The sequence below is a fragment of the Haliotis rufescens genome, unplaced genomic scaffold (assembly GCF_023055435.1).
Source record: "Haliotis rufescens isolate VD_foot unplaced genomic scaffold, xgHalRufe1.0.p SCAF_12, whole genome shotgun sequence".
Taxonomy (NCBI): domain Eukaryota; kingdom Metazoa; phylum Mollusca; class Gastropoda; order Lepetellida; family Haliotidae; genus Haliotis; species Haliotis rufescens.
Genome location: NW_025963802.1, coordinates 36870005 through 36993234, shown reverse-complemented (window position 1 = coordinate 36993234; position 123230 = coordinate 36870005). Strand labels below are relative to the sequence as shown.

General features: G+C 40.7%; 5 protein-coding genes across 8 annotated transcripts; 3 read left to right on the top strand and 2 right to left on the bottom strand.

Annotated features, from left to right (window-relative positions):
- The first annotated feature begins 4078 nt into the window (after positions 1–4078).
- On the top strand, positions 4079–32508 carry LOC124136575 (nucleolar complex protein 3 homolog). Its single transcript, XM_048393588.1, has 20 exons — positions 4079–4097; positions 4982–5265; positions 6730–6911; positions 8425–8615; positions 9952–10113; positions 11704–11797; positions 12492–12550; positions 13454–13642; positions 15705–15761; positions 17654–17773; positions 18315–18395; positions 20861–20961; positions 22879–22951; positions 23865–24000; positions 26011–26081; positions 27308–27418; positions 28515–28643; positions 29339–29436; positions 31578–31668; positions 32364–32508. Exons 1-20 carry the CDS (start codon positions 4089–4091, stop codon positions 32466–32468), a joined length of 2343 nt encoding a protein of 780 aa, XP_048249545.1. The 5' UTR covers positions 4079–4088; the 3' UTR covers positions 32469–32508.
- A 1030-nt stretch (positions 32509–33538) lies between these two features.
- On the bottom strand, positions 33539–36189 carry LOC124136576 (39S ribosomal protein L43, mitochondrial-like). Its single transcript, XM_046502532.2, has 3 exons — positions 35972–36189; positions 35541–35647; positions 33539–33920 (listed from the first exon to the last, which is right to left on the bottom strand). Exons 1-3 carry the CDS (start codon positions 36172–36174, stop codon positions 33610–33612), a joined length of 621 nt encoding a protein of 206 aa, XP_046358488.1. The 5' UTR covers positions 36175–36189; the 3' UTR covers positions 33539–33609.
- A 73-nt stretch (positions 36190–36262) lies between these two features.
- Positions 36263–70943, top strand: LOC124128972 (coiled-coil domain-containing protein 125-like). Of its 2 annotated transcripts, none has more exons than XM_048393586.1 (11): positions 36263–36934; positions 37489–37553; positions 38845–38931; positions 54608–54679; positions 61613–61746; positions 62959–63041; positions 63947–64065; positions 65142–65249; positions 66003–66192; positions 66945–67054; positions 68972–70943. In XM_048393586.1, exons 1-11 carry the CDS (start codon positions 36457–36459, stop codon positions 69089–69091), a joined length of 1566 nt encoding a protein of 521 aa, XP_048249543.1. In that variant the 5' UTR covers positions 36263–36456; the 3' UTR covers positions 69092–70943. The 2 variants fall into 2 exon arrangements, with proteins under 2 accessions (XP_048249543.1, XP_048249544.1); XM_048393587.1 differs by lacking the exon at positions 61613–61746 and adding an exon at positions 58358–58443 and having other exon boundaries at positions 36264–36934.
- A 32612-nt stretch (positions 70944–103555) lies between these two features.
- Positions 103556–107218, top strand: LOC124136630 (M-phase inducer phosphatase 1-like). The gene is made up of 8 exons (XM_046502613.2): positions 103556–103772; positions 104101–104235; positions 104572–104712; positions 105092–105211; positions 105430–105495; positions 105794–106017; positions 106419–106542; positions 106663–107218. Exons 1-8 carry the CDS (start codon positions 103761–103763, stop codon positions 106816–106818), a joined length of 978 nt encoding a protein of 325 aa, XP_046358569.2. The 5' UTR covers positions 103556–103760; the 3' UTR covers positions 106819–107218.
- A 10538-nt stretch (positions 107219–117756) lies between these two features.
- On the bottom strand, positions 117757–122510 carry LOC124136631 (M-phase inducer phosphatase-like). 3 transcript variants are annotated; one of them, XM_046502614.2, is made up of 8 exons: positions 122338–122510; positions 120661–120803; positions 120046–120285; positions 119458–119556; positions 119136–119297; positions 118784–118914; positions 118487–118604; positions 117757–118336 (listed from the first exon to the last, which is right to left on the bottom strand). In XM_046502614.2, exons 1-8 carry the CDS (start codon positions 122345–122347, stop codon positions 118205–118207), a joined length of 1035 nt encoding a protein of 344 aa, XP_046358570.1. In that variant the 5' UTR covers positions 122348–122510; the 3' UTR covers positions 117757–118204. The 3 variants fall into 3 exon arrangements, with proteins under 3 accessions (XP_046358570.1, XP_046358571.1, XP_046358572.1); XM_046502615.2 differs by having other exon boundaries at positions 119458–119553; XM_046502616.2 differs by lacking the exon at positions 122338–122510 and adding an exon at positions 121827–121967.
- Positions 122511–123230: the final 720 nt, after the last annotated feature.

Genomic DNA, 123230 nt, shown 5'->3' with positions numbered 1-123230 from the left:
GACGTTTTGTGACTGCTTTAATTAGGATCCAATCAGCTTGCCACAAATTTATAAGTCCTTTAATCCTTATCCTTACTGTATATATGGCTTCCCTACTCCTGTACTACCCGTGAACACCTGCTATCTGTCCCTTAGTATATATACGTTCAAGCAATGGACTAAAGACTTTCAGTGTGGCTGCCCCAAAGTTATGGAATGATCTTCCACTTATGATTAGACTTTCCTCGACAATTCAGACATTCAAAGCAACACGACACATTTGTTCAAAGAAGCTTTCCATAGTGACATTTGAATGTAGCGCTTTAAGCACGAACTGCTACATGGAGGCTAGCGCATTATAAGTACACATTGTTATTATTATAAGGGTAACACTGTTTTTCAGGGCATTACCATTTGCAGAAGCCCGAGGTCTTCCATTAACTGCCCGACGGAGGAGGACAGTTGAAAAGACCGAGGGCTTACTTATTTGCCAACTTCTAGATTGCCAATCAAACAGTTACGATGTATAGGATTGTGGCACGCCTTAAAGACAAATTCTTGAGGAGCAGCCGTGACCCCTACCACCCAGTTATAAGCAAGACGGGGTTCAGTAGTTAAACTTTTACACGTCAAATCCTTGTCAGGGTTCGATTCCCCTCCAAATGAATTGAAATTTGTATGACTTGGTGTCTCTCATCAATCGGTGATATCTTGGATTCGAACCTTCCACATATTTATGTTAGTTCTGTAGGTAATGCTTATAGTGTGTATTCGGCTGGCATATTCGGTGAAACGTCATCGTTCATTTCCCATAAACATGCATATATTTACAGAACCCTTTTAGGGACATGTGGTTTTTTTTAATTTTTCGATACTATGTTGAAATTTCAAGATATTAAGTTGAAATTTCAAGATACAGAAGTTGAAATTTCAAGATACAGAATTTGAAATTTCAAGCTACTATCTTGGAATACAAGACACTATCTTGAAATTTCAACTTAGTAACTTGAAATTTCAACTTAGTTTCTTGAAATTTCAACATAGTATCGAACAAAAACTAAATAACGAAATGGCCCTAAAAGGCTTCCGTATATATTCTTTTGTGAAGAAATCTTCATGACATACATTCCCCGTAATATATTTGTGAGAAATTACGGACAATCTGTTTTGTTTTTACGCCTCATTGAGCAATATTCCAGCATTATCGTTGGCGGCCAGTATATCATCTGGACAGACAAAAAAGTGTTTGATAGCCAGATTTAATTATTTCCTTCTCGTCGAAGTTAAATGATAGGTCACGTCTATAGTGCCTTTGAAAAACGTCCGAGATAGCAATTGGACCTTTCTTGTAGCTACTGGTCTCGCCCAGTTCTTTTTATGCCTGGATCTCCATTTCAGGCGTATGAGACCAGTTCTTCCCGGTCTTAATGCAATTTATGGTATTCATAAATTCTTTAAATCTGCATCCCCCCCCCCCCCCCCCCCCCCCGCCCCCCCCCCCCCCCCCCGCCCTCCTACCCACCAGGAATCAAATCATAATTTATCACCATACGTAAATTCTGTTACAGATATTTCTGCACCAAAAAAGTTTTCGTGGATAGATATAATTCACAAATAATAATTATATTACACCAATCAAATTAATACAAACTAAAAAGAGCCATGTACTTAACTATTCTAAATTATTGACCCTAATTGCCCTGGTTCGTAACCTAATGTTCAGACTGGATATAATACCAATAGAAATGGATTACGTTCTCTCTATGAAGCGATGTTATGTCAAATATCGTCTGTTACATGCACACAGTAATACAGTGTTTTCATGACTCAGACGCTCAATCGGTGAGTCAGTGAACGGCAAGTATCAATAAGAGATTTCATATCGAAGCTCGCAGTCTAATGATGTGGTTTGCGATGGCGCGACCTAAGATATATTGCCGTAGCAGCGAATAGCCGTTGAATATTTGATATCTCGTTGCCGTGCTCTCTAAATGTTATACAGACGCACGGCGGTGTTGTGTAAGGATTTTAGCTCAAGGGCTAAGTCTATTTGGTGTGATGAACAGTGTTATTGCGACACTCGCTGTACATATTGATCCTGTCCATTTCTGGTCAGCGCCTGTCTTGGATTAGAGCTGTCATCCAACCAACTGACCAGACGGTGTAGACCTCGGATTAGCCTGTCACACAGTCCCTGAACCATAATATTTTCCCTCCTGCCCAGCCCTTTCTCTAAAGTCTTAGCCCTAAATGAAGCAAACTGTTTGATGGGCATTCTAGAAGTTGGTGAATAAGCAGACAGACAGACAGACAGACAGGCAGGCAGGCAGACAGACAGACAGACAGGCAGGCAGGCAGGCAGACAGACAGACAGACAGACAGACAGGCAGGCAGACAGACAGCCCAGACAGACAGACAGACAGACAGGCAGGCAGTTTATTAGGGACTCACCTCATGTACATCAATCTATACATAAAATAATATACATCTATTATAAAAGTACACAAGCCGTTCTAAAAGAATTGCGAGAGTCCATATATATCTGAAAACAGGTTATACATAATATATTTAAAACAGCATTCCCTAAAATAAAATAGAAATACATAATAAAATCAGGAATATAAAAGCGCTCTTCGCTAAGGCGCCGCGATTCGCTGTGCAGAGTTGCGTCCCTTGGGCACGTCAGAAACCTATGATTGTGGGTTCGAATCCCGGTTCGCCCCAATTATGTTTCTAGGTTTGTCAGCACCATACCCTTGCTCGTGGGTTTCACCGAAGTGGTAAACATCTGAGACCTGCATCACTTCGGGCTTTCCTCCCACATTAAGCTGACACGCCGGGATATAACTGGAATAATTTTAAAAGCGGCGTTAAATCCAACTTACTCACTCACTGTTGTTGTCTGTGTTAATATGCTGCTTATCACAACATATCTTGCATATATACTTCTCATCACTTGGTTGTTGTCACTCCAGCTTGATAACGGTGTAAGAGTCTACATCGAACCGTCGCTATATACAATAAACTAGAAGTTGTTATCCATAAAGTTGTACGTTTTCTTAAATGAAGCAAGTCTAGATTTTCCACAGACTCAGATCTGAATCTTCCGTCTCATTGGGGCTCCTTTTCATTTTTTTTGAGTTGGTTGTTTCTATCAACAATATATATTTTCGCTGACGAAGTGTTAATTTAACTTCGGATCACACAGATTCCTTATCGAAATCGTTGTAATATTTTGGGATAAAGAATATTCATCGTTTTCAGTTACATCAACCGTCATGAAAGAAGCAATTAATGATTATCACGATGCACTAGTCTGCCTCATAATTTTCCCCTTCAGCCCAATCTGATGCCAAATCCCTAAATGTAGCAAGTCTAGATTTTCTCAGGTTCAGGGTCTGTTTTCATCTCCAAGAAAACTGATTCATGTCCGGGGTCGGGTACAGAATCTCCCACCTCACTGGGCATTCTTTTAAATTTAAATGGAAATATTTTATTTTTTTTAAATTATATATTTTCAGAGACTAAGCGTTAGTCTAGCGGTGCACGTGCGACCTAAGATATGCCAAGGTGTCAAAGAGAGGGATCACTTTTAATACATACTTGGATTATGAATGAGATGTGATGAGATTACATTATTATTTTATAATGTACATAGGTTTTAAAGTTACCGTGACTATACAAGAAATTAGTTAATAATACTATTGTGTGCGTTGTATTTATCTCTGATTTCATTATTGTTAACTTGTTATTTTTAAGATATACATGTATTAAACTTACATAAATAACGTAACTCAGAAACAATACATATTTTTATTTTGTACATGTTTATTTTGGGAGAATGTGTAACAAATTCAAACAATTGTTTTGCAAAATGAAATTGTATCATGTATATCACTTGAGGAGTCTATACAAAGACTTATATAGACTCCCTGGAATACCATCAAATGTCTCGGTTTCGCACAGGGAACTAATTACAGCCCCTACAACAAGATTGCATGTAAGCACAAAGTCGGAGATATAGTCCCGTTAACTGTATAGCTTCACTTTTGTATAGTGGTATTCACCAATATGGCTTATGGCAATTACCTCCCCTAGACCGATTCAACATGGCCTCCGTAAGTCATTTTCTGCACGTGGGCATATGTAAAATCTTTGTTTTTAGTGGATTTCTCACTTTTCTGTACACTTTGCTCAGTGTGTGTATGCAAATACACCCAAATACATGAGTAGAATGACATTGCTGCTATCATTGACATGTATATTGTCGAATACTGACCGCAATGATATGGATTTTAGGTTTTCGTTTTGTCGCTATTTGGCGTATGGACTTCTGTCGCATGAAAATCTAACTAACCACAGTTTTTAACAAAGCCATCATCTGATATAAGAACATGTCAAATCAAAGAAACCGCTGAATTTGAGGATTTTTTGGTCACACCTTCATGATTCCATTCTCAAGCCCACATACATGAAATAGATTGTCTTTCCTGTCTTCATGGTTTTCCTGTTTATTTTATCAGGGTGGATTAAAATTGCAGTCTGTCCCACTAAAACTTTCACCATCCATTGTTGGAAAGACTTCTGTCTTTCAATTAGCCCTTGAGACCACGGGCACTGTCACAAATAATTAGTACTTGTTTACCAATAACCATGATAACGGATAGTTTATCTTGATGGACTTGCATAGAACTTTTTTTTTTTAGAAGACATTTTTCTTTGCAAAATTGTTCAGATTGTTCTCAACATGCACAAATTACATTGAACTCATTTGTTAATAGAGGTGTGTTATCTAATTCTGGATTGACGGAACGACATGAAACTGGTTCAAGTCTTGCTATCATGGCTATCAATCAGTCCTTATCGATTCATACTCTGACAAAGTTCACCTTCAGCAGGGCACTTGTAATCTTCATCATGTTCATGTATCATGATGTAAACTTGTATTGTTAACATGGTTAAGGCCTTTAGAAAAGTAGATTGACCCCGTTTTCTTTTTCAGAAAAAGAAAGGTAAGGGTGGCAAAACAAGCTCGAGTAAAATTGCCAATAAAAAGAACAACAAGTTGCTGAAACAAGGCAAAGTGAAGAAACAGAAACAACTGCAAATAAGAAAACAGAGGAAGGGTGTCCGAGAAGCTGCAGCAAGAGGTCACATCAACGAAAAAAAGGAAAAAGTCACAGACCAGGAAGTTGAGGGAGAACAGAACGGGGAACTTCACAAGAGTGATTTCAAATTTTTCTTGTCAAAGGGACGAGATCTTTCATTTGCCAATCTACCTAAACAGTAAGTATTTTTTTCATGGCATGATGCTTTCCTCATATAGTATTGATGATGTATTATTTCAAACTAGGGAAAAGACCGAGGGGTGGCCTAATGGTTTTGTAACAATGCATTTTTTCGAGGCAAGAGTTGGTTGTTTGGTTGGCTTGTTGTTTTATGCCACACTCAGCAATATCCCAGCTATATGACGGCGGTCTGTAAATAATCGAGACAATCCAGTGATTGATATCATGAGCATCGATCCACGCAATTGAGATCGATGACATGCATCAACCAAGTTAGCGAGCCTGACCACCAGATCCCGTTAGTCGCCTTTTACGACAAGCATATTCGCCTTTTACGGCAAGCATTAGTTGTTGAAGACCTATTCCACCCCGGATCTTCAAGTGTCTCCGGGGCAAGAGGGTGATCTGACAATACATGTCCATTTTCCACACTTGTCAAACTAGGCTGTAATTCCAGAGTTATATTGTGGCTGGACTTTTAAGTCCATGCATAGTCCAATCAAAATTGCGAAACGAACTAGACATCCATTTTGTAAACAACATGCATCGACTGATATTTTCTGAATATTTTTATGTGTTAATCATGGTGCTCAAATGATTTGATGTGCTTTGTGAGGTAAGACCTGTTTTATTACAATATAGATCTTGATTATCAATCAGATCGTCTTGACTGGGCTCTGCCATTTTGTTTGAAATGCAAGTGATATGAAAGGTGTAATATGATTGGTCAATTGGAGGGACATAGAAGGGACATAACTCATAATAGCCACTGGTGGCGTTCCGATCAAGCTGCCAAATTCCAATGTAGTTCAGCAAGGGTGGAAACTGGACTTTAATGGTCAGTTAACTCCCTTGCCTTTGGAAGATGGTGACAAAGCTGAAGACCTGGGTGTGACTGACCACATGGGTTCAGTATGTGAGGTCCATACTTGATGACCCCGTGCTGATGTGTCTGGGATAATGCTAAATACAGTCAAAACCTTAACCCACTCACTCGTGAAAGTTTTAATAGCTTTTGCCTGAAGTTATTTTATTCAAAAGTAGGCGATTTCAAAGTGTAAATATTCTTTTGTTTCCCAAACACTGTCGGTGCCACTGAAGAATGTGAAGGTCGCAGTGTTTTGAAATAAAGGGGATATGGGGGGTCCTTGGGGTTTGCTACAATAGTTTTCGAATCCAAGAAACCTCCTTAATATTTTATTGTTTAACAATAGGGTTGTGGCAAAGACTCCTGAACTTTTGTTTTTAATTTCGAGCACTGATTTGGTTGATGTTCGGCATCGTATCCCAATTGCATGGATCGATGCTCATGATGTCAATCACTGGATTGTGTGGTCCAGATTTGACTATATACAGACCACTGTCATAGAGCTGGAACATTTGCTGAGTATGGAATTGAACGAACAAACAAACAGACAAACACTGAGGTAAAATGTTAAATAAATGTATGATATTACTACAGGTTGAAAAATGAACCTCGAAGTCGAAAGAGGAAACCTACATCTGGGGAGGATGACGATTTGTCTCGCTATGAAGAAGTACCGAGGAAGCTGGTCAACCATGACAAGAATGCCAACATGAAAATGCTGCTGCCAATCAAAGGCGACAGTGGCAAGGTCATCACAAGAATGGTGGAGGAGATAGGTAGGAACACTCCTATGTTGCCATTGATACCACAAGAGAATTTTTGTGTAATAACAGTTCCAGTGAACATGATTTTGTTTTGGCTTCCTAATTTTAATTGTCCTATGAAAATCTGGGTACAACCCATGCTTGCCATAAAAGGTGACTATGTTTGTCGTATGCGTAGCCTCGGCTTGCTGACTTGGTTGATGCATGTCATCGTATCCCAATTTGCGTGGATCGATGCTCATGACATCGATCACAAGATTGTCTGGTCCAGACTTGAATATTTTCAGACCGCCATCATATAACTGGAATATTGCTGAGTGAAGCATTAAAAACAAACAAGCAAACATAAACAAACATAATTGTAATCATTCATGTTATCAACCGTCCCCCTTAATATGTCATTTTGACATGAGAATTAAGGAAATGACCCTTTAAATTTCATCCAAAATTTCCAAACATTGCAAGTATTATATACATGTTAAAAGCCTCACTGGAATCAGACAGTAGGGAGATTGCCTGTTGCTGTATACTATATGCCTTCTCATATATGAATTTGAAGCACGTTTACCTCTGGGACCCCAGTGGGGTTAGAATTGGTCCCCAGGAACATGTGGTCTGAAGACCAAATGGATTGATGTTAAACTCGGTGAGTCAGTCAATGGCTGTGTCACTGTACATGGATTGTTGTTCACAGTATCAATCACTAGATTGTCTGGTCCAGACAGGCTGCCATGATATTTTTTAATATTGCTGAGTGCGGTATTACACAACAAAAAAGCAATCTTATGATACTTCCAGGGAAGAATGCCTACCCAGTCTCCCTTGTATGACAGCTGATGTATAGATGATTAGAATGTGGAACTTTAATTTCAAAGTTTTTTATTTCAGTTCAAGTAGTCATGATTCATGTACACGTTAGTCATTGTCATGGAGCTTCATAAGACTAATGGATTAACAGTGAGAAGAAGCGCACATTAAATACATAGATGAAAGTGGATAGGACTTGAATATTATTAACAGTATATTATTGTTTTGAAATCTTAGATTCAGAGAAAAAGTAATTGTTCAAGGGTTTCCATTTTCTCTCAGATTTACCGGTAGTCCGATCATTCTTTACTTTTTGAACTTCGTATTGTTTCACTTTGTCAACACCAGACCGATGATTGTGTGGTACATGTCAGACCTGCATCACTTCGGGCTTTCCTCCCACATCAAGCTGACATGCCGCGATATAACTGGAACACTGTTTAAGGCAATGTTACACTGGTAGAAACTAACAGGTTTGAACCACTAGCCCTTATAATGATATATAGCAAAACCCTTAAAAAGGGCAAATTTCTAGTAGTCCTTATGGTACCTTAACTATTGGGCAGTTTGGCAAGGACAACAGGACTAGTGCCAATTTCTTACGCTGTGTTTAACCCAACTCACTCCTGGTGTGTAAACATGGGAAAGAAATTATCTGTCCTACGAGGTTTGTTGAAGTTATTTTTAATAACTTAATCTTTTGATGTTTGACCTCCAGATGAAGATGAGGAAGGGGAAAATGGTGAAGTCGATGCAGAGGATATGAAGGGTCCAGAAGCTGTGGAGGAAAAACCTCTTCGGCCACTTTCTAACGTGGAGCTCTTGGTCATGAGAAGCAGGAAATTGCAGGAGAGGAAACAGACCATTGCTTTGTTAGCTACTTCAATACTGGAAAACCCACAAGAAAACGTAGGTGTTGATTGTAACATATACATGATGTTAATCACTGGATTGTCTGGTCCAGACTCGATTATTTACAGACCGCCGTCACAAACCAAAACCTTGTTTGGGTGTGTTGGATTGACAGTGTATCATACTGTTGACAGATGACATGAAAGAGCTTTTTTAGTCATTTGACTTGCTTAAGGGTTGAAAGATAGTTTATTAGAACAATTCACAAATATATTATCTCTGTACTGTGTAACCACGGAAACATGAAAAACTATTGATCAAGAACTGGTAATCAGGAAACCAGGAAACCCACTTACAGGGCATATATACTACTCACAAGAAGTTAAGGAACACTGCTTTTTTCACATGACTACAGTTAATATGTCATGGCTATGACAGATTAAGTATAGTCATATGAAACAATCGTGTATTCTTTAACTTCTTTTGAGTGGTATATTTCCAGAATGTCCAGACATGTACGAAAAAATTACTCCGCAAGAATCATCCGTTAATCTGGCAATTTGTTGATCCAAACAATTTAACTTGGATGCTACTATCAGGGCCTTATTTGAATAAGATATGTGTTTCCCCATTTTTACCCCTGCTCCAACGAAGTTGGTGGGGGATATAGAAACGGGCTCCGTCCTGTCCGTCCACCACGTTTTGTTTCCAGAGTGAACATGGAAACCATGAGAGATAACTTTACAAAACTTGGTACACACATTCACCATATGGTGTAGATGTGCCGTTTGCTATATAAGTTTTCCCTGCATTTAAATATATTTTATATATATTTTTTTCAAATATTTACTTAGCCTCTGAACTGAATGGAAGTAGTGGGTTCAGTTTCCGGAGAAAACTATTCGAGATATCTTTATGAAACTTTCAACACACATTCACCATATAGTGTGATGTACCTTTTGCTATTTATGATTCCTCTGAATTTTTCTTTTATTTCATATAAATTTGATAAATTTGAACAAAATGAAAGCAGTGGGTTTCATTTCCGGAGCGGAACTGGAAAATTATTTTACCATGTTTACAGATCTCTTTAAGAAACTTGGTAACACTTTCACCATATAGTGTAGATGTGCCTTTTGCTATTTATGATGCTCCCAATTATCTTGTATTCAACCTCTTCCACAAGCAGGTGGATAAACTGATAGTTTACAATGTCACATTTGATAGCACATAAGAGTGGACATTGGGCGGGGGTATAGATGACCTCGTCTTCTTATCTTTTCACATGTTTCATCTGTAAATGAGGTACAAAATTAGAGAACAAAAACTAACACCCAAGAACACATTGCACAGGATACTTTAACCAGTGTTTTATGTTGCCAATGTTTCTCAGATCCGGCGTGTGCGTGAGCTTCGTCTGATGCTGAACGAGAAGGAGCCTGACCTGTACATCACCGTAAGGAAGCTAGTGATGGTGTCACTGATGGAGGTGTTTAAGGACATCGTCCCTGGCTACAAGATCAGGCTGCTCACAGACAAGGAGAAGGCACAGCAGGTTGGTTCCTCAGCTTCTACGTGTCACACACACACACACACAGTCGCACAAACACACACAAACACAAACACACACACACACACACACACACACACACACACACACACACACACACACAGAGAGAGTCACAAACACAGTCAGAGACACACACAGACACAGACAGACACACACACAGACAGACAGACACACAGACACAGACACACAGACAGACAGACAGACAGACAGACAGACAGACAGACAGACAGCCGCACGCACACACACACACACACACACACACAAGCACAGACACACAGACAGACAGACACACACACACCAGGGATGTGAGCAGATTTTCCCGAAAAAAAGAGGAAAAGTCTAGGGGGGTCTGGGGTCATGGCCCCCCAGAAATTTTTAAAACATTTGATTGCATTTTAAGCAATTTCATGCAGTTTGGACAACATTCACATCAAGAAATGTAATAAGTCAATGGCAAAAGTCAATAAGTCAAATAAACAAGATGGCAGATGCAGTAAAATTTCTGAGTTAAATCAGTACTTTTAAAAAATCGGGCATGGCTTTCGCGCACTGGTCTGGGAGCAATACTGCCATAAACTTCAACCCCCACTCCCCAGACACAAGGACAACTGTCACAAGCGTGCAATGTCTGACCCTTTCCCCATGTTGAAGCATATTGAAAAAAACTTACCTTGTACTTACCTTTTGATGGAACAAACAAAACTCCATTGCAAACATAAGACATAAATACAACATTTATCCCCATGACATGGGGTTTTGGACGCTGAAGAAACATTCATAGTTTTTTCGCTTATCACATGAACAACTGTAAAACATCTCATTCACTTACAGGCTAAAAGACAACTTTATCTTAAAAACAAGCCATCAGCTGACTCTGAGTATTTACAATTTATGTGTGACGCCACACCCCATGTTATAGTGCAAGTATTCGTGACAGAAAACATATGATGTCCGAAAACCTATGCTGGTGAAAGCCGTCATCGAAAACAGGACAATCCGCGCCAAATATCCGGTTTTCGATCATATTTTTCGGAGTGTTTTTTTAATTTTTTTAATTAAATTTTTACGCGGAAGATGATTTTTTCCGAGGACTACTGTTTTAAAAAACGCGATTTTCCGCGTTTCCGCGGAGATTTCACATCCCTGCACACAAAGACACACACACACACACAGACACACACACAGACACACACACAGACACACACAAAGACAGACACAGACACACACAAAGACAGACACAAAGACAGACACAGACACACACAAAGACAGACACAGACACACACAAAGACAGACACAGACACACACACACACAGACAGACAGACAGACGCACGCACGCACGCACTCACACACACACACACAGACACACACAGACAGACACAGACACACAGAGACAGAGACACAGACACACACACAGACAGACAGACACACACACACACACACATATACAGAGGGAAGGAAACTTGACGTATAACAACACTTTGACAAACTCTGTTTTTGACTTATTGGAATGGAATGGAACCAGCTTGAACTGATACTAACTGCCCCACTGACTTTTCTCTCTTTTTTTTGTTTAGTTGAAAAAAGAAACACGAAGCCTACACGAATATGAATGTGCACTGCTCCTTAATTATAAGGAGTACCTGGAACATCTGGAGATGTCAATCAAAGGTGAGCAACACATCTGTACATTTCACCAGTCAGCTGTTTTTTTGCTTGTTTGTTGTTTAATGCCTCACTCATCAATATTCCAGCTATATGACGGCGGTCTGTAAATAATCGAGTCTGGACCTGACAATCCAGTGATTGACTTCATGAGCATCGATCTATGCAATTGGGAAACAACGACATGCATCAACCAAGACAGCAACCAACCAATCCCATTAGTCGCCTCTTACAACAACCAAAGTCGCCTCTTACGACAAGCATAGTCGCCTCTCACAACATGCTTGGGTTGCTGAAGACAGGTTCTAACCATGGGTGTCACCAGTCAGCCTTAGATGAATGCTTCGTTTTCTTTTTGATTAATATTCCCCAAAATATTCTGAAGCAGAACTCAAAAACCATGAGAGATATCTTAACCAAACTTGGCACATAAAGAGGTCTAGTGGTGAACTGAGGTGCCTTTTGCTAGTTTTGGATTTAAATTTTTTTTGTTTTTCAAGTTTCCATTGCAACAACTTTGACTTAGACTGAAAATGGCGGTAGTGCTCGTTTCTGGAGCAGACCTTAAAAACCGTACAATATTTCTTGTCTTGCACACAACCGGACATGTCATATTGGCGGGGGATATGAGTATTTCATGCTTGTTTGTCTTAGGGTGACTGGTGAAAATGTTTATGATTTTTTGTTGTTGTCAAAACAGGAAAAATGCCAAAGAGTAAAAAGCAGCCTGAGATGGAGATTCCCAAAGATGTGTCAAGGGTGAGATTTGAATGAAAACTGTCACATCACTATAACCATGGTAACTGAAATAGGTGGGAAGTTATGAGACTAAGTAATGGGTGAAACCTTATCAGTATCTTGTCTTCTGGATAAATGAAATGAAAACATCTCACAAGAATTATGATGAATATTTTTGAAACTTAGTTATATTAAGCTGTGACTACAGGAGCCAAGTTGTCTGAGTGCTGCAATTTGAGTTGTGTCCCTTTGGCATGCCAGGATCCTGTAATCATGGGTTTGCCCTGATTATGGTAACCTATCCAAACTTGGGCTTTCCTCCCACACCTTATACTGGCACTGCATCAAGTAACTGAAATACTGTTCAAAGTGGCATTCAACCAAACTTATGGGTAATCTTGCACACTCCCCCATTTACATAAGTCAGTATGTCAGCCAGATGTGTTTCTTTTATCATTGATTCATTCAGTCAAATTATATTGGGTATCTCGCCTTGACGCTTGTCAGTTGTGGTGGCCCTGGATGTGTCTCTCCCCCACAAAAAGAAATAGGGACGCGCGGCATATTGTTTTTGGCTCCGTTGGTGTTGGCATTGGTGTGTGATGGCATTGACGTCAGCATTCCTATCCTTTTCCGAGCCCTGTTTTGAAATCTGTTTGCCATTTTTCCATGGAACTTTTGATTTGTAGATATATTAATTTTTTTGTTTTTCTGTTTTCATGGCAACAAATTTTAATGTATTGCAGTAATGCAAGTCAAGTTGCAACCATTATATTTTCAGCCAATCTGGAAATAGTAGTCCGTTAGTAGGCATGCTTTATATTTTTCGATTTATGGAAAACTATATACAACCAAAATTGCTTGGTTAGCCAATGAAATACAATGGAATCACTTTTAATTTATTAATTTGTGATGTATTTTCAGTCCGTGTCTGAGCTGGCGTGTCGGTGTATGAGTGAGCTGCTGGTGCACCACCCCCACTTCAACTACTCCTCCAACATCATTACCGTCCTGATGCCACTGATGCGACGGGGCGCCGTGCTGAGGGACCAGGTGATCAGCACCGTCACCAAGGTGTTCCGTGATGACAAGGCAGGACAGGTGACACTGGAGGTGAGTCAACTCTCTTGGTACACCCACGGGTGACAGGTGTGTCAACTCTCTTTACATGCATGGGTGACAGGTGAGTCAACTGTCTCAGTACACCCACGGGCCACAGGTGTGTCAACTCTCTTGGTACACTCACTGGTCACAGGTGAGACAACTCTCTCAGTACAATCACTGGTCACAGGTGAGTCAACTCTCTGAGTACACCAATGGGGGACAGGTAAGACAACTCTCTCAGTACACCCACGGGGCACAGGTGTGTACACTTTCTGGTCACAGATGAGTCAACTCTCTCAGTACACCCACTGGTCACAGGTGAGTCAACTCTCTCAGTACACCCAAGGGCCACAGGTGTGTCCTCTCTCAGTACACCCACGGGTGACAGGTGAGACAACTCTCTCAGTACACTCACTGGTCACAGTCAGGTGAGTCAACTCTCTCAGTACACCCACGGGTGACAGGTGAGACAACTCTCTCAGTACACTCACTGGTCACAGTCAGGTGTGTCCTCTCTCAGTACACCCACGGGGGACAGGTAAGACAACTCTCTCAGTACACCCATGGGGCACAGGTGAGTCAACTCTCTCAGTACACCCACGGGCCACAGGTGAGACAACTCTCTCAGTACACTCACGGGGGACAGGTGTGTACACTCACTGGTCACAGGTGAGTCAACTCTCTCAGTACACCCACGGGGGACAGGTGTGTACACTCACTGGTCACAGGTGAGTCAACTCTCTCAGTACACCCACGGGGGACAGGTGTGTACACTCACTGGTCACAGGTGAGACAACTCTCTCAGTACACCCACGGGCCACAGGTGAGTCAACTCTCTCAGTACACCCACGGGCCACAGGTGAGTCAACTCTCTCAGTACACCCACGGGCCACAGGTGAGACAACTCTCTCAGTACACCCACGGGCCACAGGTAAGACAACTCTCTTGGTACACTCACTGGTCACAGGTGAGACAACTCTCTCAGTACAATCACTGGTCACAGGTGAGTCAACTCTCTCAGTACACCCACGGGGGACAGGTAAGACAACTCTCTCAGTACACCCACAGGGCACAGGTGTGTACACTCACTGGTCACAGGTGAGTCAACTCTCTCAGTACACCCACGGGTGACACGTGAGACAACTCTCGTGGTACACTCACGTGCCACAGGTGAGTCAACTCTCTCAGTACACTTATGTTCCACAGGTGTGTCAACTCTCTCATTACACCCATAGGCTACAGGTGTATACACTCACTGGTCACAGGTGAGTCAACTCTCTCAGTACACCCACGGGGGACAGGTGAGACAACTCTCTCAGTACACCCGCGTGCCACAGGTGTGTCAACTCTCTTGGTACACCCGCATGCCACAGGTGTGTCAACTCTCTTGGTACACTCATTGGCCACAGGTGTGTCAACTCACTTGGTACACTCATGGGCCACAAGTGTGTCAACTCTCTCAGTACACTCACGTGCCACAGGTGTGTCAACTCTCTCAGTACACTCACGTGCCACAGGTGTGTCAACTCTCTCAGTACACTCACGTGCCACAGGTGTGTCAACTCTCTCAGTACACTCACGTGCCACAGGTGTGTCAACTCTCTTGGTACACTCACGTGCCACAGGTGTGTCAACTCTCTCAGTACACTCACGTGCCACAGGTGTGTCAACTCTCTTGGTACACTCATGTGCCACAGGTGTGTCAACTCTCTTGGTACACTCATGGGCCACAGGTGTGTCAACTCTCTTGGTACACTCATGGGCCACAGGTGTGTCAACTCTCTCAGTACACTCATGGGCCACAAGTGTGTCAACTCTCTTGGTACACTCATGGGCCACAAGTGTGTCAACTCTCTTGGTACACTCATGGGCCACAAGTGTGTCAACTCTCTCAGTACACTCATGGGCCACAAGTGTGTCAACTCTCTCAGTACACTCATGGGCCACAAGTGTGTCAACTCTCTCAGTACACTCATGTGCCACAAGTGTGTCAGAACTCCATAGCTTTCTGTGTTATCACAGTTATCCTTGTTTTATGCTTTTAGCTCAAATAGTTTTCTTCTGTTTTCAGATTGTGCGAAGTATTGGGCGAATGGTCAAAGCGTGTAACTACAGTGTCAAGCCTAAGGTAACATCAAAGTGTTTCTGTGTCACCCGTTTGAAACAGTTAGCCCTTTTTGTTCCCAATAGAGTGCTGCCCGAGTCGTAAATGTCGTAATCACTCATTGATGCCATACATGAGATCCGGGTTAGAAAAGGTCTTCAGCAACCCATGCTTGCCGTAAAAGGCGACTTACAGGATTTGGCGGTCAGGCTTGGTGGATGCATGTCATCGTATCCCAATTGCGTAGATCAATATTCATGATATCAATCACTGGATTTTCTGGTCCAGCCTCGATTATGTACTGACTGCCATCATGTAGCTGTACGGCTTTAAACAACAAACAAACAAACAAAAGTAGCCCTACATCATGCTAAATGATATTATTCTCAGTTATATTCTTGTGAAGCCCCATCACAATGTTGCCTGCTGTGTTCACTGCCTGATTTGTTGTCCCTGCGGGGATTCCCGGGTAGAATTGGTCCCCAGCGATGGTCGGACAGTAAATTTGACAAATGTTTGTGTATTTGATGGACAGTAAATGTGACAAATGTTTGTGTATTTGATGGACAGTGTGTGTGACACCTGTTTGTGTATTTGATGGACAGTGTGTGTGACACATGTTTGTGTATTTGATGGACAGTGTGTATGACAAATGTTTGTGTATTTGATGGACAGTGTGTGTGACAAATGTTTGTGTATTTGATGGACAGTGTGTGTGACACCTGTTTGTGTATTTGATGGACAGTGTGTGTGACACATGTTTGTGTATTTGATGGACAGTGTGTATGACAAATGTTTGTGTATTTGATGGACAGTGTGTGTGACAAATGTTTGTGTATTTGATGGAAAGTGTGTGTGACAAATGTTTGTGTATTTGATGGACAGTAAATGTGACAAATGTTTGTGTATTTGATGGACAGTAAATGTGACAAATGTTTGTGTATTTGATGGACAGTGTGTGTGACAAATGTTTGTGTATTTGATGGACAGTAAATGTGACAAATGTTTGTGTATTTGATGGACAGTGTGTGTGACAAATGTTTGTGTATTTGATGGACAGTAAATGTGACAAATGTGTGTGTATTTGATGGACAGTGTGTGTGACACCTGTTTGTGTATTTGATGGACAGTGTGTGTGACACATGTTTGTGTATTTGATGGACAGTGTGTATGACAAATGTTTGTGTATTTGATGGACAGTGTGTGTGATAAATGTTTGTGTATTTGATGGACAGTATGTGTGACAAATGTTTGTGTATTTGATGGACAGTAAATGTGACAAATGTTTGTGTATTTGATGGACAGTAAATGTGACAAATGTTTGTGTATTTGATGGACAGTGTGTGTGACAAATGTTTGTGTATTTGATGAAAAGTGTGTGTGACAAATGTTTGTGTATTTGATGGACAGTGTGTGTGACAAATGTTTGTGTATTTGATGGACAGTGTGTGACAAATGTTTGTGTATTTGATGGACAGTGTGTGTGACAAATGTTTGTGTATTTGATGGACAGTGTGTGTGACAAATGTTTGTGTATTTGATGAAAAGTGTGTGTGACAAATGTTTGTGTATTTGATGGACAGTGTGTGTGACAAATGTTTGTGTATTTGATGGACAGTGTGTGACAAATGTTTGTGTATTTGATGGACAGTGTGTGTGACAAATGTTTGTGTATTTGATAGACAGTGTGTGTGACAAATGTTTGTGTTTTTGATGGACAGTAAATGTGACAAATGTTTGTGTATTTGATGGAAAGTGTGTGTGACACATGTTTGTGTATTTGATGGACAGTGTGTGTGACACATGTTTGTGTATTTGATGGACAGTGTGTGTGACACATGCTTGTGTATTTGATGGACAGTGTGTGTGACAAATGTTTGTGTATTTGATGGAAAGTGACTTTTATTGCTGTGTAGGTACTGGACACACTTTTAGCTCTCAAGATCAGAGAGGTCGACTTGTCCACATTTGGGGAAAATCAGAAAGTCGAGAGGCGGAAAGAACAACTACAGAGATTGTCAAAGAAAGAAAAGAAGGTTTGTTAGGTTAGATTTATTCAACATGGATGTGGTCATTTTAAAGATTCGCTCTGCAGAGTTGCGTCCCTTGGACACGCCAGAAACCTATGATTGTGGGTTCGATTCCCGGTTCGCCCTGATTATGTTTCTAGGTTTTGTAAGCACCATACCCGTGCTCTTGTGTTTCACCGAAGTGGTAAACATCTGAGACCTGCATGACTTCGGGCTTTCCTCCCGCATTAAGCTGACACGCCGCGATATAACTGTAATACTGTTAAAAGCGGTGTTAAAACCAACTCACTCACTCACTCGTTGTGTAGAGGCGACTTGTATTTCATTGAAATCAGGACTAATAGAGAGGAAGAGGCTTTTATGTTTGGCCTTACATTGTTGCATTAAATGTAAAGTTGATCTTAGATATTATAAGTGCTTTAATTGAAGAAATTAAGACCTTATAAGAATCTCAATTTTGAACAAAACAATGATTGTTTCCAACTTTGCTTGCCAAAGGCACAGAGATAGATCCAAGGTGTTGCTAGGCTACAGCTCAATGTTTCAGAGGAAGAAAGCGATGGACAAGATCAATCAGGAGCTGCAGGAGGTCCAGGCCACAGAAGACAAGAAGAAGAAGCTGAAACTGGTAAGTAGGGAGTGGAGATGTGGGGATGTGAATAGGAGGGGATATGTTGGTGGGGTGGGGTGAATAGTGAGGGGAGATGTTGATGAGGTGAATAGTGATGGGAGATAATGATGGGGTGAATAGGGAGGGGAGATGTTGATGAGGTGAATAGGGAGGGGTGTGTGTTGGTGAGGTGAATAGGGAGGGGAGATGTTGATGAGGTGAATAGTGATGGGAGATCTTCATGAGGTGAATAGGGAGGGGAGATGTTGGTGAGGTGAATAGGGAGGGGGGATGTTGGTGAGGTGAATAGGGAGGGGAGATGTTGGTGAGGTGAATAGTGATGGGAGATGTTCATGAGGTGAATAGTGATGGGAGGTGTTGATGAGGTGAATAGGGAGGGGGGATGTTGATGAGGTGAATAGGGAGGGGGTGTGTTGATGAGGTGAATAGGGAGGGGAGATGTTGATGAGGTGAATAGGGAGGGGAGATGTTGGTGAGGTGAATAGGGAGGGGAGATGTTGGTGAGGTGAATAGGGAGGGGAGATGTTGGTGAGGTGAATAGGGAGGGGGTATGTTGGTGAGGTGAATAGGGAGGGGAGATGTTGATGAGGTGAATAGTGATGGGAGATCTTCATGAGGTGAATAGGGTGGGGAGATGTTGGTGAGGTGAATAGGGAGGGGGGATGTTGATGAGGTGAATAGGGAGGGGAGATGTTGGTGAGGTGAATAGTGATGGGAGATGTTCATGAGGTGAATAGTGATGGGAGGTGTTGATGAGGTGAATAGGGAGGGGGGGATGTTGATGAGGTGAATAGGGAGGGGGGATGTTGTTGAGGTGAATAGGGACGGGAGATGTTGATGAGGTGAATAGTGATGGGAGATGTCGATGAGGTGAATAGGGAGGGGAGATGTTAATGTGAATAGGGAGGGGAGATGTTGATGAGGTGAATAGGGAGGGGAGATGTTGGTGAGGTGAATAGGGAGGGGAGATGTTGATGAGGTGAATAGGGAGGGGAGATGTTGGTGAGGTGAATAGGGAGGGGGGATGTTGGTGAGGTGAATAGCGAGGGGAGATGTTAATGTGAATAGGGAGGGGAGATGTTGATGAGGTGATTAGGGAGGGGAGGGGAGATGTTGGTGAGGTGAATAGGGAGGGGAGATGTTCATGAGGTGAATAGTGATGGGAGATGTCGATGAGGTGAATAGGGAGGGGGGATGTTGATGAGGTGAATAGGGAGGGGGGATGTTGGTGAGGTGAATAGGGAGGGGAGATGTTGATGAGGTGAATAGTGATGGGAGATGTCGATGAGGTGAATAGCGAGGGGAGATGTTAATGTGAATAGGGAGGGGAGATGTTGATGAGGTGATTAGGGAGGGGAGATGTTGGTGAGGTGAATAGGGAGGGGGGATGTTGGTGAGGTGAATAGGGAGGGGGGATGTTGGTGAGGTGAATAGCGAGGGGAGATGTTAATGTGAATAGGGAGGGGAGATGTTGATGAGGTGAATAGCGAGGGGAGATGTTGGTGAGGTGAATAGCGAGGGGAGATGTAGATGAGGTGAATAGGGAGGGGAGATGTTAATGTGAATAGGGAGGGGAGATGTTGATGAGGTGAATAGTGATGGGAGATATTGGTGAGGTGAATAGTGAGAGGAGATATCGGTGAGGTGAATAGTGAGGAGAGATGTTGGTGAGGTGAATAGTGAGGGGAGATGTCGATGAGGTGAATAGCGAGGGGAGATGTTGATGAGGTGCATAGCGAGTGGAGATGTTGGTGAGGTGAATAGGGAGTCAGATGTTGGTGAGGTGAAGTGAATAGGGAGGGGAGATGTTGGTGAGGTGAATAGGGAGGGGAGATTTTTGTGAGGTGAATAGGAAGTCAGATGTTGGTGGGGTGAAGTGAATAGGGAGGGGAGATGTTGGTGAGGTGAATAGTGAGGGGAGATGTTGGTGAGGTGAATAGCGAGTGGAGATGTTGGTGAGGTGAATAGGGAGTCAGATGTTGGTGAGGTGAAGTGAATAGGGAGGGGAGATGTTGGTGAGGTGAATAGGGAGGGGAGATGTTTGTGAGGTGAATAGGGAGTCAGATGTTGGTGGGGTGAAGTGAATAGGGAGGGGAGATGTTGGTGAGGTGAATAGTGAGGGGAGATGTTGGTGAGGTGAATAGCGAGGGGAGATATTGGTGAGGTGAATAGTGAGGGGGGATGTTGGTGAGGTGAATAGGGAGGGGAGATGTTGGTGGGATAAAAAGAGGAGGTGTTTGTTGGGCGAATAGGGAGGGGAGATAGATGTTGGTGGGGTGAAGATAGTTTCATATAGCGGTGTGAGGATTCAGTTACAATAAATAATTTTACTGTGTGCAGTGCTTTGAGTTTAGGAAGTTGAGACATGCGTGGACTGATTCGCTTTACTTGACAACATCGCAAAGCAGTTTCCTGTATCAAGCAAACCGCCTCTGTCAGTGTTCGTGACTTTCTTGTTACAGCACACAGAGATTATCCATGCAGTGTTTGTGACCTACTTCCGGATCCTGAAGAATGCCACACAGTCTGTGCTCCTGCCATCAGTCCTAGAGGGACTGGCCAGGTAGGAACATTATTATGTCAGGTTATACAGGTGGGTTGTGATAACAGTGTTTGGAATCGGTTGACATGGATTTTTGGATGGCACAGCAACTGATGACAAGTCATAACTGAAAATACACAATCTGAGAAACATCTTTTCACAGTATTCTTCATCACCCATCGATGAAAACAGTTAATTGGAGCATCACAATTAGATACATATCTCTGTCTTTAAACTAGTACTCCCTTGGGAGATTACAACCCAAGCTGCCTGCGAGGAGCTAGAAGGTTAACAGTCACATCTGACTGGGTTTCCATTCACTGCTATACATACTTCTGTCCTGTGTCCTGCATGAGTTGCTGTGTCTGGTAAACATGTGTCCACTGTGTTTTACATGCACTTCCATCATGTCCTGTTGTATGTGACGAATGCATATAGTCCTTCCTTTACCGTCACTATCTCGTGAACTGGCAAGTGATGACACCATTGTCGATTTAGAGCACCATGATGGGGTATTTGCAGTATGATATAAGAGTGTTTACTTTTCTCACAAACTTAACTTTTCCTGCTTGACACATGGTCTAGATTCCATATATCAGAAGTGTGACATTACAAAGAGTGAGTGAGTGAGTATGGTTTTACGCCGCTTTACTCAATATTCCAGCAATATCACGGCAAGTGACACCAGAATCGGTTTTACACATTGTACCCATGTCGGGAATCAAACCCAGGCTTTCGGCGTGACAAGCAAATGCTTTTACCACTAGGCTACCCAAAAGCCCCCTGAAATTACAAAGAAAGCATGTTTATATGAGCTAGGTCAGGTCAACCGACGAAGATAGTAACATGATAAAGGTTCCAAGTTTTGCTTCACAAATGAGTGAGTGAGTGAGCACATATCCAGTGCACCTTCGATAGAGCCATCTAGGAGCCACAACTGTCTTAACTCCCAAACCATGACACAGATTTATAACAGTCTAATGCTAAGTTCACTTTGTGTAACCAGGCCCTGTAACCATGCGTCTCTGCAGAGATGCTGTCGATACATTGGTCATACACAAATGTATGCAGAACCAACAGTGAGTGAGTGAGTGAGTATGGTTTTACGCTGCTTTTAGCAATATTCCAGCAATATCACGACGGGGGACACCAGAAATGGGCTTCACACATTGTACCCATGTCGGGAATCGAACCCGGGTCTTTGGCGTGACGAGCGAACGCTTTAACCACTAGGCTACCCGACCGCCCTGCTTCACAAATGAGCATGCTCCTATTTTCACCACTTCTGCTGTTGCTCTATTTTCGCGACATGGATGAGCTGGTTTCGCTGTAAGGTAATTCTACTTGGTTGCCTAGAACAGAGATGGCTTACATGGTTGGCGACAGTCATAATTGTTTTACTTTTGTAAACAATGTGTCACCCTGTCACATGTTCAGGCACGAAATGACATTGTTCAGCGGATGTTTGTTGGAATGTATGTGTTAGGGCTGGGACGGATAACACGGGTACTCAGGTCGGGTGGGTCCTGAGTAGGAGCTGGGTACCCACAGGACTACCCGGACCCGTGGTTAATCATGTGATATATTGTTTAATGACAACAACTCACTATAGCTCAGTGGTGACACTACAAGTCGCTAATGTTCGGATTTCTATCTGACGATGCACACATTCCCTTTAACTTATATATGTTTGAGGAAAGATAAAGCTTCAGTCAACTTCCGTGTATGCATGATCTGACTGTTTGATACATATCTAAATAGTTCTGGCCAGGGCTGTGGTAAGACAATTACCAATCAGACATTTTGTTCCCAACTCTTGAGACCTGCAGTGGGTACCCCGGTAGGGTCGGGTAATAGGGGGTTGGGTATCCGGGTAGTAAATTTGGACTCGTCCAAGCCCAAGTATGTGCTGTATATGATGTTATTCTTCATCTTCAGGTTCGCACATCTCATCAACATAGAATTCTTTGATGACTTATTCAAGGTGTTTCAGTCCCTCATCACGTCAGGTGTAAGTAAATACTTTCAACACTGTCAGTTTCAACACCCAACCAGTAATATAAGGGGTAACGCTATTTTTCAGGGCATTATCATTTGCAGGAGCCTGAGGTCTTCCATTAACTGCCCGACGACAAAGAGCTTCTGCAAATGATAATGCCCTGAAAAATAGCATTACCGTTATTATAGCTAAAATGGATAGAATTTGTTAGCAAATAAAAATAAGCAACAATATCAGTTTTCAAACATTTACTGCTATCAACACTCAACGATTGTCACTGACCCACTTTTACAAATATGGAAACATCATAGAACAAACCAGATGACGTCACTGTTGCACTCCCTATGACGTCACCCAACAATGGCCGTGATAATGGCCTGTCGTCAAGCAATATGAGGGCATTATCAAGTTACAGTGGCCTGATCGTTTCTGATAACATGCGGGCAGTTTAATGATAATTCTATCCATTTTAGCTATTATGATGAACAACACTGATTTTGGAAGGTGATCACATACATTATTTAATAATATCATAAATTTGGAGTGATACCGTAAATCATGAAATGACAAACTTTAATATCTCCTGTTTTGTTTACCTGAAGTGAGTTTTTTATGTTTGTTTGTTTGTTGTTTACCACTGCACCATATTCCAGCTGCATGATGGCGGTCTGTATAGTATAAACTGACTGTACAGGAATATTGCTGACTTTGCAGGAATATTGCTGACTTTGCAGGAATATTGCTGACTTTGCAGGAATATTGCTGACTGTGCAGGAATATTGCTGACTGCACAGGAATATTGCTGACTGTACAGGAATATTGCTGACTTTGCAGGAATATTGCTGACTGTACAGGAATATTGCTGACTGCTGGAATATTGCTGACTGGTGTTAAACACACTGTCATTCCTTGTCTCTCCCTCCAGGACCTGACGTACCGCGAGAGTCTGCACTGTGTCCAGACAGCCTTCACCATACTGACGGGGCAGGGCTCCGCCCTCAACATTGACCCCATGACTTTCTACAAGCAGCTCTACCAGATGCTCTTCAAGGTCCACGCAGGTGTGTTGATGGTGACCCGAGGGGGAGATAACCATTGTCCCAGGCAGTAAACAGTAAAATGTGGCTAACTTACCTTTGCCCAACACCTGTATACACTAGTCACTACTATACACTATTCTATGAGGCTTCGCTAAAGATTAAAGGACCCGACTGTACACTTTATGAGTTGCATCATAATGGACTGATGTCTGGGCACTATTAAAATTACCTCCCCTGTGATCTAACGTATCATTGAAACATCATTCTTTCATTACTGTCAAGCAAGGTGGCGCATCTGGAAAGATTATGTCTACCATCTCTCATGCAGTTGACCGCCTTCGTGGTCTAGTGGTAGAGCGTCCGCCCGGAGAGCGGAAGGTCCGGGGTTCGATCCCCAGCCGCGTCATACCAAAAGATGTTAAAAGATGGTACTTGTTGTTACCCTGTCTTGCACTCGGCATTAAGGGGCTAAAACAAGGACTGGTCGGCTCAGTGTCAGTATACTGTGTCTGAGTGGGGTATTCATGTTAAACTGCGGCTTGGTATCTTGGTGAGCTAGCACTATAAATCAGCATCAGTCCGGACTAGTACAAGCAGCCACACAAACACACACACGTACATGCACATCGTTATATAAGTGCAATAATCTTGGACGCGACGTTAAACCCCATTTCACCTCACCTCACCTCTCATGCAGTTGGGTTTTCCCAAACATATTCAAACCAGTGTCTGGGGGCACGGGTGGCCCAGTCGTCTAAGGCGCCGCGATTCGCTGTGCAAAGTTTTCGTCCCTTGGGCACGCCAGAAACCTATGATTGTGGGTTCGAATCCTGGTTCACCCCGATTATGTTTCTAGGTTTGTCAGCACCATACCCGTGCTCGTGGGTTTCACCGAAGTGGTAAACGTCTGAGACCTGCATCACTTCGGGCTTTCCTCCCACATTAAGCTGACACGCCGTGATATGACTGGAATACTGTTAAAAGCGGCGTTAAACCCAACTCACTCACTCACTGACTCAAACCAGTGTCCCTGCCAAAGCAGCCACAGAGTTGTCCGGGGCGGACGTCAGTGCCGGGGGAATTATGGCTGTGTATAGACACAGGCATGGGCAATTCTTGAAAGATTTCATAACCACGTGTACACCTGTTGCTCAGTGGGGCAACAGGCATCATACTTAAGTCAAACAAAATGGCTGTTGCTCGTCCTCCGTCAGTCCACCATGTTCATCCCATAGCGAGCCATATCACGCCCTAATCAGGCCGTTGATTCACGTGAGTTACAATGTTAAGTAGTGCAACCGGCTTGGTAAGCACGCTATTGCATGGCTTGCTGTTGCTGCAGTCTCTAACATTATTGCTGGAAACAAGGTTGCAACTTGTATGACAGAAAACACCTCAACTCACTATAACCAGCGACACAATAACCATAGGGTTATGGATAATCACACCCTGAATGGAGGATAAAATGTGACTTAGTAAAACTATCAATTTTACCGATATTATATTTTGTTTTAAACCCACTTTTGTGTATTAATGTCAGGGTGCAGGCAATTAGGTGGAACAGCCTGTCAGTTAGCCCTGTTAAAGGATTTTCAATTTAAGGCACCATTTATTACAGATTTCATTTTAAACCCATCTCTCATAAAAGACAAGGCTAGTCATAACTTAGGCATCTTAGAAAAATAACAATGTTTGTTCTACCCAACGTGTGGTGTAATAATGTATCGTTTTGCCCTGAACTATTAGAACGTTGGCAGCCTTGTGTTTTCACTACCGGTATTATAGTTCAGGCAAAATTTTGCTTTATTATATTACACATGGGGTAGAGCAAACTTTAATTCTTAAGTCAGTTATTGGACGTGTGGTTAAATTACTATAGACAAATTGGGGCAGTGGGGTAACCTAGTGGTTAAAGCGTTCGCTCGTCACGCCAAAGACCTGGATTCAATTCCTCCACTGTGATATTGTTGGAATATTGCTGAAAGAGGCGTTAAACCACATTCACTAACTCTGTGCCCTCCTCCTCCTCAGGACGCTCAAGTGACGACGTCCCCATCATCCTGGACTGCCTGGACCTCATGATCAGCCGTAGGAGAAAGCAGGTGAGAATCTCGTTACCAGGTATATAGTTGTGATGCATGTCACCACCTTCAGGACACACACATCTGTAACTGTGTGTCAGTTGAGGAAGGGACATTTGTCATTTGTTATGTTGGATGATAAAACTTGAAGCAGGATTCAGACTCTCTTGACTCTATCGTGGATACATCAGCCAGGAAGTAAATTGAGGCGTAACTTATCATGGTATCAGGTAATTATGACCGCCATGGAAACAATCATTCAAGAAAAAGTCCAAACAGTTCTTTTTGTCTTGGGGGCACGGGTGGCCCAGTCGTCTAAGGCGCCGCGATTCGCTGTGCAGAGTTTCGTCTCTTGGACACGCCAGAAACCTATGATTGTGGGTTCGAATCCCGGTTCGCCCAGATTATGTTTCTAGGTTTGTCAGCACCATACCTGTGCTCGTGGGTTTCACCGAAGTGGCAAACGTCTGAGACCTACATCACTTCGGGCTTTCCTCCCACATTAAGCTGACACGCCATGATATAACTGGAATACTGATAAAAGCAGCGTTAAACCAAACTCACTCACTCACTCTTTTTGTCTAAAGACCAGCATTTTGAATTTCTTGGCCAACAGATGTTAGGTGGGAAAAAACTTGTGCTTCAAAAGGTAGCCGAATATATTGCCATGTGTGCAATGTACGTGTTGTTTCCTTGTTATCCCCCTGGCATATAATGTGAGTGGATGTTGTCGATGCCTCTTCTTTCCGTCCGCCCGGAATCATTTTGCTTCTGGAGCGTAACGAAAACCGTTCAATATCTTTCAACAAACCTTGGCAGATATATCAAACAGATCCTGATGTGGTGCCTTTTGCTATTTGGGGATTTTTATTTTTGTCAATTTCCATGGCAACAAGTTTGATTTTGACTCATATGGTGTGTTTGTCCAGACCATATCTTAAGACTAACAGGTAAACTTTCTTAAAACTGTGTCCACACAAAGATGATGTAAGACACATGATACTGCCCAAGGGTCCACAGACCTGAGGAGTTTGTTGGTTGTGCATACATCTGTGTATGACCAATGTATTGACAGCATCTCTGTGGAGACGCATGATACCAATCAGGGCCTGGTTACACAAAGTGATCTTAGCATTAGACTGTTATAAACCTGTGTCATGGTTTGGGAGTTAGGACAGTTGTGGCTCCTAGATGGCTCTGTTGAGGGGGCACTGGACATGTGTTCATGTATCACTGATGTTGTGTAGGTGTCCCAGCAGAGGATCTTGTCGTACATGAAGAGGCTGAGCACACTGACGCTGCAGCAGATGCCCCACTCGGTGCTCGGACTCCTCTCCACCATCCGGGGACTCATTCAGGTGAGCTAACACTCAACCACAGGCAGCCAGGTGAGCTAACACTCAACCACAGGCAGCCAGGTGAGCTATCACTCTACCACAGGCAGCCAGGTGAGCTATCACTCTACCACTTGCAGCTAGGTGAGGTAACACTTGACCACAGGTAGCCAGGTGAGCTAACACTGAGCCACAGGTACCCAGGTGAGCTAACACTTGACCACAGGCAGCCAAATGAGCTAACACTTGACCACTTGCAGCCAGGTGAGATAACACTCGACCACTTGCAGCCAGGTTAGCTAAAACTTGGCCACAGGCAGCCTGGTGAGCTAACACTCAACCACAGGCAGCCTGGTGACTATAACACAGGACCACAGATCGAAGTGAGGTCGTAGACAATTGCATTTCAGGATGGGGCCGATTTGTCAAGGGTCATTATCAGTGATTCTGGGATCTGAACGCAAATCCCAATCTCATTAACATCAGATCTTTGACTTCGACATAAGACCTTTCTGTGTCAAGATCTGATGAGCCCTTCATAGAAGACCTTCTTTAGTGTCCGATCTTCATGCAGAGATGTATCATATCAGAGTAAAAGATCTGATTTTAATAAGATGGAACTAGGGCTGAGACGGGTAACTCGGGTACCCACAGGACTACCCGGGCCCGTGGTTAGTCATGTGATATATTGTTTAATGGCAAAAACTATCTGGAACTCTATGGTTACACTACAAGTCACTTCTGACTATGCACCCATTCCTTCTGATTTTTCATATGGTTGAATAAAGATATAACTTAAGTCAACGTCAGTGTATGATACATGTATCAAAATACGTTTTGCAAGTGCTGTGGTAAAAAAAATTCCCAATCGGACATTTTATATCTCTTGAGACCTACAGTGGGTACCTGGGTAGGGTCGGGTAATAGGGGGTTGGGTACCCGGGTAGTAAATTTGGACTCGTCCCAGCCCTAGATGGAACAGATCCTGGCTGTTAAATGTCCAACTTAATGTGGTGTATTAGATTTCTGGGCCTTGACTGTATGGCGAAATCACATAGGTTGGTAGCCTACAGACTGTATAACACAGAGATAAACTGCATCTATGTGTCACTTCTCGCAGGGCTTCCCCTGCACGGACCGGCTGTTTGACAATGAGGCTGAGGGGAGTGGAGTGTTCCGCCCAGACATCGAGGACCCTGAACACTGCAATGCCCAGAACACTGTTGTGTGGGAGCTGACACTTCTACAGGTGAGTGGCTCTCATGGGTGTGGTTGTCTATGACGTTCCTACAGGTGCATGCTTACCCTCATGCATCAAACTCACAGTTACCAAGTTAGAAGGGTTCATGATGCATGTTTTCTGGTGTGACAGTTTGGGGACATTCAGGAAAAGGTATGAATGGGGCTGCATCTGTGTAAGGCCACACTTTTTATTTTTCATTTCACTGGCTCTTCGCCCCTACTCTAAGAAATAAATTAAACTTAAAAATATTTATTTTTATTGTGTCTCCCACTACTAATATAGAACCTCTTATACAATATAAAATGTTATATGTAAATCCCATGTATACATCGCTATTAGTGATTCAAGAGGCCACCTGCAACTCCACAGCAGAATGATTTTATATATTAATAAATAATTAAATTTTTTATTTTTATTTCGACTGACCTTGTGTGGCAAAGCTGGATTAAATTAGTGAAACATAAGATGAAAAAAGGGTGTCCTAATGCAAACACCTTTCAGTTAAAGCATGTTTTTTGTTGTCTTCCTTAGTCCTCAGGTTACCAAAAAAGGTATCAAACTCTGAGATACAGAGCCTATGTTCCTGAGTCATCCATCACGGCACGTGGAATCTGGTGGATGATGGGTACAGGTGTTGTTTTCAGTATTTGGATCACTGTATGCCATCTATTGTTGGATTGAGATTGTCTTGGTTGTTTCAGCACCACTTTCACCCGGTCGTCCGTCAGTACACAGCTCACATCAGTCGCATGGCGCCGTCTACAGGGGAGGGCCAGTTGGCGACGAATCTGGCCAGAGTGTAAGTCTCATGAACAGCTGCCCCTGGGGGATTACAGGGAGCAGGCCATGCTGGGAGGAACATCAGGGGATTGGTTGGTGAAGTCCTGACTTGTGTGTCGGGCTTCTAATCTTGTGATGTGAGGTACGATAGCACGTGGTCCTGTGTACAGCGAACAGGTAACAAATCAGTGAAGTTAAGCAATATCGGTCGTGGAGAGTCCTTGGATGGGTGACCTGTTCGTCAGCTTGGCTCCTGAGAGTTTGTAGAGCTGTGGTCCTGCCCCACACTGAAGCACAGTCAACACATGTGGTGTGTCCTTGGGCAAGTGACTTCGAAATGTGCCTCTGTTTGCCCAGCAGGATGAGCGGGCAACGTGGTTGTTAACCTTCTTGCGCCTAACACACAGCTTGGGGTGTAGTATACTCCCCAGGGAGCTGAAAATGATTGTTGAGCGCACACTGATCCAGTGACTGGGGTAATAATAGCACTTTGAGCATGCCCCTGAGTGGTGTGGAAATATGAGCAATATAAATGGCCTATTATTAGTAGTTGTATGGGTGACTGTATTCAACTGCGGTGGCATGTGGTCCTGGGTACAGTGCACAGGTCACAAGTCAAGTGAAGGTAAGCAGCGTCGGTAGTGGAGAGAAATTGGATGGGTGACCATGTCAAGCAGTTTATCCTGAGAGTTGCTAGGAGTTGGGTCATGCCCCACACTGAAGCACTTAAATATGCCTCTCTGTTCACCCAGCAGTGAATGGGTACCCAGTAGGATGAGATGATGATTGTTAACCTTCTAGTGCCTCACAGGCAGCTTGGGTTGTATACTCCCCAGGGAGCTGAGAAAGAAAATTGAGTGCACATTGTTTCATTGACCAGTTGTGCATGCTTCAGGGCGTGGATTTGGTGCATTAGATACATGAAGCTTATTATAAACTCAGGGATGCAACTTGGCACTTGCCCAGGTCAGTTTGTCTGATGTGGAAGGTGTCCTAAGGGCCCTTAGAATTTCAGGCTTTTTAGGGACCTTCCCTGTATGTTATCACTCTTCAGGCTTGTGACATCTTCCTGAGGCAAGGGAGATTACTCACCATGAAAGTCCACTTTCCACCCTTGGCACACTAGGCTGGGAGTTACATTTTCTCAATCAGGCATAAATATGGTCAGTCTTGACGTGACCAAATATTGTAAGAACTACTGCTTGATTGGAATGGCATGATTAAGGGTTTACTGAGGCCTACCAACCTGACATAGTATTCATTTTTCATTCTATGTACGCTTGACCGATGTTTTATAAACGGATGAACTTTGTCAGTTAACTGAGTTATCTCAGGCATGAAGAGTCTGACAGCACTGACTGAATCTACAAGTGAGGGAATTGAAATTAGTTACTCCTGAGAACAGTGTTACAATTCATTTTGCATGATGTCAAATATTATTTTGGTGGGAGGAGCTAAAATTATCGTTGATGGTATTTTGTTAGTTGTCCGAGAGTGGAGCAGAGTCCCGACACCCACTGCTGACCAGAGAGATTCTTTCTGTATGTTGAAAGTTGGAATCAGAAAATGTTACAGAGTTAAAAGTTGATAAGAAGTACTATCAGGCTCTTCAATGCATCCCCTAGGTATGTGTTGTGTATATATGTCAGCATCAGAAACACATCTGAGGAACTACTGTGTGTAATATTCAAGAATTCTGTCTACTGTTCGTGACAAGTGCTTACTGTCAAAGGGAGATAACTCTAGATACCAGGGAGTAGTAACGAATGTAGACACTGTCAGTGTGGGGAACTTCTAATGTTGTTAAGTAACTGGTAAGTAATGGTAAGTGATCAAATGTTTGGTACATGTTGCTAGGATACCTGGGTAGGTTATGAGGATGTAACAGAGATGGTAGAAACAGCAGTTTCGAGTCTAGATCTTGAATAAACAAGTCATGTTGTAACGAGCTGTGTTACGATCTTTCAATACAATAAATGGACTTTGAGCAACAAATCTGACTTGTACTTTGAGCTTCATCATCCCTGGAACCAAGGAGCGGTGAGAATCAGTTGCCGAGGGGGAAGGGTATCACACCCCCAACACCTACAGTGACACCATCTTTCTCATCTGTATAAGTTTAAGATGTATAACATGAGACTGTACTGTATCTATTTACAGAGCTCCGAAAGACCTGTACAGGCGCTACGACTTGACCCAGCACATCCTAGACACATCTATACCTGCACAAGTGAAAACAAAAAAGAAAAAGGTTGGTAGTTCATTAAGAAAAAGCTTGGTAGTTAGTTAATGAAACCCTTTCTTGGAACAAACCATTTGATATTCAGATTGGTCTGGGATTTCTTTAGAGCCATGTCTTTAAGACATGCAATCTATTTCACTGATTGGTTGGTTGATTTGTTGTTTTACACCTCACTCAGCAATATTCCAGCTGTATGACGGCGGTCTGTAAATAATCTAGTCTGGACCAGACAATCTAGTGATTGATATCATGAGCATCGATCCACGCAATTGGGGTCGATGACATGCATCAACCAAGACAGCAAGCCTGACCACCTAATCCCGTTAGTCACCTCTTAGACAAGTATAGTCGCCTTTTTCTGCAAGCATGGGTTGCAGAAGACCAATTCTACCCTGGATCTTCACGGGTCCTATTTCACTGAAAGGAGACAAACAACAAATTTATTTTCAAGACATCCAGCATGTCCTTGTTCCGAGGGAAAGAGTTTTTTTACTAGTATTTTTGGAAACATGTTTTGGTCAAGATTCAGCATTTAGCTTTGAGGAAATGGCCATGACGGGGCTGCTTCTGTTTTTAATCTCAGCATCATTATGATTTGTGACATGTTTGGGTTATTCCCTGTGGTGTATTTATCACCTTTAACAAACTATTCTACAAGCAGAGGTAAACATGACAGTTTTTTTACAAAGATCCGTTGCTTTCAGTTCCAGCCACCACGGTTCCACAGTGAGGAGCTGCAGAGCTACATGGAGAAACAGTGTGCTGCTGTGCCCGACCTGCCCGGTGAAGACATGATGGACATCGGATAACACCTCGCTTGTACCTAATGTAAATAAACCATAACACATGCCCTGCTTTTGTGTATTGTGAGAGTCAGAAATAAGTGATGGGCGAGCCAGATGTGCATGACACGGAGTGTAACCTCCCACAATCAGTGAACCTCATACAGAAAGGGGGCGGTCAGGTAGCCTAGTGGTTAATGCGTTAGCTCATCTCGCCGAAAACCCGGGTTTGATTCCCGACATGGGTACAATGTGTGAAGCCCATTTCTGGTGTCCCCAACTGTGATATTGCTGGAATATTGCTAAAAGCGGCGTAAAACCATACTCATACAGAAAGACTTTGTTTTCACTCAGCAATATTCCAGCAATATGATATATTCGTAAATGTCAGATCACTTCTATGCAGTGTTCTCGTGGTCAAACCATTATCAAGTTTCACAAGTCAGTACAACAAATATTGTGAAACCCTGTTATTGATCCCAGTGAAACTACAGAAAATACTGATGATTTTAAAGTAATTAATTAACAAATCCTGCATGGTAATGATAGTGTAGCTTTGTAGGCATGTTGATGTCCAAGCAATACTTGCCAGGACTAAAATATTTCCTGACAAAAATTGCTTGATTCAAGGATTTGTCCTGAGGTGAAGCTCATCTTAAGTCCTGGGGACTGGGAAGTATTGAGGAGTTCCTAGCATGAAAATAGGGGATTGCCATGGCAACCTGCTTGACGCCCACAGTTTGTGGACACACTTGACCTAACTGCAAATTATGTATGGTGTATTCCTTGTTTAAAGTGGCCAGTCATCTTAGGAGCCACAGTTTGCTGTGCAGAGTTGTGTCCCTTGGACATGCCCTGATAAAAACCCAACTCCACTCTTTGAGTGAAGAAAATTGGAAATGGAGTCTGAACTTATATCACAATATATCATTGTTTAATTTAATGAGCATGCTAATTGATCTAGTTTCAAAAATGTAAAAAAATACACGTTTTCATGTGGTTTGTGACACTTAAGACGACTTGGCCCCCAGTGCCCCCTCAGATCTAATAATGCTGCTGCTAATCAGAAAGTATGTATGTGAGAAAAAAGAACAATATTTATAAGAATTTGATTTATTGACTGAACACATTCACACTATGCCATACACACAACTTGCACAAATTTCTTCTATTCCTTTTCACTTAAAGGCTCATGTTTCTTAACACCTATCTCTCTCGCCATCGCAAGAACTCTGTCCGTGGCTGTGGGTGCACTGATGGCCTTTGACAGTTCTGCATCAGGAAACTCGGTCACATTCAACTCTGAGTCTCTGTTTGTGAAAGGCGACCACACACCCTGAATTGAAGGCGTCTCTGTGTGCCACTGTTTTCGCAGTCGGACAACCTGCACACCTGACCTTGTTCTGAAATGTTCCACCCACTTACAGATCTCGTCTTGAGGCATGTTGCGGATGTTGAGTGTTTCCGTCCTCCCATTCACTGAAACATGAAGCGCAGTTACCTTGATTACGTGAAAGCACATGAAAGTGATGTTAAGAATAATATGCAAGTGATTTGAATGCAATGCTGTTGCACTTATATCATGGCAATAGGAGAAAAAGCCAATGTCAACACCTCAAATACTCTTTTGTACTTTAGTATTGGTTCTGTTTTGGATGAGCAATTGATAATTATGTGAATGATATGCATCATCAGATCCTTGCATGGAAAAGGGATGCAACTATGAATTTTTGGACCTCTGAACCCATCAGGCCTGCTATGCAAAATGAGCGAGTGAGTCGGGTGTTACAGTTACGTATGTTTTAAGTTTAATGTGGGAGGAAAGCTCAAATGACTTTATTTGACGTGTATTGGTTTAACCCATGTTCATCGTGCAGCGATGACGAAACAAGAATCATAATCAGGGTAATTATGTGATTTCAACACATGATCACAGGATTCTGGCATGCTTAATGGACACAATACTGCAAATTAGGTGACCTCTTCCCGAACTAAGCACAGAGATAATGTGCACAAACTTGAAAAATTAGGACAAGTCTTTTCATCAACATTTTTAGGCAGCTGTGGACAATCAGAAGAAAACATCACACAAGAATATTGACAGCTGTGGACAATCAGAGGAAAACAATCAGAAGAAAATATCACACAAGCTGACAAGAATATACAACATGTACAATGGAAACACTGTCAATTTTTGTTAATATACCGGTATATAACTGATGTGTTTCATGTCATACTTTGATCCTCCAAACACATCCATAATCGTAAATGCAAATATTTCATCTTATGATTCATATAACATTGAAAACAATGTTTGAAGTGATAGGTTAGTTAGGAAGATGGTAGGAGGGACAATTTATGTACCGTTAGTAATATCAAGTGATTGTCAAGTACAAATTATAGATTTCATGAATTGTAGAAATGTTGACAGCCTACAAACGAGACAACAACACATTTCCAGAGACAAGTGACCAGAGCTCCAGATAAGCTTTTGGTGTTGTGGGTATTTTACCCATGCATTTTAAAATCATTGGGTATCAGTAATTCTATCCGGGTATTCAAATTTCTGTTACCCACTAGTTTTTACACATGTGGGTATTTAAGTTAAATATTTAAAAACACTATTTATCTAGTCCCTGCAAACTGGTGTCGTGTGGGTTCGAGAGCTTTATAGGACTCAAAAATACCACGATACTTCCACAAGAAAGTGTGATGGCAAATGATCGTGATGTAACTGTCATCGTGGAGTTTGGCAAGGTTGACGGAATGCCCGTTTATAATTTCAAAATAAGTTGCTGATTTGCTATTTGAATACGCAGGGTTACTTCACAATATTTTGATGATACACACAAGTTATATTTAGTAGCTTATCTGTAATGTTCGTTGCGTATGTGATACGCTTGGATTTTATTTTACTGCGTATTTCGGCATTTCCGATGCATATTTTACGCAGATACGCAGCTTATCTGGAGCTCTGGTGACATAATAACAATCCATATGAAGCACCAATTCATAGTCATATTATTTGCCCAGCATTGTTAACATAATGTAAAATGACATGTATTTATAAATTACTGTTGGCAGTCAAACTGAACTTACAGTATTCAGCTACTAGTCTTGGGTTTCTATGGCGCCTTGGCTTAAGATACACAACTGTTCCTGGGTTCTTTTTAGTGAAGTCTAACATGTGATTTTCCACAAAATCTCTGAAAGTAACAAAATGGATATTTATTAAAGGCATGATGAAGATCTGGAACAAGTAACTAATTACTTAATGTAAACAGTCATTCCAAGACAGAAGACTATACTAAAAAGAATCAACCACTAAAAAGAACCACAACATTTTTCTCTTAATGTATCAGCTGAAAAACACATTTAATATAAATCAATGGCATGCTTGGTGGGGATCTAAATAACCCTAATAAGGCGGATCATATCTGGTTTTAAAGCAAAAGGTATATCATCTATTTTATCTTGTGATTCACTTGGAAACTGATCAACAAAGTCAAATGAAGGCAACATATATGAACCTTGCGCCTCTACTGTCGCCGTGAGACTTGCAAAACGATACGGTCAATCTTTGCAGTTGACAAACATATCGTCCAATGCCATTCTGCAACACATTCTTGACAAAATCACTTGGAATACTTCTCCCTGTCATTTTGCCATGTGGTGACCTTCCCAGACAATGCGACCTTGACCCCAGTAATAATATATCAATCCGCAGCGCCATTTCTTATTTCTAAAATACGTTCAAAGTTAAACTAAACATTACTATCATCATTGAGACTAATACACCTTCGTGTACACAATTCATAACTATTTGTCTTACTGTCGCAAATAGCCACCCGACTTTGATCTCCAGTGGACTATATTTGTATGAAGCAGGTGCTTGATCTCATTTCCGGTAGCAGTGTGGTCGTTTCCTGCTGCTACGACAACACCTATTTCTGTCAGATCAGAGATGTAACTTGATCTCAGTCAATAAACACTGAACAGTGTCCGCTCATCCACCATGGACAGGGAAGAGTGTCACCGAAAGCATGCAGACATGTCCGACAAAGCAGACGATAAGTTTAGTATAGTCTGCGGTGACCTGGGACTGGGTGAAGGGCTAAAGCCGGGCGGGATACTCCAGGGTTTGAATTTGCCCGAATTCCCAGACGGTGCTAGCAGTGTAACGCCGTCGCACAATGAAAGTACTGTCACTAGGAGGAATAGTCAACCGTGCCAAGCAAACGATAGGGATTCTGTGTCCAGGCAAACTCCAGAAAGGCGAAAATCACTCGTGTTCAAATCAAAACCCAAACGCAGATCAGTTGATTCGGGTGACATATCTCCCTCTGGAAATGAACATTTTCCCACGTACGCCGATGTTCCTTTGGGAACGTCACTACGACAACAGAGGAAGTTGTTTGAACAAAATTTGGGATCCCTTCGTAAAAAACACGATCTGTCTACCTCTGAAGAACAATCAGTGAATTCAATTGATGGTTTGTAACTTGTATAATTAGGACACACAATGTGTAAAGATAATTTTAGAATTCTCTCATAGAACCATAGTACTACAATGACAAGCTTTTCCTAGTGACATACACTGCTTGGTCATGTTGGTCACAATGGTTAAAGATATTGATGTGTTATGGTTGAATGTTTTATCAATATGTTTGCAAACTTGTGACAAATATGGTTGTAGGATAACAGCTGGTAAACTGTTTGTAAACAAGGTAAACAAATGTTCCATTACGATAGACCCACATGAGTGATTCATGTTTTCCATAAAAATACAGTTTTGATTTGCATTACACATGTTAAATGTTGTTCATATTTAAATAAATACATTTGCTTGTTTTTAACTGTATCTATAAGATGTATTAAGCTAAAATCTTACCATGCTTACAGTGCATGGTAGTTACAAAGTAGATACAAAATATTTTATTAGTAGCATCAAACAGACATGGCAGATTGGTGTTCGGTATAATGCATATGTACCCATATTATTAATATGTCATTGTTTATGTTCTTGCATATGATTATTATTTTTTAGGTGATATTAATCGTAAAAGGTTAACAAGTGTAGAAATTGAGAAAAAATTGCTGGAAGCTTTGCAGGTAAATAATCTTTATCATTATCATGTTTATCATGTTTGTGTATGTCACTATATATATCATTTCAAACACCTCATCCTGTGGGGTCCCATGTTCTCGGGGTAGAATCAGTCCTAGTGTCTTCATGTTTGTCCTGTAAAGAATCAACTAGCAGATGGGGATCTGTTGACCAACTTAATCACACTGAATGTGTGTTCACTGTCCCTAGAGTACTCTGGCCACATAGATCATTGCTAATGCAGCCAACCACTGGTTTATCAGAGGTAGACATGTATTTACAGACTGCCTGGCTGTTATATTGATGACCATGGCATAAAATAACTTTCACTCACTCTATCTCTAGCCCTTAACATGTAAAGAAATATTTAAAGATATTTTGGTGTATATTAATGTTTTTTACATTTTGCTTTAGTCGTCATAAAAACTGTGCTGATTATATAAGTGTGCTCAGATGCCGTGTCAACTTAAGATTCTGCAGAGTTGTGTCCCTTAGATGTGCCAAGATCCTGTGATCATGGGTTGTAATCTAAGATTCACCCTGATTATGATCTTAGGTTTGTCGGAACCATACTTTGCTCCTGGTTTTCACCAAACTTGTACCTTAATACAATCTACATCGCTTGACCTTTTTGTGAAGTACTGAAGTACAAAGGCCAATGGTCATTGTCTGTCTCTGAATTTCTGAAAATTCACTCAATCTCAGGGAGGGTCCCGGTGGAGATTCAAGGCTACAATGCATCTGCAGTACCTCATGCTTATTTTAGGGGGCACGGGTGGCCCTGTCGTCTAAGGTGCCGCGATTCGCTGTGCAGAGTTGCGTCCCTTGGGTACGCCAGAAACCTATGATTGTGGGTTCGAATCCCGGTTCGCCCCAATTATGTTTCTAGGTTTGTCAGCACCATACCCGACTCGTGGGTTTCACCGAAGTGGTAAACGTCTGAGACCTGCATCACTTCGGGCTTTCCTCCAACATTAAGCTGACACGTCGCGATATAACTGGAATACTGTTAATAGCGGCATTAAACCCAACTCACTCCCTCACTCATGCTTATTATAAGAACCAGCAACCAAAGTGAGGAACAGTTGTCAGGCACTGTGACCTGGCTGATTCATGACCATGTCATGACGACTGCATGTCATCTTATCCCAGTGGCGTGGATTATTGCTAATGCTTTCAGTCACTGGTTTGCCTGGCTTGTGTGATATTAATTAATAAATAATTGAAATTAATTGAATTGCTTTTGCCTAATGATACTATTGTTTTGTTAAATAAGGCATCCATTTTTGTTTCAAGGAAGTGGAGGAGTTGAAGATAGAACTGGATACATGTCAAAAACGTCTTGATGCAAAATACATGGCCATTGCTATCTTAAAGCGACAGGTAAGTTATCATAAATTAATTATGCTTATATGTCTTTAAACTTCAAAAATGCCAAAGTTTCACTGTTCAACACAGCGTGAATTGCTCTTATCATGCTTATCAAGCTTAATCATGTCAATAGGTGAGACGATTTTTCGATTTGATTATGGATGTAAACCTGCTAAAAAAATATGAAATTGGAAAAAGGCCAAACTTTCATTTCACCATAAACATGATAAATGACTGTCATTCGTGACAAACTCGTGTTATTCCGGGACAAGCCGAACAGGGACTAGTGCCCCTCTGGTGGCCATATTTGTGACTGGGTTCCGTCTTGGCGCAAACGGGCATAGTTAACAGAAATGTCAACTCGTTGCGTAATGATTCACATTTTTTTCTCTCATGTCATATATATTCCAGATGCTTTTTAAAACACAATGGGGCTTACAATATTTATTCAGTATGACTGAACACATTTAAATGTATCTAGGGTATATTTTTAGATGCAAGACATATATAAAATAAAAAATTATTCCTGAGGGATTCTTTGACCGAAGTACTTGAATTCATACGCGCATTCTGATTGGTTTGTCATATTTTCGCACATAACATTCATGGATAGGGGGACGAGTCTTTTTGCAGGTTACGGAAAGGGGCGAGTGGTGACGAATGAAATGACTGTGTTAGAGGTTAACATGGTTAAACTGCAAGACAATCGGTTATACAATGAGGCAAGCCTAACTAAGACATGGCAGCATATTCACGTAGCTATTTAAAGAATGAATAAAAGTAATCTGAAATGTTTATTTTATTTTCCCACTAACCAACCATAATTTTAAGAAAACGCAACCGTAAAATAAGAAAACCGACGTTTATTATGTCTATCTCCCATGAAGATGGTGAAATGATCTGTATTTCTGTTCAACAAACATGACTAAAGTGAATAATGTGTTTCATCCGGCTGGTTTACGTTTTGTTGTTAAATATGCATCAGAAATGCAGAAATACGCAGTGAAATAAAATCCAAGCGTATCAAATACGCAACGAACATTACAGATAAACTTCAAAAATAAAACTTGTGTGTATCATCAAAATATTGTGAAGTAACCCTGCATATTCGATTAGCAAATCAGCAACTTATTTTGAAATTATAAACGGGCATTCCGTCAACCTTGCCAAACTCCACGATGACAGTTACGTCCTGATCATTTGCCAATACACTTTCTTGTGGAAGTATCGTGGTATTTTTGAGTCCTATAAAGCTCTCGAACCCACACGACACCAGTTTGCAGGGACTAGATGAATAGTGTTTTTAAATATTTAAGTTAAATACCCACATGTGTAAAAACTAGTGGGTAACAGAAATTTGAATACCCAGATAGAATTACTGATACCCAATGATTTTAAAATGCATGGGTAAAATACCCACAACACCAGAAGCTTATCTTGAGCTCTGTAGGAGTTCAACATGTTCAGTGATTTGTCTTAACAGCAATTGTTCCTGAACATGTTTAAAGCAGGACCATCATGTTTACTGGACTGATCAGGTCTGACATGCAGGTTTCTGGTTTCAAACTTGGTTTTAATTATAGTGCAGACCCGTGAAGATCCAGGTTAGAGTAGGTCTTTAGCAACGCATGCTTGCCATATGCCTGTCGTAAGAGGCGACTAACGGGATCGGGTGGTCAGACTCGCTGACATGGTTGATGCATGTCATTGTATCTCATTTGGGTAGCTAGATGTCAGCGTTAGACATTAGCACTAGTCCTGAAGTCCTTGCCAAACTTCCCAATAGTTAAGGTATCATGAGGACTAGTAGAAATTTGCCATTTTTAAGGGTTTTGCTAAATGTTATCGTTATAAGGACTAGTGGACGAAAACTGTTAGTTTCTACCACTGGATGCTCATGATGTCAATCACTAGATTGCTAGATTGTCTGGTCCAGATTATTTACAGACCTCTCATATAGCTGGAATATTGCCGAGTGTGGCATTAAACAACAAACAAACAATCAAATAGTTATAGTGTAGCCTTTATTTTACAAGTTTGCCAGTCATAGACATAACATGTGGGCAAGACATCTCTTGTATGTGAGACAGGTTTGATTTCTTTTTACTGAGTGAAGTGCATTATACTAATATTTCAATAAGTGTGATGGGGTGGTCGGGTAGCCTAGTGGTTAAAGCATTCTGTGTCACTGCGAAGACCCGGGTTCAATTCCCGACAAGGGTACAATGTGTGAAGCCCCTAAATGGTGTACCCCGCCGTGATATTGCTGGAATATTGCTAAAAGCGGCGTTAAACCATACTCACTCACTCAACCCAATAAGTGTGACAAGCCTACTTAAGTGCGAGTCTGGTGTGATTACAGCATCCAATATGTATAATATATTAATAATTCACAAACCATGTCAAATAATTTATGCTGTTATTGTTTCACTGAATATAACAAATAATACATCAGCTACTGACTTGTTATTGTATTTGTGAATTGATATTCGTATTCGTTACCCTATAATCGTGATACGAACTGTATTCGCCTTATTTTAGACAATCAAAGACCAGGTAATATGAAGTTAATTTCAAATCCTGGTGTTGATATCGCATCCCGGTGTTGATATCACCTTCATGCATGTGTTCACTGGTTCAGGATTCTTCTGATGATTTCTGTCACATCACAACGCTACTATTGACACGACCCTAAACTAATCAAATGTTTGCACTCTCCATTCACCATAGTTGATTTAGACCGCCTCTGTGGTCTAGTGGTAGAGCGTCCGCCCGGAGAGCGGAAGGTACGGGGTTCGATCCCCGGCCGCATCATATCAAAAGACGTTAAAAGATGGTATTTGTTGTTACCCTGTCTGGCGCTCGGCATTAAAGGGCTAAAACAAGGACTGGTCGGCTCGGAGTCAGTATACTGTATCTGAGTGGGGTATTCATGTTAAACTGCGGCATGGTATCGCAGTGGGCTAGCACTATAAATCGGCATCAGTCCGGACTAGTACAAGCAGCCACACACACACACGCGTGCTTGCACGTCGCTATATAAGTGCCATTTTCTTTGACGCGACGTTAAACCCAATTTCACCTCACCTCACCATAGTTGATTTCTGTCACATCACAACGCTACTATTGACACGACCCTAAACTAACCAAATGTTTGCACTCCCCATTCACCACAGTTGATTTCGGTCACATCACAACGCTACTATTGACACGACCCTAAACTAATCAAATGTTTGCGCTCCCCATTCACCACAGTTGATTTTCCTTGGGTTAGGAAAATGATATGAAATCAGAGATCCAGATAACTTTTTGAGCAATTGAGTTTTTACTTGAACATGTTGAAGGTTTCTATTTTATTTGGGTTATTACATTTTTCATTGGGTAACCAATATTTTTTCACTCATCCATTCACCACTATGTTGGGTTTTCCCCCCAAAAGAGTAAACATTTTGAGATTTAAAAAAAAATGCAATAATGTTTTAGATCATTGTTAGATGTAATATAACGGTTCTAAATATAGACTTGACTCGGAAAGTAAATTTGCTTGTAATCATGTTTAAGAAATTAGCTCCGTTGTACGCATGCTGAAAAAGTGTCATTGGATATTTATGCATGTTAATTGAGAGTAATTGGGTTTTGAATAGTTTTGGGGGGTATTTTACGCAGGGTTGCGTCCCTTGGGCACGCCAGAAACCTATGATTGTGGGTTCGGATCCCGGTTTGCCCCGATTATGTTTCTAGGTTTGTCAGCACCATACCCGTGCTCGTGGGTTTCACCGAAGTGGTAAACGTCTGAGACCTGCATGACTTCGGGCTTTCCTCCCACATTAAGCTGACATGCCGTGATATAACTGGAATACTGTTAAAAGCGGCGTTAAACCCAACTCACTCACTCCCAACAATCTTTGAACTGTATCCCTGCACCTTTGTCTACATCTGTGTCTGACATTGAAGATGTTGAACACCCCCATGTTGGGAATGCATTAGATCGGTTCCCAACCTGTCGCACAAAGCAACTCAGTGGATCGATGACTTTGTTAATTGCATGTCAGCATATGCTGACATAGGAAGACCATGTATCCATTGAACATTTATTGAATGATATCAGACTTGTGTATCAGTGATCCCACTGGCTTTTGAATTTGGACCCTAAAAATTGGTAGTTCCCATCTAACTTTTGTCAGTCCCATCTTTTAACAAACAAAAAAACATATTAAATTACTTGGTTTTAATCCTTTCAACATCATGTTCCATGCTATGATGTCGTCTCTGAGGTTTCTTGTTGAGATCAGGGGCGGTCAGGTAGCCTACATTGGTACAATGTGTGAAGCCCATTTCTGGTGTCCCTCGCCGTGATATTGCTGGAATATTGCTAAAAGCGGCGTAAAACCATACTCACTCACTTGTTGAGATCAACACATCATTCACACAAACTTCAGTCACAGTTTTCTCTTTTTGTTTTTAATATTTCGAGACTGTCGCTGCAAACATTTATTTAACCTCCAAGAAAAGAGAAATGTTATTTCCTTGCACTAAAAATAGATAAGGGAAAGTCCTGATGGTAAGAGAAAAGCTGACTTCGTTCGAAAAATATACTAAGATAAATATCGCTGATGTTTTGATTAGCAACAAAGATTTTTAAGATACTTTATTTGCAATCACATGAATTACCAGTCCAAGCCTATTTTAAACCTGGTATTTATCAGAACACTTATGGGATTAATTACAGGCATCAGAGAAGATCCGGGTTAGAATTGGGATTCAACAACTCATGCTCGTCTCCCCCAGTGAACATCCATGTTAGAATTGGTCTTTAGCTCCCAATCTTGTCTTAAGGCGACCAAGAGGATCGTGTGGTCAGACGGTTGATGCATGTCATCATATCCCAACTTGCACGTGATCGATGCACATGATGTCAATCACAGGGTTGTCTGGTCCAGACCGCCATCAAATAGCTGAAATATTGTTGAGCATGCTGAGAGAGGTGTTAAACAACAAACCAAAGGATCTTGAACATATTGAATTTGAATCAAGGTGCACACCATCCATCTTTCCAGGGGGGCACGGATGGCTGAGTCGTCTAAGGTGCCGCGATTCGCTGTGCAGAGTTGCGTCCCTTTGGCACACCAGAAACCTGTGATTGTGGGTTCGAATCCCAGTTCGCCCCAATTATGTTTCTAGGTTTGTCAGCACCATACCCGTGCTCGTGGGTTTCACCGAAGTGGTAAACGTCTAAGACCTGCATCACTTGGGGCTTTACTCCCACATTAAGCTGACACGCCGTGATATAGCTGGAATACTGTAACTCAACTCACTCAGTCACACACTCCATCTTTCCAGTGTATTATGCATCCATCCTGTTATGCTAAATACCCTGCACCATTCAAGTTCAGAAGTGGTGTCACCATCTCTCTTGTCCCCAACTTAGCAGAGAATTCCTGTCATGACCTTTAAATCAACAACCAGTGAAAATCTTTGTTCTTCTGAATGACAGTTGGCACCTAGCTACAAGGGAGCCTTCATTAAGCAAATCAGAAGACTGAAATGAGTGGACTTTTATTTGAAATTTCTTTTCTCCAACATGAATATCACATTCTGTTTATCATGTTTATCTGCCCATTTTGTTTTACCCAAAAGAATTTATTTTTACCTGGAATCTATTTATATTATACAAATGAAAAATGTAAACATTGCATTCCCAAAATAATAATAATAATAATAATAATAATCAGGGGTTAGTATCTTCCACGGATCTGCAATTTCAACGAAGTTAAGTGACCACAAATTTGTTATAGTCTGATGGCTTCAAGAGGCGAAGCCACCCCCCAAACTCCCCATTAACCAGCCAAAATTATGGAATCCATTGAAAAGAAGTTTCAGCTGAAAGAGAGAATATACATTCTCATTTCTGTATAATCTTTGATCAATCTTGCTAAAATCGTCAATTGTTAAGATATTAATAAAGATAAATATATGTCCATTTTTGATAAATGTATGAATGTATGTAAACAGGTACGTACACCTTTTATGGTATGCCACAGTTTGGGTACTGAACGCAACAAGTTCAGCTCAGTGTTTGTGACAGGGAGTTCATTTGGACATTACGTTGTACATCTGTTTTTGATGTGGAGCCAACTGTGCCATGGGACTTGTCTGCAATAAGTGTGTTTTACGCCTGGATAAATTAATCACATACTTCATCATTTGGTGATATTCGAGTCCGTTTCATGTAAATGTGTTTCCATGGTTACAACAGAGATGCCAGATAAACTGTGCATTGTTTGAAATATGCAACACAAATCACCATTACCCAATTGACTTTGAGTTGCTTGCATAACAGCACTGCGTGATTTCAGAATGTATTATGAACTTTCATACCTGTATTTCTTCCCATTGCTTACATAAACTCTATTGCTGTGAATAATGCATAAAAAATTGATTAATGTCAATTTGACATGGACATCACTGTGACTTTATGACACATCTCAGTCGCTTGGGCCAGTTCACAAACAGATACAAATTATACATCACGTGAAACTTATTTTAATCCAATTACTCAATGGTCTGGAGCCCTGATTAAAATTTGGGGGGCCTGGGAAGCCTAGTGGTTGAAGTGTTCAATTGCCCGGGTTCAATTCCCCACATGGGTACAATGTGTGAAGCCCATTTCTGGTGTCCCCCGCTGTGATATTGCTGTGATATTGCTGTGATATTGCTGAAATGTTTCTAAAAGAGGCATAAAATAATACTCACTCTCGCTCGTTCACTTGGAAAATTTTAATTTTGATTTAAAATAAATGTTGCTGGGGCCTCAGAGCAGATCAAGATAAATCCTGGCTTAATGGTTTGTGAGAACGCCAGGTTTGTGTGTCAACGATTAGATATTGGGTTTTCATGAGCTAAGATAAGCATAATCATGATAATCATGATAATAAATGTCATCATGCATGTGTATTATTCTGGTGTGTTGGTTGTGAGGAAGGCCAGGTTGCAGACAGTATGCTGTCTGTTAGAGTTGCAAATTGCATGGTGTGTGTTTCCAGAGATTGGAGCGTCACAAAATGCTGTTTGTCATGCTAGTTGTGTAATTCAAAACCATAGCAAGTTTCATTAAAATATATCAGGTCTCTATTGTCATTATTCACTGATGTTTGACTCCTGTCTTCCACACCAGGACATACAGGTGTTACCATGGTTATTGTGATTCTCAACATGCAGCATCATTCTGATGGGGAAAAGTTATGCAACAATGTTTGTCATGACCTACAGCATGTACAGTACACGAATAAAAACTATATTGAATAAAAAATATTAGGGATCATGAAATTTTGAGGGATATTTTTTTTAAATTGTGTGCTCAGTCTTCACCACAAAAATATACATATTCATGATCCCTAATTTCTTGTGCAGAGTTGCGTCCCTTTGGCATGCCAGGAACCTATGATTGTGGGTTCGAATCCTGGTTCGCCCTGATCAGCACGAAACCCGTGCTTGTGGGTTTCACTGAAGTGGTAAATGTCTGAGACCTGCATCACTTCGGGCTTTCCTCCCACATTAAGCTGACACGCTGTGATATAACTGGAATACTGTTAAAAGCGGCGTTAAACCCAACTCACTCACTCACTCTTTCTGTAATGAGCATGTTCAGGTGGTCAGTGATGCATGGCTTATCATTAAAGAGTTATATTGTTGAACTCAATCAATGACTATCATAATTTGGCAATCTAACCATCAGTCACCGAGTCAGGGATTATCCTGTAAATTTTTTCCTATGAGAGAAAATCTACCTTGTCCAAAAGCAAAGAGATTTTTTGGCGTGTGATGAGATTTTGCTAATTTTTAGAGATATTTCATCTTCACACAGTGGGAAAACTGTATTTGATTTTTTGTACTTGTGACTCAAATAATGTTGCAAGTAATATAACCAGTTTGTATAGATATATCCTCGGATATCCTATTTTCGAACATTAATTATTCCACTGCGAATACAGTGGTCCCTTGCTACAACGCTACCAATGGGGTCCAAATAAGTATCTAAAAATATTAGCATGAGTATTAACAAAAAAATTCATTCGACTTATATTTCGGGTCATTGTCTACTTTAGGAGCTGTTCATTTTGTTGGCATGCAGGAGACAACAATCTGCAGTTGTCAGATTTCTAGGTCTTCAAAACGGGGCGGTCGGGTAGCCTAGTGGTTAAAGCGTTAGCTCGTCACGCCGAAGACCCAGGTCCGATTTCCCAACATGGGTGCAATGTGTGGAGCCTATTTCTGGTGTCCCCCGCCGTGATATTGCTGGAATATTGCTAAAAGCGGCGTAAAACCTCACTCACTCACTCTAGGTCTTCAACAATGTGTGTTTAGATTATAATTCAATACATTTAGAGTGATGACATGAAATAGCGACTGGTGTAATTGGAGTTCCATGTCGTTGGCAAAAAATATAATATTTACATTCCATAGCTTTCGTCAAATTTGCCGTCTTATATATCCGTCTGAAGTGTGTACCATATCAAATGAAATCTTATCAATATGGTCTTTTCAATTAATTAGAAGTGACAGTTCATTATACAATGACTATTGCTCCAGGTTCACCTTCTTGTTTAATTAGCAACAATTAAGTCGTTTATTTCAAACAGAAGGCGGCTTGCTGTTTGGCCACAAGAAAAAGTTCAAAATTTGTAATTCACGCACGGTGGCCATTCTTGCACGAGGGTATGTTCATGAGAACTCTTCCACTGGTGCCGTCATCGTCTAGGCGAATTCCTCCTAAAATGTGATCGTTTCTAAATCTGAAACTTGTAGATTATTACGGAGAAAGAGTTGTATGTATATTCATTTAGTTTTTATTTGCTGTCATTCAAAAATCGAAATTTGTTCATGTTTTGAAACTCTACATGGATTGCCTTTTTTTCTCTTGATTTCTGATGGACGCACATACATGTAGATCAAAGTCTACAGTTGTAGTTGTAGATCATGGAATAAGATGTTTGTGAGCTACCAAACTGTTTAGTTTGTAAAAACAAACACTCGTTTTGTCAATTGGGGATAAAAAAAATGTTGTGCACTCCACCATTGTCAGCTGATGCAATGCTCCGGAATCGCGGCCCAAGTCAATCCCTGATCAGTAATTGAAATTGATGTTTAAATTAAACTTTATCATGTTTATCATAGTTTTTATGTTTTATGCATATCTGGTAACTTACAAATTGGATTTCATCATCCACATCCAAGCTGTTTCATTTGTAATCATTCCAAATTTACAATACAAATTGTCACTGTCAGTTTTGAAACTTTTGACCACAAGTATTGTATCTGTTATCCTTGATTCGTGAAAGCTTAGAGCACTATGTAAGTGTTCAAAGTGGCATTAGGGGCACGGATGGCCCGGTGTCTAAGGCGCCGCAATTCGCTGTGCAGAGTTGCGTCCCTTGGCCACGCCAGAAACCTATGAATTTGGGTTCGAATCCTGGTTTCTAGGTTTGTCAGCACCATACCCGTGCTCGTGGGTTTCGCCGAAGTGATAAACGTCGGAGACCTGCATCACTTCGGGCTTTCCTCCCACATTAAGTTGACATGCTGCGATATAACTAGAATACTGTTAAAAGCAGCGTTAAACCCAACTCACTCACTCACTCAAAGTGGCATTACCCATAATTCACACCAAAAGTCGTTAAAAGATGGTACCTGTCGTTACCATGTCTGGCGTCAGTGATGAATAATGTACTTAGACTTTGGAGAGAAACTAAAACATACCGTATTCGATATAATAAGTGCCAGGGGCGCTCTCAAAAATAGAAATAGGAGGCTCTTATAAGAATATTATTTTGGTGGAAAAAACAGTTGAAAGATACATTTTGTGGTTTATGATGGCCTAAACTGTTTATATACGACTGATCTATTGTTCCTGAATTAAATTGCCCATAATTAAGGGTGTATATAACACAAGCTTGCTTATTATACACGAATAAATAAGTCTTGTGTACATTTATCAATCGGAAGGGGTGCTAATTGGGATTGTTCACTTGCCAATATATTAGCAAATATCGCCGTGGGCGCTAATAAGAGCGGGGCTCTTATTATGTCGAATACGGGATATAAATATTTTTCCTACTCTCTGAACAAGAAGAATTAATTATAATAGGTTCCAAAATTGCGTTTATTGTCATGCATGGTTGGATTACTGGTGAAAGGAACATTTCCATACCAGGTTCTTGGATGTACCATGTGGTTTACCATGGTTGAGTGATTCCACACATCAGCAGTATCTGATACAATATAGCTTTGTTACCATGACAACTGTAACATTATGCAAATATGTTAAGCCTTTTTCCTATTTCAAGCCTAATTCACATTTCTAGTAAATATTTGCTTTATGTTGCTAGTAATTAAATAGTATGTGTTTGATAGGTGAGAAGGACAATTTGATATACAATTTGAAAGATGGGTTCTATATTCACTGTTTGGCTTAAACATATTTGTAACTGTATAATAAATGTTATGATAAGTGAAAGAACAGAATTGTTGAGCAACCTTTCTGACAATTATATCCTTCTCAAAAGAAGTTAAAGAACACCCGATTCTTTCATATGACTAAGTTAACCTGTTGAGCCATCCCAGTCATCTAAGGTGCCGCAATTCACAATTTGACCACGTGATCAAAACTTAATGGCGTAATTGTTGTCACTTTATAACTATTAGCACACAGCAGCTATCTTTGTTATTTTATAATCGCGTTATTTTGTGATTTTATTTCAAGTGGTGAGGACTGTATGATGTTTTTCTCAACATACAGTCAAGTCTTGTTAATCCGACAATCGGCTTCATCTGACACTAATGATGGTAACCGATCTAATCAGTGCTATTTAGACCCGTTAATCCGACAGTCTCGCACTCCAACTCCGACATACCTAATTTGCAACAAATTACTGAAATCACTCATTAGTCAGTCTCGTTAATCCGACACAGTGATCAGCGTACTCTGTGGTCATCTGCCTGCGAGCACACAGCCCGTGTTTTGATGCGAGACGAGTCGGCTTGTAGCTGCATATTACAATGGCTGCAGAGATAAACTTGCTTCACAAAAAAAATTAATGCTTTAAATAAACAAAACAGGATTAATCAGATGCTTCGATTACCTCAAAACATATTCCGCTAAGAATGTAACATAATAAAATGAATATTTCATTTTAATTTTATTATGTGTTTGTATCGTATCTATCGTGTAGTTGTCCATTTTTTTATCACGAACGTTAATACTACTTAATTTCGTTTATCCGACATACTCGTTAGTCTGACATAATCATATGCAACCAACCATGTCGGATTAACGGGACTTGACTGTATTTTTTTCAGGACATCACTATGTCCAGCAAACGATAAATTTCTTTGGGTACAACCTGAGAAGCTTTTGAGTTAACAGGCTAGTTGCCATGTCTACCCTTGTGTGACATGTGGAGTTGTCTGCTTCTAGGGCTGGGATGAGTCCAAATTTACTACCCGGGTATCCCACCCCCTGTTACCTGTTACCCATTGCAGGTCTCAAGAGTTGGGAACAAAATGTCTGATTGGGAATTTTTTTACCGCAGCTCTGGCAAAAACTGTTTATATACATGTATAAAACGATTAGATTGTGCATACACGGAAGTTGACTGAAGCTTTATCTTTGCTCAAGCATATGCAAGTCAAAGGGAATGTGTGCATCGTCAGAAAGAAATGCGAACATTAGCGACATGTTGTGTAACCACTGAGCTATAGTGAGTTTTTATCATTAAACTATATCACATGACTAACCGTGGGTCGGGGTAGTCCTGTGGGCACCAGGGTCCTACTCAGGACCCACCCGACATGAATACCTAAGATACACGGGAACATGGTCACAGTTACTTTCTAAAGGGGCGTTGGGGTAGCCTAGTGGTTAAAGCATTCTCTCATCATTCCGAAGACCCAGGTTCAATTCCCCACAATGTCTAAAGCCCATTTCTTGTTTCCTCCGCCTTGATATTGCTGGAATATTGCTAAAAGCGGCGTAAGACCACACTCACTCACTCACTCACTCACTCACTCACTCACTCACTCACTCACTCACTCACTCACTCACTCACTCACTCACTCACTCACTCACTCACTCACTCACTCACTCACTCACTCACTCACTCACTCACTGTTCTGTATGTCTTCATCTTCCTGAGGCAAGAGAGTTAACTGACTTTAAAAGTCCAGTTTCCACCCTTGCCTGACTAGGCTGGAATTACTGGGCTCGATCGTAGCGCCACCAGTGGCTATTACCAGTTATGTTTCTTCAAAGCCTCTCCTATCATGCCTATGGACCAATCAGATTCCACCTCTCGTATCACTTGTGTTTGATTCACACAAAATGGTTGCGCCCAGTCAGGATGATCTGATCAGTGATCAAGATCTATATTGTGATAAAACGGGTCTTACATCGCGAAATGCATCAATCTAGTGAGCACCTTGATTAAAAACATGAAAAGATTTGGAAAATATCTGCTGACAACGAGTTGGCAGTGCACATGCTTTTTTGCAAATCCTGCAATCGACTGAAATCTGCACGACAGTTTACGAACCGGATTTCGATTTCGGTGCGCGATTTTGATTGGACTATGCATAGACTCGTCAGTCCAGCCAAAATGTAACTCCATAATACCAGCCTAGTTCGGCAAGGGTGGAAACTGGACTTTTATAGTCAGTTAACTCTCTTGCCTCGGGAAGATGGTATGTCTTGGAAATAGATACCTTCTATGTGTCGTCGTGACCTTGAAAGTATTGATACAGCTTTGTGAAAAAGCGGTGTGTGTTTTTAATGTGGCAACTCACGTTCAGTAATTGTGTATTTTGTTTAAAATATTGCACCAAATAATGATGTAATACATCTGCTTTTAGTATTCCTGATCAACTATTAAATTTCTGAATGCATAAATGTTTGGTATGCTTCAAAAAGGGGTGTGGCACACCTGCATCCCAGTCTCACAGTCCCTGAACCATAATTTTTTCCCTTCCACCCAGCCCTTACTGTAATGCTTTCAGTGTCAATGTAGATGCTTCTATCTTTCAAAATTATGGGGCGGTCGGGTAGCCTAGTGGTTAAAGCGTTTGCACGCCACGCCGAAGACCTGGGTTCGATTCCCGACATGGGTACAATGTGTGAAGCCCATTTCTGGCGTCCCCTGCCGTGATATTGCTGGAATATTGCTAAAAGCGGCGTAAAACCATACTCACTCACTCACTCACTTATTCACTTTCAAAATTATATATTTTCAGAGACTAAACATTTAGTCTACCCTGCATTCCACATGTGGATCTCTGTATGGGATGGGATGTTTCCTATCTGTGCTCTCTCAGTATATCAGCCCATTGCCATTACTGTGACGGCCACAGCTACTACACTGACACAGGCAACAGCAGCTGGTCACACTTGTGCTTCACACCGACACTGGTTGTGTTGCATGCTGTTGTTTGCAGGACGAGTCTCTGAAAGCATCACATTGATTGATGTCCACGAGGTGCATGATCAGCTGGTGATTGTTAACAGGATCATGGTGGCTATAGGCTGATAGTTTTACATTACCTTTGTTGGGAAGTGTCAGCATGGTGAAGTGGATTCATCCTATTGAAATCATGTGTTGTTCGATATTACGATCATCTGAAATTATGGTTATTATTTAGCTTCATTTGTCTCCATATATAGCAAATATCACTGTGGGCGCTTATTAGAGCAGGGTGCTTATTACGTCGAATACGGTAATTGGTAAATATTTTTAATTGTCAAAATAGATCTTTAGATTGTAAAATTAGCTAAGATCATGTAGATTGTGAAAGTCAATAACAAAACAAGCAATAAGATAGTAACAACAGTATAATTTTCAATTTCTTCAACAAACATACAAGACACAACTCTCCCTATGATAGCGCAAACATAGGAAAATATCATTCCCTGGATAAGGGACCCGGATGTCTCAACTTGCTGTGCAGAGTGGCAACCCTTAGGCATATCAGAAGCCTATGATTGTGGGTTCGAATCCCACATTCATCTGATTATGATCATGGTGTGTGGGTATCATACATGTGCTGTGAGTTTCACCAAAATGGTAAAAGTTGAACACCTGCATCTCTTAGGGCATAGCTTCCACATGACACTGCGATACTGTGATAGATCTGAAATATTTTTTAATGGGGTCAATATCCATCTCTCTCACTCACTGACTCACTGACTTACTCACTCAGTCACTCACTCACTCACTCACTCACTCACTCACTCACTCACTCACGGGCATGTTTGTATGGAGCTTCCAGGGCATGTACTCTTTCTTCTTTTAAACTGGGGATTGAATGGATACAATGGCTGCTGAGCATGTAGGGCAGTGATGGACATGGAACAACTCTGAGTGTTTGATGCATATTCCTGTTCTTGTTTAACACAAGCATGTGAAACAATTGATGTGCATGAAAGTGAAAAAAGAAAACGTTCGTTTTTGGAAGCTGTAGATATGACTCAATGTTTGAAATTTAACCATGAAAGTCAAGGGGTCCTAATGGTAAAAGTTAAGAATAAAGAGTGAGTGAGTGAGTTGGGTTTAACGCCGCTTTTAACAGTATTCCAGTTATATCACGGCGTGTCAGCTTAATGTGGGAGGAAAGCCCGAAGTGATGCAGGTCTCAGACGTTTACCTCTTCGGCGAAACCCACGAGCACGGGTATGGTGCTGACAAACCTAGAAACATAATCGGGGCGAACCAGGATTCGAACCCACAATCATAGGTTTCTGGCGTGCTCAAGGGACGCAACTCTGCACAGCGAATCGCGGCGCCTTAGACGACTGGGCCACCCATGCCCCCTAAGAATAAAGAGGGTCCCTAGATTTGAATATATACGGACTGACCTAAGAACCCCAGGACCATTCACCATGTTTAGAACACTTTATATAATGATTAAATAGTGACTCTGGGTTTTGACATTTCCTTATATGTCACATCTTTGTTAAGCATAGATATCGCAGTTTAAAGAGTTGTGTCCCTTGGGTGTGCCAGAATCCTGTGTTCATAGGTTTGAATCCAGGTTCACTCAGATTGTTTCTGGGTTTGCTGGTACCATATCCTTGTGTGAAGGTATCACCAAAGTGGTTAAGGTCGAAGACCTGCATTACATCTGTTTTTTCTCCCGCATTAAGCTGACATATGTGATATGACTAACTGACCGCCTCTGTGCTCTAGTGGATTGAACGTGCGCCCGGAGAGTGCAAGGTCAGTAGTTCAATCTCCGTCCGCATCGTATGAAAAGACGTTATAAGATGGTACTTGTTGTTACCCTGAATGCCCCTCGACATTAAGGCATCTATACTGGCCGCTCGACATTAAGGCATCTATACTGGCCGCTCGACATTAAGGGGATAAAACAAGGACTGGTTGGCTCAGAATCAGTATACTGTCTGAGTAGGATATACATGTTAAACTGTGGCATGGGATCTCGGTTATCTAGCATACAAAACCGGCATAAATCTGGACTAGTACCAGCAGCCACAAACACACATGTGCATGATAGGCGCTATATACATGCAATAATCTTGAATGTGACGTTAAACCCCATTTCACCTCACCGTGACATACTCAAATACTGTTCTAAGCATTAAACCCAACTCACTCACTCACTCCCTCTCACTGTGTTTGCCCAGGCTGATGAGTCGACAGAGGAGTACACCATCACAGAGAAGATAGCGCGGGAGTGTAGCAAGATGCTGGCAGAGGTAAGATCACCCCTCCTGTAGACATGGTAGATGCCTATAGTGTAGACTCTATACACCTAATATATACACACTGTTTCAAGCAAGGAACTTGCCTATCACTGATGGTACTAACAAAAATTAATTCTATTTCAAAATTAGCTTTTATCATCAAGGGCTGATCCAGCATTTTTTAAAGGGAGGGGTCCAAAATATCAAAATCCTCTCAGATAATTTTACCGCATTTGGTTTTATACATCCTCTGGATCCACCTAGGATCATTTAGTTTTGGCCATGAAATAGGTTTTTGTTTTTGTTTTTGTTTTGAAATATGATATGTAGTTGGGTAAAAAGATCTTCACATAGAATGTTATTGCCTCATGATAACTTTAAACTGACAAGACATTGCATTGACTTGTGTATATTATAGCGATTTCTTTAAGAAGTCAGAGATGTGATTTCATGAGTCAGTGACTCATTTAATATAATTAAGATCATTTTAAAATTCTAATTAACATGTGAGTAGCCTTCATAAGAATGATGGATTAGTTTGATGTTAATTTCGCTATGCTGGATGCATCACAAAGGGCATTGTGTGCATCTTGCTTGTACTTATCAATAGTGTGATCATCTTTCTTTGACTTGTTACTTTAGTGTAACACTCTAACTGCATGCTGATTGGTCGTTACTTTAGTGTTTCATTGTCTGTCTGACAGGGGGACTCCTGTTACAGCGGTCTGTTTGCATGATCTCACTTCAAGATGATTTCCATTTCAGCATTAAAAATAACTAACTAGTCTTTGTGTTTATTTTTCTGAAGACACAATCATTGATAGTATTATATGTCAGCTATACAGTGAAACCCTGTTAAAAACTGAAATCATCAGGGTGTTTTAAGGCGCATTAGATGCCATCCTGAAATTTAATCTGGGGCCCGTTCTACAAAGGGATCTTTTGATACTCGTTATGCTAAGATGTTCGTAACTCCCATATTGCCTTACGATACTCATTATGCTAAGATGTTTGTAACTCCCATATTGCCTTACGATACTCATTATGCAAAGATGTTTGTAACTCCCATATTGCCTTACGATACTCATTATGCTAAGATGTTCGTAACTCCCATATTGCCTTACGATACTCATTATGCTAAGATGTTTGTAACTCCCATATTGCCTTACGATACTCATTATGCTAAGATGTTTGTAACTCCCATATTGCCTTACCATACTCGTTATGATAAGATGTTCGTAACTCCCATATTGCCTTACGATACTCATTATGCTAAGATGTTTGTAACTCCCATATTGCCTTACGATACTCATTGTGCGTAACTCCCATAAGTGCGATTCACATTGTGCTAAGATGATCATAGCGCCCATATATACTAGCCGTTGTGCTAAGACGATCATAGCTCCCATATATACTAGCTGTTGTGCTAAGATGACCATAGCTCCCATATATACTAGCCGTTGTGCTAAGATGATCATAGTGCCCATATATACTAGCTGTTGTGCTAAGATGACCATATCTCCCATGTATACTAGCCGTTGTGCTAAGATGATCATAGCTCCCATATATACTAGCTGTTGTGCTAAGATGATTATAGCTCCCATATATACTAGCCGTTGTGCTAAGATGATCATAGCTCCCATATATACTAGCCATTGTGCTAAGATGATCATAGATACCATATATACTAGATGTTGTGATAAGATGATCATAGCTCCCATATATACTAGCTGTTGTGATAAGATGATCCTAGTGCCCATATATACTAGCTGTTGTGATAAGATGATCCTAGTGCCCATATATACTAGCTGTTGTGATAAGATGATCATAGTGCCCATATATACTAGCTGTTGTGATAAGATGATCATAGTGCCCATATATACTAGCCGTTGTGATAAGATGATCATAGCTCCCATATATACTAGATGTTGTGATAAGATGATCATAGCTCCCATATATACTAGCCGTTGTGATAAGATGATCCTAGTGCCCATATATACTAGCTGTTGTGATAAGATGATCCTAGTGCCCATATATACTAGCTGTTGTGATAAGATGATCATAGCTCCCATATATACTAGCCGTTGTGCTAAGATGATCATAGATACCATATATACTTGATGTTGTGATAAGATGATCATAGCTCCCATATATACTAGCCGTTGTGATAAGATGATCCTAGTGCCCATATATACTAGCTGTTGTGATAAGATGATCCTAGTGCCCATATATACTAGCTGTTGTGATAAGATGATCATAGTGCCCATATATACTAGCCGTTGTGCTAAGATGATCATAGCTCCCATATATACTAGCTGTTGTGCTACGATGATCATAGCTCCCATATATACTAGCTGTTGTGCTAAGATGATCATAGTGCCCATATATACTAGCTGTTGTGATAAGATGATCATAGATCCCATATATACTAGCTGTTGTGATAAGATGATCATAGCTCCCATATATACTAGCTGTTGTGATAAGATGATCATAGTGCCCATATATACTAGCTGTTGTGATAAGATGATCATAGTGCCCATATATACTAGCCGTTGTGCTAAGATGATCATAGCTCCCATATATACTAGCTGTTGTGCTAAGATGATCATAGCTCCCATATATACTAGCTGTTGTGCTAAGATGATCATAGTGCCCATATATACTAGCCGTTGTGATAAGATGATCATAGTGCCCATATATACTAGCCGTTGTGCTAAGATGATCATAGCTCCCATATATACTAGCTGTTGTGCTAAGATGATCATAGTGCCCATATATACTAGCTGTTGTGCTAAGATGATCATAGCTCCCATATATACTAGCTGTTGTGATAAGATGATCATAGCTCCCATATATACTAGCCGTTGTGCTACGATGATCATAGCTCCCATATATACTAGCCGTTGTGCTAAGATGATCATAGCTCCCATATATACTAGCCGTTGTGCTACGATGATCATAGCTCCCATATATACTAGCCGTTGTGCTAAGATGATCATAGCTCCCATATATACTAGCCGTTGTGCTAAGATGATCATAGCTCCCATATATACTAGCCGTTGTGCTACGATGATCATAGCTCCCATATATACTAGCCGTTGTGCTACGATGATCATAGCTCCCATATATACTAGCCGTTGTGCTAAGATGATCATAGCTCCCATATATACTAGCCGTTGTGCTACGATGATCATAGCTCCCATATATACTAGCCGTTGTGCTAAGATGATCATAGCTCCCATATATACTAGCCGTTGTGCTAAGATGGCTTTGAGGAACGGGTCCAGGGTGATGTGATCTTTGCTTGTAAATCCTGGATCAATGGGGAGTTGCTGTATTTCTGTATGATCTTGCAAGGAATTTTTTTGGCAGTCACATGAATTACCGGTCCATGCCTAATTTTACCGGTATAAAACTGGTAATTACCGGTAAATGGGAACACAAGTTACCTCGTATTATTATATCATTAATCATGTTCAATTAACATGTTTGATGTTATTTCCTTTTAGAGTTAGACTGCATTTTGTTCGAGTTCTGATATGCTTCTTGACTCAGCTTAACATTTTGCATGCTGAATGAACATAGTCAGGGGTCGTTTGACTGCCGGAGCATCGACCATGTTGACTGACATTAATACTTTGACTTGTGCATGATGTTCTGATGTTTGTGCATGATGTTGATTTCTTGTAGGAGGTTAACAAACTGCAGTTTGAGCTTGAATGGCGGGAGACATCGTTCATGGACAGCCAGCAGACATGGGCTGTTCGCTTTGATAGGTAACCCACGTGTCTTGCGTGTCGGGGAACATCCTTGCTTTGGTGTTTTTGCTTGGTAGATAGTAAATTTTTTTTACTTCATTTTCATTTTTCTGAAACATATCTGATACGGTTTTATGTTATTGTGCTGCTGGGAAACACATGGCTAGATTTAAGAATATGCAATGTATGTTTATCTCCCCCCCCCCCCCCCCCCCACACACACACACACACACCACACACACACACACACACACCTTCAAAAGACTTCAAATTTTGAACCACCTCCGTTTATAGTCCTGGATCTACATTTGTATCATCAGTAATTGCAGCAGGTACCAACTCACTCACCTGATAAGGCACCTTGACTTAAACCCTGTGAAGATCTGTGTTACAATAGGTCTCCAGCAACCGTTGCTTGCTGTAACAGGTGACTATGCTTGTCGTAACAGGTGACTATGCTTGCCGTATCAGGCGACTAACAGGATCAGGTGGTCAGGCTCGCTGACTTGATTGATGCATGTCATCGTATCCCAATTGCGTGGATCGATGCTCACAATGTCAGTCACTGGATTGTCTGGTCCAGGCTTGATTATTTACTGACCGCCATCATACAGCTGGAATATTGCTGAGTGTGCCAATAAACAAATAAACAAGCACGCAAACCAACCTTGACTTAGAATGGAGTAGGGGGGCACGGGTGGCCCAGTCGTCTAAGGCGCCGCGATTCGCTGTGCAGAGTTGCATCCCTTAGGCACGCCAGAAACCTATGATTGTGGGTTCGAATCCTGGTTTGCCCCGATTATGTTTCTAGGTTTGTCAGCACCATACCCGTGCTCGTGGGTTTCACCGAAGTGGTAAACGTCTGAGACCTGCATCACTTCGAGCTTTCCTCCCAGATTAAGCTGACACGCCGTGATATAACTGGAATACTGTTAAAAGCGGCATAAAACCCAACTCACTCACTCACTCACTCAGGGTGGTCCATCTACAGCACTGTATCACAGACAGACTTGTAAACCATGAATATTCCGTTTTGTATTGCGCACGATGCATGTTTAGTGTAGACAACAGCATACTGTATGTTCAAATCACTGTGTTGGCCATCTTGTTAGAGTACAGTGGAATCTGTCCGAATGAGACTTCTTTGGGACTGAATGTAATGCTCTTCAGACAAGGTCACGATTCGTGAGATTATAGGAGACAAGAAATAGGAAATAAGAATAAGGTTAAAAGAAGTATTATTTATCAAAGTATACTACTTGGCTTTTGATAGGGATACAGGTATATACATTACCATATTCGACGTAATATTAAGTGCCCACTGTGATAATTGCTAATATATTGGCTAGTGAACAATCCCAATTAGTACCCCTTCCGATTGATCAATGTTCACAAGACTTATTTATTCGTGTATAATATGCACTCGTGTGTTATATGCACCCTGGAAAATATAACTGTCGTGTCTGATACGCACATACTTTTCTTTTGTATCATTTCAGGCTGTCAGCATAAACTACAAAATTTACGATCTTTCAACAATGTTTTTTCTCTCTCACCAAAATTATATTCTAATAAGAGCCCCCTATTTCTAATTTTGAGAGCGACCCGGGCGCTTAACATGTCGAATACGGTATATATTATTTCAAAACAAAGAACATCAAGTAAGGATAAGATTTGTGGACAGACAACTTCTTTATTACAACTAGGAGCGACATTATCAAGTACTTCAACTTCTAAATGCCTCTCAAAGAAATTACGAAGAACATCAGTTAAGGGAATGTTTATGTTCTTAATCTTAATGATGTTGAAAATTACTCATTTCCAAGACAATATTGAATACTATTTGTTTGACAACTTCTTCCAGTGATTAGTCATGTTGTTGGTGCCTGAAAAATCAGGATGTCCCTATAACAAGTGGAGTGGTATATGTTCAGGTCTGTAATTTGGGATCTGGTATTGTCAGGAACCCGGATTAGTCTGTGTCCAGTTTGGACAGGTTCCACTGTACAAATGGTAAATGAAGCCTACAGTCAGATTGCTTGTCACGTGTCAGATATGTGTGATGCCACAATCGAACTTGGCTTTTTGTCTCTCCTTGCTGGTGATGTACTTAGCATGTTTAGAATGCACTGTTTATAATCAGCCTCAGAAAGTCATGTTTTCATGAGACTAGTCCAGAGGACTTGCTGTAAAAGGTGACAATGCTTGTCATAAGAGGCGACTAATGGGTTCGGATGGTCAGACTCGCTGACTTGGTTGATGCATGTCATTGTATTGTGTGGATCGATGCTCATGATGTCAATCACTGGAATGTCTGGTCCAGACTTGATTATTTACAGTCTGCTGTCATATAGCTGGAATATTGCTGAGTGCGGCGTTAAACAACAAACAAACAAAACAGTTCAATGTGTAGCAAAATTGAAGCATTGAGAACCAGTTCAGAATGCTACTAGTCAGTGAGGACTACGATCATTGGATGTTTACTTGTCCTCAGCAAAGTTTAGTAGTCTCGGGCTAGCAGGCAAGCATGAAATTGGAAATTGGAATTTGGGGCACCTTGTTTTGCATGGTTCACACAGATCCTTGTATTAGTGTTACAGTTACCTGAGAAAAGTATGTAAAATATATGGGGGCTTGCTCCTTGCTTTCATGTGAAGAACTGGATCTCTGGCTGATATTGTTCTCGTGTTTCACATACAAAATATTTGGTTGTTTATTAGAATAAAAGGAAATTTGGGAAATGTTAGCCTACCCAATTATTGGCAAATGTTCGTGAAATTGTTTAACCATGGAACCATCAAACCAAAGAGCATAACCAAGATAGGAAACTCCTTTTTTTTAAAAATTGTAGGTGTTTTTTAGTCTGCAAGAATATTTTGGTGTTTGGGAAAAGAAAACGATGAATAATACACTGGAAACTGGCATCCATTAATTACAGTGCATTTCCTGATAATGTCTGGTCTCAATGGTCAAGTAATGAATAAATAGGAAAAGAAATATATTATGTCGTAATTATGGTAATATATCTTGTCGTATGATCAACATAATGTTTCATCTTGTTACTGATTGATAATGTGAAGATTAATGTGTTTCCCAGCTTTGACCTGTAGCTAGCTCCCTGCAGGTGCCTTTCTATATCTGTGGGGTTGCTTGTGGTGGTTGGTGATTGTCTGTCTGTGTGGTGCAGGATAGCGCGCTCGACCTGGCCGGGGACCTGTCGGGGGACCTGTCGGGGGACCTGTCTGCAGGTGGCGGTGATGTAGAGGAGGGGGAGAGGCCCCCCCATGAACTACTGTGGGATGATGAGGCACTCTTACAGAGGTAAACCATGACTGGCAGATGATGAAGTGGTTCAGCATCACCAAGGAATGATGGTTGCTTGTTTTATTTCATTTTTCAAGGTGTTCAGGTTTTCTTGCATCAATTTCATGCTCATTTTGAGATTTATTATTTATTATTATTAATTGGTTTGTATAGCCTCAAACCCATATTAGGAAAATATATTGTATTATCTAGGGCTGGCTAGAAAGATCGATAATCGGAATCATCGTCAATGGAAAGAAATATTAACAATTATATAATATATAGTATAAAGATTATGTAATTGATCATATCTTACATGAACAATTGTGATGAAATAAAGTTTAAATTTACTGAAACAGACCAGTTATTGTCAATCATGTCAATTGCCAAAGACGGTAAGCAACTGTTTTTGTTATAACTTAAATGTCCACAGACTGATCCATGCATAAAGGTGTCACCACTCACCAGTGGCATGAAGTGTGTTGATTTCTTTTGGACTTTTTTGCATATTTGCTCAAAGTTTCTTCTCCGATATTTATCCATAATTGATAAATATCTAGTTAACAATTATCGATCTCTATGATCTATATCGACAGCCAGCCAGCCCTAGTATTATCCCTAGGGGGCTGTGACTGAAATTTGAGTGTACACTGATCCATAATAAGAAAGTAGTGCCATTGGTGCTCATTTGGTGACTAAAACCTGACCCATTGTAAATGGATGTATTACTGTAGTACAGAAGTGGATTGTATTGAAAAAAACTGTAAAGTTATTAGTTATGGTTACAAAAAGTTCATGGAATTGATTTGATAATTGTATTCATATGTCATAATTCTGACTTTTGACAAATAGCTGCACAATGAAAATCATTACTTATTGTTATAATAAATATTCCTGCTGATAATGGCTCTGTTTTATATTGCTTCTTGCAAGTGTCAGATTTTTGTGTTATTGTCCGAAAGGGACATACTAACCATAAAATAAGGTCTTATTGCATAATGGACTCGGTAAAATAAAAAACAGAAGAAAGATTTACCTTCTGCAAAGCACAGGGGTAATAGATCCCCCTCCACAAACTATGTTTTAATGCACCAGTACTCCTGGCTGTTTACCCCAATGACCTGGTCTTATTAAGTGATGACCGTTTCTAGTATTATGGGGTACAACGGCGGGGTGACAGGTGTTCTGTGTCTGACAGTGAAGTGCTGACTGCCATGTGCTGTGTTGCAGGGTTTGCCAGGAGAACGGTCTCCTCATGTCTACACTTGAAGCAAGGTCTGAGGAGCTACGCAGAGCTAACTGTCAAAAGATGGGTATGTTGAAGTTCAAACCAAAATTGACCCAAGTTTCTTATTAGGTAATATTTCTGCTGTCTGGATTCTGGGGGTGAGTGAAGTTTGTCAGGCTGGTCCAGAGCCTTGTTCCTTGCTACGACTCTCCTGTCTGGGTTGAAGGATGTGTGACTGTTTGTCAGGCTGGTCCAGATTCTTGTTCCTTGCTATGACTCTCCTGTCTGGGTTGAAGGATGTGTGACTGTTTGTCAGGCTGGTCCAGAGCCTTGTTCCTTGCTATGACTCTCTTGTCTGGGTTGAAGGATGTGTGACTGTTTGTCAGGCTGGTCCAGAGCCTTGTTCCTTGCTATGACTCTCCTGTCTGGGTTGAAGGATGTGTGACTGTTTGTCAGGCTGGTCCAGAGCCTTGTTCCTTGCTATGACTCTCTTGTCTGGGTTGAAGGATGTGTGACTGTTTGTCAGGCTGGTCCAGAGCCTTGTTCCTTGCTACGACTCTCCCGTCTGGTCTGAAGGATGTGTGACTGTTAGTGACTTTGTGGAACGAGGACCTTGTGGACATAATGGTGACTGGTAGAAGTCAGGAGACCACGAGGGGAAGTCACATGCCAATGGTCACCTAGATGATTGATGTCACTGGGGGCATGGGTGGCCCAGTCGTCTAAGGCGTGGCAATTTGCTGTGCAGAGGCTTTCCTCCCACATCAAGTGACACGCTGTGATATAACTGGAATACTGTTAAAAGTGGCGTTAAACCCTACTCAATCTGCATGCCGTGATATAACTTGAATACCGTTCAAAGTGGCGTTAAACCAAACTCTTTCACTGACTGGTTTATTAGCAAAGGGCTGCATAGGATGGCATTTCAGTGATAGTGTACCAGGTTACGAGTGTTTGAGCTGCAGGACTTAACCGTGAGTCATGTTTCAGCTCTGGCGCGCGAGAGAGACGAGTTGCTGGCCCTGCTGGACGTGAAGGAGAAGCTGAAGTACGAGAGGACGAGGAGCACTGCTTCGGACGAAGACTACGGCACATACTCATCTGCAGAGGTGAGCTAGTGTGACCTTGACAGGCAATAAATAAACACAGTGTACCAACACCAGTGGCGAGTGCGGGTTAGAATTGGGTCTCTAGCAACCTAACAGTCGTAGGAGGCGACTTAATGGACCGGGTGACTTGTGTGACAACTTACCCTGATGGTGTGGATCGTTGCTCACAATATCAATCCCTGGAGTACTTGCAAGCGTCCCTCTCACTGGAAACCTGTGAAGATCTGGGGTAGAATAGGTCTTCAGCAACCCATGCTTGCTGTAACAGACGACTGTGCTTGTTGTAAGAGGCGACTAACGGGATTGGGTGGTCAGGCTCCCTGACTTGGTTGATGCATGTTGTTGTATCCCAATTGCGTGGATCGATGCTCATGATGTCAATCACTGGATTGTCTGGTCCAGACTCGATTAATTACCGTCTGCTGTCATATAGCTGGAATACTGCTGAGTGCGGCGGTAAACAACAACACACCCACATGCACACAATATAATGCAATACTGTTTGTGACCTGGGAAGATCCAGGTTAGAATTGGTCTTCAACAACCCATGCTTGTCATAAGAGGTTACTAATGGGGTGGGGAGGTCAGGCTCATTGACAACTGAGTAGATCGATGCTCATGATGTCAACCACTGGATTGTCTGGTCCAGACTTGATTATATAGAGATGGCCTCCATATAGGCAAAATATTGCTGAGTGCAGCATTCAACAACAAACAAGCAAACATGTTATTGTATATATCACAACTTTGATGTGATGGAGATATTGTCTGCTACACAGCAGCGAAACACCAATGCAGAGTTCATTCTTAGCAACACTATTCATGCATTATTTTTTTAAGATACTTCTCACTGAAGAAATATTTTGCTTGTTTTGATTTCTGTCTCATTAAGTGAAAGTCATGCTGTAATGACATGCCTACAAAATTCTGTAAGATTGTTTGATTAAAATGTAAATTGTTTTTAACTGAAAATGACCGCCTAGGTCATATGAGGTCAAGGCCACCAGTGTCAAGGTGAAGGTAAGTCGTGAAGTAATTGTGCCACTATTACTACAATGCATTCTCCTCCTCCCCAGCTGGCAGTGTTGGGGGCGTGTCAGTGCCGGGGGACCAAGACGGAGCCATGTGGGTGTGCCCACGCTGCAGCCAACCTACGCAGAGACACCATCAGGCTCAGGGAGGAGGTAACTGATGGATTGATGCTTGTTTATATCAACTGTTAAAGTCTGTCTCATTGTGAGGGATGGGTTGTCTGAGGGCTGGAAGGGTAGGTACACAAAGTCTCAGACTCGGACGGGTACCTCGGATCAAGTGAGCCCATAGTAGAACCCCAGTACCCACAAGTGGTTTGTCATGTGATATATCATTTGATGACAATGACAATAAAACTCAATGGTTACACTAACAGGGATTATCAAGACCTACTGAGAAGACGATATTCGTTTTCTTCAAATGTCAGTAAAAATTTCAAAAAGGGAACTAGAAATTTCCTATTTCATCTTAATACATGTTCAGTAATAACTTATTTGATGACTGCATTTCACTGATAGCAGGACCAGTGAAGTAGAAGAGACTTAATGCTTATATTTTCATTATTGTATTGAATGCAAGGATAAAGTCCTTCTGAAATTCACCCCCCAAAATACTAGAATCTGTACTTTACAAAGAAAGTGTTGTCCCAAATATAACATTTGTTACATTTGACCATTTTCTCAATGGCATTGTGTGTTCATAAGAGAATATGACCAATTTGCCTTCCAAGGACACTTAGAGCCTAGATTCTTGCCTTTCCATATTTGCCTTCCTAGATAAATTCCTGCAAGCATTGCCTTGTGGCATAAATGTTAAATAAGTGCCGATATATTTATTACATGTGTATGTTCTGGAATATGAATACATGAGCACACACATCTCCAGTGTTTGTTGTCCTGCTGCAGATTGAGCTGTACAAGCACCGGAGGGATGAAGCGTATCTCACCGTCGATGCATACAGAAAGGCGTTTGAGGAACAGCTCAACAGGAACAAGTTCCTCACCCTGAAAATGTCGGAACTCACAATACCTGCCTCCTCCAAAACTGTCAAGGCCAAGGCAGCTATTAAGTGGCTCATCAGCGTCCTCAATGATGGTAATATATCTCTCTCGTTCTCAATAGTATACGGGGGCACGGGTGGCCCAGTCATCTCAGGCGCCGGGATTCGCTGTGCAGAGTTGCGTCCCTTAGGCATGCCAGAAACCTATGATTGTGGGTTCGAATCCCGGTTCGCCCCGATTATGTTTCTAGGTTTGTCAGCACCATACCCGTGCTCTTGGGTTTCACCGAAGTGGTAAACGTCTGATTCCTGCATCACTTGGGGCTTTCCTCCCACATTAAGCTGACACGCCGCAAAATAACTGGAATACTGTTAAAAGCGGCGTTAAACCCAACTCACTCACTCACTCACTCACTCACTCACTCACTCACTCACTCACTCACTGAATAGTATACCCATGGTGCCCTGGTCAGAATAGGTTTCAACTTCCTCATTGCTGGTAACATCCTCAGCGGTGTAGAGGATGGAGCGTCTGCCCCAAGAGCAGGAGGTCAATTCTTTATTTCTGCTTGTCTTTTGTTGATTTATCTTTTTGTAATTTTTAGTTTTTGGGTTAGTTTTGAGTTGTACATAATTTATGGTATGTCTATTGAATATGTGTTCCCCAATCTCTGTTGAGGTGTGTTGTCTCAGTTACTGTATATTTTTGTCTTTTCCATGGAAGCGAAATGAGCTGTATGGTTTTGTCGTTTGCATGGAAATGAATTAAATGCTAGAATCTGACTTTCTGTCTGTTTTGAATAAGATGATAAAGTGATTTTCCTGATGCTGCTTGTTTGTGTTTCAGATGACCTTCACATGTCAATTCCACACCATGGCCTACCCAACGGCCCTCTCTCCAGCATCAACACAACACTCATGACACCCCAAGAACTGATCACACTGCTCTCTGAAATGGTAAGTCTCTCTGCACCATCAATACACAGGATTTTACCAAGCTGCTCTGTGAAAGTCTTATAAGATATAAGAAGGGCCCTCACCAATTCGGTCATCAAGGGTACTGTGGTAAAATATGCCAATGATTGTAAGCAAATGGCTGTTTGGCAAGTGGATACTGTTTACAGCCATGTACCAGGACTATGATCCCTGTTGCCAGGACTATGATCCCTGATGCCAGGACTATGATCTCTTGTGCCAGGACTATGATCCCTGGTGCCAGGACTGCGATCCCTGATGCCAAGACTATGATCTCTTGTGCGAGGACTATGATCCCTGTTGCCAGGACTATGATCCCTGATGCCAGGATGATGTTCCCTGTTGCCAGGACTATGATCCCTGATGCCAGGATTATGATCTCTTGTGCCAGGATTATGTTCCCTGTTGCCAGGACTATGATCTCTTGTGCCAGGACTATGATCTCTGATACCAGGGCTATGATCCCTGATGCCAGGACTATGATCTCTTGTGCCAGGACTATGATCTCTGATACCAGGGCTATGATCCCTGATGCCAGGACTATGATCTCTTGTGCCAGGACTATGATCCCTGATGCCAGGACTATGATCCCTGATACCAGGATTATGATCCCTGTTGCCAGGACTATGATCCCTGATGCCAGGATTATGATCTCTTGTGCCAGGACTATGATCTCTGATACCAGGGCTATGATCCCTGATGCCAGGACTATGATCTCTTGTGCCAGGACTATGATCTCTGATACCAGGACTATGATCCCTGATACCAGGACTATGATCCCTGATGCCAGGACTATGATCCCTGTTGTCAGGATTATGATCTCTTGTGCCAGGACTATGATCTCTGATACCAGGACTATGATCCCTGATGCCAGGACTATGATCCCTGATGCCAGGACTATGATCCCTGATGCCAGGATTATGTTCCCTGATACCAGGACTATGATCCCTATTGCCAGGACTTCGATCCCTGATGCCAGGGCTGCGATCCCTGATGCCAGGGCTATGATCTCTTGTGCCAGGACTATGATCCCTTTTGCCAGGACTATGATCCCTGATGCCAGGATTATATTCCCTGTTGCCAAGACAATGATCCCTGTTGCCAGAACTATGATCCCTGATGCCAGGATTATATTCCCTGTTGCCAGGACAATGATCCCTGTTGCCAGAACTATGATCCCTGATGCCAGGAATACTGCTGTAACATGGCAGATTGGGTGATATTGCTGTAACATGGCAGACTGGGGTGATATTGCTGTAACAAGGCAGACTCGGGTGATATTGCTGTAACATGGCAGACTGGGGTGATATTGCTGTAACATGGCAGACTGGGGTGATATTGCTGTAACATGGCAGACTGGGTTGATATAGCTGCAACATGGCAGACTGGGGTGATATTGCTGTAACATGGCAGACTGGGGTGATATTGCTGTAACAAGGCAGACTCGGGTGATATAGCTGTAACATGGCAGACTGGGTTGATATAGCTGTAACATGGCAGACTGGGGTGATATTGCTGTAACATGGCAGACTGGGGTGATATAGCTGTAACATGGCAGACTGGGGTGATATTGCTGTAACATGGCAGACTGGGGTGATATTGCTGTAACATGGCAGACTGGGGTGATATTGCTGTAACATGGCAGACTGGGTTGATATTGCTGTAACATGGCAGACTGGGGTGATATTGCTGTAACATGGCAGACTGGGGTGATATAGCTGTAACATGGCAGACTGGGGTGATATTGCTGTAACATGGCAGACTCGGGTGATATTGCTGTAACATGGCAGACTGGGGTGATATTGCTGTAACATGGCAGACTGGGGTAATATTGCTGTAACATGGAAGACATGCATGATATTGTCCACGATGTCCATACAGTCCACATTGTCCCTGCAGGTCCATGAGAAGTGTGAGGCTCTGGCTCACCAGAAACTGGCAGCACAGGTGTTGGCCAACAAGGTGGAGTCCCTGGAGAAACAGCTGCGTGCCATCAAGGAGGAGGACGTCTTCACGTGAAGCCACGCAGCCAGGTGGCCATCAAGGAGGAGGATGTCTTCACGTGAAGTCACGCAGCTAGGTGGCCATCAAGGAGGAGGACGTCTTCACGTGAAGCCACGCAGCAGGTGGCCATCAAGGATGAAGATGTTTTCACGTGAAGTCACGCAGCACAGATAAACCCCTTTCTCCTGTTTTGATCTCGCTTCATATTGAAATCCAGATAACTTACTTCATCAAGAATATATAACAGTGTATTTACATAATCTAAGGTTTTCCAGTGAGCACTTTGACTCAGGTGCAACACATGTACTTAACTGTGTCTGAACATTGTTCTACTGATTATACTAATATCTTTGACAGTTATGACCTGAAGAAAATCCATGTTTGTTAACAACACATATTTTTATACATACAACTGAGTATGTCCTGTTTTGAGGATGTATTTGGTGGATATCTAAAGTTCCTGAGATGGCCAGGTGGAACTGTTTGTTTGTAACCACAGCTCAATGAAAGCGTTTTTGAGATTTATTTATTAAAGATCTAGTACTGTCTTGTGACTGTGGTCATCCCTTTCGTATACATTGTATATTTGTAAATGGTTATGTGCCTTTAAGATATAGTTCTGACTGGGTTCTGTCTTGTGTTCAACTGCTGTTTCCTGTTGTAGTTTGACATGCTCATTTGTTAACATATCACACATAAAACCAGTTTATGCTGTCGAGTGGCTGGAGTTGTGGGACATTCTGTAGCTCACATGACATTTTGACATGTCACATAACAAATATTCTTTGAAAAACAAAATATTTTTCTGTTCAAAGGATGTACTGAGGGCTGGTGACAAATATGTATTTATAGCTATAACTTTCAAATACTACAGAGCTACAGATAAGCTGCGTATTTGCATAAAATACCCCCCAAAAATATTCAAAACCCAATTACTTTCAATTAACTTGCGTACAGAAATGCATGCATTAAATAAAAAACTCAAATGTATAAAAACAGCATGCATAAATACCCAATAAACCTTTTTCAGCATTTGTAAAATTTCCTAAACACAGTGACAATTATGGGCCAATTTACTTTCTGAGTCAAGCCTATAGTTAGAACCCTTATATACGTCTAAAACATTATTATATTTTTTTTTAAATGTCAAAATGTTAACTCATTTCGGGAAAAACCCAATAGAATAATGAATAGATGAGTGAAAAAATATTGGTTACCCAATGAAAAATGTAATAACCCAATTAAAATAAAAACCTTTGAGTAAAAACTCAATTGCTCAAAAAGTTGTCTGGAGCTCTGTTACTAATATTGGACACTTTTGCCTATTTGACATCTTTTCTGAAACCACTAAAGTACTGTTGGAAATGCTGGAAGAATGCACTTTTTTTCATTTAAATAATTATTGCAATTAACACAGAATTCTGTTGAAATATCTTACAACTTCTGTTTGATCTACCTCAGGTTTGAAGTATTTCATTGTTAATACCAGGTATATTCTATTTGCTATTTCATTGGAGAAAAAGTCAAAACAAAATATGAAACAGACTTTAGAAATATACGGGGCGTTGAATGCACAAATGATGGCGTTAGTAAGTCCACAACCTAAGGTTGATTTCTTTGCATGATTATAATGTGTAATAGGGGCGGGCCGGGTAGCCTAGTGGTTAAAGCGTTTGCTAGTCATGCCAAAGACCCAGGTTCGATTCCCGACATGGGTACAGTGAGTGAAGCCCATTTCTGGTGTCCTCGCCATGATATTGCTGGAATATTGCTAAAAGCGGCGTAAAACCATACTCACTTACTCACTCACTTTAGAAATATACAAAAGAGACCTCTTTCTGGTTATAATAATTTACATGTCATTACATATTGTGTTTACAAAAACAAGGAAATATCATGAAATGCTTGGGGCATCCAATGATGCTAAACATATGGTGCACAACGTGGCGTTGTCACCTGGGGTAACCTGTACACCTGTCACATGACATGCGCCAGCTGGTGAGAAATCACTTCTGGTTGTAGCTTGTTTCAAAGTACATGTCACAAATGTGATATTTTTTTCTAAGGTTATCATCATTTTATCTGTAAACATAAGTTTTGAGAATAATCAAAGTTACAAAAAAGGCTTAATTTGCCAAATTATCACTATTTTGACATATTATATTTTTAGCATTTCCTACAGTACTTTTAGCCTGCTCAATGCACAAATTGTATTGGCAATGGTATCATATATCGCCGTTGATAAGTCGACCCCGGCCTGTAGAAACTTTCAAAATTTATACTTCCGTACTCGACGTAATAAGTGCCCAGGGCGCTCTAAAAGTTAAAAATAGGGGGCTCATATTAGAATATTATTTTGGTGTAAAAAAATAGTTGAAAGATCGTAAATTTCGTGGTTTATGCTGACAGCCGGAAATGTTTATATACGACAGATATATTTTGCCTGAATTTAATTGCCCATAATTAAGAGACATATAACCCATGAGTGCGTATTATACACGAATAAATAAGTCTTGTGTACATTGATCAATTGGAAGGGGTTCTAATTGGGATTGTTCACTAGCATGTATATTAGTAAATATCGCTGTGGGTGCTTATTAGAGCAGGGCGGTTATTACATCGAATACAGTAATTGATGTTCGCCGTCTATACTGCAATCAGGAGTGGAGAACACCAGCAGAGCTTACAGAGTGTAAACATTTCAATACAAAGTGTTTTTGTCTTTGGTTTTTTTACTCAATGCTTCATTGCAAATGGCGCCATGTTGTTCACACAGTGCAAGCTAAGATAGCTGTCTGTAAAAATAAAGTGAAAAGAGGCATTTGGTTTGATCTTCAGACATTTTCCTGTAATTAAATAACAAATGGATTGTTTAAATTTACTAAACTTCGTTTACTTTAACTGTCAGCATTTGTATTTAAAATCTGACCCACGCCTTCTACGACAGTCGATAAAAGCAATAGGAATTAAAAATGCTCACAGAATTTTGATCCACTCTGCAGCCATAATGAAACTGACCATTAATCTTTACTCATAAATCATTGTGAACTTTGATATGCTGTACATGCAAAAAATGTTCTAATTACATTTATGTATAAAAATATTTTCATATGTGATGATTCTATGATGTCGGTGTGGCCATTCATCTACTTATGTGTTTTTGACATCGCTGTGTCCATGTGAAGGTGACATTTTGAACACTTGACTCAAGTACAGTATCTATAATTGGCCTACACAATTCACATATGACTTTTAACATTAATAAAAATATTTGGTCTGAATTATCACTAAGAAACAGCTTTTTTGCGTCAAGTCTTACCACATTTTGTGTGTGCCAAGTGTCTAACTCTAGGGCGAAGATGTAAAGGGTACTTGTTTTATTGGGTAATTATTCTCACAGTATATGTGGCGCCACCTTGAAGCTGGCTCTCGGTGACCATTGTGATGCCATCGTGATGACCGGAGATTGCAGGGTATTGTTGATTATATCTGGTCATGCCACATCTTCCTGAGGCAAGGGCATTAACTGACTGTAAAAGTCCAGTTTCCACCCTTGCCGGACTAGGTTGGAATTTCTGGGCTCGATCGTAGCGCCACCAGGTTATCTCCCTTCTATGTCCTCCTATTGACCTATCAGATTCCATCTCTCATATCACTTTCATTTTCTTTAGACAAAATGGTGGCGCCCAATGAAGACAATCTGATCGATAATCAAGACCTATATTGTTACAACATGGGTCTTATTTTGTGAAGTGCATCAAATCTTGTGAGCACCTTGATTAAAAACATGAAAAGATTTAGAAAATATCTGTTGATGGTACACATGCTTTGTAAATCCTGCAATCGTCTGAAATCTGCAAAGCAGTTTACAAACCGGATGTCGATTTCGTTATGCGATTTTGATTGGACTATGCATAGACTCACTAGTCCAGCCAAAATATGACTCCCAATCTCATTTAAATCAGATCTACCGCTACCGCTAAACAAAGATCTGAGGACATCCCATTACGGGTCACGTCAGACCGACCTTGCGCGAACTTTGACCGACCAATGGAAGGACCAATCAGAAGGCAGCTTTCTTGTGCTTTACGGCACTAATTTCAAATTGGCGACTACTATGCATATTTTGACAAATTCTCGATTACAAATTTGAAACCTGAACAAAAAACATTCTGGAATGACTAATAGATGGTCTAGATTGTAAGGATACAGTTGGTAAACCCGTAACTATCGTTCGGTATACCTCATGTTAAAGTTTTTCGAGATTGCATGATTAGAAATCACATTCCGACTGTCACTTTCGTAATCTGGTAAGCAACGCACTGATTGGTCGGATGAAAGGTCGTTCTGACGTGACCCCTAATGGGATGTCCTCAGATCTTTGTTTAGCGGCAGCGAGAACTATTATAAGATCTGATTTTAATGAGATTGTTTAACGCCACAATTCCAGCCTAGCTCGGCAAGGGTGGAAACTGGACTTACATAGTCCGTTAACTCCCTTGCCTTGGGAAGATGATCATGCTAGGGACAGAAGTGAAATAGAGTTCAAGACTTGCCATGTAGGGAGGTGACAGCGGAGAACATGACTTGAGAAAATACCCCCTCAGCTACAGTCATACTTATACAGATCAGAACGATCAATTCATGTATTATACAAATGTTGTAAATAGGAAGTCGAAAAAAGGAGATATTGTTTATTTGTTTTGTAATTTATCTGTTTGAAGAAATGTTCAGTTGAAACAAGAACGAGTACCGTTTGGCTAAAACAAAAATATGTGTGTTTCCCGTTGTCTGACTAACCCTAATATGGAACCCTTCACACTAATCCTTTTTCTAATTTTCATAGACCGCCTCCCTGGTCTCGTGGTAGAGCATCTGCCCTGAGAGTGGAAGGCCGGGGTTCAATCCCCAGCCGTGTCATACCTGTCTGGCGCTTGGCACTAAGGGGCTAAAACAAGGACTGGTCGGCTCGAAGTCAGTATAGTGTCTGAGGGGGTATTCATGTTAAACTGCGGCATAGTATCTCAGTGAGCTAGCACTATAAATCGGCATCAGTCTGGACTAGTACAAGCAGCCACACACACATGTGCATGCACGTCGCTATATAAGTGCAATAATCTTGGACGCGATGTTAAACCCTATTGCACCTCACCTCTAATTTTCATAAGTTGCACTAGTGTAATAGTAAAAAAATATATTGAAAAAACAGACCTACCCTGTTTGGGCCTTGTCTGAACTAGGAAACATATATTTTTTTGTTTTTACCGAAGTACGCAACATGTCTACATTACCAAGTTCTGTTACTTGTAGACTTGGCAATGAAAAATTGAGTACTCACTCACTCACTCATGTTTTGGTTTTGTCATCTGTGACTAGTTCCATATTGTTTGTCTTTTGTTTACTTGTTTAGTTGTCATGACTTGGTTACAAGTACAGATGATTGTCTCCAGCTCCAGACGTTTTGTGTTTCTGTGTTGAAATTTATATTCGTGGCATGCATGGAATCGGTCACAATGTTGTTAACGTGAGTGTTTTGGAGGGTTGATTTATCTGGTTCTTAGGTTTGTTTCACATAAGACATTTGAAAAATAATCCATGCTTATATTTGTGGTAACCATGGCAACCAAAGTAGGGCAATAAAACAAACAAACAAATTAGAAATAAAGTATAATGACCTTTGACAATAAGTGGAGACCTGTTTTACTGTTAGGTGAAATGAAAAAAACATGAGAATGTATTGCCGCTGTTTGTATGAAATGGTTAAAAATGTGTATTAATATCTGTGTTCTAACCAAAAAACCTGTCAATTATCTTTCGGTATCTTGCCATGTTGAAACTTGTTTGTTTTCAATTCATTAGTAGCACTACTAAAATTGATTTTACCTCCTTTGAATTTTAGGCCAAACATTTGTACACCAACTAATAAAAAGGAAAAGTGTGTGTCTTTTTAATACAGTTCTACATTATAATCTGGTAATGTTTGGGTCATGAATACCCTATCCAGGGCAAAGGGGAACATAACGTATATTATGAGTTATCTCCCCTGAGAGGCAGTAAGTCAAGCTCCTTCCAAGCGCGTGACACCTTCGTTACACTCTCGGTAACATCGCTGCCACCAGTGTGGGCGCGGCAATTACAAGAATCTTGAAATTTGCCCTCTAACCCCAAATGTAGTAACGTTTATACTTTTGTTTATGTCTTTGGGAATGCCATCATATTTCATTTTGAAAAGGTTTACGACTGACCATGTTTTCCAGATGAATTTACTTTGCTTTTTAATAATCAGATTGGTTCGAGATTGCAGACTAACGGAAAACTTCTCCCTTACATTCTTACTTTATCAATTACATGATAGTTTTAATGAAACAGAAATTCAAATTGACAAACAACGAAAGTAATTCAGCAGCGGTAAGTGTATTCGGCGTCACGACAGTCGTCACTTGTTTGTAAACATAACGGTCCGTCAGTTGCGAGTTCAACTCCAAGCATGGTTGTGGCCACCTATCACAGTGGGGAGTTATGACTGGTGGCAGCGATAGTATAGAGAGCTCCGCGAACGGGCTATCGCTGTGAGGAGCTTGGCAGTAAGTGTTAAGGTCTTCATATACCAGACTTAACTTTCTGTCAGCCAGGGCTGAGTTGCACTGTGTCATCTTGTGAGGACTGCACCGATCTGTGTACGACTCCGGGATTGGAATAGCTGATAGGTCGGAAGATGGCTTGCTCTTCAGAGTTATCCCCCTTGGTGCTGTATCACATGACCTTGACCAATAAGATAACATGTTTGCTTGAAGATAAAGTGTTGTCTTTAATCTAGTGGGTGCAACAGCCTATGGTTAAGATCACCACTTCAAAAATGTTCATATTCTATAAATGACATTTTGAATTGACAAGAATACATTTTATTGGTACATGCCATTTTGCTGTGGAGTAATAATGAATGATTTTGTCAGACTTTCACCTGCCATTTTCACCTTCATTAACCAGCAATTCGTCAACAGGTGAAGTCCTGTAGTAGTAGCTCAATTGTGCAAAGGTTTATGGATTTTTGATATTTTGTGAATGATAAGTCGGCTGAATTGATTGAGTTTTGTTTATTTGTTCATTATATTAACATATATAATTCTTGAACTCCTGACATTGATATGGGAATATGTATTTCATATTTGGTTTAGCTCTTAACTCTTGTTTTATTTCATATTGTTAGTTTCATTGAATATCACAATGGACCGCTAGGTTTGCAAGTTAGTGCTTGATTGAAATCTCAACAAGTTCATGTTGTGGACCAATTTTGTTAGTTTGAGAATGAGAGTGATGATGTATGCACTATAAGCACCTCTTTATTGACAATATATTCATATTTATTCATTTGAAATCCGAGTGCTATCTTGTATGATGCAGTCAAACTAGTGCATTTAACTTCAAATGTTTCATTTGTTGCAATTTGATTTACCCACTTCATAGAAATCAGAACAAGACATATCACATGCAGAAACTGGTTTAATGATCAGTGTTGAAATTAGGTTTGTTTGTTTGTTGGTTGGTTAATGCTGCACTCCGCAAAATTCTAACTATGATGGGAGCTAGGGGTGAAACGATACAGCATGGTCACGATACGTTTTGCATCATGATACGAAGGTCACGATACGATACGTATCGCGATATGCATATTTTCGTCAAAACGTGTAGAAACTTCTTGACTATGAATATTTCAGAGCAGGTTCAAAGGGAAAAGCTGGCTGTAGACACTTGTTTGTTGCGTATCTTTTTAGCATTGAACTTAATTACAACACATTTTGCGATTTTTGACTGACAAAATCGCCAGGGAGCCATTAAACGCGCAGTTATGTATTTTAGCAAGTGTATCATCTTCTATCAATACAGGGGCAGTCGGGTAGCCTAGTGGTTAAAGTGTTCGCTCGTCACGCCGAAAACCCGGGTTCGATTCCCGACACGGGTACAATGTTTGAAGCCCATTTCTGGTGTTCCCCGCCGTGATATTGCTGGAATATTGCTAAAAGCGGCGTAAAACCATACTCACTCACTCACTCACTCTTTCAATACAGAATAAAATGTAACGTGTATCGAATTTGCGCATGAAAACTCACGATGTACCGGTGTAGCGTTGTATTGTTTCACCTCTAATGGCAGCATGTGAATAATCGAGTCAGGACGCGACAGGCCAGTGAACAATGCTGCAGGCGGTTGACTGCATGTCATCAACTAAGTCACTGAGCCACCTCGTCAGTTTGGTCGCGTCTGACGACCAGCACAGAGTGCTGGGGACCTATCCTAACCTGAATTGCCTAGCAACTATAATTGAAAGTGTTTTTGTTTTATTGATGTTTAATCTAAGTTTGTTCACGACCACTCGTTCTCTGAAAACACATTTTTTTATAAGCCCACATTGTCAATTTCATCATTTCTAAAGGCGCTTATTAGGTAAATACGGTATATGTTGTGATTTTTAGTATTTCATCAAGGACATATCACAGCATGCAGCTTATAAACCTCACCTAGCTTCTGCTCCGGACTCATTTAACCACATTAGAAACACAGCTATTATTTGCTATGCACTTTTTTCATAACTTATGCCTGAGAAGAAAGAAAAGCTATTTGTAGTGGGTGAGATTTTAACCTTGTTAGCTTGTACTCAGTTATTTGGATATAAATACATTGCAATTGTTTCAATGGCATTTCATTATCTAGCCTAGCAATTTGTTTTGTGTTTGTTCCCCTAAACTGAAAAAAATCTAGGCCACTCCCACTAATGGACTACTGTTTTCTGATTGGTTGATAAGAGAGTGGGTGGAGCTTGTGTACATTATTGTGCTGAACAGTGTCTCTGATTTCTATCATTGTCTTCAACTTTGTTTGTGTTTATGTTTACGCTGTCTGTGAAGTTATTGTTGATATATATGAACTTCAACATATTTTTGTGTTTATGGAGTTATGATCGTGAAAAAAACAATGTGCACACTGTGGATTTACACATTATGCAAACCTTTTTTTAATGTTAAAACCTCCATTAACAGATAAAAATATTGAAGTCAGTTCTTTAGTATCATGTAAGACAATGAAACAGAATGATTCAGGAAATAGTCCAATAAAATCCTCCCTCTCAATCTCCCCGTAACACAATATAACGTATTCGACGTAATAAGCGCCCAGGGCGCTCTCAAAATTAGAAATAGGGGGCTTTTATTAGAATATTATTTTGGTGAAGAAAAAAACCAGTTGAAAGATAAATTTTGTGGTTTATGCTGACAGCCTGAAATGTTTATATACGAGAGATACATTTTTCCAGAAATTTAATTGCCCATAATTAAGGGTGCATATAACACACGAGTGCGTATTATACACAAATAAATAAGTGTTGTGTACATTGATCAATCGGAAGGGGTGCTAATTAGTATTGTTCACTAGCATATATATTAGCAAATATCGCCGTGGGCGCTTATTAGAGCGGGGCGCTTATTACGTCGAATACGGTATTTCAATTATTCACAAAACTTCAAGTTAATGAGTCGATGTTGCATGTGTTTTCAGTAGTGAACAAGTGTAGTGTACAGCTTTGTACCAGACTGGAGGCGGTCGGGTAGCCTAGTGGTTATTTGCTTAGCACGCCAAAGACCTGGGTTCGATTCCCAACATGGATACAATGTGTGAAGCCCATTTCATGTGTGCCCTGCCTTGATATTGATGGAATATTGCTAAAGGCGGTGTAAAAACTCCAATAGTTTGTATTTCAAAATGACTTTTGTCTTTTAAAAAACCGAAGAAAGGATCCCTGAGAAGCTGTTCGTGTTCCTGAATCTTAAGACACCTAGACTTGCCAAAGAATTGTAGACTTGCTTGTGACTGTTGGCTATGTTAGTTTGAGGGCCTGTATGAGAGATTCAAGATATATGCAAAAAAAAGTGCCAAGTGTTCATTGACTGATATCACCATGTGATGTTTCTTTATGTTTACACCCTCACTCATTCTATATATGGTGGTTGTCATGGTAACTATGCAGAAACTGTACAAATCATGCAAATATGAATATGTGATAAATCAGAAATCCGTGATTTACATCAAATATCAGAAGACTTTAGAAAGTTTGTACAATATGTAGCTAGCATGCATTACAACAGGTTTTGTTAAATACAAATGGTTGCTATGGAAACATCTTCTTATATATTTCATATATATTCCTAGCAATATATTGTAACCAAAAGTAGTTCTTTTCCAAAAACATTTCAACTCTTCAGTTGTTTTTTAAAGTTATTGGTTTATATCTTATTACTCATTGACTAATGAGGAAAGCTGTCTTTGTCGTAGTGGACTAAATGGTTTTTTTCAAAATTTGGCTATTTGTATCCTTGTACCTCAATGAAGAATGAATCCAAACTTGTTTTTTTTAAAATGATTATTTTGTACATGCTTAAAATGTGCTTTTGGCGTCAGAAACTGATCTTTGAGTTCTGTGATTTAAAAAAAATAATTATGTTTGGGTGGTTAATGTGAAGTACCCTATTACCAAAGACAAAGATTTAATTTTTACCCATATGAGTTGTAACCATAGCAACCATTGGTATTTCGTAACTTCAATTTTAGTAGATGCCGTTTGATGATCTGATCCTGCAGTTTTGATTAATGAGGGCAATGGTTGTAACTAAGACAGACGTTCCGTCCATGACATTGTGTGCTGTGTTATACTCTATAGCGAGTTGTATTTAGATTCACTATACATGCATACACGTCTCTGTACTCCAGCTAACGGGAACAGAGAGCTGTGATTCCATAGGTACTTACTTGTGACTCGTGGTGGGACGATACATTGATGCATCGGTGGATCGTGATCTTTTACTTCTTGATACACTAAGTAAGAAGTCGCCCATATCCATTCTTACCTTAAATGTTTGCTTTAATTAGTGTTACACTAAACACTAATTAGTAGTGAAAGTTTATAGTGAAAAAGTAAATATTTTCATCCATTGTGCCATACTTCGATCACACTGCATACTGTAAATCATCAGTGTTCCAGGTATTTGGCCATCCTGTCAATGGAAAGATGGCTTATCGACCAATGATAAGAGTACATGCAAGTATTATGATGCGTATCGGATTGTGAGTAAGGGATCGTGATACGTATCGGATCGTGAGTGAGAGATCGTGATACGTATTGGATCGTAAGTGAGAGATCGTGATACGTATTGGATTGTAAGTGAGAGATCGTGATACGTATTGGATCATAAGTGAGAGATCGGGATACGCAGTGGATCGTAAGAGAGGGATAGTGTTATGTATCGGATCATAAGTGAGGGATCGTGATAGGTATTGATCGTAAGTGAGAGATCTTGATACGTATTGGATTGTAAGTGAGAGATCGTGATACATATCGGATCATGAGTGAGAGATCGTGATACGTATTGGATCGTAAGTGAGAGATAGTGATACGTATCGGATTGTGAGTGAGAGATCGTGATACATATTGGATCGTGAATGAGAGATCATGATACGTATGGGATTGTGAGTGAGAGATCGTGATAAGTATTGGATTGTAAGGAATTGCAATAAGTATCGGATCATAAGGGATCATGATATGTATCAGATCGTGAGAAAGGGATCGTGATACGTAATGGATCCTGATACATATCAGATAGTGAGTAAGGGATCGTGATAAGTATCGGATCGCACAGTTGTTGTATCGTCCCCGCCCTACTTATGACCTATCGTGTGGTGTAGAATATTGAAGTTTGGTGGTTAATTGTATTGGGGATAGTTTAAGTGACTTATTGATTGTAGATTTATGATAGATTAGGCCGAGGGAATTTGACTCATGAAGAAACTAGTTGGATGTTCAAAAACTACAAGATGTACAGCCTACATGTACAAGGTTGCTGAGGCAAATATACTACTCAAAAGAAGTTAAGACCACCAGATTATTTTTTCACATTACTGGAGTTAATCTTTCATGCCATACCATTACTATAGTAATATGAAATAATCAGTTGGTGTCAAACATTTTTTGAGTATATGTTTATGAAAAGTTAATTTATGGATTTTTCAGTTATCTTCACATCCGAGTTGTGAAAGAACATGAAGAATTAGTCAATAAGTTTCATTATCAAAAGTGTTGTGTTTGTGTATAATAAATAGTTTTCCTTTCTTTGTCTTATCAATTTGTTAATACCGTATTCGACGTAATAAGCACCCAGGGCGCTCTCAAAATTGGAAATAGATGGCTCTTATTAGAATATAACTCTGGTGAGAAAAATTGTAAATTTCGTAGTTTATGCTGACAGTCTGAAATGATACAAAAGAAAAGTATGTGCGCATCATACACGACAGATATATTTTCCAGAATTTAATTGCCCACAATTAAGGGTGAATATAACACACGAGTGTGTATTATACACAAATCAATAAGTCCTGTGTACATTGATCAGTCGGAAGGGGTGCTAATTGGGATTGTTCACTGGCAAATATATTAGCATATATTGCCATGGGCGCTTATTAGAGTGGGGCACTTATTACGTTGAATACGGTATTAGGAAATGCATGCTGTGCATTTTAATGTATTGAGGACCTTGAGATTTCCAGGTCTGTATGAAGATATTGCATGGTCAGGGTGTTGAAGCTGATCCATGTGTTATGTAGAAGAGAAATGTAGCGGAGATGCGCTGGACGTGTTTGCATCTTCTAGTGAACTGTGAAAAAACGGTTAGTGGATATTCATTCTGATGTTTGATTTCGGATGCATTTGCAGCTGGCCAGAATGTAATTAATGTTTGGAGTAACATTGTGCAGCTGTTTGATTTTGAAATGTGGATGTTTGCTGCATTACAGTCGATGGAATCTTTCGTTTATTAGTTTGAAATTGTTTTTCTTGTCATGATTTATTGAGGGTATCATTGATTAGTTTTCATTCTATTGTTGTTAATATGTATGAATTTATTAAAGACAACAAATAAAATATGGTTATTATGTATGTGGTATATTTGTCATTGTTTGATCAAGATGGTCAACTGTTAAATCAAGATGGTCAACTGTTAAATCAAGATGGTCAACTGTTTGATCAAGATGGTCAACTGTTTGATCAAGATTGTCAACTGTTTGATCAAGATGGTCAACTGTTAAATCAAGATGGTCAACTGTTTAATCAAGATGGTCAACTGTTATATCAAGATGGTCAACTGTTTGTATCAAGATGGTCAACTGTTAAATCAAGATGGTCAACTGTTAAATCAAGATGGTCAACTGTTTGATCAAGATTGTCAACTGTTTGATCAAGATGGTCAACTGTTAAATCAAGATGGTCAACTGTTTAATCAAGATGGTCAACTGTTTGTATCAAGATGGTCAACTGTTAAATCAAGATGGTCAACTGTTTGATCAAGATGGTCAACTGTTTGATCAAGATGGTTAACTGTTAAATCAAGATGGTCAACAGTTTAATCAAGATGGTCAACTGTTTGATCAAGATTGTCAGCTGTTTGATCAAGATGGTCAACTGTTAAATCAAGATGGTCAACTGTTTAATCAAGATGGTCAACTGTTAAATCAAGATGGTCAACTGTTTGTATCAAGATGGTCAACTGTTTGATCAAGATGGTCAACTGTTTGATCAAGATTGTCAACTGTTTGATCAAGATGGTCAACTGTTAAATCAAGATGGTCAACTGTTTAATCAAGATGGTCAACTGTTTGTATCAAGATGGTCAACTGTTAAATCAAGATGGTCAACTGTTTGAACAAGATGGTCAACTTTTAAATCAAGATGGTCAACTGTTTATTCAAGATGGTCAACTGTTAAATCAAGATGGTCAACTGTTTGATCAAGATTGTCAACTGTTTGATCAAGATGGTCAACTGTCATCATCGGCTGAAGATGCCTTGGATTGAATCCATGAAAAGGTACAGTGTGTGAAGCCCATTCTTGGTGCAGACCCGTGAGGATCCGGGGTAGAACAGGTCTTCAGCAACCCATTCTTGCCGTAAAAGGCAACTACTTTTACAACTATGCTTGTCATAAGAGGCTCGCAGACTTGGTTGATGCATGTCATCTTATCCCAATTGTCTTGATTGATGCTCATGATATCATCACTGGATTGTCTTGATCAATCACTGGATTCGAATATTTACAGACTGTCGTCATAGGCCACATGGGCCCTGTGTGTGAAGCCCATTTACAGTGTCCCCAGCTGTGATATTGCTTGATTATTGCTGGAATGTTGCTTTAAGAAGGGCTTAAAATCATACTCGCACACTCACTGAATGCCAAAACATCTAGGACCTAAAGGGGCGGTCGGGTAGCCTAGTGGTTAAAGCGTTCGCTCCTCACGCCGAAGACCCGGGTTCGATTCCCGACATGGGTACAATGTGTGAAGCCAATTTCTGGTGTCCCCCGATGTGATATTGCTGGAATATTGCTAAAAGCGGCGTAAAACCATACTCACTCACTCTAGGACCTAAATTAGTTCAGGCTTTCCTCCCAGGTCAATCCAACATGCTGTGATTTAACTGAAATACTGTTCAAAGTTGCCTAAAAACAATCTCACTGGGTTCCCTCCTGTGTCATCAAATTACATTAAAATTTGTGTCTGACACACATGATACCTGACATACTGCCTCTGGTTTGAGGGAAAAGCGTGGAAGGTAGTTCGAAACTGACCGCATGATACCACAAGATGTTAAGAGATGGTGGTTGTTGTTACCTGCTTGGCACTCTGCATTAAAGGGACAGACAAGGACTGGTCAGCTCGTAGTTCGTATACTGTCTGAGTAGGGTATCTGGTATTTCAGTTGGCTGTCACTATAAGACCGCCTCCGTGGTCTAGTGGTAGAGCGTCCGCCCGGAGAGCGGAAGGTCCGGGGTTCGATCGCCTGCCGCGTCATACCAAAAGACGTTAAAAGATGGTATTTGTTGTTACCCTGTCTGGCGCTCGGCATTAATGGGCTAAAACAAGGACTGGTCAGCTCGGAGTCAGTATACTGTGTCTGAGTGGGGTATTCATGTTAAACTGCGGCATGGTATCTCAGTGAGCTAGCACTATAAATCGGCATCAGTCCGGACTAGTCTAGTACAAGCAGACACAGACACACACACACACACACACACACACACACACACACGTGCATGCACGTCGCTATATAAGTACTATAATCTTGGACGCGACGTTAAACCCAATTTGACACATGTTGCAATAATCTAGAACATCACCTTAACCCATTTTCATGTCACCTCAGATAACAAACTCGCCTTGATAATTATACACACGCTCCCTCCCTCCCTCCCACCCTTAATTACGTTAAGCCCCTGTTACGCTGTCCTAAACTCTGATCCCTCTTGGTCAAAATTGGGCTGTTTACGCTCAACAAAGGCGACCACGCGATCAAAGTTTTGGCGGGAATTATCCCTGCCCAGATGGACGCTGCTGAGGAAGACTGTTTTGCTGCTGTTATGTGTATTTTGTGTGTTGTCACGATGATAAGGCAGCGTCCTGGTCGGCAAAGGAATGTGTAGTCCCGGCACTGGCCTCAGATGAGGCACCAGTTCAGTGCCTTCACATGAAGGGTATTACTCCGCAAGGGTCTGGATCTGGTAAAAACAAAGTTGGCTGTGGAGTCAGTGACTGTGAGACCAGCCAGACTGTCTCCTATCCCGCTGATTACAACACTGAACCTCTGACTGTGTTAACAACAGTCCATGGTGTTAGTATAATTATAGCTTAATCCAGGGTATGAAACTCCCAAAAATTTCAGCCAGACCACAGGACTGGCTAGCTGAAATACTTGCCAGCCCTGACCAAAACCTGCCTGCCCACTATAATCATGTTTCTCAGGATAATTTAATTAAAAATATGAAAACTGATTGCTTGTAGCATAAGCGCATCGCTAAATGTTAGGTTGTCTAAAAGCTAACGGGGTTTCTTTTTGGTTACATTTTATCATTCATCTTTACATGTGAATTAATGCTTATCATCGGGAAATATTTAGAATATTTTCGCCTATGAAATATAACCCGACCGTCGGGCAGGGGGATTTGAAAATGTGGCAGCCCGAGTTGAAATCAACCCGTCTCGGACGGTCGGGCAGGCAGGTATTTCGAACGCTGCTTAATCCACATATCCAACAGATTATAAACGTTAAAAGTTTGTTTGTCCAAAAGTTGTGACCGCCTCCGTAATCTAGTTGATAGAGCGTTGGCCCGGAGAGTGGAAAGTCGGGAGTCCGATCCCATGCCGCGTCATACCAAAAGACGTTTAAAGATGGAACTTGTTGTTACCCTGCCTGGAGCTCTGCATGAAGGGGTTAAAACCATGTCGACTAGGAGTCAGTATACTGTGTCTGATCGGGGTATTCATGATAAACTGCAGCATGGTATCTCAGTGGGCCAGCATCATTATATTAGTTCGGACTAGCACAAGCACGCACGCATGCATGCACGTCGCTATATGAGTGCAATAATGTGGAACGCGACGTTAAACCCCGTTTCACCACCTCACCGTAGTCCTGCACCTTTTACGAACGCTTCCGGTTAGAGTTGAACGTTTTGTGAGTGTGAGAGTTGGGTTTAACGCCGCTTTGAACAATATTCCAGTTATATCACAGCGTGTCAGCTTGATATGGGAAAAAGAACGTCTCGTGGAGTGCATCAAAGCAATTCTATCTGTGATAACTGAGATTTTTATGGCATTAAATGTCGACTGAGAGGTTTAAACCAGGCTTATATTTTTGTTCTGAATGAGTATACAGGAAGAAATGCATGGCTAGGTTTAACTGGAGATAAAAACGAATATGTGCTGTCATACAAATGTACAGTATGTGATTTTCCGATTTCATTTTTTATTTCTGTCGAACTTTTAATTTGAGTTGGATTTTCAAAGTGAAGACGCGTTGTCTGTCGTCTGTCTGTCTTTAATGTTTATAACTCGTCGGAAACAAGGTTTATGATTCTGAAACTGTATGATCCTAGCAATGGCGTTGTTTTAAGATTGCGGTCATGGGAGATATATCCGATCTCTTTAAAATGAAGCATTTTGTTCGGATACGCTCCCACTCAGCGTGAAGATCTGGTTTGAATAAGATTGATACCTATCGAACTGGGTCATGTTTGCCCATATTCTTGCAACGCGGATTCGTGCAATTTGCTCGTCGGTCACAGTTTTCGATTCACACCTCAATGAACCAGAAAAATACACTTTTGTTTTTTAAATTTCATTCAGAACGTAGTCTTGGATCCATACTTTAGAATATTCTTCTTCCGAGGGGGCACGGGTGTCCCAGTCGTCTAAGGCGCCGCGATTCGCTGTGCAGAGTTGCGTCCCTTGGGCAAGCAAGAAACCTATGATTGGGGGTTCGAATCCCGGTTCGGCCCGATTATGTTTCTAGGTTTGTCAGCACCATACCCGTGCTTGTGGGTTTCACCGAAGTGGTAAACGTCTGAGACCTGCATCACTTCGGGCTTTCCTCCGACATTAAGCTGACACGCCGCGATATAACTGGAATACTGTTAATAGCGGCGTTAAACCCAACTCACTCACTCTTCTTCAACCTTTTATTATAACCTTTCTAATGTGAGCGCCTCACATGCAGCTTAGGTTGTACAGGATGTATTAGGATGTACCCTCCCCAGGGAGCTGAGAATGAACATGGAGGGAACACTGATCCATTGACCCGGGTAGGAATGCAGCGCTTTGAGCATGCCTTAGGGTGTGGATTTGGCGCATCATAAATATGCACGTTACTATTATTGTTATTATTTTAAATTTATTTGTATTATTACTCATATTTGTGGCAGATAAACAGTAAGGTGACAATCAGTCTTTCAGCTCGATTATTAAGGAAATTTAATCTGTCGAAATATTGACCCCGAGTCTTACGTCTCACACACAGTAGGGGTGGAAGAACGAGTACTACTGTCAAAACAAAGAATTTAATCGAGTAGGATAATAATAATCATGCATTGACAATTGCTGGTGCTTGTCAAGATTTTCTCGGCAGGTGTCTGGGATCTAGTACAGAAAGCCGTGTGGAGCCACAACGGGGAGGCGCGAGACGGCGTGATGCCAGTGTGTTGGACGCTCTCGTGTTGTCCCGCTGGGAGTGAGAATGCACGAGACCTGGCCCCACACTGGGCAAACATCTTCGTTGTTTAAAACATGCTCAGTTGGTGTAACGTTAATGGTAAAATTAGTCACTCAAAAGATTAAACGCATTCTCAGTTTGTTTTAAGAAGTTATGCTTTGTTGTCATGTTTTGTGTTGATATTGTTGTCATGTATGACCAGTTTTATCGGGTAGTCTGAAAGACTGCTATATAGACACCATTTTATTATTTATAAAATTTACATATAGATAAATTTATATAGATTCCATGTTTATCAAACCTGAATAGACGCCCTATAAGACTCGTGTAGACTCCCTGTCTATATAAGACTCATATAGACTCCCTGTTTATAAGACTCATATAGACCTCTCTGTATATAAGATTTATATAGACTCCCTGTATATAAGATTTATATAGACTCCCTGTATATAAGACATACAGACTCCTTGTATATAAGACATATAGACTCTCTGTATATAAGACTCATATAGACTCCCTGTATATGACTCGTATAGACTCCCTGTATATAGGACTCGTATAGACTCCCTGTATACAAGACTCGTAAAGACTCACTGTATATAAGACTCGTATAGACTCCCTGTATATAAGATTCGTATAGACTCCCTGTATATAAGATTTATATAGACTCCTTGGATATAAGACTCGTATAGACTCCCTGTATATAAGATTTATATAGACTCCTTGTATATAAGTCTCGTATAGACTCCCTGTATATAAGATTTATATAGACTCCTTGTATATAAGACATATAGACGCCTTGTATATAAGATTTATATAGACTTCCTGTATATAAGACTCGTATAGACTCCTTGTATATAAGATTTATATAGACTCCCTGTATATAAGACATACAGACTCCTTGTATATAAGACTCGTAAAAACTCACTGTATATAAGTCTCGTATAGACTCCCTGTATATAAGACTCGTATGGACTCCCTTTATATAAGATTTATATAGACTCCCTGTATATAAGACATATAGGCTCCTTGTATAAAAGACATAGAGACCCCCTTGACAATGCAAGACATAGACTCCCTGTTTTTTTCTCTCAAGTTCACGAATTGTCCAACGCTGAACAAATGGTATATCTTTGTAAGAAAGTGTATTTCTCAGATTTTAACAATCTTAATGAGATACTATTACATTTTGTCACTTTCGCTCCTGGTGGGGTGGTGACCCCCCGTACCGTGTTTGGTGGGAACGCCAGAATCCGGGGGGTGGTCCGCTGTGGGGAGCTATGGAATCTCGTGGTGAGGCAGACAGCTTCACAATAGGATTAGGAGATTAAACTCAGAGATATCGACTTTCTCACGAGGCGTTACAATTTACTCCTGTCTTGTGGTAAAAATGAAGTAAAGTGTTAATATACAAACTGATTAATTTTATACCTCACTAGATCAATTACATATACACTCCGTGTTTAAAAGTGTGTGTATTTTTCGGTGGCGTGTAAGAAATATATACTGACGGCCAAAAGAAAGTATACACCCATGATTTATGGTGGCTGAAATTGAAACAAACAAGAACTGTTTTTTCTCTGGTGATGTATTTGATGCGGGTATCACTGTTGTGTTTTGGACCTGAAGTTTTCAGTGTTTTTGCGACTGTTTTTAACCTTGTAACTTTTTGATAATAATTGTAAGTTTTGGTCAAATCCAATTTTCGAGTGTACACTTTCTTTTGGCAGCAAGAAAAACGATGTCACTTCTATTTTGATTTAGTGTTATTATTTTCAAAGTTATCAATCGAATGACTTCTATTTTTTATATGCTTACTGTCAACAGAAAATAAGTTACATGAAAAAATCATGTGTAGGTCAGCATTATCAGTAAACTAAATTCAACTTGGATCTAAGTAACTTCACAAGTCGTTTTTATCTTCACTGGGCATCGTATGTAAATGATAACTTAAGAAGCGCAGAACAACGTTTATTCCACTGGGCTGGGTATATTCCACACAATCATCATCGGTCATTAATCGTAACCAATCGCCCTCTTCCGTAACCATTCGGCTTGTCCCGGAATGTGACGATCTCCATTCCAAATCTTCGACATTTAACTTTTGTGATGAGCATTCTAAACTAAAACTTTGAAAAACAGACATCATTCTCATTGAAATCATGTTTAATAAATGTATCATATTAATATGATATCAACTTTCTCTTACAAAAGAAATTATACATAATACACTAATCGATTTCATTAATTGTTTTCAGGAAAGGGCAAATGTCAATATTTTATCTTGGCATATGTAAACAATCAATAAATTGATGGAATACCAAAGCTAAATTATCTTAGGTTTTAGTTGTTTTTCGTTTCAGAGCTTAAGTGCGTGGTGTGTGTGTGTGTGTGTGTGTGTGTGTGAGAGAGAGAGAGAGAGAGGGATATTTAATACTTGTACGTTCTGTCATTTAGGCCACGGACTTCAGTCTGTCGGTGTTTTAAGGTAAAAATCATCCTACTTTACATTTTACTGAAGAAAACTACGTTTAAACATCTATTATACATATATGTTACCACAGAAACAGTCATCGTATGTAATCACCGCCTCAATCCAATTTAACGGCCACATCAAAGGGAATGTTTTATCTATTAAACGCGCATCACGGAGTAACTATATGCGCCATATACGACCAGCATTGCACAATTAGCTATAAACAGTAATCCCACCCTCTCTTCAACGTAATCAAAAAACATTCTAAAGACGATCAGCAGTTAGAAAGGATAACCAGGGCTAGTGATGATGAGACTATTGTATTGATGGGACGATCGCAGCAGGATAACAGCGGGGGGACTTTTGTTTGATAAGCCGTTTCACACTTTAACATGCACGAAATGTGACAAATTAAACAGATCGTTATCTACTTGTTACAGCAGGATAAAACCAACCAGCAATAAGTAGCAATAAAAGAAACATTTAAATGATCCGCTTAAGATATTTATGGTTATTGCTTAATCGGCAAAGTAATTTCTTTGGTAAACTGTAGATATTGTCGACCGTGCTGCTACTGTAATTGGACACTGACCGTAAAGGTGTGAATGGTATTTGGTGATACTTTTTTTATGCGTATACAGTATGTAGTATGTATTTCAAATGTAACACTTTGACTGGATTGTGCACAAGTTACCGTATTTCCTCTATTAGACGCCCGGGATTTTATTTATTTCGGACAAGCCTTTGACCCGGCGTCTATTGGAGGCCCGGCTTCTATTAATACCCCCATTTCACTATGACCACGAATGTCCCGAATCGTCACGAAATGGAAATATTTTGTGTTCGTAGATATCCGTAGATATATCTCAATCAATTCTCGAAGTCCGTCTATTAGAGGCCCGGTTTCTATGTTTTGCACTGAACAATTGACCCGGGTTCTATTAGAGGCCGGCGTTTATTAGAGGCCCAGCGTCTAATAGAGGAAATACGGTATAATAAATGACGGCTATAAAGGTCTAAGGTGTAAATCAGATTCCACTGAGATAATTAACGTTCCCTGCTTGACTTTATAGACTGACATCTAGGCTATAAACTTTTATTACAAAGTACAGTTTTCTTCTCTCAATATATTTCCTGAACAGTGAAGCTTATTTCAATAATGTGGAACAGATCCGGCTAGAATTGCTTCCCACAATTTAATAGTTTTGGTTTCATCAAATATATATATTCAACATCCATGCAGGATTAGTCTTTTCAATATTTTCGAACTTATCACCAAAGTATTTGCCTTTGAAATATGAATCTATGCCATCATTAAATAAGTTTCATATATAAATGTAAAGCAAGCAAGAAAATGTTGTTGCTAACTTAGTATCAGCTGATATATGTATATTACACAATGCTTGTTTGGAGGAAGTTGTTAAAGTGGCAACTATAGGATGCAACGGTTACCAGACTGTTGTATATATCGGTCTGTGGCCCACTTCATCATGAATAATGATTGAATAGAATCAAATGTTATGTCGAATGTATGGAAGATACAGTTTGCTCATCCTGTCAGTCTTGTTGATCTCAGCAAGTTGACTGACCTTTAAGTCACCAGATGGGACTGACATGAAATTTGAAAGAAAGAGTCAAATTGTATGTATTGCCTCATGTGTTATAGGTGTCCGGCAACAAGTGTTATTTCACTCAGGTTAAATATTGATTATATATTTTCAGACTAGTGTGGCGTGGCGTGGCGTGGCGTGGCGTGGTACATAAAACGTCTACGGTTTATCTCAGTTCTAGCTTAGATTCTAACATGATGAATATACGTATACAAGATACATACGAGGGATAAGCGTCATACTTAATTTGACGATGGAAGGATGGGTGGATGGATGGATGGGTGGGTGGACGGATGGGTGGATGGATGGATGGATGGATGGGTGGATGGATGGGTGGATGGATGGATGGGTGGGTGGACGGACGGATGGATGGATGGATGGATGGATGGATGGATGGATGGATGGGTGGGTGGACGGATGGGTGGATGGATGGATGGATGGATGGGTGGATGGATGGGTGGATGGATGGATGGGTGGGTGGACGGACGGATGGATGGATGGATGGATGGATGGGTGGGTGGACGGACGGATGGATGGATGGATGGATGGATGGGTGGATGGATGGATGGGTGGGTGGACGGACGGATGGATGGATGGATGGATGGATGGGTGGGTGGACGGATGGGTGGATGGATGGATGGATGGATGGATGGATGGATGGGTGGATGGATGGATGGGTGGGTGGACGGACGGATGGATGGATGGATGGATGGATGGGTGGATGGATGGATGGATGGATGGGTGGATGATGGATGGATGGGTTTGGGTGTGTGGATGGATGGATGGATGGAGGTGGGCGGGGCTTCAATAACTACCTTGATTCATTGTATCAACGTTGGGCATCGAACCCAGGCAGGGCTTTAACCAGTACACTACTTCATTATAATGAATCCTTGTGGTAAGAATATATACCAGAATAAGTGGAGACTGAGACGATTGAGATGGCGCGGAAACGTAAATAAACCAGTTTCAATCCATACACACCGACTTAGGGCAGACAGATACAGACGAAAACCCAACTGTGAAAATAAACTTTTAAACAAGCTTAATACACCTGCCGATGTATAGCACAATCAATTAGACTAAAACACCGCGAAAAACTTGATCCACCTTGGCTACGGAAACAATCCAAGTTGTACAATGTTTGGAACACTGGCTCAATACTTCAAACTGTCTAGCAGGGCGGCTGTCTCATTTCAAGACAGCTTCCTGTAATTAGAGAATTATTAATTAACGTTGATCAAAGATTCCCGGTGTGGCGTGCTGGCTCCTGTATATGTGACGTTAGCGTCAGTGCAAACAATGACGTAGTATTGGCAAATGTTTGTCTGTGGGGAGATGTTTACATTGAAGTGTACGAAGGGGGATTAACATTTACTCTGAAGTTACACGACGTGTTATCACATACAAACAGGTTACGACGTCCTACCTCTCCCACTATTTACTTAAGCATGAGATAGCTTTGAACTTGTTGCGGGTGTTAAGAGGAATACTTCGATACAAGGGATAGATTTATTTAGGTTTGAAACTGAATGATTCTTTTAAACGAAAGAAAATAGTCTGGTATAGTCACTAAAGGCTGGTGGACCATTTGATTAATTCATCTGTTAATGGTATGGTTGCAATGAAAATGTTATTGAAACGTGGTTTGCAGTAACCTTCGTGATCACGACGATGCTGAATGTTTACCAGACACCAAAAGATACAGTGCATAAAATCAAATCAGAAGCATAAACTAGGGGCAAAAGAAACTCTACCTCTCAGGTGATTTTACCATATGTTTGATTTTCAATTGAGAAATATCTTGAGTTAGCGATATTATTTAAAAGATGAACTGTACTGGCGCTTAGTCGTCAGCACTCAAAGCATACTCCTGCTTGGTTTTATGTTTTAAAAGATAACTTGATTTAAAACTTTTAGAACTAAATTTTTTGTGTGTGCATAAAACACAAGTGCTGACGGGATCTTAGACATCTTACAATATTTACAATATTTTGGTAGGGTTCTTGTGGTTGCACATTCATTTCTTACCCCAGTCTTCATTGAACCAATACATTTTACACAGAGTTACCCATCCACAGATTACTGTTTTACAAACTGTTGCAGGAATGAGTGATGGCTAAAGAGACAAACTCGGTATACTTACACTCTATCATATTTTGGTACCTAGTATGCAAACCTTCAAGGCAACAAAATATAAAATAATTCAAAATCAAAATCGAATTCTTGTCCTGGTTAGCTCTTTTTACCTAAAAATGCACTACCATGTGTCCATATTTAAGTCGGGTTGGTAGTAGTGGTTACCAACTGTTTCGTTTTGGCATTAGTAATGTATTAATTATCTGTGTACCTTGTTTACAGCTAAAGTGAGACCTCTTCCGTGTTGTAGAGGATAGAGCGTCTGCCATGAGAGCAGAAGGTCGAGGTTCGATGCCCAGGGTGCCGTTGTGCAACACAACCTTAGCGCTACGACTGTCGTAAGTCTATGTTAAGGAATGGGAGTTACGACCACGTTAGCGCTACGATCGCTTTGTACAACGGCACAGTGGTCGCGTCGTACCAAAACACGTTAAAAAATGGCACTTGTTATTACCCTGCATGGCGTTCGGCATTAGGGGATAAAACAATGACCGAGTCTGAGTGGTGTATTCATGTTAAACTGCGACATGGTATCTCAGTTGGCTAGCACTATTAACCCGGACTGGTATTTATAAGCAGCCACACAAACACCTGCATGCACAGCGCTATGTAAAAGCATTAATCGGGAACGTGACGTCAACTCCCATGTGGGGACACGGGTGGCCCAGTCGTCTAAGGCGCCAGGATTCGCTGTGCAGAGTTGCGTCCCTTGGGCACGCCAGAAACCTATGATTGTGGGTTTGAATCCCGGTTCGCCCCGATTATGTTTCTAGGTTTGTCAGCACCATACCCGTGCTCGGGGGTTTCACCGAAGTGGTAAACGTCTGAGACATGCATCACTTCGGGCTTTCCTCCCACATGAAGCTGACACGCCGCGATATAACTGTAATACTGTTAAAAGCGGCGTTAAACCCAACTCACTCACTCACTCAACTCCCATGTCACCTCCCTCAAGTGATATGTATAACTAGCATAAGAACAGCCAACGACAAAATGTGATTTTACAGACACTTCCAATATCTGCTGCGGTTAATTGAACATAGAAATGTGAGTGAGTATTGTTTTACACCGCTTCTAGAAATCACGATTTTAGCAATATCACGACAGGGGACACCAGGGATGGGATTAATACATTGTACCCCTGAGTGGAATCGAACCCGGACCTTGAGAGTCGCACTTTAACCACTAGACTATCCCAGCAACGAGACGTGTATTATGTTCATGTATTTATCACGCTATCCTCAACTCACGTAGATTAGAACATGTACAAACACTGGAAAAATGGAAATATTTCCTTAAAACAAATTATGTCTTTAGTTATCACAATAAATAAAAAAACCAACTGCATTACGTTGGTGGAATAAAATATTCATGAATACGTGGATACATGTATCTAAACTTACGACCATGCAAAGCCATACCTGGAAGATGATATGTAGTTTAATGAAAAGAGGTCAGGTCAGTTGTATTCCTGTTTTATGCCGGGTGAATACATCAAAGTGCCAGGTGAATACGTCAAGGTGCCGGGTGAATACATCAAGGTGCCGGGTGAATACGTCAAAGTGCCCGGTGAATACGTCAAGATGCCGGGTGAAAACGTCAAGGTGCCGGGTGAATACGTCAAAGTGTCGGGTGAATACGTCAAAGTGTCGGGTGAATACGTCAAAGCGCCGGGTGAATACGTCAAAGCGCCGGGTGAATACGTCAAAGCGCCGGGTGAATACGTCAAGGTGCCGGGTGAATACGTCAAAGTGCCGGGTGAATACGTCAATTGTCCCGGGTGAATACGTCAATGTGCCGGGTGAATACGTCAAAGTGCCGGGTTAAAAACGTCAAAGTGCCGGGTGAATACGTCAATGTGCCGGGTGAATACGTCAAAGTGCCGGGTTAAAAACGTCAAGGTGCCGGGTGAATACGTCAAAGTGCCGGGTGAATACGTCAAGGTGCCGGGTGAATAAGTCAAGGTGCCGGGTGAATACGTCAAAGTGCCGGGTGAATACGTCAAAGTGCCGGGTGAATAAGTCAAGGTGCCGGGTGAATACGTCAAAGTGCCGGTTGTTACAAAGATAAACAATAATTAATAGTTGAAGTAATTTTCTGATCTTCGAGGTATTTTTCCCCCATTTAGACTGTTTAATGAGTATTACGTTTCCCTCGTCTAGGTTTAAAAATACTACCCAAATAGGATTGGAAATGTACTACTTGTAGTGAAAGCATATTTCGGGTAGGTCCGCTTGTAAAACGTCTGAACGACAATAGTCTGAATTAACAAATAATAATGTGAATGAATGATAGAGCAAATGCAGAACACAAGACTAACATTTAGTCTTAGAAATAAAGTTATCTTATCTTTTTAAATATATATCTGCAAAATAGAAAGTAAAATCCAAATGGAGCCCAGAACAATGCTTCATTTCAGGCCTTGGGCTAAGGCAATCTAGACTTGCCAAATCATTCCGGACTTAAGTTGGGTTCTATTTTAATTTCGTCTGTCGTGTCTGCATGGGGACTATCAGAATACCCGCGAAACAAGATAGCATTGCCGAATCGGGGATAGGGGTGACATGCAACAGAACATAATACTAGTAGTTCGCGAGATAAGCCTCTTCTTTGATCAAGTATTAGTTCAGTTCGTTAATTTTTCCAAGTCTGTGAGTTGTAGCCATTCAATGGGGGCGGTTCAAGGGAGGATTTACCACGTAACATGGCGCCGTCGCAGCCGCAAGGCAGACCCAGTGTTGGAGCACCTATACATTCCTTTAATAGACTGCATAAACATTACTGAGAATGTGTCGATATTCACATGAAGTATTGTAATAATCCGGACTTTCTCGCTCAGAAATCCGTGAACGTGTCGTTACTTGAACAAACATGACAGAGATTTGGAGCAATTGCTCGTGCACGCCTTAATATCAACGAAATCTGGTTTAGAATATGTTTCAAGGTTATTGTGATATGTGGAGAAGTGTTTCATTTTTACAACAATAACAGCAATATTTTAAGTATAAATAAAGTCTTCCTGCTTCAGTGTGAGCAAAAAATCACAATAGTATTGTTCAATTTATTTAAGAATTGCTTCAAGTAATGACAATTCAATCACATATTTTTGTTTTCGGCCTATAACGCTTTGATAACGTTTGTATTTGTTTCCAACACAATTTTTTAAGTGTATACTTGTACTTTCTTTTGCCCGCCAGTTTGTGTGAAACCTCTCCATGGAAATCTATGAGTTGCATCTAGAAGTTCGGCAGTGTCGGTGAAGAAAACGATGATTCTGAAGTTATGAATTTTTGTATTGTTGTTTAATTTATTTCATACAAATGTAAAATAACTGGAAATGATTTTCTTTTTAATATATTTCGAAAAGATTTGCTTTTATGCTACAAATTACTAAAGTATATCAAGTCATCCATTGCATTCAAACTCGAAGCTGTTTTTTTATGTCAATTAATAAACAGAATTATAGTATTATTGCCAATCCAGGAAACACTATCCCCTTGTACGCCACGTGGTATTGTACACGGTTGAAATAACCCGTGGAATCATGATGTTATAAAGATGCTTAAAATATTTTTGAAAATTGATATGTTATTAAAATATTTTGCCATTCAGTGTATTCAGAAGTGTCTGTATCAACATTTATTGCCATTGATACGGTATACATTTGATCTAAATAAACATCACGTATTGAGATGCCATGTGTCCGGGGGCGGTCGGGTAGCCTACTGGTTAAAGCGTTCGCTCGTCACGCCGAAGACCCGGGTTCGATTCCCGACATGGGTACAATGTGTGAAGCCCATTTCTGGTGTCCCCCGCCGTGATATTGCTGGAATATTGCTAGGAGCGGTGTAAAATCATACTCACTCACTCCCATGCGTCCGGATATATCACAGTAGTTGAGGAACATTTGATATACTGACGGAAAGAAGTAAGGTCTCAGATGGAGGACGTCAGTTTAAACCAATTCGACAAAACAGCTGCTAGCACACCACACAGTGCATTTAGTGGATGTGGAAGTATATATTGAAAGAAGGTTTTTAATCAACAAATGTGTTTTGTGTGAGATCCGGGTTAGAAAACGACTATCGACATCGGGTGGTCAGGCTTGGGTGGGTGTGGGTGTCATTGTATCCCAATTTCGTCGATCGATACTCATGATGTCAATCACTGGATTTTCTTGTCTAGACTCGATTATTTACGGACCGCCGTGATATAGCTGGAATAGTGCTGAGTGCGGCGTAAAACAACAAACAGACAAAGAAATGAAGCTAAACCAACCCTTTGAAATTTTATGAGAGCTTCTTATGGGCTGAGAGTTATGTCCCCTTGTAGCGCAGCTACAGTCATAGCGTTAAAAAAGTAATTTATTTTAAATCCACAAAAGTATTACACAACATTTGATTTTTGAATTACAGAGCAATGTTTATGATTAACACAACACCTCAGATTAGCAGATCTTTGTCAGGGCGTCATGTGGTGCCCCCGCCTCACACCCCACCCCCTACGGGTGCCAGACAGCACTAGGGGTGGTATTCTATAGGCAGCGAGACTGTAGGGGCTCACGCCGGGGCCCGTGTATGCACCACAACACCCTCCCAGACAGTGCGTGTCTAGGCCGCTATGATACCCTAGCCTTATGTTTCTAATGTTCTATTGTCAGATGTGTTTTCACAATATGGTTTTATCAACACGAAGATCAACCTAACTCATTATATCTAGACCTATTCAAACACCGAAAGATTAATTGCAGATTTATAAAATACGCTATTGTTTATTGAAACTGATCTTTTCTTTACATACAAATTTAGAAAACCCTATCCAACACATATGTACATGTACAGTTGGTTGAGTGAGTATGGTTTTACGCCGCTTTTGGAACTATTCCAGCAATATCTCGACGGGGCACACCGGAAATGAAATCTGGTTGGAAACTTTAAACTTTATTGGAATTGGGTTTTAATTCCTCGCTCACTTTTGAGGGTTGCTGTTTACTCCTTTTAAAATTTGTTTTTGTATGGGTATGTATGAATGTTTATCTCTCCCCGAATCAGTTGATTTTTTTAAGCATGTTATATTTTGAACTATTGGAGAAATCCCCACACCATAGCTGCGCACCCTACCCACGCCGATACAACTAGGGGGGACGGGGCGGTCTGGGTGTCGCACTTCAAATGCAAAAATTAGTCAATTAACAAAACATTTAGTTCTATGTTTTTTTATTCAGTTATATGCGAACATGATTAGTATCCTCAGACACAGCGTGCAGTGGGTGGTTGTTCTGTTACATTGTATATCAAGTTTATATTTGACAATCACGTATATTTCAACTTGTCAATCTTTCAATTTGTCAGAATTGAGGCTGAGATGTTGCCAGTATGATATTAATTTTCAACTTACCTACTTATAGGAATTATGAAATATTGAAACTTACATTTAAATAGTCAAACATCTACATGCTGATATTTCTCTGAATAGCAACGCAAAGCAACTATCCTATTATTCCAATACGCATGAAATATTTCCATTTTTTTAAAAGGTAGATGCAATTGATAAACTCATTGCTTCATTTTAGTAAAAACGTCAACACTGTCTTATAACTGAAAAACGCCTGCGGGTGAACTTCAGAAGCAGGCTGAAACCTCACTGCACTGTCCGATTAAAAGCGAATTATAAACATCATTAGCTGATTATCGGGTATAGCCTCCTTGTAATGAATTGTTCGTGGAAACTGTTCACAAGTACAGTTTTACTGCTGTAAATCTTTTATTACTTATATCAAAGGGACCATGAACGCCGACGTGGATGGGGCTAATTTTCAGTCGCCACTGGGAATGGGATGGGTGGGTCACATGGTTTTATTGCCCTAATATAATTGATTGAATTATTACCGCATCGTTTATTGGCGTCTATAATAGCCTAATTTCTATATGACTCAGATGGGCTGCATTAAATGCACGTGCCTTTTGTTACTTTAACATATCAAATAAATTAAGCGACGTGGTTTTAATGTAGCCAATGTATTTAAAGTCAAAACGAACTGCTGTATTATCGACGTATTATGAGGATTTTACTGAAATTTTCAATATTGTGATTCATGTTCAAATTTTCGAAACAACGATGAAAACAGGATGGACAGGCAGTAACCTTTATTAGTTTCAACGTGACTGCCATTATTTGAGATGGGTGTGCGTGGGGGATATATAGACGTATTTTAGAAGGTTCTGTATTAGTTTAAAAATATAGTAAAGGCCAACCAAAAACGGAAAAGAGTTGTCTCCCTTGATAAAACTTGAAATCTTTTTGTCGAGTCTGGTGGAGTCATGCAAAACTTAGTACATCCAGGTTTGAATGGCCAGGTCGCTTATGTCTGAATATTAAATCCTCTCCTTACCAGAAGTGTTTTAGGTACAACACAAGACAAATGAACGTGTGGATACTAAGAAATATACAATAATATGATGAAAAATATTGATATCTGACAATTTCCAATTCACAACAATTCCAGCACAAATAGAAATTCTACCCGCCCCTACATTCACAAAATGAACAGTTTTTTCCTTATTAATTGTCCACTCTCTATACGACTGTTATAAGCCTAAGCGCCAACACCGTCAGTCGTTCCCTACCCTGCAGATTAAAGAACCCGCGGGTCGGGCAGGGTGTTAATCAAGATAGGCTGGGGCCCACCATCAGTCTACTCTTTAATTATTCAATCTGAGGACGAATAGCGAGCGATGATAATTACTTCAATGTTTACTTACCATGTCTTTCAAACTTGTTAATAGTGTTACGCTTTTAATTTTTTAAGTATATAAGATTGAGACGAGACCGTGGGAATTGGACGATGTCTGTGCATAAGCAGATACCTTTTTTCTTTGACTTACAAAATGGCAACAAATGTTATATTCAGGACAACACTTTCTTAGTAAAGTACAGATTCTCGTACTTTTTGTATTCATACTCGTGTATTCATACAAAATGGCATACGTAGTTCACAAATAATCAAACAGTTTATAGACAGGTATGAATAAATGTTTTTTTTCCACAGAAAATGTCCTTCATTTATATTGATAGATCCTTAAGAAGTGTATATTTTAAGGATTTTTTCTTTTCTGTCTTTAAAGGGAAGAAAATCACATATATACGTGGAAATATTTCCATTGGACACGTGGGAACTTATTGATACATCGCAAAACGGATTGTGTTTGTTGTCACGTGATAAATGTAATATATAAGTAACAGAAAGATCAGAAATGTGATTAATGTTTTGATTGTCACGTGACAAATATATCATATAGCAGACTTCAGAGAGATGATCTATCAAGGCTCTCTCAATACAACTATTTTCTTTATGAAGTTTAAAAACATTATATCAATATGCTTTATAATCAATTATGTCTTCTGTAGCTTTAGTGTACTTTGTTCGACGTTGTATAGTTAACCATAACACAATTATAACACAATAAGGGTATGGGTTTCCTTGTAAAACCAAATCACAACGTGGCAAGTTTGTAGTTTAAGGCAAGTTGACATGCTATAATTACTTTTTTTAGTGAATTCAGCTCATGATATGACACATTGGCCCAAGTTTCAGCACGCCAGCTCGTTTTCTCGTGTCAAGGTTAATGATGATTGCGCATGCTCACTGACATCGAGCTTGGGACGATTGGCTTGACTCGCGTGATTTGAGTGACAGCGAAATCCACATCATCGCATAATGTCAAACTTGAGCTATGTCGTGATTTGTAAACTGCCATTCAAAGATCTTATGTCGTGAACTTGCCAACATAAAGTTGTATGAATTTGTAGCGACAAGGTTTAAGGATTTGGGGTGCGCTCGGGCGACAACCTGACACACATATATGGAAAACGATCCTTCTTTTAAAATAGAATACATACAGAATATAAAAAAAAAGTTGCTTGTTAGATTTTGGCGTCGATGAAATACATAAAATCGATACGTTTGAAAAACATCCTACGGCATATATACTTAAATCCAATTAAAAATACACTATAGTAAATGAATGATCCAAGAATGTAAACACGCGTAGTCGTCGCTAATTTTCATTTTCATTCATTTTATTGTAACTGCTATTTTGTTTTTTTACGCCTAGTGGAATCTGTTTAAGCCGATGACCGAGACTTCTTGTTCTCTGGTGTGAATTTGTGTTTATATGTCAGACCTACGTCTCTATCGTTTAAAAAAAGTATATTTTTACTATTAATTTTAAATTTTTTATTTCGTTATATTCGTTAGTTTGACACATATAGCTACCTAGCTTTAGAAAGCCAGCCAATGCGCTACAATAAAATTTATGTTTTCACAAACTGATAATTTGACAACAGGTGATTTGTCATAAAAACATTAAAGATTGACTAGTTTTTACAGACTTTGTTTATCGATTTGGTTCTGTTTGTGAGTTGTGACAAATTGATGTCCTGTTTATTCGATCGTGATCGTGTTTATTTAGAGACAAGCGCTGCTGTCTGTCACGAGCAAGGAGCGTGACAATTATCAAGAGGTAAAAAGATATTTAGTCTCTATACAAGCGGAGCAAAACAAATGTAAATAAAAAACTACAAAGAAACAGTACGGTGAATTTAAAATAAAGAAACATTTATGAAAAACCCCCATTATTACGACACCCCCAAGTAAATTGTATATCTACATTTATATTTGTTATGGTCAATGTCTTCGTTTAAAGTCATACAGAATATTATCTAGAATAAGAAATATTAACAGTCAATTTGTTACTATTGTTATCACTTTTCATATCCATTAGCCATACACTTAGGGAACATTCTATCGGAGACATGATATCGTTCACATTGCGAATGGAAGACATTGATTTGTTATTCACCACCCTCTATAATCACACAATGCAATAAACAAATACAAAGATATATAATGTACATGTATACATTTTAATTTTTGCATTACACATTACCAATAAATACTACGGACCATAATATACTTACAAATATAGTTAAACTGATTGTGTATGTTTTTCTCAATCTACGAATTACGTTTGTATATTTCCCTAAATATGTATTTCTTGATTTTATTGGAGATAATGTATGGGCAGTAAGTTGTCTGTTTACTGATTCCCTTTAATGTATGCAATATTTTGGTTAAAATATTGTTCTAATAAGTAAAAAGAAGTGGTCCTAAGGTTGTTTGATAATTGTGTGTCACGTACTCTTCACTGACAGAATGAAATTAAGGGTTTAACGTCCACTTCACAGCTATTGGGGTAGGTGGGTTTTAGTAAAAAAATAAATAATATTTAATAAGGATTAAACTCCATGCCAAAAAATGTAACTTTAGGGGGTGAAAGAGTATTAATATATTAATTATAAATATTATATATAATAATTAATCTAATAATTATATATGCTTGCTGAAGTATATATAATATAGAGTAGTAATATAACTTATTGGCATTTATTGTTAACCTAAAAATAAGGTATGGAATAAATATATAATACCTATTATGTTTAAAAGAGAGCTTAAAATATCTCTTCCCTCAGATAACAATTATATTTATTAGTAGGATGTAAAGCATATTGGGGAAATAATAGTTTACAATATCTTGTGTTTATTTAAAGGTTTATTACAGGATGCAACTGTTTCCGTTCTGTCGTAATAGTTTCATACGTTGCTTTAGTTGTTTTCGTCAGTATATGTCTACAATACAGCCAGATAACAAACGAAACATTTTATTGCTTTAACCTAATATTTCCGGCTCTCACGTTTATGCGTTAATAAAATCAGACCATTAATTCATTAAGCCACCGCGGGTTTCTGTAAACATCATCTCAAATGAGAACCGGTTATCTCATATGGCAATAGTTATCATCATACCGACTAAAAACAATTGTTATCAATAGGGTCACGATCGTAAATGTAATTAAGGGGAGGAACATGAAATAATTCACAGCTCCTTGACAAAAATCATGGCGGTACCTCCTTCAAATTACCCCTCTAGATTTCAACTTTACCGACAATGTGTCGCGAAAAAAGTAACAGTTCTGCTTGGGTAACCTTAACAAGCTGAGTCGAGTTCACGCATGCTGTAATCGACACGGCTGTGTGATTCCAACGTTGTATATCGGTAGGTATAAACGTCAGAGCGCAGCGAGTCGTGTCATTCCCATTGTCCGAGCTGTAGATGTCCAGTTGAGCTGACCAGTCTCTCTGACCAGTTCTCACACAGACACGGGGAGTTCTGCCTCTCCCACCTTCTCAAGGCCGTGTTGTGATAGTGTTTATAGTTTGCTTATAACCCCCCGGACCTCGTCGAGGAAGCATAGTCGAAATTGACTTTCATCGAGGCAACTTCGCAACCACAGCATTTTCTTTGGATATATTGGATAACTCATCATGAATTTCAAGGTTTGTCATTGTCACAATCTGTCATCGGTATATACTCTATACATGCTTTTCGGATATTGCTTACCGTGTCGTGTATACTACTGTGTTAATATTATTATTAATATTTTTTAATATTATTATTATTAGTGCAACTGTCAGCATGATATTGTCATCCTAAATGCACCTATCACATTTTGTCTTGGTTATTGTCACTCCAGCTTGATAACGGTGTAAGAATCTACATTGAAACGTTGCTATATGCGTACAACTTGTAAGTTTTCTTACTTACTCACCAACTTCTAGAATGCCAATCAAACAGTTATATTTTGACGGTTGTTTTTCATTTTAGTTCCCTGAGTGTTCTCCCCTGACGATGAGCCTGCAGGAGTTGGTCCTAAACAGTCCCGCCCAGTGGAGGAGACCGTCCGGCCAGTCAGATGACTCGGAATCTAAGGACAGCGGGTTCGAATCTCCATTCCCACAGGTACGTTTTGGTGGATATGATATACTGAACATTAACTATAAATTATTATTTACTATATTGACTATAAATTATTATTTACTATATTAAACTATAAATTATTATTTACTTTATTGACTATAAATTATTATTTACTGTATTGACTATAAATTATTATTTACTATATTGACTATAAATTATTAGTTACTATATTGACTATAAATTATAAATTAATATACCATACATTATAATTACTTATTATAAATAATGTAACATTATTATCATTTCTATTATTCACCGTTGCCCGGTAACATTCGCCAGGTTATTTAATAAAACGCCCCTTTCTCCCTCCCCTAGCAGCCAGGGGGTCAAAGTGACAGGTCGTCCAGGCGGTGTCTATTCGGCGGCGACAGTCAGCAGACCCCACCATCCAAGGGAAAGCGCAGCAGAAAAGAAGATGGTGAAGGCAGCGCATCCAAGCGACACCGAGCTGGTCGACAGGTAAATGAAATTTTCAATGAAGTGGTCATCGTGTCGAATTCAAATTTACAATACATAAAAGAGAGAACCGTTGTCCAGCTCTGGTTATTCCTCGACACGTCGTATAGCGACTCGTGTCCATTTTTGCGAATGTGTTCTTTCTGAGCGCAAACGGCATAGCTATATTCCCCCCATACATAATCCATATGCTATTTAAAACGTCAGGACTTATGTTGTTGTGCAATTGAATCTGAATCTTTGGGATTATTGGAATTATTGGAATTATTTCGCACATAACATGAAGTGATAGGGGGTGAATCTTCTTCTTGCGGAAAGGGACGAGTCGAACAGACGTCGTTGTGTTGGTGCATCCGTGAAACGTAGTTGTCTCCCTTTCCAGATGTTCCTGTCGCCGCAGCCAGAGAAGGAAAACCGCCATTTCAACCCACTCACCGAGCGCGTGAAGAAGGCCGTAGACAGACTCGAGGTTAGGGAGGACCTCATCGGCGACGGAAGTCAGGTAAGACATTCTCAAATCTCTCTAGTCTCCAAGATAAGTCGTCACGATATTGCTGAAGTATTGCCAGTGTGACGTTAAATTAAAACTCCAAGATAAGTTTGTGTGCAAAAGCAATGAAAGATCTCAATCATAATTTTTATTTCACAAATTGGAAAGGCATTACAACACTCTCATCACGTGATTATTATTATGTTTAATATTATTATGTTTGTTAATAGAACCATGTGTTGCCAACTGTTCAGGACGGAAAGCATCAGGATCTCAAGTGTATCACTCCATCAACCGTAAGTGTCATCAACATCAACTACAAAACATAATTTTAATTCACTTCGACCGACACATTCATAGAACTCGTGCTTCGTTGGTTTCACCACAACCACCAAGCTCACGTCCTGAAGTTCCATAAATTGTGACTGTTGCCCGCCGTCAACTTCTAACGAAGGAATGCCTATCAAACAAAACTGGAATACTGTTCGAAGCGGCACTAAGCCCGAGTCACTCACTCACTCACCCGATACACCTATATCCTGCGCACATGTATATATTATTTTTGTATTACATGCATATATATTTTCAATCCAGATGTGCGGGCTGTTGAATGGGGACTACCGTGACGTCATCTCCTCCTTCCGCGTCATCGACTGCCGCTACCCGTACGAGTATGAAGGCGGACATATTAAGGGAGCTGAGAACATGTACATCGAGTGTGATGTTGAGAAGCTTGTGAGGGAGCATCGTCACAACAGCACCGGCAGGCACATCCTCGTCTTCCACTGCGAGTTTTCCTCTAATAGGGCACCCAAGATGTAAGTACAGCATATATTAACAAAATTAGCAAAAAATCAAAATCGTCGTCATATAGCCGTAAACAAACAAACAAAAACCAAGATCAGTTCCGGTTTATATGCAAGAAGATACCGGAATGAGTATAATTTCTGAATATGCCATTCAAATCAAATTGTTTATTCATTGCCATAGGCCCATAGTTCAACGTCATAGTTCAAGGTCAGCGTGTCTAACTAATGATGTATGTACAATTCAATATTAAGTAACAAAGTAATATTTGAGGTTGACATGAGTATGCAAGACATTGATATTTGGATAAGATTGGGTTTGACCATTCCCTAATCATATTGAAGGTTACCCGAACAAGTGTTTATGTCCCTTGTACATGTCCGGGATCAACATGACCAATATATCATTTCAGGATCCGGCACTTGCGAGGTCTTGACCGGAAGTTGAATGCCGACTGCTACCCCTTCCTGTTTTACCCGGAAGTCTACCTGTTGTCCGGCGGCTACAAGGCGTTCTACAACACAAGCATCGCCAGGGTACGCAAAATTTCTTTATTAAATAAATATTTTTTAAATATGAGCGTTTACTTTATTCTCATGGGTTGGTTGCATGCTATTTGTATTTTATTTACCTTTTCTATTATTGTTTATTTGCAGACTCACTGTGAACCCGACAGCTACAAGCCCATGCATCACGAGGCGCATGCTGCAGACCTACGTCACTTCCGGGTCAAATCCAAGTCGTGGAGCGCCGGAGAGAGCCGTGGTCGAGTAAGGCGGTCGTTGATGTCCAACTCTCCATCCTTCATGTAAACAGCTTGACCACTTCAAGACCGTGCTATCAACACCCTTAGCATTCATAAGTGCAGCCCAAAGAACCCAACATTGGTAGTTCCACAAGTTCCAAGAACAAATCAACAGATCTCGCCCAACAACTGTCAACTGAATCAGCTTTTGTGCGGTATAATGCCTGCCTAATGTTATCAAATGACCCTATGATTGCTGAAACGCTGCTGTGATGTTTCAGCTGTGCCACATCTCCCCTTGTGTCCCCATTAGTGGGTAAAAAGTGCAATATTCTTGTTATTGTTTTGTATATATGTACATATGTATATATCAACCTAAGTTAATATTAATATTACTAATTTATCTTGTGAGATTGTACAGAAACATACCTAGTGCATGTGCAACTCTGCTGCTGATATAATAAATTCGTTGAATACAAATTTGTCCTGGGTTGTGTTTCCTGCTGTCATTGTAGTGATAGATGTATTTGTTTGTTCCCGCACTCAGTAATAGTCCAGCCTAATGGCGGCGGTCTGTAAATAACCAGACAATCCAGAGATTGATATCATGAGCATCCATGTACGCAATCGGGATACGATGACATGCATCACCCAAGTCAGCGAGCCTGACCACCACTTAGTCCAGGCAAGCATGGGAGGCTGAAGACATGTCTTCACATGTCGGGAGCATGGGAGGCTGAAGACATGTCTTCACATGTCGGGATCATCCCACTCGTTGCTACCGTAGTATCGCCCCGATAAGCATCAGTTTAGGTTGCTGATGCGGTGTTAAGCAAACACTAGATAGGTATTATAAATGCGATATCGTATTATTACATCCTTACATAAGATGTGATGTGAGCCAGGTCTTCAGAGTGGCGTGCGAACGCTTTAACCACTAGGCTATACCACCGCCCCTTGACGTAAAATAACGTAAAATAACTATGGGTGTGCGGTAATTTGAGGTTCATCCTTACATACATATCTTAATACATCGGGTGATATCAAATTGGAATTTTTATGTGTTACATTATATACTTGCCTCCGCTGCCCATGAGCGAGCATCCTGGACCCCAAGGGAGTAAAACATCATGTTGAAACCAACATCTTGTTTTGTTCTAATTATGAATTTTAGTTCATACCTAAATGTGTCATTGCTTTTCAATGTATCGTGATACGTATCGAAGTACGTCCATGTGAATTGAAAAATATTGTGATACACTTTAAACCTCCAATACCCAACCCTAATAGGTCTTCAGCAACCCATGCTTACCGTAAAAGGCGACTATGCTTGTCGTAAAAAGGCGACTAACGGGATCGGGTGGTTAGACTAGCTGACTTGGTTGATACATGTCATCGATCCCAAGTGCGTGGATCGATGCTCATGGTATTTATCACTTGATTGTCTGGTCCAGACTCGATTATTTACAGACCGCCGTCTTATAGCTGGAATATTGCTGAGTGCAGCAAACAAACCAACCAACCTACCCTAATACTAACGTTGTAAATATTCAGCTATGACACGCGGTACCTGCATGGTACGATATACTAGCGAGTTGGGGTTTAACGCCGGTTTAAATATATCAAATGCTATATTTTGGGATAACACTTTTTTTTAGTAAAGTACAGTTTCTCGTACTGTTTTGGGATGAGTCCCGTTCGGGATTCGAACCCACACTTGCCAGAGTGAGGCACCTAATCGCCAGCACAAGACAGCGATCTAACCCACTCAGCCACCGAGGCTTCCACAAAAATTAAAGTCCGACAACTGGTAGTCTAGATTAAGTACTTTGAGTACCCCTCTGACAAGTGTATTCATAGCCAGTTTAAATAGTGTGGTTACATTACGGAGTGTCCGCTTAATGTGGGTCAGGTCTCAGAACTTCACTAGGCATCGATGTTTATCGCTTCACAACTTATTTGGATAGCGGACAAGACCCGGGTACAATGTGTGAAGCCCATTTCCGGTATCCCCGCTGTGGTTGTGATAGAATATTGCTAAATACTCACCACCTGACTAATTATAATTTGAACTTCAAAAGATTGTTCAAAATTTTCATTTATTCAAGGATTTTCATATATTCTGTACTGTGGGGCATTGTGATACACCCTACCGTGCACCAACTTTAGAATATATAAAGAGGGGTTAGGTGTTCACCAAGAGTTACCTCCTCTTTGTCGCGGCCTTGGTTTGACCGCGGGGGTCTCGATATCGATCACTGGTTTACAGGTTCGATCTTTACAGTCCAATCTGTAAGAGACGGTTCGAGGGGAGCGGAATGCAGATATAACATCATTTTGATTGCACAGGATTTTGCAGAAATGTTCTTGTGCACAGCACACAGGTCACAAATCAAGTCAAACTAAGCACCAATGGTAGTTAGATGCATTACCGCGGTCGACCCTGAGAGTATCAAGGTTCTCTGTTCTCTACTGAAACACGTGTAGCACATGGTGTCTCCTTAGGCATCTGACCTGGTTCGAAATGTGCCTCTGTTCATCCATCAGTGAATGGGTACCCGGTAGGAGGAGATGTGACTGGTAACCTTCTTCCGCCTGACAAGGCAGTATGGGTTGTATACACCCCAGGGAGCTGAGAACGAAAATCCAGCGTACACTGACTGAGCTAATAAAGCCACCAAGTTAAGGCAAGTGCAATATAAGTCCACATATTATTGATTATTATCAATTAATGAAGTTTCAGTTTCACTATCGTTTGTACAATAGTGTTAGTCCACTATTGTCCCGCAATATATTTTTAGACTCGTCCTTTTCTTTAAACAACCATTAAAGAACGAATTGGTTATGATTTGCTTGAAACTTACAATGAAGGTTTTTGGTTTAAACACTGTCATATACGCGTATCATATACATTGATAAAATATGTAGACATTTAATCACTTCAGCATGGAGATTAAACTTGGCAATGTCAATAGACAACAAATAAAGAAACAACAGATTGACATCAACAAATATTTTCCTCTACACATCAATTCAATGGAAGTGTGTATCTGGTTCACTTATCACGTCCATCAATAATTATTGTGTCAACTGTTTCAGCAGCCAATTTACTTGCTGAAAACATGTCGACATCTGCTGGATCCTCGACCATATGCGGAATTACATCATTGTCGACAGCGGATTTCCGAAAGTTGGGATACTTTCTTACAATCCTGCTAATTATGTTGATGATTAGGCCTGATATTGTTATACATACTCTCCCCCGAGTTTACCTACAAGCTGTTAATACTATTACCCAATCCCGCGCCATAATCAACAGTTTGGTCGCTTTGCCCCGCACACATGTTGCGCACTTCCGTCGCCCGACGCTCTTTAGCACATCTGCTCGCTGAAATAGCAAGTCTCCTTCGTTATAACGCTTTTATTAATAACTTATCGTTATTGAAACGGTAAAAAATTTAATATATCATGTTTTGTTTGTATGATATAGAATGAATGAAACATAATTTGATATTTTATAATTCTGATTTATGATACCGCGTTATAATGAGGTAGTATGGTTTCAACGTGGTCAGTGATTGAGTGGTCAAGGGTGGTCACGGTGGACACACGGGCACCTGTCGCAGACTGGATTTCAATGCCACCTGTTACTGGACAATATAATAAAGAGGGGTTTGTGGCTTTCAGCAAGTTTTCTTAAACCACGGCGAATCGAAAACAGCCATAATAGAAATTAGCAGGGTTGAACGGATCGGAAATGACCTTATGACATCAATAAGCGGAGCGAGCGTGTGCCATTTATAAAGGCTTAAAACCGGCGTGTGTCCATTTCAGGTATTGAAATGCCCTTAAGGGTTTAAAACATTTTTAGGAAAACGAGTTTAGGATTATGGGGTAATGCTGATTGCGATTACTGCATGTGGCGAACTTATGCAAGAAAGCCTTCAGTTTAGAATCTCCTAGCTACATCGATTTTGTGGAAGAGGGGGTCTATTGAAAGTCAGGAACAAGGCACATTATGGAATGGGGATCTGGTGCTGCTTCTAGTGTATACAGCAACCAGGGTGAACTGAATAGCTTCAAATCAAGTCGTAAATGCCAAATGTAAACCAATTAAGAACGTTTGACACCTATTGAAGAAAAGAATTGTTAAGGTAGAAAATCGCGTCCAAGAAAGTATACACGGATGTGCGTGTTTTTAAACACGGCGTCATATTTCGTTTCAGTATTTTTGTTTTCATTTTTCAAAGTTCTTATTTAGCGGATTATGACATTTAAAAAACAACAACCTTGTGGTATTAAAAAATATTGATAAGAGATTCGAAATCCATTGAAGAAAGGTTTGGAGGTATTGTAAACTCGTACCTCACACACATGAAAAGAACGGCGCTGAATTGGAGCAAGACGTTCATAACGACCTACACCCATAAATCATTGTAAAATGTTGAAATGATGGCATCACGTGTTCTCTTAAAGGGCTGGAGTTTTACGTGTTTATGTATGTGAATGTATTTCACCTTCTAGAGAATCTACAAGCCTTTATATTGAACACTCGTTGAATAAAAGAATATATTACCTGTAAGCAAAATGCCCATTAAATTCTTCTCGTCTACTTGATTCAAGACAGATCGACTTGTCAGAATACTTGTTGAATTACATGTACCATTCTGCCCCTTTCTACGGAAGCCTTAAAGGGCCATTTGGTTTTTTTATTTTTTCGATAGTATCTTGAAAATTTCAAGATACTAAGTTGAAATTTCAAGATACTATCTTGGAATACAAGATACTATCTTGAAATTTCAACTTAGTATCTTGAAATTTCAACTTAGTATCTTGAAATTTCAACTTAGTATCTTGAAATTTCAACTTAATATCTTGAAATAGAAGTATAGTATCTTGAAATTTCAACTTAGTATCTTGAAATTTCAAGATAGTATCGAAAAAAAAAAAAAAAAAAAAATGGACCTAAAAGGCTTCCGTACCTTTCTATAAGTCGATTTTGAAAATAAAGTCGCCATGTCTTCATGCTGCAAGTCAGATCGAGTGCAACACAGCAGCAAACACGACTTGATGACAAGTTAATCATGGGATGAACAGTCGCAACATTTTATGACAATAGCAATAGATCACAATTCGGTTGGAGGTCAAGTGGTCACTTCAACAAGTGTTTATCAACATGGACAGAAGGCTGGTCACCCGCCCCTCTAACATCTGCCGGCCATTAACGCTCCCCCGACAAAGTACATGTAGGCCGCACCTGTTTTGAACCTGCCGACAATATGTTTTGCTACGATGGTCGCGTGTAGCCACTCGAAACTGAGATCCTGGCTTTAGAGTCAAGTTAATTGATTCCTTGGTACACGAGTGTTACGTCAGTGGTATGCGACGGAGTGTTTGTCCTGACAGATCGTATCCAAGTACGTTAAGAATAAATAAACTCTCATCGGGCTGAACGTGTTTTTCAAACATTAGATGTTTTTGTTTGACGTGAGATAGGGAAGAGGGAGGGGGACATAGGAGAAGGACAGATTTGTAACAGACATGATATTCTATGAGAAGGAATTTGTTTTAATGTTCTATTGTCAGATATAATTTCAACAAAGCAGGTTAATATAGTACAGTTTGATTAAATAAACACCCAGACATGACAAACCACGATGAAAACCATATACACTGTAACTATTATAAGAATATTCATATGATTCATGTACATTTTATGTTTATATGAAAACTTTGTTTTGACATATATTGTTTTATAGTTGATAAGAATATGCACATTTCGTTGTAAACCTATGACAAAGAAAACTTCTGTTCGTTTTAAAACACAATAACCATTCTTTCGGCTTTGCGTAAAGCTCACGTGGGTATTGGGTAGAATATATACAAAGCCCCCATGGTCATCGTAAATAAACGACTAAAAGAATGATTGAACTGTTAGTGACTGAGTTAATATCACTGATCCATGTGGTTATTGGGAGTGCCTTGAAGACGGTCTGATTCTGATATTGCGTAAATATAAAACAGTTTTACAGGTGTGTATCTGTGTGTACCCTGTATGTATCTCTGTAGGTGCGTTATCTTACAGTGTGTGACCTAGCGGGGTACCTCGTTGTTCGCGTTGCCAACCACGGGTTTACCTTACTGTCGTCGTGATATAGCTGGTATATGACAGCCTGTGGCACACACACACACACACACACACACACACACACACACACACACACACACACACACACACACACACACTAATACTCTCTCTCACACACACACACACACACACACACACACACACACACACACACACACACACACACACACACACACACACACACACACGTACACACGTACACACACACATACAAAACTGTTTTGCAACGGTCAAGCCTTTTGTCGGCCCACATTCAACCACAGTCCCCTTCACAGTCGTCCTCTTGGCGTGTTTGTTCTTAAAAATACGTACGCACCTGTTTATGAATAAACTTATACACCATATCATGCTCTATACATTCTTAACGTTTAACAGCCAGTCGAGAAAACGCGCAGACATTTTTGCTTTGATGCCATCGCTCTATCAGTACGATCCTCGCCATTGTCATCGGCAGATCAGACCAGTCTTGTCTTTGAAGAAAACACTTTCTTGGCCGGCCATTGACCACACGTATATATTTCACCCAAATGTCCACCATAATATACCTGGGAGGTACTCAGCCCTAGTTTCATAGTGTAAGGTCACGCCGATGTCACTTACAATAAAATGAAAACTTTGATGAAGCCGCCATGATGGTTTACGGTCAACGCTGACCGTTACACTTGTAAAACCACAGCGACGCCGAATAGGATTGGTTCGTGTCTTCCATGGACTTAGCCCCATTAAATCATGCCTTGATCTCAGCTCAGGAATTTAAAACATCGTTTAAAATGTACATATAAAATTGTTCGTTTAATGCATTCCTTCATATGATCACGAATACAGTACGTTAAACACGACAGGTGAAACAGGCTCGACAGCTGGGGGTCATAAACACTGGTATAGAATCGTAAACACCATTTATCCTCGATAAATAGATATAATGAGATTTTATTCATCTGTGAGATCTATTTTACAGGTAATGTTCGAGGGCACTGTCCAAATCACGTGATATGTGAGTCACAGGTTGACACGGGTGTCTGGAAAGAGGGTTGAGTAACTAACCGTTGTTTACAAAGTTCATATACTGAATTACGGTTGAATTACTATGCATATAAAGACAAGATACGTCCTACCCAGTTGTTGATCAACTGATTGGAACTACAGTTTATATATAGGTTATATTTTACGGCCTAGATACGCAAACAAATAGAGCATGGACCTATATAATATATCCCGTTGAACGCAATTTTTCTTGTTTGTGTTGTTTAGCCGCAATATTCCAGCTATAATGACGGCGATCTGTAAACAATCGAGTCTGGACCACACGATCCAGTGATTGACATCATGAACATCGATCTACGCAACTGGGATGCGATGACATGCATCAACCAAGTCAGCGAGCCTGACCACCCGATCCCGTTAGTTGCCTCATACGATAAGCATATCGCCTTTTACGGCAAGCATGGGTTACTGAAGACGTATTCTAACCCGGACGTTCCCGGGTTGGAACGCAAATAGGATGGCTGTTTGAATAATTTAATTAAGAAATATTGTAGATATTGCATGTTGGATATAAGGCAATACACTCAAAATTCGGGGTGTCAATGGGGAATTTCGGCAATTTAACTGAATGATCACCTATCGTAGGATCAAGGGTTCCGAGCACCTGCAGGGGTAGGACATCAGCAAAATTATATTCTTGGAAATGTAGTGCAGCCTTACAAGGCCGCCAGTCTGGGACCCTCATATTCATCTCATGTCATCCCTGTTGACATGGATGCTACCGCTTTATATATGCCACTTCGGGTGAGGTGAAATTGGGTAGAACGTCACGTCCAAGATTATTGCACTTATATAGCGACGTGCACGCACGTGTGTGTGTGTGGCTGCTTGTACTTATCCGGACTGATGCCGATTTATAGTGCTAGCCCACTGAGATACAATGCCGCAGTTTAACATCAATACCCCACTCAGACACAGTATACTGACTCCGTGGACCAGTTCTTGTTTAAGCCCATTAATGCCGAGCGCCAGACAGGTTAAGAGCAAGTACCATCTTTTAACGTCTTTTGGTATGACGCGGCCGGGGATCGAACCGGGCGGACGCTCTACCACTAGACCACGGAGGCGGTCTATATGCCCCAAGACAGATAATAGGTATTAAATATAAAACGTCAAAGTCAGAGAAAAAACAGTCTCGGCTGCCGAATCAGATTCCATTTGGCGTAAACCGCAACATAGTGATGGGAATTATGTAGGTAGATCACTGTAAATCAATGACGCCTGGTGTTCGAAAAGGGTAAGTATGTCTTGTTCTACCGGTCCTCTAAGTAAGATCCAGGGGTATTCTATTGCACTCAATAGATCAAATCCATTTCAAAGAGTATTTCAATTGAACGCATGTTTATTTATCCTTAATTTTCGTTAAGACTCGAGCCAAGTTTATCCTTAAATAACAGTTAAGTCTTAAATTAAGTGTTTTGTAAATTAAAAAGACACACCTTTCTGTTTCGTTTAAAATATAATTCCGACTTTACACCCTTCTGGCAAAATTCATCTTTTTCATGTTACCGCAATACGTTTTGGAGGCAACCCAGCAGGATCCATTGTGGCATTGATCGGAAAGCATGCTGGTAGATCTCATTAATTACTATTTAGACAGGGTGTGCAATAAATGCGATACAAAGGGAGGTACACCCACGCCGAATCAATCAGAAACTCATATTTTCGTCAATGATCCGTGCAGTACTTCAAATAGAGGATGGGCGTGACCAGGTAATTTGTTACCTATGTTGTTACCTACAGGTTGATTAATTGCCCAGGTAAGGGGTAGGATTACCTGGGAGAGACTTTCATGTTTCCGACAATATGTTTTAAAATTAATGACGCGTAAACGATTGTGGAATTACGTCATGTATACATCAGGTCTTCTCTGGCGTACATTATTGTTTACTGTACTGTGACTTGAACAAGGATAATTAGACCATGACCTTATTTCCCCACACATGTTCAAAACATATTTGCGATTTTTTCCCCCCAAAACAAACATGCCTGATGAACAAAAAGTGCTACGATTCGTGGTAGGGTAACGTATATGTTACAAAAATTCCCAATTTTGACTTGTACCGTTCGTTCCCGTGTTTTCATGCGAACAATTGACTTTTCTTTGCATGTGTTTGTGATGGGTGCCACCACTGAGGCAGAATTTGCTCAGCTTTCCTTTTTCCGGGAACACCCGGTACCATCGCGGTTTGATGGTGTTTCATAAGCACATGATTATGACAATCGGAATCGTACAATTGAATTATTGCAAATATTCCTTGTAATTGTACCCGTGAAGATCCGGGATTGTATAGGTATTCGGCATCCCATGCTGGCCGTAAAAGGCGACTAACAGGATCGGGTGGTCAGGCTCGCTGACTTGGTTGATGCATGTCATCCTATCCCAATTGCGTGGATCGATGTTCACACTGGATTATCTGGTCCAGGTTCGATTATTTACAGACCGCCGTCATATAGCTGGAATATTGCTGAGTGCGGCGTTAAACAACCAACCAACCTTGTAATTGTGGGAAGGGTATTATCGCCTTTCCAACATTGCCGTTCACGTTTGTTGTGAATTACTGGGAATATATATGCACGTTTTGTTCGTGACTGCTATATATCGCCTGTTTAATTTGTCAGGTTCTTGAAATGTATGTTGTCTATTAAATATTATAGGATATCTCATTCAGAATCGAAATAGGGTGTCTTTGGAAGAAATTGAATCAAACACCATGTTGCGTTCGTGTGTAAATGTTAAATACCACGGTCAGCTAAATTTCAGATGTAAAAATGTGACTTAGGGCTTGTCCGGGTTACTGGTTGGCACTATCATACAACTACCCATCCCGTCAGGTTAGAGTGAGACCAAATGGCGGGTCAGTATAACACCTAGTTCAGTTTAGTCAGCTTTACGATGTACTTGGGGTCTGTTCTGCTAAATAAGAGAAACTCTTAATCTGATGAAAGGAGGGTCGATTGTAAGATTCAGACTATATCATGAGAATCAAACAGTAATGGTACGCTTTAGAAAACGTCTTAGAATACGTTTCCTTGGACATAAAAATTGCCCAGGCTTCACACGTTTTTTTTATCTTAGCTGAGCCTATGAACCTGACCATTACTGTCAGTTACCTGTGACGTTGTGTACGAGGGTGTACGGAGTGTGCGAACTGGACAGGCTTGTACACAAGACACGTATGGTAACAGGAGTGTGTGCAGGGTCGTCCATCAAACATGTCATCCGCACAGGGATGTCAGCCGACTGACAGTTTCGTATACCATGAATACACAATGCCATGTAGAAAAGGATAACACTTTCTTAGTAAAGTACAAAATCTAGTACTTTTTGGGTACCACCCGGAATTCGAACCCACACTAACCAGATACCAAATATAGACAGTAGATACGATTACGTTTCTATTGCGCCCCGGGTTAAGATCGGGTTGTCATGCATGTCATCGTAAACCAACTGCGTGGATCGATGCTCACGAGGTTATTTACTGCCCGACGTTATAATATAGCTGGAATATTGCAGAGTGTGGCGACAAACGAAAAACCACGTCACCAAAGCGTTAAACAAGTCAATTGCGTTGCCTATGAAATCTGTGTGATGTGCCTCGAAATCTGTTGCACCGTGTGTGGAATATAATAAGGTAATATCCTGGTGTGAAGCATGCACAGTTAAGAGATGCAAGATCCGACACGGGTACTTGTAGTACACAGTTGTGTCATTACAAAACCGTTGCACACTGCGCCCATCTCAGAGCTATGGGCAGAATGTAGTAAACACCAAATAGTTCAGAATTTGAAAAATAAAACAATCTCTTGGTATATATTTGCCGTAGCACTAGCAGGGGGCGTTTATTGCATCAATTGGTTCAAGTCCGTGGACATAGCATAAATATACATAGCTGTACAGACAGTTGTGGGATTTAACCTGCATTACAGGCGTCAATACAATATTTTGCTCTCCTCGGCATCATTTGACGTTTCACAGAAACTTAGATGCATATGTTGACATTTCAAGCATCACCTTGCATTAAAACATAAATTGCAATCTTTTTTGGTTTTCGATCCCCACAAGGGTTTAAGTTAAAACATTTAAAATGTTTTCCGATCATACATAGCTTTAAAATAAATTAGATAATTTATCCCTTCATATATTACGTTGTATATACACTATGTATAAAACAATTCATCCGTCTCGCTTTCTCTCACACATATATTTACATATTTATAAATAGTCAACAATGGTAAAAACAATAACAATGGATTGTGCCTAGAAGCGGAGACAACGTGTTCGTTTCTTCTCGCCGGCGGTCCAGGACTTGGCCTTGGTGCGGAAGTGACGTAGGTCGGAGGAGTAGTCCTCGTGCAACATTGGGGTGTAGGCGTGAGGTTCGCACAGGTTCTGGGGAAGAAAAGTCATTAGTCATTAGCATAAATGAAGCACAACGCCTGATAACCGACAATATTGATTTGAATTCGTTTGTCATCGTTTAATCGTTCTCTGCATGTGAAAAACATTTCATTGTATTATGATAACTGAACGGATGCATACCTTGTGTTGCTCGAAGTAAGCCTTGTAACCTCCCTCCAAGATGTAGATTTCTGGGTAGAACAGCTTTGGGTAGTGCTCAGAGTTCATATTACGGTCTTGAGAGCGAAGAAAACGCAATCTGGAAGGAAATAATGCATCATAAGTAACTGATCAATGAAGTGAGGTTTTACAGGGGCAATATCAGCGAGACACGTGTACACACGTGGGAGTTCTTACATCGTCCGTAAGGAAATCGTATTTTTATAACATTTAATTTGCCATTTTAAGACTATGGATGACTATGACCTTAATACTTACAGAGAAGGGCCTCTCTTGGATGAGAACTCGCAGTGGAAGACGAGGACACGGCGTTTGTTGGACGGGCCCATCTTTGTTGTCTCCTCAAGGAGTTCGTTGATCTGGTCATACGTGTACATGTTGACAGCACCCTGCGGGAGGAGAAGGGAGATAACTGTGACTTGAGTCAGGATAACATCAGTTGGGTAACCAACAATAGGATCGTTACAGGACGGCGAACGATTTATGGCCAGACTTGCGTAATGGGATTTAGAAGGATCAACCAGGAATGTTAAACAACGTTCTCAAAGAAAAAAACACGTTAGAAGTTGACGTCAATTGAATCTTTGTTTGAATTGTTTATGGTACTTACAGTGATGTGACCTCCTTCGTACTCGTAAGGATATCTGCAGTCGATGATGGCGTACTCGTCGACGGTGTCGGCGTAGTGGCCACAGATGAGGTGGGCAATTGTTGATGGGGACACAGCTTTGAGATCCTTGTGTTTTCCTTGCTGAAGAGGCAGGGCGTATGTCTGAAACCAAAAATAATAAACAATGTATATTTGAAAATATATTACATGAAAGGATGGAGTTAAGGATGGCCACTGAACAGTAGCAAATTTCAAAGGACAATGATATATTTCGATTATCTGCCAGATTTTATTGCAGTAAGCAATCATTAGCAATAAATACCTTGCTTCCATCAGCGATAAGTTCAGCACTCTCCAGACGTTCAACTGCTGCCTGGATCCTGAGCTGTTCGTGCGAAGGGGGTGCGGGAGAAGGCATCTGCTGGAACAAAACAGAGAACATTAGACCTGGGTCGACTGCGTTATCCGAAACACGTCGGGCTATATCTGACCTCAGTCGTAAGTCCGGGGCTTACGTAAGAGGCTGGAATTTGTGGCGATTTTAGGATGAAATGGCTGAGTTGGTTCAAACAGTTGGGGATTGATGGCTACATCCCGGGGCTCTTACCGAGCTCCTATGGTAACGAGCTATGGAAATACGGACAGGGGTGCGTGATTTCTGTGAATACTGCGGGTGGTTTCTTTGATACCCAACACGAGACGCAAGCCTTTGATATCCACCTTTCAAACAGTGGCTAGAAAATTACACATTTTAAGCTCGCTTTGCCTCATTAATTTGTCCAATTGGGAGGAGATACCGTCCTCAAATGAGCTCGGGTAGTTGAGACTGATATTTAAGGTCGAAATACACGAATACCCATGGATGACTGTCGTGTTGATTTTATTTAAGATATAAAGCAATCTGATTTACCTCGGGAATGGCGTTCTCTTCGCCCGACAATCTAAGCCTCCTCATCTTGGTGGGTCTGCGTGCGGGACGACATTCAGCGTCGTAGGGGGAGGTGTTCTGGCTCTGGAACAACTTCTTCCTCATGTCAAGGGAGTTGCATCGTCGTAGTGGGGTTCTGATGGAGAAGTCCCTGCCGTTCTGCGTGAGCGACTGGTTGGGCAGTGACTCCAAGGGGCACAGGCCAAAGTCCATTTCCTCGGACTGAAAAATAACAGCACCATGATGAAAATATAGTCTTTTCGACAGCGTCATAAATATCAGGCGTGTAATAGTAAATCTCGTTGACAGGTAGTTCGCGCACGGACACTCGTTTGTAAAGGTTGTTGAGTACAATAGCTATTCACGTTGTTTTCTTGCCAGGCATTAGATGGGATTACGTCAACAAGCACAATTTACGACCAAGAGTGTTATACACTTTCAATGCTATTGGTCGTCACAGAATGAACACACCTTTCAAGAGATTTTTACTACTAGATCTGGTCAATTTGCAGGCCTGAGAATGGAAATGCTTTTGTAACGCTCAGGAAATCCGGACATTGATGGTGAAAGTGATCCATCAAGTGTGAAATTAAGTACCTTGCTGAAATCACCGAGACTGTGATTGGTGTCGTCGTCGATGCTGATGTAGCCAGACGTCCCCGAGCCGGGACTGTTGAGGAAGATGTCGGCTGCCTCCATCTCGCAGTCGTCGAAGTCAAGCATCATGTTGATTCGAGAAGCTGAAGAAAATTCACCGATGTTACCCAATGACGGAAATAAATCTATCAAATTCCGACTGCATAGAATGAAGGTGTAAACGTACACCTCCGTTCAGGGTAATGGCCGCGAGCCACCTGCGCCTAGCTTGCAGACGACAAAGATATTGATGTGAAGACGACAAAGACACGACTATGAGCAGACGACAGTTGACAACAATGGAGGTGACAGACGACAGGAAGTGGTCCCAGGTCGTGTTAACACAGACTGACCCCGAGAGAAAGACGCAACAATATTTGTCCCCTATCCGGCTAGTGTTTGGAGAGGCTTGCGCCCTGAAGAGCCCTTCTCAATAGCAAATCTGGTTAGTCCCTACCCCACGGCTAGTACCCGGAGTGTAACGAAAACTGGCGAAGACACTACGGTTGCTCTGCCGGAGGGACAGCTCAACAGCGAAAACTGACAGTGCGAGCTTCATTCAGTCTGGCGGAGACGATTGTTACTGGTACATAAGCCATGGAGATGTACCTTCAATGAACAGGATGCGCCTAAGGTTCAGTACACCGTCTAGTCACTGGGGCACGGAGTATTTGATCTTCTATACGGCTACGGTAATTAGCTAATCTGTTGCTAATCTATTCAAGAATGAATACAAAAGAGTTCTAATTAACCTATCAAGCAACAGATTTATGATGACCTCGGGATTTAAGGAAGGTCGACTAGATTTTAGAAAGTACTAGGAAAGTACGATTTTTGTGTTCTCAAATAAAACAAGTGACCTCACTACTAGATTTTCTAAATATAGAGCAAGGCGTAATATTACATCTGAACCTATCAATCTAAGGTCGTTCCCCTAAGGTTTACCCTGAACAATCTTCCTGTTCATAACAACAGAACGCACACAGACCCGAGGCTAAATTAAACTTCAAATCAAACCAAACACTGACCCTAAGGATTTGACCCTTTCCCGCTACATACCTGACCTCCGTGTAAAGATAAACATGTTTATGTTACCTAATCAGGGGGCTTGAAGCGAGTTCACTAACCTCAGGTAAAGCAGGATTTGCTGTATAATCACAAAATGACCTAAACATCCGTATGTAGTGTCCGTGGCCGATAATGCACGATATAAGACTAAATTGATAGTCCCAAACAATACAACCCTAAGCCTTATGCCAGACTTATATACTTCAGACACACATCCTTCCTAAGTTCAGTATGACGAGCCCTAAATCAGCTTATGGTGTATCTATAAACCCCAGCAAGCTTACGCCGATTGCCCAAGCGGGCGCTATTGTTCGCATTTTCCCGTGACTTGCTGAAAGTAAGCTTTCCTTGTGGTACCAACAAAATATTTGTGATCGAAATATTATACTGGTCATTTCGAATTCATGTGATTTCCGGTTTGTTTACCACGGATACGTGTTTCAGTCTTTCAATTTATAGTAAAGTCCCTTAAAATACTCGGAAACTACAGCACACATACAGTAATTTTACTTCATACGACTGTTGCACAATTGTCAGAATTGACGGTATTATATTCCCTAAATAACTCACCTTCACACATTGTGTCGAAATATTGAAAAGCTATCCTCGATAGAACCGTCACAAGACGAAACAATAATCCTGAATATCGCTAGAATCACTGACTGTAGAACTCTAGATGTTGTCCGAACGAAAGCACTAGGCAAGTGATGCTATCCAACGACTCCAAGGGGGCTTATATGCCACCAGTCCACCGATTTCACACCTTCTGTCGTCTGCCCTTCTTCCAGCAATTTCATTGGCTGACGCGTAGCTGAATATATGCAAATGAGTTCCCTTCACCTTGGCGGTATGACGTAAGCAGCCAGCGAAGCGTAATCGCCTTCTTGACATGGGCCGCCCCTTTCTGTCGCCTGTTGACCAGTGGTCAGCAATCAGCAGACGACACAGCTGAGTGAATGCTGGTCACCGGTCACACCTGACTGCCGCTTCAAGGATGACCATATCTCATTGTCCAGACAGGGTTTGGACGGACATTAATGCACCCCGATAATTACCTTACATCAGACTGCCCTCGGACAAAAGGTCATAGATTGACCCCTTTCGGACGTAGTTAGGACACCAACCTTCCAAACTGGGTGAATTTTGTTTACGTGTTGCAGCCATGTCGATGGTCAGTTGACATTGACATGGTGCCACCTTTTACAAATCATGTGAGGAGTGGTCAGTTTTAGGGATAATACCAAGCACCTAAAATCTTGAAAATATACAGCGTCTTGTTTGGACAATCATAGTTGCCCAGCTGTTTGTATTTTACACGACATAAAATATAAGTCCAACTTTCTGTATATACACGAACAACGTTTCCATAAAACATTTCTTGTATGAACTGTTTTAACGAAAGCGACAAACCCCTTTCCATATTTTTACATATTTTCAAATATATTAACCGTATTACTTGTTAG

What these genes read in the sequence shown, in the direction of transcription:
- LOC124136575 (XM_048393588.1), top strand. An exon ending in CAGGACAGGTGACACTGGAG is followed by an intron (nt 13,643 to 15,704) that starts GTGAGTCAACTC and finishes TTCTGTTTTCAG; the next exon opens with ATTGTGCGAAGTATTGGGCG. An exon ending in AGTCCCTCATCACGTCAGGT is followed by an intron (nt 22,952 to 23,864) that starts GTAAGTAAATAC and finishes CTCTCCCTCCAG; the next exon opens with GACCTGACGTACCGCGAGAG.
- LOC124136576 (XM_046502532.2), bottom strand. Translation starts at nt 36,174, where the DNA reads ATGGCGCTGCGGATTGATATATTATTACTGGGGTCAAGGTCGCATTGT. An exon ending in GGCGACAGTAGAGGCGCAAG is followed by an intron (nt 35,648 to 35,971) that starts GTTCATATATGT and finishes TGTTACTTTCAG; the next exon opens with AGATTTTGTGGAAAATCACA. An exon ending in AAGACTAGTAGCTGAATACT is followed by an intron (nt 33,921 to 35,540) that starts GTAAGTTCAGTT and finishes TTCATGTTTCAG; the next exon opens with TGAATGGGAGGACGGAAACA.
- LOC124128972 (XM_048393586.1), top strand. Translation starts at nt 36,457, where the DNA reads ATGGACAGGGAAGAGTGTCACCGAAAGCATGCAGACATGTCCGACAAA. An exon ending in ATCAGTGAATTCAATTGATG is followed by an intron (nt 36,935 to 37,488) that starts GTTTGTAACTTG and finishes ATTATTTTTTAG; the next exon opens with GTGATATTAATCGTAAAAGG. An exon ending in GTAGCAAGATGCTGGCAGAG is followed by an intron (nt 54,680 to 61,612) that starts GTAAGATCACCC and finishes TGTGTGGTGCAG; the next exon opens with GATAGCGCGCTCGACCTGGC.
- LOC124136630 (XM_046502613.2), top strand. An exon ending in TCTAATAGGGCACCCAAGAT is followed by an intron (nt 106,018 to 106,418) that starts GTAAGTACAGCA and finishes ATATCATTTCAG; the next exon opens with GATCCGGCACTTGCGAGGTC. An exon ending in ACAACACAAGCATCGCCAGG is followed by an intron (nt 106,543 to 106,662) that starts GTACGCAAAATT and finishes GTTTATTTGCAG; the next exon opens with ACTCACTGTGAACCCGACAG.
- LOC124136631 (XM_046502614.2), bottom strand. An exon ending in AAGAGAACGCCATTCCCGAG is followed by an intron (nt 119,557 to 120,045) that starts GTAAATCAGATT and finishes GTTTTGTTCCAG; the next exon opens with CAGATGCCTTCTCCCGCACC. An exon ending in TCCAAGAGAGGCCCTTCTCT is followed by an intron (nt 118,605 to 118,783) that starts GTAAGTATTAAG and finishes ATTTCCTTCCAG; the next exon opens with ATTGCGTTTTCTTCGCTCTC.